The following is a 144,179-nucleotide window of genomic DNA, read 5'->3' as shown; positions in this document are numbered from 1 at the left end:
GTTAAAACACATAACTGGGAAGGAATTCTGATGGGGTAGAAAAGATCTAAACAAGTATAGAGCTATAATGACAAATTATGGCTGGAGGAAGATGTGATTTTAATTGTAGAAATTAGACTAGGGAGAATACGTTTCTAATACTCTGAGCTTAATTTTCTCCAGCCTCAACCCTCAACTCCCAATTGGGGATATGCAGTTATGGCCTCCTGATAACATGAAAAACCTCTGGAATGGGAGATAGAGCAAATGAAGAAAACAAGAGGAGAAATGACATAGAAAATTCTGAAAATGTCCTTTGAAAGTGATTGTGTTGGAAATTGTTATTAAAATTCCCATAAATGAGACTAGGACTACAAAGACAAATGGAAACATGATTCTGGCCTTAAAGTACTAATAAAAGTTTGAATGTAATTTCCAGAAAACAGTCTGTACAGCGATTATTCCCTAAGCTCTCTTTCAACTTAACACTGAGCTAAGACATCACACAGAGTCCTACTTAATGTCAGCTAACCCTTGCATTACTTATAGCTAACTGCTAATTAACAAGGCCTCCAGACTACCAGAAAACAGAACCTGCCTCACAAAATCAGTGGGTCCTGGTCCTTGAGGAAAGCACATGAGAAATGGAATTTAACTTCCAGTACTCACCCCATCCCACTGTGACCAGCATTCTGCATAAAATGGTCATGTGACAATTTATCTGTCAAGCTTTGGACAAGTATGACAAAGTAATTACTTGAGAATGCCATTGTGTAATTGTACAAAACACTGGGAGAGTGTACAAGACCATCCACTAGATGTTTCCTACTAGATATGCATTTCTAGTTTAGCTGATTAATCTTTTCCTATCACAAATACTTCATTTTTACTACATCTTTCTCACTGATTTCCCCTTCTTTCTCTCTCTCCCATCTCTCTCTTGCCCCCTAGCTCTCTAATGCTTTCTCCTGCTCTCTCTCTCCATCCCCACCTTTCTTGCTCAATCTCATGTGCTCTCTCCATACCTCTCTCCCTGTCTCTCTCTTTCTTACACACATATACACACTTTAAGTGTTTCAGAGACTTTTACTAAGACCAGTTTATTCTTAATGGCATCAACTTCACATCTAACTTACCATCGATGAAGGAAACTGAACTACAGTCTAATGAAATGCTTTGTTCAAGATAACTTGGTGACACATCTAAAAGTAGAATCCAGAGTTATAAATTACTACTGCTGAGTAAAAAGTTAAAACTATACATATTAAATGAATACATGACAGAAGGAAGTGAGTAAAGTGGTAAGTGGATAATCTCTATCCATAAAGATAAAATTCAGGGAAAAGAATTATTTATTTGGTATTATTAAGTGCTTAATGATGAGGGAAAAAGGATGGCTACTGAGGAAATATCCAGTTGTGTTGATTGCTTTCACTTAATTATTAATTGTGAGATCTGTTTACTATTTTAATAATGAAAATAGTATATGCCTTTTTATAATTTATGTAAAATGTAAGTACAGTGGAATTAGCTCTATTGAAACTTAAGATAGACTTAGTTTTCATGGCAAAACAAAACTGCTCTGTCAGAGTATACCCTATCTCAGCATGTATTTACTACCATTTTCAAACTTCAAAATCAGTTCTAAAATGTAGAAAAAAACTATTTTTTGACACATAAACTAGGTTATATAATCAGGGAATTTTATTGTTAATCTCAAATACACTAAGGATATACAAATATAGAAATATTCCATTGTAGATATAAATATATATGGATAAATATTATGAAATATCTTTAAATTTTATTCTCTGAAACTTCCATAGCAGTTTCTCAAAATTGATACATTTGAAAAAATAATTTATAGTGAATTATTAATCAGAATAATGTAAGATTTCCAGGTAGAGATTAACTATAGTCACTCTTAAAGTGCTTTTAAAATCACAACTGTTTCATTGGCAACCAATTCCTAGCATGGATCTTTGTCACCTTGCCAAAAACAATTTTTCTACTGTTCAAATGTATTCATGATTTTTTAAAAAAATATTCAATTTTATTCAACACAGTATGCACTATGATGGGGTCAAAAGTGTATGAATGTCAGAAGAGACTTAACTAGGTCTTAGAAGATGGAAGAAAAAGGTGTGATAGACAATTATGAGAAGGGCTAAGAGAATAAAACCCTATATGAGAATAATGTAAATAAAATTAGTAAGATGGAAAAGTAGGTATAATTTCAGGGATAATTTAAGCACTCTGATGACTGAAGTTAGGTAGGTAGGGAGGTTTTGGTGACCTGACTAAAAAAAAGAGCCTTCAGGGGTGCCTGGGTGGCTCAGTCAGTTGGGTGTCCGACATAGGTTCAGGTCATATCTTGCAGTCAGTGGGTTCTAATCCCACGTGGGGCTCTGTGCTTACAGCTCAGAGTCTGGAGCCTGCTTCAGATTCTGTGTCTCCCTCTCTCTCTCTGCCCCTCCCTGCTCATGCTCTGTCTCTCTCTCAAAAATAAATAAACAGTAAAAAAATTAAAAAAAAAAAAAACAGCCTTCAGTGCCAGTTTGATTTTGTATTTCACTCTCTGTGTAATAGCAGACAATGTAGGCACGTGACACAGGAATTTGTCAACTTCACTCTTTGTTTATGAAAGGAAGTGTGATGGTGATATGAATCATATCATATTGAAAAACAAGAGACTGGAAGTCAATACACCAATTAGGAAACTATTCTAATAGTCCTGGCACATAGTTCAGGACCGCTGGTTCAGCAGTTTTGGGAGTAGAAGAGAGATCGTGAAAACAAGTGACATGGCTGACACAGAAGCGATAGAGTTTAAGAAGTGAATTATTACTCAAAACTGAGTGAGAGGAGAAAAAGAACCTTGGTAAAGGAAGTGATGAGGTCAGTTCTGGCTATGACTGTGTTGCTGACGGCATAGTTGTCCTGAGATATTTATAAACTAGCTAAGAATTGAGGCTTGAGGACATGGACTTGGGAGTTATGGTAGAAGGTGTTCAATAATTTTATGGATTAAAATCATAAATACATCAACTAGAAGACCACTCGTTATCTCTAAGGAACATGATCAGTTGAGGAGAACCAGGGGAAACCAGACGCTGTGGTGTGGTTGAGTATATTGTGAAACCATGGTGGAACAGATATGCTTGTTTTAAAATACCAGCAACAGAGAGCACCTGAGTGTCTCAGTCTGTTAAGCATCTGATTTCATCTCAGGTCACAATCTTGAGGTTTGTAAATTTGAGCCCTGAGTTGGGGTCTGTGCTGACAGCTGAGAGTCTGGAGCCTGCTTTGGACTCTGTCTCCCTCTCTCTGCCCCTTCCCTGCTCATGCTCAGTCTATCAGAAAATTGAATAAACATTAAAAAAAAATGTTTAAATACCAGCAATAAAAAGGAAGGTAGTTTGGAAGTGAAATAAAATCAGGGTAAGGAATATTTTAGCATAGACTAGTCAGATTGTGTCTTAGCCCAAGGAATAAAGAGCTTATGGAGGATAAATTGAAGAAAAATGAAAAAAAAAAAAAAGCTTGGTAGAAAACACAGAGAGTTCTGGGTTCAAGTTCTACCTGCAACATTTGCTGACTTCCTTTGATTTGTCTCTTCTGTTTTACCAACCTCAAAGAATCAGTTTAACCAGATGAAAATCCACTTAGTTAACTGAAATGGTCTCTAAAAATGCAGGGAAATATAGCAATCAATTTGCAGAAAATTGAGAATAAGGGCATGAGGCAAGCATAAATCAAACAGTTCTTCTCCCTGCTGTGTTTGCATATACCATTTTCAGACCAGCTATTTTTAAGGGAACTTCAATTTGGGTTTGAAATCATTCTAATGGAGAACCATGCAGAATTTTAGCTCTAAAAAGAAAATGACACATAGTAGAGAAATAGAAAGCTTGAATAACCCAAATAAATTATTTCTGTTGATGAGATTGTTTTAGGATGGTCTCTCCCGGGTAAGTGGATTGGCTTCCTGCTCAAGCCCTGAGTTTGCCACTGTGCTCTTTATAATCCATTGCACACTGTGATTCTCCCATGAAGAGTTAGAGCAAGCTTGTTTATTAGATTACATCTGAGTGTGTTCTGATGCAGTGTACTCAAACTCTGTTCCTCAGCATTTGAGGGCACCACAGGAGGGATTCAGAGGCATTTGATTAGTATGAAAGATTTTAAGAAAGTGTCCAAGAAAGTGTTCTAGAAGGCAGAACTCCCAAAGCCCTGTCCTTACTTCAGTAAGACTAACTCCACCAGTATTTGTTAAAATACTAGGGGAAGGGCAGGGAAGGGAAGGTGGAGGAGAGAAGGAGAGGAGGGAAAGTAGAGGAAAGAGGGAGGGGAAGAAGGAGAGAGAGGGGAGGGGAAGGAGGGAAGGAAGGAAGGAAGGAAGGAAGAAAGAAAGAAAGAAAGAAAGAAAGAAAGAAAGAAAGAAAGAAAGAAAGAAAGAAAGAAAGAGGTGAAGGAGAGGAAGGAAGGAAAAAAGAAAAAAGAAAAGAAAGGAAAAGACAGAAAGAAAGGAAAAGACAGAAAGAAAGAAAGAAAGAAAGAAAGAAAGAAAGAAAGAAAGAAAGAAAGAGGAAGAAAAAGAAAAGGAGAAAAAAAGAGGATGGAAGAACAGAGGGAAGGAAGGAAAGAAAGAGAAAGAAAGAAGAAAGAAAGAAAGAAAGAAAGAAAGAAAGAAAGAAAGAAAGAAAGAAAGAAAGATAATTAGGAAAACAATTGAAAAAAGAATGTGATGTCAAAGAGGATGCAAGATATCATGTTTAAAAATACAGAAACGTTTTCAAAATAAATGAAATTGAATAAATTTATATTACATGACTTTAGTGCTATTAATGCTAAATAAAACAACAACAATAGAAATTAGGGGATAAAAAAGCATGGGAAATGTTTGGAAGTCCTACTGGGAAGAATGGAATGGGGCTTAATTTGAGGTTAATATTAGAATTGGCTAATGGCAAGGCTGCCCAGAACTGGTCACTTATTACACGAGTTATAATCATTCTAAAGTTTTCCCCTCACTTCATTCTGAAAGTAGATTATAAGTAGAATAATAATGGAAAAAAACACAGTAAGTGTGTTCCATATGAAAATAAGTTGTACAAAAAGCTTATGCTCTCAGTCATATTATTGGACTCCATAAAATAATGAAAATGATTTGGACAATTCTTCGATATTCAAAAGGGGAAGATATTAGCTTTTCATTTAAATGTCCTTGTCCTCATCTGTTTTTAAGAAGAAGATTTTTAAGAAGAAATTACTTTTCTGTTAATATTGAAAATAATTAAGATCCGGCACTGTTGTTGAAATACTGGGTTAATTTCAAAATACTTAGTTTCAGGGTGCCTTGGTGGCTTCATGGCTTGAGTGTCTGACTGTTGGTCTTGGCTCAGGTCATGATCTCATGGTTTATGGGTTTGAGCCCTGCATCGGGCTCTGTGCTGACAGTGTGGAGTCTGCTTGAGATTCTGTCTTTTACTCTCTCTGTCCCTCCCCTGCTTGTTCTCTGTATCTTTCTCAAACTAGTTAAAAAAAAAAAAGTTTCATACACTGGTTTGGATCTTTGTTTTTTTTTTTTATTTTTATTTATTTTTTTTTTAATTTTTTTTTTCAACATTTTTTATTTATTTTTGGGACAGAGAGAGACAGAGCATGAACGGGGGAGGGGCAGAGAGAGAGGGAGACACAGAATCGGAAACAGGCTCCAGGCTCCGAGCCATCAGCCCAGAGCCTGACGCGGGGCTCGAACTCACGGACCGCGAGATCGTGACCTGGCTGAAGTCGGACGCTTAACCGACTGCGCCACCCAGGCGCCCCTGGTTTGGATCTTTGAATGCATGGGAGGTTCAAAGTGCCCACATCTGGACTTCAGTCTCCAAGACTTTGGGTTCTACCTTTATCACTTTTAGTGTGTGCATACAGGTAAGGTACTAAAAATTGCAGTTTTCTTATCTGTAATATGGAAACTTTTTTTAATGTTTATTTATTCTTGAGTGAAAGAGACAGAGAGAAAGAACAAGTGGGGGAAGGGCAGGGAGAGAGGCGGAAAGAGGATCCAAAATAGGTTATACACTGACAGCAGACAGCCCAACGTGGGGCTTGAACTCACAAACTGCAAGATCATGACCTGAGCCAAATTCTGATGCTCAATTGACTGAGCCATCCAGGTACCCCTGTAACATGGGAATTTAAAGTACCAAATTTATAAGAGTTTGTGAGCACTAAATAAAAAGCTCTATTTAATGAGTAATTCATGCCTCTTAGTAAGTGCTACATAAGAGTTGAGTATTATTAAAAATACCATTATCATTTCTGATGTGGGATCATACTTTCAACATTTTAACCTTCAACTCTCAACATTAACAATTCTCTCCAGACCTGCTACTTCAATGCCTTTAAGCTTGTCTCCCATTTAAAAAGATAATACCAGAATGCAAGTTTCAAGGAAGGGATTTTTGCTCCATTTAATTCACTGCTCTGGAATCAGGGCTTAGAATAGTACCAAATATATCACAGGCTCTTAATAAATATTTCTGAATAAATTTATACAATTTTAGTGCTTTATAGTGCAAGGTGAGAACACAGTTGGATTGACATGATTCTTTCTATGTCTATCTTTTTGTTATCAGAAATAGGAAAAAAATGCATTACTTACAATCACACTAGTTAAATGATGGGTTAGCTAGTTAAACAATGGGTTATCCTGTTAGATAAAATTAATGCCTGTGCCAAGATAGAAAATAAAAATGGGGAGTCAAGATAGAAATACTGTTTTAATTGTCTGAACAAGTACTAATGAAATAGTTTAGTTCGACACATTTGCTAATACAGAAAACATGACACTTTGCCTCCAAGAGACTTGGGAGGTCACATGTATAAATGAAGATGTGGAAATAATTCTAATGGGGAAAAACAAATCACTGGAATTTCTGTGTTATGGCTATTTAGGAATCACCAAAGGAGCCATTCTGCACTTGATTGTCATTTATGCTAATACTAAGTAAAAATGTTTTTAATCTTAACTAATACAGTATTTATACTGACATTGTTTCAATTCCCCTTCTATTTCCCAAAGAGAAATATTTGCCACGGTAGGATTCAGTCAAGAGAAGAACAAAAAGGCCTGGTGTAAAATTTCAGTGATGTGGATGGACACATCTTGGGATAATTATATTCTGCCTGTCCAAAGTTTTAATGACTATTTGAAATGGGGAAAAGAAAAACCTTGTCTTATTCAAAATTTTGAGTAATAGGACTCTGTATAGTTATGTCTTTTCTCTGTTTCACTTATCAGAAAAAAAAAAAAAAAAGACTCAACTACAATTGGTTAAAACCAAAAAAAAAAAAAAAAGAGCTTTCAAAAGCTTTTCTTTTTTCCTCTCCAGCACATCAAAATTCATCTAGATGACAGATAATAGGACTGTTATCATGGTACAGGCTACTGCATTGCCTTCAGCTACTGCATTTTTTTTTTCTGTTCCCCTTGGATTGTTTAAGAAGCAAAGCAATCATTTCACTGGAGAGAGTTCATTGGAGGAAGGCAAAGTTACACAGAAGGATCAATATTCCAAGTGGCAAAGAAACTTGGTCGTGTGAATCTCATTAAAATATATCACTATCATCAAATCAGCCATTGTGAGAGCCTTAGGTACATTTTCAAAAAGGATCTTATACTTGACAGATGTTACTTTTCCTTCTTGATGGGTCTACTAACCTTAAGTCACCATCACTTAAATACTATCCTGAAATCCATCATTTCTTTTAGGTGCTCACAGCTAAAATCTGAACACTATCTGAAGAAGGAAGAGAAAATAAACCAAGTTCTGAAATAAAAATTAAGCTAGTTGATAATCAGCTTGATTCTCCAAAGAAGATGACTCATGCAAATATCAGGACAAAGTCTGGGGAGAAACTCTATCTTCATCCCATCAACTAGTATCAGAGTAAATAGGATTTCTGAGTGGGGAGCATAGAGGTGGTTCATATCCACAGAGAAATTGTCCTTGGTAAAAGAATAAAAGAAAGGTATAACTAGGTAAAGGCTCATGGGATAAATTCAGAGAATTTCATAATTCTCTCTACTCCTGAGTAGGGCTGTACGAATGCTGGGCAGACTATTGGTATAAACCATCTCACTCCTAAGTTCTAGCTTGAACAGACCATCCTTCTCTGCTCCCCACTATTTCCCCAATGGTCTTTTGTGTAAGGCAGTGGTTCTAACCATGAATGTAATAGACTCCCTTAGGAAGCTTAAAAAATTTACCAGTGTCCTAGCTTCAGCCCTGCAGATCCTGATTTAATTGTTTTGGACTGGAGCCAGGCATTGGTTCTTTTACAGAGTGCCCTGGGTGATGTCAATGTGCAGCATGGAATGAGAAACATTGGTTTACACACTAATATCTTTTACTAACCCCACTTGTCACCTCACATCTTTAGTTAAACTAGCTCCATTCCCCCTTTTGTGGAAAAGGAGTCCTTAAAAGAAGATCAAAGATAAGCGTTTAACCCTTATATTACATTACCATCTGATGTGTAGTATGGTAGCTTTCACATCTGTCCATAACCTACCATTATGCAGAGTCATAAACTTTGTCCAAGGCACTTCTATTGCTTGCCCATGTTCTTCCTCTCTCCACTACCTCCTGCTCATTGTGCCTTCTTGTTGTGCCTCACGTTCTGTGATTCTTCTTCCTCCATCTGGATTTGCTCCCTTGACCATGACCCATACCACTGGATAACACACTGTGTTTCCATCTGTCCAAGTCTTTTTTTTTTTTCCCTCCTACATGGGAGCTTGTAAACTGCTCTGGTGATTACACTTTGAGGCCTGAAAATTTTGATACATCTAGGTGTGAGTTATCTGTTCTTCCTCAAGTAATGATTTATCACAAAGAAGTGAAAATTTCAAGTACCTTAGTAGGTCACTAGAAGAGGAATTTTAGCCTAGTGAAGCACTTCCCAAAATTGATTCTCCAGAGTCAAGTCCCCCAAATGATTCTGAAGAGATTAAAAAATTGTGGTAAAATAAGTTGGTTAAATGCTAAATTCTATGTCCTTGATTTGAAGAATTTAAGTATATAATAATATATTAAAAGCTGTGAAATTTTCTTAAACAGGCTTGTTTTTACTTTGCTTTGTACAGTGTTTTCCAAAATTGCCTGACCTCATGATGCCTATTTTCCTTATAAAACGTTCTCTTGTCACGTTGTGTATAAAATTACTCATAAATAAATAGTCTCCATTTCCTTTGGGGGCTCCATCTGGAAGAGTTGAGAATAGATTCAAATCATGTAATAGTACCCAGAGTTCATTCATGAAAGATCAACAGTGGGAAAACAGAATAATGTAGTGAATATATAATTATATATTATATCATCCTATGTAGTCTTATAATTAATGTATGTATTCTGTGTATGTGTGTGAAAAAGAGTTACTATGTTATGTATATGTGTATATAAAGGAGATACTGAATATTTGTTAAAAATCTCACCGTATCAAGTCTTTATTTAATCATAAAGTAGGTATAATTATAATTTATAATCTATATCATCTAGAATCACTTTATAGAAAAGTAATCTTAGACTTTGAATGATTTGGGAACATATCCAAGATAATACAAACTAAAACATCAAGAATCTGGAAATCAAAATCTTGTCCAATTCCAGGCACATTTTTAACTATTATGCTATGGTGGAAGTATAGGGTGAAAGTTTTACAGTAAAGAATTGTCCCATCTTATTGCACAGCACTTTGGATCCCTTTCCTTATCACTATAAAAAGTTTATCTTATTTCAAATATTGATATATTTTTATTCTTATTTGTACCAGAAGCAGATTATTTACAACAACAAATTTAAAATAAAGAAAATTCTGCTACACTTATTACAGGCAGGCACCCAAGTTAATTTTAAACTTTTTAGCAGGCAATGCAAAAAGACAAATAAAATCCAATGTATAATCCATTGCATCTAAAACATAAAAACAGAGTTAATTAACACAAGCAAAATTTTCTGGATACTGAGATAAAATATTTTTGTTTCTCAAGGTTATTTATATTCACACTGTGAACAATATCCTCATTCTATGTTTCATTGGGTTGTATCTTATCAAGCTATTTTGTTTTTGTTTTTGTTTTTTTGTTCTGTTTGTTTTGTTTTAATGTAGGGCAAGGGTAATGTACCAAAGCCTGATTCAGTAATGGCTGACCAGCCAGGCAGCGTGGTGGCGTTAGTACCAGCAGGAGGGAGGGTGCAGAAGTAATGCCATGTAACCCAGGTGCTCAGTTCTCTGGTGGTCTCTGCTAAATTCAAGAATGGATTTTTTTTTTTAAAGATCTAAGGGAATGGATGGACTGTGATACTTTCAAGCAATTCTTCATAAATATTGTTTCTCTCAATCCAATGAAGCCTTTGATAGTTATTGAGCAGCAGAGAGTTCCAGGTTATATCCTTAGTATATACTTGGACCATCTATTATCTGACAGATAAAATCTGACCATCAAGCATCTGTCTTGCTAGGTATCTCTATGAGGTCTCTTTTAACTCTCTCCCCAGAACTACCTCCTCCGCATTATATTTAAAAAAAAAAAAAAAAAAAAGAGCACCTTCTTTTTTTTCTTTTCCAACAGTCTTTCCTGAGGAAACTAGACAGCTCCAAAATGTTAGTATTCCTAAACTGTCAGTTCAAGGTAGTTTTCTGTAGTCTTCATCTTTTGTTCTTGTTTGTTTTCTTGCCACAAAGTAGAAAGGGGTTAGGTAGTAATAAGGGAGGCCATGATATAGCCATTTATTACCCTTCTGGAACTGCTCCAAAGTGCCCCTCCACATTAACCCCAGAAAAGGTGCTGATCTTTTCTTTGGCCATTCACCATATGGTGTGATTTGAACCACATGGCTGAAACAAAGAAAAGCTCATTGTAATTCCCTCTGGGAAATCTTTGTGACCACATACTCTGGCACATGGCCGTGGGTCTTGTACTTGGCACAAGCAGCAAGTAAAGAATCCTCTTCCACTATGAGCCCTGAAACTCATTTCCATGTCTGGAATTGGATCAATTAAGTCACTGAGATTAAATAATTATATGCTTTAAAGAGCTATTTGCTGAGTTAAAATATGCTCATCATGCCCATGAGGAAAAGGTGCCCATCATATCCATCACTCAGGTTTCTGGACTTTGTCTAAAACAGCAAATTGTGGAGATTCAAGACACTAAAATATTGGTGGTGGATATTCCTAGTCCAACTCAACCAGAGCCTATCATTGTGTGTGTGTGTGTATGTGTGTGTGTGTGTGTAGGTGGTTGGGGGTGGGGTGAGGTGGGATGAAGGAGTGGGGAGAAAAAGTTAGTTGATGGTATTTATCTTGCTTGTTTTCTCCTAGAAATTCTAAAATTGGCCAGCTTCCTTTTACAGAGACATAGAGCCAGAAACAAAACTATCTAATTTCCTGATTTCTGTAGTTGAAAAGATAAACAAGTTTTCTGGCTTCCAATCCTCTTCCATCAAATACTGAGAAGAGCTGTGTAAAGTCGGATCATTGCATGTTAATTGAGCTTTTTTCTCTGAAAATCCCTGCCATAGATGCTTTCAAGAGCATTAACGAAATAGGCTCTATCTTCAGAAAGCTTTAGCACTTTTTATAAAATCTATTTTTTAGAGAACTTCAGTGCTAGATAGAAGGAAGAGTGGATGAACAGAGGAGAAGGGATGATCAGACGATAGTTTATATTTGGGAAAAAAAGCTCTCTGCATGTGGTGCCATTGTTGATGATGACAAAATCCAGGTTGCAATGCTGTGAGCTGGTGACTGGGTTGCAGTTGAGGGAACAATCCTTTCTAAGGAGGTCAAGAGATCTACTTGTTAGATCATTTGCTTCCGTGTTGAAGTTTCTAAAACTGATGGCATGATTGTGTGGGAAAGAAGACATTTATCCAAGTGAACAAGGGAGAGGAGACAGACATAACAAAAACAGAGAGAGAGAACACTGGTAAAATCTGATGATATGTTAAAAAAAAACAAACAAAAAAAACCCCCCAAACCTAAAATTGGTGAAATGGGAGGAGAATTTATTTAGGTGTAAAAACTGGGGAGGGGGGCATGAAACCCGTTAGCCTAAGGTGCTAAAGTGAGGTGCATTAAGTGAGTATGGAAAGGAACAAAAAGCAGGAGGACCTGGAACCTCAGACATGGCCCTGTTAACTAGAAAAGAGGTTTTTGGAAAAGAGGAGGATGGAGAAATCTGTGAATCACAGACCCTGAATCCCACAGGACATGGGAGTCAGGGTGTGGGAGGAGAGGAGAGAACAGGAGATGGTTCATAGTAGAATATATTCACAGTCATCAGGAAACAAATGTCTGTGTCAGGAAGGCCCAGGATGCTGACATGAAAGGAGAGGTTTGTTATTAATAATGTAATGGAACTCAGACCTGGACTTTTAGTAAAAGCAAGAAGAGACAAGATTTCCTTGTGACCGGATGGTACTCTAGTCTGGCAGTGCTGGAGGGTTGCCAAAATTTAAAAGGCAACAGCCCGCGGTGGGGAGGACAGGTAACAGCCAGTGAAGGACATCTGTTCTTCCCAGCTACTATAGCAAAGGGCACAGTTATCCTTGGTAAATTTACTATAGCCACCTATCTTTAAAACTGATTAATGCATAGGTGTCATATAAAAATAGTATCATCACAACCATCAACGTTAATCATAAGTACTACGTATTAAGTGCTATGTACTTTGCATGCAATATTTTGTTAATGCTAACAACAATAGCCGTTGATGTTAGATACTACAATATTAATTTGCAGTGAGATAATTTTAGCTCTTTGAGGCCAGGGTCATTAAAACATGAAACCATATATCTATCCAGGGTTTTCCAACTTCAGAAGAAATAATCTTCCCAAACTTTCCAAATTGATTCCTGCCTTATGGCTGAAGTCAATTTCTCATGAAATCTCTTTGTCACTGTACATTGGTGGTTCTTGAAATGTTGTCCCAGAACCAGCAGGACCGACATCACCTGTGAATTTGTTAGACGGTCAGACTCTTTGTTTGCTCCAGACCTACTGAATCAGAGAATCTTGGAGTGGAACTCAGAAACGTGCATTTTAACAAGTCCTCTGATTCGCAGACATGCTAAATTTTGAGAACTACTGTTTAGTCATAAATTTATGTAGAATGCACAGGGCACATAGTTAATTCTACATCTTCCCCTTTTTGTGTGTGCACAGAATTTGAGCAATAGCTCAGTATAGTAACAGCATGCAATTCTAAATTTCAGCTTTGCAGTAAAATCTCGTGAGAGACATTGTTTGGAAAATGGTCCCTCAACTTTTCATCGCTGTGTTAGACATACCCCAAGCTTCAAAAATGTATCCAACCAGGGGTCAGGTCTTAAAGAATCACAGGTCGACTTCATCTTTGGCGATCCTGTCAGGTATTTCTCATGATATTTCATCCATTCTTTGACCTCTATTTTCAAGTTATTTTCTCTTTCGTGCCTCCAAAGACTTAAATCTGTTTCTACGTTTCTTTTTGCCTAAAGGAAAGGTGTATTCGAGGCTACAGCTTATTTTAGCAAGGAGCCTCAGGAAATCTTAGCAGAAAAAGGTCATCACGTCATTACCTGCTATCAGATGTTGGTGCGCTGATATGAAAGTTTAGGCACTAACTTGATAAGCAGTGATATTACTGGCAAACACTCGCTGGTAGATAGCAGTGAGCAAATTTATTCTGTGAAATAACTTTGCTGAAATAGGGTTTTAAAGGTTCTGACTTGAATGATTAAACATTTTTAAAAATGACACTGCGCCTAGTATAGGGTGAAGCATCAAAGAATGTAAATCGTACAGTGAAGGTACGAATTCATTCAAGAATCAGGAATTCAGACTACATTCTGAGAAGAGAAGGCACAAGTGTAACACATCCTATGATCGCAGGTGTATCTGGAGATGTGATCAATATCTTGGAGTAGTAAACACATTAAAAAGATGACTGTCAATCAAAAATAATTTTCCTCGTATTATCAGTACCCAGTAAGTGTTTATGCTTTTTGCTGGTAACAGTAAGGATACATTCTTAGACAACATTTGATTTCATTTATCAATGGAAATATTGAGAATTTTCTTGAGTTACTGAGTTCTGGGTCATTTATTTGTTGCTTATATTCCCAAAGGTACAGGGATTCCACACCTACAGATATACAGTACATTTTGAAGAGTTCTAATTATTTTGATTTCTCAAAAATTAACTGGAATAGTGAATACACAAAATTCATGAAGGGAAGTATGCCTCATGACACTAACTTTCATCTCTTCTGGGGTCCCTCTAACTCTCTGGACCACAGTCTTCCCCTGCAAAATGGAAAAATAATAAGATAACTGAATGTACAGGGTACTGGTTTCTAATTCAGTTTGGGGTTTCCTGTGGAAAATGATCATACCGGGCATTGTTTTTTTTTTAATAGAAGAGAATTAAACTGATAATTGTTTTAATTAAAAAATTAACTTGCTATCTGTCTATGACCTTAGAATGTCTACAAGACCCCAAATGGGGACAAGATACTCTTTCTCTACACAGGACAAAGGGCTTTATGAAGTACTTTCTGTATGAGCTCTGGGCTTTTACTTCCATCAGAAAAGGAGTCAGGCAACTATTATTATACTGAATATGTACTTAGGAAGCAATTAGAACTGTGTTATCCCATGTATCATCTCATTTAATATTACCTATGAAATATAAAGGAAATAATATACAACTACATTACATTTACATTACAATTACAACTACATCACAACAGTAGAAGTAAGCAAATGTTGTGCATTTTATTATTTTTTATACTTTTTTTCATGTGGAAAAACAAACAAGTTCCTTAGGAAAAAGATTTAAAGCACTAGGCAATTGCACAGTGTTTGTAATTACCTAGTCTTTCATAGGTTCGGTTCCAAGGGACGCTGTTAGATAAAAACTATATTGTAACACCCATCTTCTTTATTCATTGAAAGCCAACTATCTCAAAATCAAAAGGTAATCACTATATAAAATAGGTCATACAGTCGCTAAGCCCATTTTATGGATAAAAAGACAAAACTTCATAGACGTGAAATAACAGGCACAAGGCACAGCTAGTAAGCACCTGGATACAACTTTGGGCAGGCTGGCTGCGAGTCTGTGCTTTTACATCTACTGCTGAGGCCCTTTAAGTATATACTTGGGGATATATTAATGATGTTGGACCTACACCATTTTTAGAATGCATTTTTTTCTTTTACCTTAAAAATTGGAATAATCTTCATAGTCTTCCTCTTTAATAAAGTTCCGTATTTTTATTTTATTTAATTAAAAAAAATTTTTGTAACATTTATTTATTTTTGACACAGAGAGAGACAGAGCATGAGCAGCGGAGGGTCAGAGAGAGAGGGAGACACAGAATCTGAAACAGGCTCTAGGCTCTGAGCTGTCAGCACAGAGCCTGATGCAGGGCTCAAACTCACAGACTACGAGATCATGACCCAAGCTGAAGTCGGATACTCAACCGACTGAGCCACCCAGGCGTCCCTTATTTATTTATTTATTTATTTATTTATTTATTAGATGTTTATTTATTTTTGAGAGAGAAAAAGAGTGAGAGAGATATCAGGGAGGGTCAGAGAGAGAGGGAGAGGGAAAATTCCAAGTAGGCTCCAAGCTTGTCAGCACAGAGCCCAATGCAGGGCTTGAACTCGTGAACTGTCATGAGATCATGACCTGAGCTGAAATCAAGAGCCAGAAGCTTAACCCACTGAGTCACCTAGGTGCCCCAAAATTCTGTATTTTTAAATTGTATCTACTTTGTAATGAACGGGAAGCTAACTTTATCTTGTCTTAGAAACATTAATGAAGCCGTGCACTAACTTAAAATATGCAAGAATATCTAATAAACAATATGCATACACCTCAGCGTGACTGTTTCGTACTATGATTTAGAAAAGAAAGATTATTTCCATGATTTAGATGCAAATATAAATTCATTATTTGGGCCCTTGTCCTAATAATAGTTCCTAAATAGCTTGAGAATAACATGTGTTTACAAAGACATTTGCATATTTGGAAAGAACTTGGAGATGGTTGAGAAGAAGAGGCAAACTGAAAAAATAAAATTGAAAGTAATCAAGATATACAAGCTTACTAATTGAAATGTAACTGAATTAAAGAACTGTGCTTGAAACCAAGGTAAATGGAAGTCCCTCGGGAAGCTGGCACTCTCTTGGGCAACATGACCTGCACTGAATAGGATTTCTGACTAGAGAAGATGTCTTACCTCCCACCAACTTTCTGATCTTTGAATTTCTTCTTGATTTGATAGCTTTTTTTAAAAAAATGGGGTTCTGTTCCATCATGTAATAGAATATTTAAGTTTCAGTGGAGTCCTGAGTAACCTCAGTGAGACATAGGTAATTATGGAATCCTTTTGAAATAGCAGTTGCTAACAATTTGTCCAGGTCCTTAGTATCAACCTGGAGCCCTGAATATGTACCAGTGGATGCATGACCCCTGATCTAATCAGTTTCAAATTTTCCTTTGCAGCTTCATGACTGGTTTTTGATAATTCCTAATGTACTTCTCCTTCATTACTGACTACAAACCTTTATTCAGAATCCTATACAATTGCTTCTTAAAATACCATCAAAGACTAATTCTCTGGAACCTGAACTTTTATGGTCACAGAGTACTGTAAAAAATTAAGTTCACTAAAAAGTGTGACCGAACTTAGACTGAATTTTATTGCAGCACAGCTGGATCAATGAATATTGAATGGAAATTTGCATAGGGAAAAAATAGCACAACTACACCAACCTTTTTCAGAAATAGAGTTTGAAAAAGTGCAACTGATTTCAAGAAGAGGTTTATGGTCACATTTGTGGTCGTGCAGTTATCAAGTGCAGAGCTGCCCATGCTTTATCAATTAACAGTATGTCCATTCTCCAAGGACAGACTTCTGGGAAGCCATCCGTGATCACATTAGTTCCCAGTGATTTCTCTCCTCACTAAACTCTAGAGTCACTCTCTGAATCACACTGCTCAATTGTATTTACTTGCTGCTTTACTTCGTTCTATGTGTTCAGTCTCATTTAATCAACAGAACTGTAAGCTCTTCAAGGGCAGAGACCAGACCTGGTTTGCATATTCCCCCAGGTTTTTAGCACAAGTGTCTGCTATGAAATATTTTGTTGAAGGATTCACTGAATCAAGTGCCATGTTATTACTCACTTTGGTATCTAGATGACATTTGAGCAGGGAGAGATAGGCCCCAAAGAGGAAACAGAGATTTGTCTCAACAGAACTGGCCAAACAATTTGAGTCAAATTGAGTCAAACATTGAGTCAGATCGATAAGCATTTATTACCTTGACTACTGCAGACTACATTGATCTTTTTCTTCTCTGAACTTCTGAGCACTCTTGTCTCTAATACTAAACACAACACTTACTCACGTGCTCTCTTCTATCATGATTTAACTGTTCTGGGTGTGTTTATCTTATTTCCCCTCTGTTGGGTTGGGTTGAATCAACTGATAATTATTTACATTTAAACATTTTGATCTGCACATATGTCAGGCACTATGTGGATTTATGTAAAATATTTTTTAAAGAGGATATGTGTCCTATTTTGTTTATCAACTAGTCTTTCCCCAGCCTGAGAGCTTCGTAGGTGTTAAATACTTGTTCAATCAATTCAAACATAAATCAAAGGTCAAAGTCTCAGAAATTACACTTATGATAAGTGATTTAAATGACTTCATATTTATTATGTTATATTCAATTTGTGCATTTTAAATATCAATATATCTATATCTACCAATATGTTTATATGAGAATTAGCTTTTTTCAGAAAGAAACAATCAACCATGGATCTTGCCACTTAAAATCAGAATGTTTGAGAACCTATAATAAGTATAAGGGTACACATTCCCTCACCCAAAGTGCAGAATGTAGTCATTCCACAGAAGCTTGGATTCTAGGAGGTCTGCTATCTGAGCCAGGCAAGTCAGTGAACCAACTTCTTGGAGCATGTGGTCTATTCAATGTGTGTTGATTTTTCCAGAATAGAGATTCCACTAGCTGTACTGATAACCTATTTTAGTGTCTAATTTTCCTGGCCATGAAGAAATCCCTTTGTATGTCTAGCACAAATGTCTTAGTACAATTTAAGCCCACTTTTCCCTTGTTTAGCTCTCTGTAAAGGTATGTCACTATTGATCAACTATTTCCTCCTCTTCCTTCTCCGCCTGGATTGTGAGAAGATTTAGAAATTGCCATGTAGTTAACAAGCACTAAAGAACCTGTTTGCACCATCTGTGCTTATTTAATATCTGTTTTAAAAAATCCTAGCTGAAGAGAAAGAAAATATGGTAGTGTTTCAAAATGATGGAAGTAAAATACGTATGGAGTGACTATGTTCAAAATACTGGCCTTACGAAGAATTGTTATTATAATTAGTGTCAGTGGTGATAGACAACCTTTTTGCAACTCTCTCTGAGAAACATTTGTGAAATATGTCCTGGAAACAGCCTGGCTACTGACTAACTGTCAAACACAGACTCAAATACCTGTAGCCCTCAAATACAGAATTCTGCCTTCCTGAGTGTTTTTTCCTTCCTTTCTGAAACATGTCAAGCAAGCTTGCCACTTATTTTCTTCTTCCTGTCCTCTCTCCCTGACCCAACATGACAGAACCTTAAGGAACACTTTAAGACTCTCTCCTCCGTGAAGACTCTTCTCATTTCTGATCTTTTGTGTTTGTACATTTTTTAATCTTTTGAAATGTTTATTTATTTTTGAGAGAGAGAGAGAGAGAGAGAGAGAGAGAGAGAGAGAGAGAGAGAGAGAGAGACTTGAGTCGGAGAGGAGCAGCAAGAAAGGGAGACACGGAATCCGAAGCAAGCTCCAGGCTCTGAGCTGTCAGCACAGAGCCTGATGCGGGGCTCGAACTCTGGAACCATGAGATCATGACCTGAGCTAAAGTCAGATGCTCAAACAACAGCCACCCAGGGCCCCCTGATCTTTTGTGTTTGCAATCAGACTTTACAAGTTAGCTATAGGTTTGGTTTGTTTTCCAACTGATTCATATGATTTCATCTTCTGTCCCTAGTTATACTGTAAAATTCTTTAGGGCAAAAACACACATTAATCAATTAATAGTCCCTGACAAAATGATTCTTCTTTTAGATCTCCAAGCAGAAGAGAAGAACTTCTGTATATCAAAACATATGCACACATGCACACATACACACAACAGAAATCATTGGAGATTCAGATCCAATATATGAAACAAGTCAGATTTCCTCTGTGTCTATCACTGTTGCCTGCTGGCTTCCCTTAACTTGACATTCTTGAGCTACTCCATTTGTCAGATCTAATTTTGGTAAGCAACAAAGAAATAATGATGGCCTCTTGCATAGGCCACCTCAAGTTTGGCAAGGAACAATGAAAACTGTTTAGTCTTTAACTCCTGCCTCAACCACATGTTGAGAATATTTTAAATCCTTCTTCAGCCACACCATGAGCATATTTTATTGGACTTTCTCACATCAGGGCAGTGTTTCTTCAGCTGGTTGTGCCTGTGAACTCATAACTCCTCGTTTTTTTTAATTGTTTTAATGTTTACTTACTTTTTTTTGGCGGGGGGAAGAGACAAAGCTTGAGTTGGAAAGGAGCAGGGAGAGGCAGACACAGAATCTGAACCAAGCTCCAGGCTCTGAGTTGTCAGCACAGAGACTGAGGTGGGGCTCGAACCCACGAACCACGAGATCGTGACCTGAGCCAAAGTCGGACACTTAACTGACTGAGCCACACTGGTGCCCCCATATCTCCTTGTTTTAATTAATTGTTTTGACCATAATCTATTATAAAAAGAAATTAAAAAATAGAACACACATTATATTGAGGAGATGAGAAGCAACACCTCCTGACCCAAACTATGGACATGAGCTTCATAATAAATTCAGTGTGGTCTTGGGCAGGTTGCTTAAACTTTCTGATCTTCAGTTCTGTCATTTCTATAATGGGGATGGTAATAGTACTTATATCCCAGAGTTGTATTAGGAGTAAATAATTTAATGTATATTAAGAAGTTAGAAGAAGACTTGGTACTTAGAAGCACTATGTAACTGTTAGCTAGTAATTACACTAAAATATTTTAAAACAGCTTTAAAAGGCTTAGTGCATGCTCCGTGGGACAAGTGGGCCTGTAAAACACATGGGTTGGTGGATGCCAAGGGTGTATAGACAAGGTGCAAGAGAGGAATAGTGCAAGGAGTGCATCAGTTGCTGAGGGAATCATAAGGCTTTCATAGAAAAGGAGCTAAAGGGGATTTTTGAATGAGGAAAAGGGTTTTTTAACAAGCAAAGCAAAGGAAAGCAATTCCAAGCAAAGGGAACATCTAAGCCATGGAATTGTACTAGGTACAATGCACACAGTACAGACCATTGAGAGGTAGTCTCTGCCTTAAGAAAGCTTATTTGCAGGGAATATGGGACACATAGTAAATAATCAATCATAGCTCTGGAGAGAGTGTAATGAAGTCCACGCGAGCACTGATAAGTAGTAAAAAGCCACGTAATTGAAGCTGTCCTTTTTGAATATCATTTGGTCTTCATATCAGCTTTATATTGTGGATATTTCCTCCATTTTGCAAATAAAGAAACTGAAGTATACAAAGATTGAAAAAAAATCTACCCAAGGTCACACAACTAGTTAGTGGCAGAATGAGATCTGCAACCTACATTCATCTGTTACGATCCTAAAATTAACAATAAACTATGTTTGGTTATATTTAAACCATATATTAATTGAATTATAATTAAACCATATAATTAACTGCATGAGGGAAATTAGGGTTTGAGGGGTGGTGTCAGGCGCATGGTTCCTAAAAGGAATATTTTGGAAAAACAACCCAAACTGAGAGTCAATTTATTTAAAGTAGACTTCTCTTCTCTTCTCTTAAATAAAGCATCTCTGAAGTGGTTGCTTTATCATACGACATATACATTAAGGAGAACGGTAGGTAGGCAGAAGAATATCTACATGTTAACATTGATTAAATTACTCTCTAGGATTGTTTTTAACAGAGCTTGTTAAAATAAAACTAAAACCTTGGCAAACGTTAATCATGCTAGTATAAATTGTTGGTTTGAAGGTTATATCTGAATTGTTTGCCTTGTACATCCTTATGGACAGTCTAGATAAAAAAGGAAATAACATGAGCAAGAGCCAGGAGGCATAGAAAATTTGCAAGAAAAGGGATGTTATTTTTCTACCAATAACCTCAATCCCATCGACCTTTTCTTCAATTTTAAGCTATTCTGGTCTATTCTGCTTGCTGTTTATTCTCTGTGCTGGTGTGTTTTCATTTCTGCTCTTTTGTTGACTTTTGGCTCCTATTCCACTGAGGTTCATGGGTCCCTGGCTACCTTCTCCCTGACTTCTAACAGGAGGCTGGGTCTTCATACACAAAACTGAGTGAGAACACTAACCCAGTTATCCAAATAGTTCGGATAAAAGCATTTACGCATCTGAACTATCCATCTAGTTGATTCTTTTTTCCACTTTACTTATCGCCTCTGTCCTATGAATACTGTCAGTCACATTCCAGCTGAAGCCATAATTAGGCCCATGAATGTTCACTCCATTCAGTCAAACAATCAATTTAACTGACTTTTCCCCCTCCGCTGACTTGGCTGGTCAGTGGGAGTGACAGATTAGTTGTTTCAGAGTCTTATAGAAATGGCCTTCGAATTTATGTTAAAAAAACATGTCGTAAGCTAGTTCTGGGTGTTCTCTAATGCTTCTTGCATCCTGTGCAGTTATTAAAGGCTCTCTCCATGAATGAGTGGCAGAACAGCTTTAAAACAATTACAAGCATTTAAAAAGTAATTACCAGAGAATTCTAATGCAAACAAAATATCTATTTTGACTACCATGAACAACTCTGCGCAAATATTTCTCCCTCTCCCATTCTCTCTCTCTCTGTCACAGATGTAGCTATCCATTTCACAGAAGATTTAATTACAAATTTGTCTTCCTTATCTTCTGGGCCCACACTGCTGCTTGAGAAAAAATAGAAATAATACAAGTACTGGTGGCAGAAGAGTTAAGAATCCAGAGAGGTTGAGAATAAAGATATAAGGTTAGGAAGGATTATTATTATTTTTTTAATAGCACACATGGCCTTGTAATCATTAACCTAAAAATGTGTTATTTATAATTCATCAGTAATTAACATATTCTGAGAGAAAAAGTCAAATCCTCATAATATCATTCACTTCCATTTGTTGCTTTATAAGAAATATTCTTTAAATAAATGACATTTTGGATATAGTTTTTTGTTTGACTTATTGTTTGTTTTTTGTTTGTTTGTTTTGTCTTGCTTTGTTGTGTTTCCTTTCTCTTACTGAAGTAAATGACACCACCACCTTTTGATACATACTTCTACACATACAAGTTTGCAAATATATCTGATACATATGCTGTTTTCTCAAATTCTATACTTTTGTGGAAGATAATTCTAAGACATGGGATTTTGTGCATTTGTTAAATTCATGTGAACACTTCTCCAAGAATACTACAATCCTCTGAACCTCTTTTACGTAGTACAGTAGCTTTAGCCACATGTGCCTTTGAGCACTTAAAATGTGGCTAGTCTGAATCGAGATGTGTTTCAAGAGTTAGTTAAAAGGAAAAAAAAAATTGCAAAGCATCTCATTAGTAATTTGCATAATGATCACCTGTTGAAATGATATTTTGGATTGAGTGGGTTAAATAAAATGTATTATTAAATTTAAATCCACCTTTGCCTTTTTGCTTTGTCATATGAAACTAGAAAATTTTAAATTTTCTATGTGACCTGCACTGTATTTCCATCTGCTAGCACTGGTCTAGATAAAGAAGGGCTGCCTCATGAGTCTATAAAGGCACTGAGAGAAGAGACTATTCTATCTGTAAGATCTTTGGCCTCAGTGGAGACGGAAGCTGGCACTTCCGGGAGGAACGAAACTGCTTACTGACTGACTGCATTCTTAATTGGAATTAGAAGCCTTCTTAAGTCCACAATGGTGCCCACTGGCTAAATTTATGGCAGAAAACTAGTGCCATTTCAGCTACAGGGAAAATAGGGTTAGACAGAGTAGAGGAAGAAGAGAAGACAAGAGAAGGAAGGCCAAAACATTGATAGAACTTCATCATTAAACAAACAAACAAATAAACAAACAGTTGCCTAGTTTGGTACCATTTAAGTAGAACAAAGACAGCTAAGTAACTTGATAAATTATGTACTTCCTGCCAAGAAGCAATCTATATTTCCATTTGTTTTCCTGGTCAGGACCCACTGAGGCAATTTTGTGATTTAGCATGAGCTAGTCTTGTGTTTTTGTAGCACATTTTTTCGGAAATGTTGCTTTTCTTTGCCAAGACTTTCCTCCCATTGATACCTTAATAATAGAAGGCTTTCCGTCGCTATGTTTTTCTTTTTTCCCCTATTTGCCAGGGCTAGAACTATACTCTTTGAGAATAAGTTATTCAGCAGTGAATCGTCTCAGTATAAGAGTTAATGTCCTGGGAGAGAGTTTACCACCCACACAATACAACAAAAAGTACTCATGGAGTAGAAGACCAATAGAATAATATATAAAAGGAAGTTTGCTGTTACAATCATAGAACTTTACTTTAAAATATCTCATCCAAAAATAGGCAGAAAATTACCATATCCAATCAGTCAAATTGAAAGCCTGGCTCCTGTCTAACAGTTCCTTGTTTGGGGACCACCTTCCATTCTTTTGAAACACATGGGAGCATGGTTGTCATGAAAATGTAATGCTTCTCCTTGAAATGCTAATCCTTGTTGCCACTTTATCATCCCAATGAACCTGAACCCTCTAATGGGGGAATTTTATTAAGATAAAGCATTCTTTGTGGTGTTTGGAGAGATGATCTCTTCCGAAATAGATAAAACTCTAAGTCATTCCCAAGCATCACAATACCTTTGCTATGAGTCAGGCAATGACACATGTGGTCAAATAAATGCAGGAATAAAAGCCAACAAACAGGATTATTGCTGCTTCTGCATGTAGATTGAGACTATCCTGATAAATTCAATAAGCAGCACTTTCACATGATTATAACATAGGGAGATTCTTTTTAAACAATTACTTTTACTGGTTTATTATAAGGGACACTATTTAAGAACAGCCAAATGGAAGAGATATATAGGATAAGTATGGGGGGGTGCGGGGAGAGGCATAGGACTTCCAAGCTCTCTCTGGGTACATCATTCTCCCAGGGCTTCAATGTGCTCACCAACCCAGAAGCCTCAGAAGATAAATGTAGCACTTTAAAAAATATTATTATATACTTTATGTCTAGCTTAGCAATATTTTAAATCACTTTTTCAATCAGAATCTATCACTATCTTCCATATATCCATACTATCTTTGGTTTCAATCTACATACCTTTCTAAGGGGCAGTCAGTATAACCTCCAAGTACCCAAACTTCAGGAACATCTTTGTCCTAACAGAAAGTGCATGCATCTCATCCTTTATCTTCTGAATTGTAACTTTTCATGTTGAGACTCAACTCTAGGAGGTTATACTTTTCCCCCCGTCTGGATTAGGAGATTATTTTTTATGCTTAGAACCCTGCATAGATTCCTATTGTGGTCTTTACTACACTGAATGTGAAGTTATCTTTCTATCTGGGTATCACTTGAACTAAGTTTCCCTTAAAGTAGGGACCATCTGACTACATCACCAGTATGTAGGACACTGCTTAGAATACAGAAAGTGATTATTGTTTCATGGAACTTTTTACAAACAAATACTGGGCAAATTAGATTTGGGCCTCAGCAGGAAATTCTCCCATGCTCTTATTCCTAGTGCTTTATATTGTGCTTCCAATAAAGCACTCAGCAGAAGTGCTTCATATGTGCATAAAATGTATGCCAGTAGAACAAATGAACTTGGGAGTATAGGAAAGAGAAAGAAACTGTTTACGTAGAGCTGAGGAGTTCTAATTAAGCATCTAATGAGCATTTAGTCCCAGAGTAAGCATGAGATGGAAGATCCACATTTGTGATTCTGGGGTTTGCCTCAGTTTGCACTTGCCTTCCAGAAAGTGAACATCCTGCTGTCCAGATTCTGCTTTTCAAATATGTATTTATCCACCTACCGTCTAATCTATCCGAGATAAAGACCAATAAGAACCCCCCACAAGAAACAATGGTCTAACCCCACAGGAAAAACTTGCTGGCCATAAGTAATGAAGAATGGTATTCTGATGCCCAATGTGTTATGTTGTTATGAAAAATTTAAGGGATAACCAAGAGTAATTGAAATGCACAAACTCCCTCTATTTCTTCATAGTAATTAAGAGCACGAACTTTCCGTATCAGATAGATCTGCAGCTGACTGACACTTGGTTCTGTCACAGATTAACAGTTAAATTGAAAACAAAGTTATGTCTTTAAGCTCTAGTTTTCCTGTCTGCAAAATGAGATAATAATAGAGTTGTTGGGAAATCCGCTGAAGAATTATTTACAGAGAACAGATCATTCTCCAGATCTTACTAAGCATTCTGCCATATGGTAGGCATAATAATGGCCATGCATTTAGCTAGTAGTAGTATTATTCTTATTTCTAATTGTTTTGCTGTCCTGCTGTCCTGACTTGCTACCCTTGAAACACACCAAGCCATTCTTTCCCTGGTGATCACCTTTCTGCAAAGCCTCATTACCTCAGAATGACAGCAATTTTCTCAAGTCTACATTATGAATAAATAGAATATTCTGATAATTGTGTTTAAATTCAAACAGGAGATTTTGACTTTTGTAGTTATTAAGCATTCTCAATATAAAAAAGTGATTAAATGTCATCTGTATATCCTTCATTTCATATTCTTCATAGTAAGAATTTTTAAAATTATTTTTAAAATAATTTCTTTCTAAAATTCAGCAAATAAATAAATGAACAAACACCCATCATTAAATTTCTCAACTTTTGGCTAACTGGAATATGAAACACATTTCATAATCACTTTAGAATTTGTACATTATTGATCTGTAGGAATCAACACAAGAAAAGCATATCTATGAAGTAGACTTAGAAGGAGAAAAATGTTATTTTTTATTTAAACCTTATATTAGTTATTTATGTAGTTCTTCACTATACTCAGAATAAGGACATTAATTTATTTCTCATTTATGAAATGTTAATATTTTTTTAAACTTGAAATTTATCACTGGATGTAATAATGTATAAAATGTATTTGTAGATTAACTATATTTGAAAATTCTTAATTATAATTTTAAATCAAGTAAATGGTCATTAAGCTGGGTAATGGCCATTTACAGAGGAATTGGTGATTGATACACAGTCATATAAAGTTGCCATGTCCAATACTGCTCTAATAAGAGATTTATCTTGGATCTGTGTTTCTAAAATTAATGATTAATTAGTTTAATTTAGCATAATACCTCATGGAGGACCTGTCTTCTGTTCTTAATTTTTTTTTTTTTTTTAGAGAGCAGCATTAGCACAGGGAAGAACTATTCAAGATTCAGTTTCCTGCAAATTCCCAGTAGCAATCATCTCTTATTCGCAATATTTCTAGTGCACATATTAGTTACTTTCCTATTCCAGAGACATTTTGACATATTGGCATTATCCCTTGCTGAACATGTGAAATTAACATAACATTTTTTTCATATCTTTTGGGGAAAAGTTATCTTTCATCTAAAAGATCAGGCATTTAGTTGAATGACATTCTACCTTACAGTCCAAAATGAACCCAATTTGAAGGTCAATTTCTTGCTTTATTTGTTAATAACAAGATAACTCATCCAGTTTATGGTCGAATCATTGATTTGAATCTTAATTATAGTTCTTCCAATTGGTTCACATTGATAACATCTCATTTGCAAGAATCACCACCTGTAGAGGGTTTGTCAGATGTTTCCATTCATGCTCCTCAACTGTGTGGATGTCCTAATATCACAAGGGAAAGGTAACTCCCAGGTTGAGGTTTACATGAAGTCATATTGACCCAGGTGCTAATTAAAAATTAAAAATTTCTTCATTCTAACACCAGAGGTACTGAATATAAATTTTTGAATACAGAACAATGAAATCTACATGTAAAATATTTTACAATATTTACTAACATTTAGATACTATTATTTACTAATCATTCTGTTAGGAACAAAGACGGAACTGCTGAAGTCAGTGGGTAGATCTCCATATTGAGCAATATCCACCACCAAAGATGTTGAACATGTAACTAAGTGACCATCTATATTGGATTGTGTATTTTCAGTTCTGGATTATGGGCAACATACAAATTGGTTGAAAATATCAGATATCTGGAGTAAAAGCTGTCTGAATCAACAAGGCAAAGTGTCCTGCTCAGGTAAAATAACAACAACATTGGAAGTTGAGGAGAGTGATGCCTATTTTAGTAAGTGCAGGGAAAATAAATGTTTATAATGTAAACTATCCACAGCTTCCCATAGACCGGGATAATCGCGTTTTGAAAAGTGAGGGGTACGGCCAAGGAAAGCATGGGCGTAAGTAATAAGGAGAATTAGGACTTAAGTGGGACCTGCTCCCTGGGTGTTACGGAAGTTTAATGCAAACAACCAGGAAGCTGGAGAACCCGGGAGTAAACACAGCCTTCCGTCTGAATCATTTTCCTACACAGCACCTTTTCCATTGCTTCGGTAAATGTGCACACAGCTCAAAGCCTTTGCTTTGAATCTCTGTGGAATCAGCCTTGCCTAAAACAGTTGTGGTTCTTGGAACAGCAGTATCAGCCTCACATGGGAGTTTGTTTCCCAGGCAAAATCTCAGATCACACCCCAGACTGACTGATTCAAACCTGCAGATATGGGGAGAAAAATACCCTGCAGATAAACTGCACGCCCACGTGATTCACATTTCCATAAAAATCCAAGAGGCACAGTCCTGAAATTATTTTTAGTTCAAATATGAATAAGTGACATCTCCCTTCTCCTTGTTTCACTTACCTGTCTCTCTTCCTAGCATGCCCTCCTAAATCCCACTTTTGGCTCCAGATCCCAACATCTTGTATAAGCTTTCCTCGAGCCCTAGGTTTCAGGAAATCCTCTTTCTTAGGAATCTATATAAATTTTCATTTGATACATCTACATTAATTTCTATTCATGCTTTTTTTAAAAAAATATAGTGTTTATGTACATGTATATCTTCAGCATTCAGCAGTATGCTTATCTTGGTTTTATTTATTTGTTGTAAGTACCCATTTACAGTAGAAACATTCTAGATTTTGGGACTGTGCTCAAAGATGAGCCAAACATGTAATTATCCCTGTAACAAACAAACAAAAAGTTTGAAGTTTTCAAACATGAATGTGGAGCAGGGAAGTAAGAGGGAAGTCTCATGCAAATGTGGGGATTGGGCCAGATTATCTATTCTGATTTTCTTCTGTGTAACTTCCCTTTTCTATGGGGAGCAAAAGGCTAAAACCAAAATGTTTCCAATTCATTTTTGGCTGGTGATCCAAGTTTGGTTCAGGTCCCATATCAGATACAATCGTTGAGATTTGACATTTCAATTCAGGTAACAGGTATTGAGCATGTGTTTTATCAATTTGGATTATAGTAAATATGGTATGGTTCTGGAGCCAAACACTGTCTCTGAGGCTTGCTGATTTATAAAAATGGCTCCTTGATAGTAGAAAATGTGGCATGATTTGGGACCCTGAAGCTATAGTGGCAGCATCCCCAACTCTGCACATGAGGTTTCCTGAATGGAGCACAGTGATTCTGTTCTGGAACTAGTTACTGCAGCTAATTTAGCACTCAGACTAAGGCCATCCTGTATTTATATACATAACAAGGGATGTCCCCTGATCTGAGAACCAGCTTCCCTCTCAGAAGCAGCTCCTTTGACAGCCTGGTTCTGTAGTATAGATTTGAGAGTAGATTCTGGAAGCTCATCCTACAGATTTTTATTCAATCATCTTAAGTCTATAAGCCATCTGACATGCTGTAATAAATCCTTTTATTCAAATTATCTAAAGTGGAGGGGCACCCTTTTATTCAAATTATCTAAAGTGGAGTCAGCACATGACTCCTGATCTTGGGGTTGTGAGTGGAAGTTCAATGTTGAATGTAGAGATAACTTAAAAAAAATCTTAAAACAAAATTCTCTAAAGTGTAATCTGTTCCCTTCAGAACACTGACCAATATGAAACTCCAAAGAGAATATACAGAACACACACAACATATTAAAGGCTATTTTTAAATATAAATCAAGTAATTGAGTCGAATAATATATGACCCTGATAAATAAGTCTCACCACTGTGATTTCTTTTTCATTCCTAGTTAATTTCTTTCTTTCTCCCCATTCCTCATCTGTTGTCTTTCCTTTCAGAGAAGAGGTAAGATTAGACTATACATTCAGCTATAATAGCTGGGAGGAAATGTTTTCTTGAAATGCAATGTCCTATTTCTAATTTGCATTGTTTGGTTTCTCATTATGGTGCAATGATCTTAATTCAAATCAAACTCGTTTTCCATTTTATCCTCAAGTGTACACTCTCTTACATTTTTTCTTTTCCCAAAGCAAAAAAATGAAACAAACAAAATAACTTACTGCCAAACATCCTTCTTTTTCTCCCTCATCCCCTTTTCTTTGGAATTCAAATAATTATTCAATTTATATAAACAAAACCAAAACAAAACAATTTACCCACTTCTGCCACCCTTCACCATTCACCTACTTACAATCATCAGTCTGTTTTCTGTATTTATGAGCTTGTTGTTTTTTGGTTTTGGTTTTGTTTGTTTTAGGTTCTGCACATAAGAGAAGTCATATGGTACTTATCTTTCTCTGACTTAATTCACTTAGCATAATGCCTTTGATGCCTTCAAGGTCCATCCATGTTGGACATGGCACAAATGGCAATATTTAATTCTTTTTCATAAATGAGTAATATTCCATTGTGATATATTCATTCACCCATTGATGGACACTTAGATTATTTACCTAACTTGGTTATTATAAATAATACTGCAATGAACATGGGGGTGCATGTATCTTACTGAGTGAATGTTTTTATTTTCTTCGGATAAATACCCAGAAGTGGAATGGTAGTTTAATTTTTATTTTTTTGTGTATACTCCATACTGTTTTCCATACTGGCTGCACCACTTTTTGTTTGCATCCTTACCAACACTTGTTATTTCTTAGCTTTTTGATAAGAGCCATTCTAACAGATGTTAGGTGACATCTCATTGTGCTTTGATTTGCATTTCCCCGATGATTAATGATGTTGAACATCTTTTCATGTACCTATTGGTCCTCTGTATGTCTTGGGAAAATGTTTTCTTAAAATCTTTTACCCATTTTTTAGATCAGATTGGGTTTTTTTGTGATTAAGTTGTCCTTTTTTTTAAAAGTTTATTTATTTATTTTGAGACAGAGAGAATAAGTATGTGCAAGTGAGGGAAAAGCAGAGAGAACAGGAGAGACAGAGAATCCCAAGCAGGCTCCACGCTGTCAGCACAGAGCCCGATGTGGGACTTGAACTCACAAACCATGAGATCATGACCTGAGCTGCAATCAAGAGCCGGACACTTAACCAACTGAGCTACCCAGGTGCCCCAATATATAAGTTTTTTATATTTTTGGGATATTAACCCCTTAGCAAACATATTATTTGCAACTATTTTCTCCCATTCAGTAGGCTGCCTTTTCATTTTGTTGGTGGTTTCCTTTGCTGTGCAGAAGTCCTTAGTTTGATGTAGTCCCACTTATTTATTTTTGCTTTTGCTACTTTTGCTTTTGGTGACATATTAAAAAAAAAAAAAACTATCACCAAGGCCTATGTCAAGGAGCTTACTGCCTATGTTTTCTTCTAGAAGTTTTACAGGTTTAGTTCTCACATTCAAATCTTCAATCCATTGTTAGTTAATTTTTGTGTATGGTACACCATCCATCGTATGTGGTCCACTTTCATTCTTTTGCATATGGCTGTCCAATTTTTCCAATACTATTTATTGAAAAGACTGTCTGTTCCCCTTTATCATATATTAATTGACCATATAGGTGTAGGTTTATTTCTGGGCTTCCTATTCTATTCCATTGACCTATGTGTTTATGACAATACCATCCTGTTTTAATTATTATAGTTTTGTAATATAGTTTGAAATCAGGATGTAACATTGTTCTTTCACAAGATTGCTTTTGGTATTTGGGATCTTTTGTGGTTCCATTTAAATTTTAGGATTATTTATTTTTTTCTTTAAAAATTTTCTAATGCTTATTTTTATTTATTTTTATTATTTTATTTTAAATTAATTTTTGAGAGAGACAGACAGAGCATGAACAAGGGAGGGGCAGAAAGAGAGGGAGACACAGAATTAGAAGCAGGCACCAAGTTCTGAGCTGTCAGCACACAGACATATGCAGGGCTCGAATTCACAAACTGAGATCATGACCTGGGCCAAAGTTGGATGCTTAACCAACTGAGCCACATGGGCGCTCCAGGATTGTTCATTCTAATTGTTGTGAAAAATACCATTGAAATTTTGATAGTAATAGCTTTGAATCTGTTTATTGCTTCATGTTGTATGGACATTTTAACAATATTAATTCCATGAGCATGGAATATCTTTCCACTTATTTGTGTGTTCTTCAGTTTCTTTCATCAATGTCTTAGAGTTTTCAGAGTATAGGTCTTTCACCTCCTTGGTTTAATTTATCCTTAGGTATCTTATTCTTTGGATCTATTGTAAGTGACATTGTTTTTTAAAATTATCTTTCTGGTAGTTCACTATTAGTGTAAAGAGATACAACAGATTTTTATGTTATTGATTTTGTAAAACATACCATGTAAAAAACCCCACCATGTTTATGTACATTTGTATCTTTAGCATTCAGCAGTGTGCTTGTCATGTAATTGATAATTTGTAGAATTTTATGCATTACAAAAATCTAGATGATCTAGAAGCGATATGGTCAAAAATAGCAAATTATCATAAAGGTGGGATTATAATGACAAAGAGGTCTATTGCAAATACTAACTCAACCAACATTGTTAGCAAAATTATGTCATAATACTAATGATTATTTTGTTTTAATTTCCAATGATATAGGTAATTGTTCACGGGCACTTTAAACTTGCATATGAACTAATAAGAACTCCAAAAATCAGATTAAATTTCAATTCTTTCATAATCTTTATTTTGCATATTTGAAGTAAAAAGGAAATTGTACTTAAAAATAAATAGATAAAACCATGTATGTCTGAAACAGAAATAACTTGCATTTAATTAAATATATATATATTTAAATACATATATACATAATTATATATATATATATATATATATATATATATATATATATATATATTTCCCTTCTTTTCTCATTTGGTTTCCTATAACCCTTACAGTAGTTAAAATCTCTCTTCTGAAACTGCATACCCCCCACAAAATTAAATTCTTTAGTAACTGAAAACTTGGATATGGAATAACTTACATCTATGTTACAAATTTTACTTTAAATAGCATGTGAGCTTATGCACAGAATATTATAAAATGTCAAATTCCCTCTTGAGAATTTTTTCTCAGGAAAGTAGTTATATTAAAGCAAAATATTCATTTAAAAGGACCAGCTTTTGGATTAAAAGTGACTTTTATTATTGTTTTCTTTGTTTTTAGTCTCTACAATAAATGACTATTTATTTTTTAATAACATGTTTTAAATGAAATGTAAGAAAAAGTATTATCTAAACACCAGGAAATATTCATTAGACTACACAATGTACAATAAAGACATAGCTTTGAGCTATGGCTACACAGTCTATGAATGTGATTATTTTGCCTCTTTAATGGCAAACTCCGTCAGATAAATGTCAAATTAGTAGGCACTTTGTCAAGCCATGTTAAATCTAACCAGTTTGACTTATTTTTACTCTATTTGGTTAGACAGCATTTTTACCTTAGTTCCAAAATTATTTAAAGGCACAGGGTGAAAAAAAAAAAATAGTACCAAAAGACTTATATGAATACTGTTCTCTCACTTACTTTTCCCACCCTGCATTCTGTTTTAATCTTTGAAGGTTATTGCAATAATTTTAAAGTGTTTGCTGGGGCGCCTGGGCAGCTTAGTTGATTAAACTTCTGACTTCGGCTCAGGTCATGATCTTGGTTTGTGGGTCCAGGCCCTGCATCAGGTTCTGTGCTGACAGCTCAGAGCCTGGGCCCTTCTTTGGTTTCTGTGTCTCCCTCTCTCTCTCTGCCCCTTCTCTGCTCCGCTTGTGCTCTGTCTCTCAAAAACAAATAAACATTAACAAAATAAATAAAAATTAAAAAAAAAAAAACTAAGTGTTCGCTTATACTACTGTTACCCAACTTGAAATAAAAACCCCTGCTACATAATCCCACCTACATTTTTCTCCTTCCTCATGCTCATTTAGTTTGTCTATGGTCTTATATAATCAAACCTCTACCTCATGTTCCATTTACTTTCAGTGTTATCATATTAGCTTCCTACTACGTAAGCTGAAAATATTAGCACCGTTTCATTTCCTCGCTTCCTTTCATTTGCTAGTTTTTATTGACAGACCTGTTCTTTTTCATTTTCAAAGTGTATGTATATTTAATTTTTTTTGCCATGTCTATGTTTCTTTCGATCAAACTTTTTAGAGTTTGTCTAGCTTATCAGTATTTATAAAAACTAGCTTTTGGATTTGTTTGACCATCTGCATGCAGTTGTTTTCTGTTTTCTTAGCATTCTTCCATTTGTTGGTAGGAATTCGGATTTTAGCTTTTAGTTGTGTTCTATTTACTATAAAATCTTTCCTTCCTTCCGTGTCAAGTGTTATATAGTTTATATAGATCTTTCTCACTTACTCTGCTGTTGATGCTTTGATATCCATTCATATATATGAATACGGATCATGTTATTAACGCTGGAATCGTCCCACACAGCCCTAATGTGGGGTACCTGGATCTGTACTCTTGATAAACATATCTCTTTATTAAGAAGGTGGGGGACGGGGCGCCTGGGTGGCGCAGTCGGTTAAGCGGCCGACTTCAGCCAGGTCACGATCTCGCGGTCCGTGAGTTCGAGCCCCGCGTCAGGCTCTGGGCTGATGGCTCGGAGCCTGGAGCCTGTTTCCGATTCTGTGTCTCCCTCTCTCTCTGCCCCTCCCCCGTTCATGCTCTGTCTCTCTCTGTCCCAAAAATAAATTAAAAATGTTGAAAAAAAAAAAATTAAAAAAAGAAGGTGGGGGAAATGCCATATACATGGGCAGCATTTGATGACTAGCATGAGTTCAGCAGATGGAGAACTAGTCACTCATTGCACTACCTTCTTCCAAAATTCTAGATAAAGAGAGTTTTTTTCTTCGATGTCTATGCCACAGTGGGAACCCCAGTTCTCCATGGTTATCTATATATGCTTAGTGTCACGTCTCTGGATTTTGCTTAGGAGTAAACACCAGGATGCTGGTAGCTCTTACTGGAACTATCAGGGGGAGGGGGAGGGATGGTGAAGGATAGGAGAGGAAGGCCCTGAAGCAGCTGTTTCATAGGCAGCTTTCCAATGAACCTTCCTCTTTTCCAGCCCCTTTTTCACTCCATCATCCTGCACCGTGGACGCCAAGACTGAAGTCTTTCTACAGCTCATTCATTGGAGCCCCCTACCACATGATTCTAGGAGGCATATCATTAATCTTATTCTATTTTTTAATATATTACCAGGCTTCCATCAACTTTTTGCCTTTTTAAGTGTTGAAATACATTCATGGGCCTCTCTTGTTCTTTTTGCTGCTGCTATGGCTTTATTTTGTTTGTTCTCTTCCCATCTGCTATTGTATCTTAAGAATTATGTTCAGGGGCACCTGGGTGGCTCACTTGGTTGAGCATCCAACTTCAGCTCAGGTAACGATCTCATGGCTTGTGGGTTCGAGCCCCACGTCGGGCTTTGTGTTGACAGCTTGGAGCCAGGAGCCTGCTTCGAATTCTCTGGCCCTCTCTTGCTCTGCTCCTCCCCTACTCAAGTTCTGTCTCTCTCAAGAATAAATAAAATATTAAAAAAAAAAGAATTATGTTCAAATTTATAGTTTAAAATGACTAATCTAGAATGATAGTAAGAATCTAAATGAGATCTAGAACTCCATGGAAAAACTCTTCTACATTCTTAATATATTATGCCATAACTAACAACAACAACAATATAATAATCTCCATATATACAAAGACTCTGGTTAAGTATGTATTCCCCAAAGTTGGGCTGAGTGGTTTTCCTTCCGTTTGTCCACGGTGCCTCTTTGTATGATTTTCATGTGATCATTATGCTGATAAAAATGCAAGTTTTTAAAGATCATGTGAAAAATATTCCCAGCTGCATCTTAGGGACGCTCAAGCATTCTATATTTAGGGTATATAAAATGTCTTAGAGTAACACTGTTTTGCACGCATTTGGCATGCCAAAGGATTATCTGTTTCACATGTTCAAGATCATTTAATGTGGACAACACACAAACTAGTAGGTAAAATATCTGACCTCTTTTTACAAATGAGGAAAGGGAGACTTGGTCTTATTAATAATTGTATCTGTTAAGCTTCTAGTGGCAGGGGCTCTTCAATTCCACAGCTTTGGCAGCTACAAGGAAAAAAAGGTTCTGAGACTGGAGGTGAATCTTGAAAACTTTTAGAGCCAGGCTCAAGGGACAGCAGTGGGGCAGTGGGAGCCTGGCTAGCGGCCACTATCCAGCCAAGTCCCAGAAGGAGAAGCAAGTCTTCATCCAAGTTCACAACAATGTCATGCAGCTGATAACTCATGGCCTAGACACCATCCCACTCCAAATATATTAAAACAGGGCATGCAAACTACTGAGCAAAACAACAGACTGGAGAGATTGACCATACCCAATACTGACGTCTCTGAACATAGGAATTGACACAGACACAAAGACCAATCTAGAAACAAACTATATCAAACTATTCTGAACATACTGCCTCTCCAATTTATATCCACCTCCAGCACCCAACACTTTAAAGCTTCCTGCCTTGCCTACATGGCTTAGGCTTCTTAAACATCAAAACAAAACAAAACAAACAGAAAAACAAACAAAAACAAAAACACCAAACAACAAAGAAAAACAAAAAACAGGTATCTGACATGAGACCATCTGTCATATATGCAGATGGCTTGCTCTTTTCTGCCATATAACGTATCTAGGTTCAGCTGGGCAGTTTTCATGTGCTCACTCTAGCAAGCACCAAGTAATCATGTAAAAACCACAAATGCAAATTTATAGTCTCATGACAGGTGAAAGATCATTTTATTTTTAAATATGTATGCATTTCTGAAAATTAAATTTACTTGTTTTATCTGAAATTAATCTAAAATTATCTAAAATAATTATACCTGTCATATATTTTGAAGTTACTCTATCTCCACAATGCTTGTAACAATTTTATGAATTTTGACTCTGTTACAAGAACAGATTTTTTTTTCTAGCAGAAAAATCTGCTTATACCTTTTAAAATATGCATTTAATCATGTGTTTCATTCTTAGACTTTTATTACTTCATATTGAGAAAAAGATAATCATAAATTACATTGAAATATGGAATACATTTGAGCAATAAAAAGGAATGAACCATTGATACACAGCAGCTTGGATGGATCTCAAGGGCATTAGACTCAGGGAGCTAAAGCCAAACTCAAAAGGTCACATAATGCGTAATATCATTTATATTATAATATTGAAACAGCAAAATTAGGAGATGGAAAATGGATTAGTAGTGTCCAGGGATTAGGCATGGTGGGAAGAGGGGTGTTATTATAAAGCCTTAGCACAGGGATCTTCATAGTGATAGTGATGATTGATTTTGCACCTTGATTGTTTTGTGGATTACAGGATAATCTACAGGTGATCACATGACATAGAACTTTATACACATGTAGTACCAATGTCACTTTCGTGCATTATAATTATGTAATATGTAACCACTGGAGGAAAGTCAGTTTTTTTGTTTTTGTTTTTGTTTGTTTTTGTATGGGGCTCTTTTGTACTCTCTTTACAACTTCCTGTGAATCTAAAATTACTCAAATAAAAGAGATATAAACAATAAAAATCAAAAGGCATTTGAAATAAATATTTAAATAGAAAAAATGCATTATGTCTAGAAAGAAAAGATTTGCTAGTAAGTTTGCTTGGTACAACTGCTAAAGACACAGCATAGCCCACTGTTTACACAAATGGATTCTTGAGGAAGATCACTTACAAGCTTTATGATTTGGAGAAATTTACTTAACCTGTCTGTTTCTCAGTTTCCTCATCTATAATATTTACTTAATAGTAAATAGTACCTACCTTATAGGGTTGATATGAGGATTGCATGTGCTTCAATTTGCAAGGTATTTAAACAGTGCTAAGAATACCACAAGGGGCTAGTAACATAAAAATACAGACAGTAGTATTGTTACTATAAGGGCTTAAGTAATTTGTATAATGAATGTGTATTATCCATTCTAATGTAGATATTCTTCTGAATATCTGCACTTCTTCAGATGTGTTAAAAAGAAAAAAAGAGTCCCTGACTTCATCCTAGAGTTTAGATTCTAGAAGAAAAGGAAGAAAACAAATTAATAGGTGATAAAATGGCAACTAAAGCTAAAAATATAAGAGGGAGTTAAAAAAAAAAAAAAAAAGCCAGTCCAAGGTTAGAGAGTTGGATGCAGTGGTCAGGGAAGTGCCCTCTAAAGAAAAGACATTTGAGCTGAGATATGAATAAAATGAGGGTAAAATGACTGAGGCAGGAGCACATTTTATGTGTCCTAAGAATAGCATGGAGTCCAGCATGGGTAACTTGGCATAAAAGGGGATGAATTAATAAAAGAGAGGTGGTCAGCACCAAACCATCGAGGTTTTATAGGTCATGGTATAGACATTGGATTTCATTCTGAAATAGGAAGTCACTGAAGCATCTTGAGCAGGGAAATGAAATGACTTCATCTGCATTTTGAAAGAAACACACTGCATACCGTATCATCAACAGATTGTAAGGGCACAAGAGCAGAAGAAGGTAAATATATTAGTTTTCTATTGCCAATGTAAAAATTGCCCAAGCTTGGCATCTGAAAAGAACAAAGTTAATTCTCTCACAGTTCTAGAGACCAGAAGTTCAAAATCAGTTTCACGGGGCTGATATCATGGGGCTACCAGCATTCTTTGGCCTGTGGTATCTTTACTCCCATCAGTTCTCAACTGTTGCTTCCACTGTCTTCTACTTCTTTCTTTGACTTTCTTGCTTCCCTCTTGTAAGAAAATTTCTTGTAAAGAAAATTTCTTGTAAGAGACCCAAATCTCAAGGTACTCTCCCCATCTTAAGATCCTTAATTCAATAATATCTGCAAAGCCTCTTTTGGTACATAAGGCAGCATTCACATGTTCTAGGAATTAGGACATGGATATCTTTGGCACTATTATTCAGAATACCAAAATACAATTCTTTAAAAGCTATTGCAGAAGTCCAAGTCAAATGTAGGTTGCTTAGGTGAGAATAAAGTGGAGGAGGTGGGGGCATATCCCTGGTAAATTATCTTTGGAATGTGGAGGAGATTTGTTGGTCGATTGGATATAGATGTTTGATGGAGAGTTTCAGAGGAAATCAAGATAATGCCAAAATTATTAACCTGAGCAACTGAGTGAGTCTAGGTGCTATTGAAAGAGAGGGGTGTAATAATCTCTTGAACTGTCAGAATAATAAAAAATGTTGATACAAATAGTGGTAGGGAAAACAAATCAGCAAGTCGATATAATCTTTGCCAGATAAGTAACAGTGACTGGAGTCATAATTTGTACCTGCTCTAAGAAAAGACAGCAGAATTAGTGTGAAGTCATTGGTCCAACAGGATCTGGAGCATACTGGGGGAGAAAGTGGGGAAAGATAAAGAACGACAGTGTGGAAGAGGCAATGAGAAGCATATGAGACAAAACTCCGCCTCTGCTAAGACCCACGTGAGGTAAACAACAGCCATCACTTGAGAGGGATGTATAGGATCAGGGTTCTCGGTTGCAGGTTTCAATTAGAGGAAAAACATGAAGGAATGATAAAAGAAGAGACTGAATATTCTGTGGCGGTCCCCTCCAGGGCAGACAGGAGCAACTCCCCCTATACCCCCCCACACACACTCCTAAAATTTGTTTGAATGCCAAGACTAATTATACCACACATGAACCAAGAGGTTATGAAAGTTTATAGCTCATACAATGGGAACTTTCTGGAGACAGCAGAATAGGCACCCAGATCCTTAACAGCCTAAGTGAAGAGAGAAGTGATGGTATTTGTATATCCTGTGAAAGGGGTCGGCATAGGTGACAGTTCCCAAGTCTGGGCTTAGATTTGCATAGTTTGAGCTTCCGTGCTGGTGCCAACAGGAGTGCCCAGGCTTTCCTAGTGTTTTGTCAGATATGGTGCAAAAGGGGAAGGCGGGGGTGTCAGACCTTTCAGCGGTGAAACACTAACAATGAAATTAGACTTTGATTACACTAAGGATATAGGGGATTTTGCTAACGACAGACCATGGGTTCCACAGGGCACAGTGGAACTTTTACTGCCAGGGTCTGATTGGTGGCAGTTTGAGTCAATTTAAGAGATACATAGGCAGAGCCATAAAGATAAGAGTGACCTGAAAAGCCTGAGCTTCTCGTGATAATTGTGGTACATTGGGATGCAGAGCATTTTGAAACTAGTTCTAATTATGGCCTCCATTTGGGAATAATAATAATAATACTCCTAATATTAATAGAAACAACACCTGCCACATAGCCAGTACTATAAAAATGATACTTCTTTTTTCCAAACGTAATTTTTTAATCCTAAACAGCTTACTGAAGTATATATTTTCCTCCTTTCAGAGCTGAAGAAATTTAGGATCAGAGAGATTATTTATCCCCACTTTTATCACTGGTAAATGTCAGCTTTGGGAACCCAAACCAGGAGTGTGTGATTTTAGAGGCTATTCCTTTTCAATCATGCCAGGCTGCTTTCTTCAGATGGGAGTAGCTAAAATCTACCAAATGATTTCACCTAGTAATTTCATTCACTTAGCAGAGAGGCATCTAGGTTGAACACTTTGCTAATATTGATTTGAGTCACCCAGGAAATCCTAGCCTGAAGAACTTGATGTATTTTCAAAACGTTTTTTGTTGCTCTCTGACTGATGCCAAAATATCTGAATTAAAACTAAAAAACGCAATCACAATCCATCATCTACAGATAGTCTTGTGTCATGTAGCTACTGACTTTGACAACTACCAGATCTACTCTTTGGGTGGGTTCCTCCTCTAATTATACATACAAAGCCAAGAGCTGGTAGTTAATCCTTCACTACTTTCTACTGAAGGTTCCATTCGGCAGTGATTTATCACATATCAATTTTAATTCTTGTTGAACCAAAACTTGTCATGCACGATTTCTATTCTGTTCTACTTTTTGGTGAAAGAAAAATGCTTCTAAACACCTTTATTTAATTTATTTTTTTTTCTTTTTAGCTGTAAACACAAGAAGATGGATGTTGGTTGATTCCAGGGCTAAGAGTGTAGGCCTATTAAGCTCCATATGGAATCAGTAACACTGTCTCCAATGATGTATGAATTGTTATGGTTTTGAGTTGACGTCTTGCTGAATCTGAATGAGTTGTAGCACTATGTATATTGTCACTTTTAAAAACAGGTTTCATACATCTGAACCCATACACCGAACAAATGGATAAAAATGGTTCTATAAAAGCAGTGTTTTAAGCACTTGATTAACTTTGTCACACAAAGCTATTAGGGAAAAGCCCGAGGATCATGTCCTATATTAAACTCGGTTATTTTTTTTTTTTCTCTCCAGTGTAAAAAATGGTCATTTACAATAAATACATTTAGATAATAGCTTAGATAATGTGAAGGCCCACAGAATTGTTTAGTCAATATTGAGGGAGTCATTTTAAGAATTATGGATAGGGGCACCTGGGTGGTTCAGTCGGTTAAGCGTCTCACTCTTGGTTTTTTGCTTAGGTCACGGTCTCGTGATTTATAGGATTGAATTGCACATCAGGCTTTGTGCTGACAGCATGGAGCCTGCTTGGGATGCTCTCTCTCCCTCTCACTCCGCCCCTTCCCTGCTCTCTCTCTCTCAATAAACAAATAAACATTAAAAAACAGAATTATGGATAGATTTTTTTTAAAAGAAAGCTGCTCGAAATGATGGTATGTGACAGATTAGAAAACTAATTATACTTAAGAATCAAACACTGGACACAAATATTTATAGGTACTTCTTCAACTAGACTGAGATCTTTTTAAAGTCTATGGCCACATGTACTTCATGTTTTTGTTTGTTTTCTCTACAGTTTTGTGATTGATTAAAGATAATAATGGATGTTTTCATACTTCTATACATTTCACAAAGAATATCCATCTCTACTATCATGTATTAGGAAAGAATGATTACGATCTTTACTTAATAGCTTAGATTACCATGGCTCAGAGATTAATAGATTTGCCCGAGATCACACAGCAATCTGAGACAGTAACACACGTCATTTACTCCAAATTCTGTGCTTTTATTCTGCATCATTCTGTGAATTGCAGAAGCTTAAATGTTTTGTTAAATATAGATATACTGCTCTAGCACATAAAGCAGATACTTAGTAAATATTATTGGGTGGTTACGGAATATTTATGTTTTGATTAGCCAAAGTAATATATCAATGACGAATGAATAACCCTTTAGAGGGACAAGGGAAAAAAGACATCTCAAAGTCATTTTGTGTACTTGTACATATAGTGTATAATTTATAATCACCGAGTATATAAATTATTTGATTTGTGGCTCACATTTGTTTTAAACTTCTCAACCTGAATATCAGACACTAAGTCTTCTCTTTCTTTACTCTATTTACAATGCTAAGAACCATGCACTATACACAGTGAGTGCTTGTTGTTAGAGAACATTCAGATTCAGGACCAACTCCATAGGAGTGCGAATATACTCACAGCTATCAACCTAAAGAAATTTCATCAGAATATAATGATGATTCATGATGCCATGAAAACTTCACTTTTATGCCCTGAATAGGTTGACATCAACTGAGAAACTAAAAAATACAAGTTAAAAAATATGTTAGGCCAACAAACTTTTGTTGTGGTTTAACTGAGACAACATTTAGAACAATGAGATACAGCTTAAATCTGGACTTTTTGGTTCTCCAGAATATTGGAAAACATGGCCCTCCATTACCAAATGGCATTAGCTAGTAGGTCTTGAAAAGCAGCTATCGGGGTGCCTGGGTGGCTCAGTCGGTTGAGCGTCCGACTTAGGCTCAGGTCATGATCTCGCGGTCTGTGGGTTCGAGCCCTGCATCAGGCTCTGTGCTGATAGCTCAGAGCCTGCAGCCTGCTTCAGATTCTGTGTCTCCCTCTCTCTCTGCCCCTCCCCTGCTCATTCTCTGTCTCTCTCTCTCTGTCAGAAATAAATAAGCATTAAAAAAATTTAAAAAAAAAAAAAAAAAGAAAAGCTGCTATGTCCTGTGGACAATTCCTTTATTCTCCTATTTGCTACTTTCCCTCAATGGCCTGGCCCTTGGTCATAGTAATCACCTGAGTTTGTAACTTGATATAATGGAGAAGTGCTCCTTGACTCAAAAGAAAAAGATGTGGTAATAGGAAAAATCATTAAGACCAGTGTATTATTTTTTTTTAAATTTCAAAGACATGAAATCAACATCTCAATAAGAAGTTTGATCCTATTTCATTCTATCCATTTTCAAGGTATTTTCCAAGATCTAAATCTCATCTGCTTCCTCCCTCTTCCCAGGAAACTAATACAATGATCTTTACATAGATCTGCATACAGTACTAGCATTTATTTTATTTTATTTTATTTTATTTTTATTTATTTTTTTTTAATTTTTTTTCAACGTTTTTTATTTATTTTTGGGACAGAGAGAGACAGAGCATGAACGGGGGAGGGGCAGAGAGAGAGGGAGACACAGAATCGGAAACAGGCTCCAGGCTCCGAGCCATCAGCCCGGAGCCTGACGCGGGGCTCGAACTCACGGACCGCGAGATCGTGACCTGGCTGAAGTCGGACGCTTAACCGACTGCGCCACCCAGGCGCCCCAACATTTATTTTTAAATAAAGGGAATTGCAAAGAACAGGTACACATAAATTATTTTGTAGAGGTGACATGTATATGTCCTCACATTTTCTTTTTCTTCTTCTTCTCCTTTTTTTTTTTTTTTTTTTTTTGGTTTATTTGTTTTTGAGAGAGAATGAGCATGAGTGGGGGGGAGAGACAGAGAGAGGGATACAGAGGATCAGAAGTGGTCTCTGAGTTGTCAGCAGAGAACCTGACACAGGGCTTGAACTCACAAACCACGAGATCATGACCTGAGCTGAAGTGGGATGCTTAAATGACTGAGCCACCCAGGTGCCCTGTCCTTACATTATCTTAAAAACCACTAAAATTATCTTTGAAAGAAATGTATATGGTTAGCTTACTCCTCTTCTTTCTAACTTTTGTTGCACGATAGTCAACAATGCTGGAATATCAGCATTAAAGTTCATGTTATTTTAATGATTTGAATGTGTTTAAATCTAAACTGAAAAAAATTAAATTATGAATTATTATTCTTAGTGACACAAACTGAACATTTACAGCAGTGGTTCATGATTAAGACACTGTTCAACTGATATCTCAAATTGCATGCAATGCTTTACAGAATTTGGAACTTATTTAGCAACTGCTCTTAAGACTGTAAATAGAATATGTTATTCTAAAACTTTCCCTATAGGTAGTAAAAACTTTGAGGTTCGGCTTATGAAAAATGTGTAAGCCCTCAAAAGGCATAGCTAAGATGTCATTCTTAATAATTTGCTCTCAACATCCTGGCCATGTTGATTTACCCACATTAACCACAGAGTCTGTTCAACTACAGAAAGCATGAACAACTAGAATGCAGTTTTTGACTCTGAGGACACAAGATGTATCATGACAAGTGTGTTAAGAAAATGGGATTGCCACAATATTAAAGAAAAAGTTTATTACAAATAATTGCTTGCTCTGTTTATGCTCCTTCTGTAGAACTAGGATAAGCAATTTAGGTTACAGAGATTTATAACAGTTTTCATGAAGATGTATGAAATCCCAAACTTGCAAGCTTTTTTAATCCTCCTATATATCATTTTATACATTTAATTTCTCCCTGTATAAATTTTATGGGACCATATACAGGCAGAAAGTTTAAATTACTACATGCTTTCTGAAGAGGGAGCTATCTCTGGGATTTTTTCCCACATGTTTCCTATCTAATACATGATATAAATTCCAAGGGTTCAGTTGTAAATAGTTAGCAAATACTATTTTATTGCTCAAACATCTGCAGTCCTGTGAGGTACTAGCCAGAATCTATTTTAGATAGAACTACCTCAAAGATGGGTTGTTCTCTACTACATGAGAGGCTATAATATTACACATTCCATAAATCTCAAGAATAACAAGTTCTAATCCTATATTAAACCAATATATTATTATAAGGATTTGATCTAGAAGTGGGACATAATTGACTTCCAACTTGCATACTTAAATTCAAATCATTATGAAACCTATAATGCTGTGCATTGCTAGATGTAGAAATGGTGGTTCCAATTTGCTGAAAACTTTTAGACAGTTTTCCTATCTTGGTTTACTACAGGGAAGCCATAGGATCTTAGAATATTATGACAGATCCTAACTGGGCTTAAGGAGAAACATTCTCACAGTCAGATTTTCAGTTGGTAACCTAATCTTTAAAAGCACATTAGGCCCCTGAGAAGTTGCATTATTATTTTACTACAGAGAGTTCCAGCAGTATTTAACCCAATTTTATGGAACTATTTTGCTCATTCTATGTGACAATCTGCCTATACATGATTTGATATGAAATGTATAAATTAGGCAAAAACAGTGTATTTTTCTCATGTTGATTTGGGACACATTTTTGGCAGGGGGTGGTGGTGAGGAGGTGGTGATGGGCTTGGGTAACTATAGCATATGCATTTGTGGCTCCTTTTCAAGCAGATATTTTGACCCCCTCTTTGACCAAACATATTAATAATAGGATAAAACTGAAAATCAAATTTGAACTCCTTGGGAAACCCCATGGATTTGACTCATCTTCCAAGGTAATGAATCTAGTGCATGCGGTTTTGTTCAGACGGGCTCATTGAAATGGGACTTTGATTTATTTAGCTGGTGTCTTGTGTTTTCCCCAACAACGCGACCTGCTTTGGAAAATGCAATTTCCTTTTGGCACAACTTCAACTCTTTATAGGGGATCTGTCTCCATTCATTTCTTCTACCTTTTCTTTAGGGAAACAGCTTTTGCATTGTGAATATTTTAATTTCTGAAGAATAGCATGTCTATTCATGCAGATACGCAAATTAGAAAAGTACTTTTATATCTGATTGCACTAAGAAAAAGTTATTACATCCAAATATTAAAATAACTATTGCAATTACATAAAGACTTTAAAAAGAATCAAATTTTTAACCTGTTTCTGTTTTAAATTAGGTAAGTTTAATCAAATATATATGGGTTGGAATGTAAAATTTTTATTTTAAAACATCTTTTGAGAATGATTTATGACCGTAGGGACTTCTTGCTATCTCTGCCTTAAATGTTTCCCACCTATAAATTATTTAATACATTTGACTGATATTGACCAAGCTTTTTGTGGATTTATGGCATATCCACGGCTTGGAGTATTAAGCCTTATTAAGTATACCTCTTAAAATACGAAGTGGCATTGACTATTGCTCATAAAGTAATAAAGTCTAATTCACTTGAGAGGTCAATAAAACTTTCAGAAACTCCTTTAAGAAGAAAATACTAAAATTACTTTATGTATGCACATGTGTGCTCAATTTTAAGTACACTTCTATGCTTGGATTAGAAGCTTTTTTATGACCAGGAGTTTATTTTTTTTTAATGTTTATTTATTTTGGAGAGAGAGTGAGAGAGAGAGAGAGAGAGAGAGAGAGAGAGAGAGAGAGAGAGACAGAGGAGGGGCAGAGAGAGGGAGACACAGAATCCAAAGCAAGCTCCAGGCTCTGAGCTGTCAGAGGGCTGGAACTCATGAACTGTGAGATATGACCTCAGCCAAAGTCAAACGCTTAACTGACTGAGCCACCCAGGTGCCCTATATGACCAGGAGACCAGGATTTTAAAAATTTAGTTAGCTATGGAGATGCCTTGAGCAAGTCATTTTATCATTATATACATCATCTAGAAAATAAGAACACTGGCTACTTTCTCACTTTCCATTAGACTCGAAAATTCCATGAACCTACTTTAAGGCAGAGGTCCCCCAATTTTAGTATAAGAACCATTGAGAGGCCTTATTAAAACACAGATTTCTGAGTCCTATGCCTCAATTTCTGATATAGTAGTTCTAAAGATTAGCCCATGAGTGTGCATTTCTAAGTTTCCAAGGGGATGCTGATGTAGATGCAAGGACCATGTTCTTGGAAACTAATACTCTAAGGATCTGAGAAAAGTGTTAGCTTATTAATACATCAGACTTTTGCAATTGTAAACTTAATAACAGATGAATTTATCCGATTTCAAGGGGATAAAGGACAACTTTTCGCTAAAATTAGTGGGGGCTCCCTTTTGGTGAGCAATATTTGTGAACTAAATATAGTTTCAAAAGCATCTCCTATATATAAGAGATCTTACTGTGTATTTGAGCACTGATGCACACATTCTTAATACCTCAGTAGAAAATGATATTTAATTGAAGAATAAAAATAAAGAGGTAGATAAGTATATAGGTAAAGAAATAAACAACAGATCCTTCATGTAATCACTGAATATCGAAGGGGCTCTAAAGAAATTTCAATTTTATTTAAGACATTATTAAAAAATCAATGAGTTAAGCATCACTTATTACTGTAATGCAGGTTACCTGTTGGGACATTCAAACACAAAGTAGTTAGTTACCTGTGCTAAAATGGTACCATTGTTAGTTATCAACTGGCATTTTAAAACAATAAGTTAACAAACTTGTATTATGTTTATTATTGTTATCAAATATAACAGGCAACATTAACCTTCTAGAATTTAATTTTACTGGATTTTAAATCCATTCTCTTTTGCCACAGGGATTTATAGAATTTTTTTTCATACTTGACTTTATAGTTTATGCATGAAGAAACAATATGCTACAGTACTAAGGTAATTTTCTAGTTGATAGTTTTAGTATCATTCTCTTATTTTCCAATATTTTGCTTATAAAAAGTTGTATGCTACTAAATTTTTATTCAGTTTAGCAGAAACATAATGCCTCTAATATTTCCCTAACAAGATAATCAATTCAGCTAGAAACACCAAAACCATCGACAAAAGTACTTCCTAATTATATGCCAATATCTTATTAGAAACAATGACATTAATTAATCTAAATTTAATATTGATTAATTTTGAATGTGGTGTTATAGTAGTTTGGTTGCTCTAGGGACAAGACTGAAAGAACTGAATACTAACAGGATGAGAACCAGTTTTTAAATTCATAACAATTCTGTTTCAAGAAGCTGTTTCATTTCAATTCATAAAACATTTACTGAACATGTACATTTGCAAGGCCTTGAAAATACAAAGTTAGTTCTAGTATGGTGAATCAAAAAGATTACAATGTAGTAGGTAAAAGACAAAGGCAAAGAAACCGTGAAAATTCAGTGATAAAATGTAGCAACAAATCTATGTGTATAGTAGAAGGATATCTCAGAAATGGATTATTGTCTGGGCATGGGAGTGGCATACCTCACAAAAAGATTGATAGTTAATCATGTGTTCAGAATTTTTTTAACTTTTTAGAATAGTTTATTCACTTATTTATTTTTGTAAATGCTATACTCATTGTGGGTCTCAAATTAACAACCTTGAGATCAAGAGTTGCATGCTTTACTGACTAAGCCAGCCAGGCACCCCTACTTTGTGTCTGTTTTTTGTTTTCTTTTGTTTTGTTTGATAAGGATCACAGCAAGAACTCTTCCAAGGAGAGGAAAAAGGTGTACATAGTCATAAAGTATAAAAAGAACTTTCATGTTCAAGGAACTGCAATTTTGTAATGAGGGAGGGGACAATAAGATACATCAAGAGGGGGCCAGGAATTGGTCAAGAAGGGCCTTTTCTGCCTTGCTTAGGAGATGGATGAAAAAAAGATTTCACTAAAGAATTTGAAACAGGTGGGGCACTTGCATCACTCAGTCGGTTAAGGGTCCAATTCTTGACTTCGGCTCAGGTTATGATCTTGTGGTTTGTGGGATCAAGCCTCACATTCGGCTCTGCACTGATGGTGCAGAGCCTGCTTGGGATTCTTGCTCCTCTTTTCTCTGTTCTTCCCCTGCTTTCTCTCTCTCTCTCTCTCTCTCTCTCACTCTCTCAAAATAAATAAATAGACATAAAAAAAAGAATCTAAAGCAGGTGAATTTGAAGCAGGCCAGTTAAAACGGTAACTCAAAAATATGCAGGTAAACTGAAGGGCAGTGAGCCTGTGGATAAAGAAATCAGGTAAGCCACACTTTACATCAATGGATACATCATCGAGACAGAAAATCAGCAGAGAAACAGTGGCTTTCAATGACACATTGGACCAGATGGATCTAACATATATTCAGAACATTCCATCCACAACCAACAAAACACACATTCTCTTTAAGTGCACATGGAACATACTCTACAATAGATCACATGTTAAACCACAAAACAAGTCTCAACAAGCTCAAAATGATTGAAATCATATTATGCATCTTTTTTGACCACAACAGTATGAAAATAGAAATCAATCACAAGAAAAAAATCTGGAACGAACAGAAATACATGGAGTTAAATAGCATGCTACTAAAAAATGGGTCAACCAAGAAATCAAAGAGGAAATACAAAAAATACATGGAGACAAATGAAAATGAAAACACAACTATCTAAAATATTTGGGATGCAGCATAGCTGTTCTAAGAGGGAAGATTATAGCAATAAAGGTCTACTCAAGAAGCAGGAAAAATCTCAAATAAACAACCTAACTTTACACTAAAGGAGCTAGAAAAAGAACAAACAAAACCCAAAGCCAGTAGAAGGAAGAAAATAATAAAAATTGGAGCAGAAATAAATAAAATAGAGATTAAAAAAACCAAAATGTAACAGATCAATGGAATTAGGCGTGGTTCTTTGACAAGATCAAAAAACTGATAAACCTTTAGCCAGATTCATAAAGGAGAGGGGGAAATCAAATAAATAACATCAGAAATAAAGAAGGTGAAGTAAGACACCAAAGAAATACAAAGCGTTATCAGAGATTATGAAAAATTACACGTCAAATTGGACAACCTAGAAGAAATGGATAAATTCCTAGAAACACATGACCTTCCAAAACTGAATCAGAAAATTTGAACAGACTGATTACTAACAATAAAATTGAATCAGAAAAACAATCAATCAAATAAACAAACAAACAAAACCTCCCAGCAAACAAGTCTAGGATCAGATGGCTTCACAGGTGAATTATACCAAACATTTAAAGAGTTAATACCTATTCTTTTCAAACTATTCCAAAAAAACTAGAAGAGGAATAAATGCTTCCAAATTCATTCTCAAAGTCCAGCATTACCCTAATACCAAAAGCAGATAATGACACTACAAAAAAAGAAAACTATAGGTCAGTATCTCTGATGAACATAGATGCAAAAATTTTCAACACAATTCTCCAAAGAAGACATTCATATGGCTAACAGACACATGAAAAAAATGCTCCACATCACTCATTATCAGGGAAATACAAATCAAAACCACAATGAGATACCACCTCACACGTGTCAGAATGGCTAACATTAACAACTCAGGCAACAACAGATGTTGGCGAGGATACTGAGAAAGAGGACCTCTTTTGCACTGTTGGTGGGAATGCAAGCTTGAACAGCCACTCTGGAAAACAGTATGGAGGTTCCTCAAAAAAATAAAAATAGAACTACCCTACGACCCAGCAATTGCACTACTAGGCATTTATCCAAGGGATACAGGTGTGCTGTTTCAAAGGGACACGTGCACCCCCATGTTTAATAAATTTTTTTTTCCAACGTTTTTTATTTTATTTTCGGGACAGAGAGAGACAGAGCATGAACTGGGGAGGGGCAGAGAGAGAGGGAGACACAGAATCGGAAACAGGCTCCAGGCTCCGAGCCATCAGCCCAGAGCCTGACGCGGGGCTCGAACTCACGGACCGTGAGATCGTGACCTGGCTGAAGTCGGACGCTTAACCGACTGCGCCACCCAGGCGCCCCATTTACTAATTCACCATATATTAAATAAGTATTTACTATGTGCCAGTTCTCCTGGGAATAAAGTGGTACACAAAATAAGTGTGATCTCAATTACCATGAAAGTTTAAGTTCAACAGGAAGGAACAAAAGTTTTTTAGAAAGTTGTAAAAATAAAGTACAAGTTGCATTGTGAGCTCATAGGATGAGTTTATGACCTACCTTGAGAAAGATCAGAAAGGTTTTCCAGAGGACATAACTTGTAAGTTGAAGCCTTAAAGAATCAACAATGACTAACTCAATAATAAGGAGAGTAAATTTACTCCAGGCAGATTGAGTCACAGGTATGGAACCTCAGAAGTGAGGGAGATCATGGTATGTTTAGGAAACTAAAAATTTGTATGAATGGAGAGTAGCAGGTGTGGTTAAAATGAGATTGAAGTTGTCACCTTACTTGACTTGTGAAGAATATCTGATGCTGGTGACTATTTTCTCCTTGAAACACCACCCCTCTTAGCTTCTCTAGTATCATACCATTCTCATTTTCCTTCTATCTCTCTGCACTCTTATTTTCAATTATTTTAATCATGGCTCCCTCCACTATACAGCCTTTAAATCAGTCTTGACTGTATACCACCTCTCTGCACAATCTCACCTACTCCCATCACTTTCCTTGGCATCTCCTTCACCATCATACAACTCTCCCATATATTTTACTCTACCCCAAGTTCTCTTCAGAGGTCTAGGCACAATTATCCAGCTGCCAACTTGGCATCTCCCTTCAGATATGCACCATCTCAATTTGAACATGTACAAAATGAAACTGATCTTTCGTGCCAAATCTGGTTCATAGCCACTTCTCCTCATCCTAGGAGAGGCCCAGCCATTCAATCAGACTTAAAACCCAGACAGGGTTGAGCCTTCCATTTTCCTTAACTTATACCCAAGACTAGTAGGGTCATTTATATGAAAAAGTAGTTTGAAATATTTGTTCCTCTATTTTCCTTTTCTGCCACTTTAAGCAAGATTCTTTAGTCCATCCCTAAGGAATGTTTGTTAAAGGACTAAAAGCACAATTGTATCTAAAATGATAGCTCTTTTCGTCTATGGTTAATGGCTTAATTGTGGTTTCATACTAAAAAGAAGAGAACACTATCAAGAAGGTAACCAATATGAGAGTAGATAGCCTTATGTTGGCCCTGAGGAGAAGAGCCAGGAAAAAGGTGGAATCCTATGTATGGTTAAAAAAAAAAAAAAAGCAAGAGGTGAAACTCTGTGTTTGTGCAAATAAGATTGGAAAATGGGCTTTGAGAATTGAGATCAGAGGTATTTCTAAACACGTGTTTTTTTGGTATAGTTCTTGGTATACAAATTTAAGCATGCGAGAAGTAGCCTCTCAATATTACCATTCCCTTCACAAGTATCTGCACAGCCACTCACTGACAGGTTACCTCAAAGTCCAAGAGACTATGTTGTTGCTCCCATAATGAGAAAAGAAGCTTTAATCTCCAGTCCTTTGCCATCAATTCTCACATCCTAATTGTACTCAATTTTCTCAACCAGTTTTCTTTAAGGTTTTGTAAAATAAGAATAGAGTACTAGGCACCTGTAATGTGCCAAGAAATGAGGGTCTTATTCTAGGAACACTCCTGAAAATATCATCAATTAAAGTGAGTTATTATGGTTTTGTTTTCATTTTGTGAGACTCTGCATGATAAATAGTCCTAGATGTTCTATATGAACACATTTGTTTGTGGGTGTATAAGGGGAGTTTCTTAATGCAAGAAAAGCTAGGTTATAAAAATATTTTTATCTTCTCATTTGAAGATCCATATATAATCAGTCTTGAAATATTTATATCTCCCCAGTAACTGAGTGACCCAACCATCTGTCACTGAACACAGTCCTGCAATAATAATAGGCTAATGCTAATACAGGAGGACTTGTATGTTTAAAGGTCCTTTAACTGATGCTTTTATACTTGAGAGTTTTGGGAAACTGCAACTCTGATTACATGTTATGTATCTTTCCTCCTCCTCTTCTTCTTTATTCTTTCACTCATATTTAAGTTTCAATAACTCAGACCTAGAATAAAGTGCAAATCTTGACCATTTCTGTCGCTATCTATGTGACTTAGAATAAGTCACCTAATTATGTGAACTTTTTTTTTTCCTATTAAGTGGCAGACGATCTCAGGTACCTCCCTAAGTTTCACCATTTAATGATCCTATATATTTTTTCTTTAACTATTATATATATACATATTTTCTCTCTAAAAGCATTATTTTGGTGTGGTGTGTATCAGAAGAGTAAGGTCTATTTAGAGGAAACTCAATCAAAGATGTTTGGTATAAGGATCATCTAAGTATTTACTAACGTTTCCCTCATCTCTGTAAGAATATGACTAAGCACAGCCTTGCTCTTCAACGTGTCATCATTATTCTAGTTATCTATTGCTGCATTATAAAATATCCCAACATTAGAGGCTTAGAACAACAATAATCAAGTTGGGCAGAGCTTATTTTTATTCTGTGTGGCAGCAGCTAGGACAACTTGACTGAGGCTGGATGATCCAACTTCAAGACTGGTCCTCATATGAGGACAAATTGGTGCTAGTTGTTGACTAGGAAATAAGTTCAGATTGTCATTTGGAGGCTTTGATTCTTCACCACGTGGGTCTCTCTGGAAGTTGCCTGAGATTCCTCACAATGTGGTAACAGAGTTCTAAGTATGAACATTCCAAGGAGAGTGTCTTGAGAAGCAAGTGTTTCAGGATAACCAGACAGAAACTCCAAGGCTTCTTGTGATCTTGTCTCAAAAGTCCCAGAAAGTAACATATATATATATATATATATATATATATATATATATATATATATATGTTACATACATATATATATGGCTGATATGTAATCTAGTTACAAAATCAGCCACTTCAAGAGGGTGGGGGGGGGGTTGGGGAGGCAACTCCTCTCAATGGGCAAAGTAACAAAGAATTTGTACTCATTGTTAAAAATTTATTTATTTTTAAATTTAATTTACTGCAAACTGTCTCCCTCAAGATTCTTATTAAGAACTGTTAACTAAGGCTTTTATCTTCTACTGCAGTTATATTTTCTATCTAAGGTAGACTTGGTGATATGATTAGGATTATATTTTCTGTTTCTATCGCAAGGATATAGACACAAAAATTGTTATAATTTAAAGTGATAAATTTAAAATAGGATGAGATGTACATAAAAGGCTGCAGATATACAGGAAAGGCAATTACCAACCTTGAAGGTAGAGATGCCTTCATAGAAGAACAATGAACTAATTCTTTAAGTATGAATCAGAGTATGCTGACAGGGTCACTTTACACCCATACATAGGTATACCCTACGAAGTACATGTAACTTTACTGGAAGGTCCAGAATGATCAAGTAGGAAAGGGCAAAATTCATTCTAAGCAGTGAGGACAGCATTTTCAAAGGCATACAATCATGAAACAATTAGTTGAACTCAAAGAAATGTGAGAATTTTAATTTGGTTAGACAATATTGAAAAGATTAATTTAAGGTACAAGGTCTTGAGATACTGGCCAAAGTACTGGAGCAAAATATTTCTAATGTTAATTTGTAAAAGTATTTTTTTTTTTTTGCTTTTCTTTTTTAAAGTTTTTTTTTTTTTTTTTTAACATTTATTTTTGAGAGGCAGAAACAGAGTGCGAGAGGGGGAGGGGCAGAGAGAGAGGGAGACACAGAATCTGAGGCAGGGTCCAGGTTCCATGCAGTCAGCACAGAGCCCGATGTGGGGCTCGAACTCAAACTCATGAGCCTTGAGATCATGACCTGAGCCGAAGTCAGATGCTCAACCAACTGAGTCATCCAGGTGCCCCATTGTCTCTTTGCTTTTCAGTCATTCAATCAGGTATTCAACTTAGTGCTTTATTGCCTCCAAGAAGGTTTCTGGCAGAGTAGAAAGCAGAAGTTGCCAGGTTTGAGAAGAAAGAAGTTTCTTTTCTTTAGGAGTAGAACAGTATGTGCTAAAAAAGGTAACTCTAAAAGAAGGTTTAGAGAAAGAAGCTAATAACATAAGTACTTGTTTGTTACTCCTTTATAATAATTTTCAAATGTCACACTAGAACATCCCATGTATTTTCAACTATGTTATTCATTAGTCTTGTTTTTACACAGATTCCAGCCAAAAGAGAAAAAATTACACCCATTTTCTCCATTTCTACTCGGCTGATGGAAATGCAGCAGACTCCACTGTGCACTTTAACTAAAATAGTCCTGCTGAGAAAGGCACTTCCCAGACAGGGATTTCATCTTTCATGCAGACCCCAGACACACTGTATAAATAATGCATACATTACTCTTGCCTGGATAGGGTGATCTTTCCCTTCTACGGCAGCCTCTCCGGGAAGCCATTGTTGCTTCACTTGTAGTCATGCTCTTCTAATTTTTGAAAAGGTTAGCACAGTTTTATCTTTAATAGCCACTTGATCATTGCGGAGATGAACAAGTCATGTTGGAGACATTAGTCAAGGAAGCCGTGGATTACATCGCGAGGTCTTTACATCCCCCCAGACTGTGCAGCAGCACATTGATGGGTATTTTCATGCTGCTCTCTCTAAATTACATGCGGGAATTGAAAGGGTATGTTTATTAGATATGAGCCCATTGGTTTTTAATCAAATTGAGAGAGCTGTGAACAGAGCTATCCACCGATCTTGAACTTCGACTGCGAGTAATGAATTTATCATTCTTCCCATGACATTCTTCAAAGGGGAAGTCACACCACTTTCTATTAGATCCCCTTTAAAGGCTTTGTGATGATCTAGGGGAGCAGTGACTCACTGTGGCAAAGGCAGAGCTCCTAAATTAATGTCTGATTGTAATTTAAGCAACATCGACCTAGAATAAGGATTAGATACATAAGGGATACTTTAGAGATTCTTTCAGATTGCTGGTATTAATAAATAAAATTCAGTGCACTGAAATGTATACCACTCTTTCAAGATTCTCTCCTTAATGAAAATTTTCCAGACTCTTCTCACTGACATTGAACTTAAATATGTTTCAATCCCCAAGATATACCAAAGCTTTGGTAACTATGTTACAGAACAGGGTGGCAAACTATAGCCTGTGGAACAAATCTGGTACTCCACTTGTTGTAAACAAAATTGGATTGGAACACAACCATACCCACTCCTTTATGTATTTTCCATGGCTGCTTTCATGCTAAAACAGCAAAGCTGAATAGTTGCAACAGAGACCGAATGGCCGGGAAATCCAAAAATATATTTTCTCTGGCCCTTTTTTCCGAAAATGTTTGCCAATTCTTGCAAAGGTGATAGTACTAAGAAAGTAGTTCTTTCTAGATAGGTGAATTTTGAAGAGAGTTTAACACTTTAAACAATTTGCTTAAATTTTTCTTTTAAAATATATATGTTTCTCTAACATCTTAAAACAGTTGCTATAGACCTTTTTGTAAATATACATTTTTATGTCATATTTAACAAAGAACATGCAATATTACTTAAATTTTACTTGATGATTTAAATCTAACTTGATTTTTCACTGTTAAGTGCAATATTTATACTATGCTAGAGATATTAGTCAGGAAGCAGGAGTAAATGAGCACTTATCCTAGAAAGAGGCAGGCACTTGCTTTCCAAAAACAAAGAAATAAAATCCCCTGATGTTAGTTGGTTTCTGCTCACTTGATTCTTTACACTAAAGGTAAAGTGAAGGACAGAACCAGGTTTCACTCTAAGGCTGTATTTCTGCAAAAATGAATTTTATAATGAAAGATTGAAGTAGAGTTTTCCCAGGTGGTTTGCTTACCCTTCAGGAAATCATTATCATCATCGCTATTTCTATCCCTATCCTTAGATTTGTCATTGGCATCCAAAACATTGCCTGTGAGTTCTACATCATTGGAACAATGAAGATAAGGTACCTCCTTGTCAGCGTGTACCTGTTTGCCAATTTCATAAGGCGGGAGGCAGACGTGTCTGTTGCCATTAAAAAAAAAAAAAAAAGCGATAAGATATTTTGCTAAGGACTAAATCTTAGAAATCCCTTACAATGTGACAAAGTGAAGCTTTATTCATATGAAAAGAGTGACCTTTCTTCTTCTTAGAACACTACAGCCACGTACTTAGTAAAAATTATAATGATAAGACACAATGACTCTCTTATATGTTGTTACATATTTTTGAGCAACTCCCATTTGTAATAATATTTTATAGATTGAGTTATGCTCTGATTTATAGGCTAAACAAATACAGCAAAATTGGCAGGAAATAAAATGGTAAAATAAAAATCCTCTGTCATTAATCTTGCTTTTACAAAATGAGTTGTACAGTATTACAGCAATAGTGTTAGCTTTGCCAACTCATATGTCTATAAAATAATCTTTTGCTGATAGAGATATGAGTCTGATAAAATTATTTTTTAATTAGAGTTTCTTAAATGTAAGGAGAAGATGATAATTATGCATACTTCATATGGTATCTGTGAGAAAAATACTTGTAAATCAAGTACTAGAATGATATCTGGTACATAAATAGACTCAATTAAGAGTAAAGATTCTTATTTCTGTTGAAAGTCTATCAGAGTGCTTTTTGGAAAGAATGGATAAACATAAAATATAACTGAACATTTTGGGGTAATTTTCAATTAAAATTAATTATAAATTTTATTTTGTGAGATTCTGAAGTAACAGAATATTGAAAAAAGTAGTATCTAAATATTTAAGCAACATGTTCATGATTCATTAGTATATGCAGACAGAAAAGTCACCATAATTAAATTTTACCAGTAATTTAAAACTGTTTAGGAGATTGATTATATAAACAAATATTCTTTTTTTTTAATTTTAATTTTAATTTTTTGAGAAAGAGAGAGAGAAAGAGTACACAGGGGCAGAAAGAGAGGGAAAGACAGAATCTTAAGTAGGCTGTATGCCGAGCCTGGAGTCTGACACGGGGTTCAAATTCCCAACTATGAGATTATGACCTGAGCTGAAATCAACAGCCAGATGCTGAACCTATTGAGCCACCCAGGCATCCCTCAAAGAAATATTCTTTTTTTTTTTTTAATGTTCATTTTTGAGAGAGAGAGAGACAGCCTGTGAGCAGGGGAGGGGGAGAAAGAGAGGGAGACACAGAATCTGAAGCAGGCCCCAGGCTCTGAGCTATCAGCAGAGAGACCGACATGGGGCTCAAACTAATGAACCACGAAATCATGACCTGAGTCTCAACTGACTGAGCTCAACCAATTGAGCCACCCAGGCACCCTAAGAAATATTCTTTATAGTACTGGTATGCACCAAATTGTATATATTTATAATGTTTAATCATATGTTGGTAGCCAAACATGTGACTAGCACTATTCTAAGGGCTTATATCTATTAACACATTTGAACCTCAAGTATCTGTTATTATTATCTTGATTTTTCAGATAAAGAAACTGAGACATGAAAAAGTCTAAAGAATTTCCCAAGACAAAGAGATAATGATTGGGGGGATCTGTAATATGAACCTAAGTTGCGTAGACGTAGATCTGTGTTCCCTATAGCAGCTCCATCATAGGTATTAATTCTATACTTTAAATCCACGTTTATACTGCATACTTACACAGTGACCCAATCATGAAAGCCAATTTTGTTCCCAAACGAATTCTTATATTTTTAAGTTTATTTATTTATTTTGACAGAGACAGAGAGAGAGAGAGAGAGAGAGAGAATAGGGGAGGGGCAGAGAAAAAGGGAGAGAGAATCCCAAGCAGGCTCTGCACCCACACAGGGGCTCAAACCCACAAACCGTAAGATCATGACCTGAACAGAAATCAAGATTCAGACGTTCAACAACTGAGCCACCCTGGTGTCCCCCAAATTCTTTATTTAAAAATAATATCTTGGAGTGATGTAGCAAAATGGAAGTCGAGGAACCTCCAGGCCTTCATTCCACATGAAAATGTCAAAAACTACCAGAAATTTATTGAACTAACTTTATAGGACCATGAAAAAATAATCAGCCAAGGAAATACCCAATTAAAAAAAAAAGACATCTTCAATAGGTGGAGATGTCATGGCATTTTCACTTGCTTTTTTTCTGCCCCTTTCTTGGCACAGCACATTTTTTATCTGGAGTCATCAAGCCCATTGCAAATTTTCCTCTCAAAGCAAAGGTAGTGGAACCTACCCAATTTTATGGGATGCAGCAAAAGTAGGGCTAAGAAGGAAATTTATATCTGTAAACACTTAGATTAAAAAAAAAGGAGAAAGGCCTCAAATCAACAACCTAATACTTTAAGAAACTAGAAAGAGAAGCGCAAACTAAACACAAAACTAGCAGAAGAAAGGAAACAGAGGTTAGCAGGTAGATAGTGAATATAAAAACAATAGGGAAATCAATAAAACTAAAAGTTGATTCTTCAAAAATATCAAAAAAATTAACAGGATTCCTTAGATGACTAAGAAAAAAATGAGAGAATTCTCAAACAACTAAAACCAGAAATGAAAGTGAGGAGATGATTATTATTTAACAAAAATAAAATGGATTGTAAAAGAGTGCTATGAACAACTGTAAGCCAATGAAGACTTAGACCTCGATGATATACCCAGATTTCTAGAAACACAAAACCTATTAAGACTAAATCTTAAAGAAATAGGTAATCAGAATAAATTATAACTAGTAAGGAAGTTGGATCAGTAATCAAAAACTTTCCGACAAAAAACCCTGGACCAGATGGCTTCAGTGGTAAATTATACCAAGCGTTTAAAGAATTAGCACCAATCCTCTTTAAACCTTCCAAATAATTGAAGAGAAAGAAAAACTTTCTAACTTGTTCTATGAGATCAGCATTACCCTGATATCAAAGTCAGACAAGACAATCTGTGTTTATGGATTGCAGGACAATATTAAGATGACAATACTACCCAAAAGCAACCTACAGATTGAATACAATCCTTATCAAAATTCCCATGTCAATGTTCACAGAGATATAAATCCAAGCTAAAATTCACATAGAATTTCAAGAGAATGTGAATAGACCAAATAATCTTGGAAAATAACAAATTGTAAGGACTCACACTTCCTTTTCAAAACTTAGTATTAATGCTACAGTAATCAGATTAATACGGCATCAACATAAAGACAGATGCACAGACCAACAGAATAGAATAGAGAGTCCAGAAATAAATCTTTGCATATACGGTCAAATGACTTTCGGTAAGGGTGCAAGATTATTCGCTGCAAAAAGGACATTCTTTTCAACAAGTGGTGTTGAGAAATATGGATATCCTCATGCAAAAGATTTAAATTGGAACCATTACCTTACACTATATACCAAAATTAATTCAAAACAGATCAAAGGCATCAATTTCAGAGCTAAAATGCTTAGTAGAAAACATAGGAGACACATTTCATGACATTGGATTTGGCAATGATTTCTTGAATATGATACAAAAAGTACAGACAACAACAAAATAAGAAAAATTAGACTTCATCAAAATTGAAAAAAAAACTTTTGTGTATAAGCAACACTTTCTTTTTTTTTTTTAATTTTTTTTCAACGTTTTTTATTTATTTTTGGGACAGAGAGAGACAGAGCATGAACGGGGGAGGGGCAGAGAGAGAGGGAGACACAGAATCGGAAACAGGCTCCAGGCTCCGAGCCATCAGCCTAGAGCCTGACGCGGGGCTCGAACTCACAGACCGCGAGATCGTGACCTGGCTGAAGTCGGACGCTTAACCGACTGCGCCACCCAGGCGCCCCTAAGCAACACTTTCAAGAGAGTAAAAAGGAAATCCACAGGATGGGGGGAACATATTGGCAAAATATATGTCTGATAAGAAATTAATATCTAAAATTATAAAGTACTCCTACATATCATCAACAACAACAAGAAAAAAAACAACTCAGTTGAAAAAAAAATTGCAAAGGAAATGAATAGACATTTCTCCAAAGAAAATACACAAAGTGTTAATAAGCACATGAAAATTCAATATTACTAATTACTAATCACTAGGAATGCTCAAATAAAAATCGCAGTGAGACTAGGGATAAATCTAACCAAAGATGTGAAAGATCTGTATGCTGAAAACTATAGAAAGCTTATGAAAGTAATTGAAGAAGATATAAAGAAATGGAAAGACATTCCATGCTCATGGATTGGAAGAATAAATATTGTCAAAATGTCAATACTACCCAAAGCTATCTACACATTCAATGCAATCCCAATCAAAATTGCACCAGCATTCTTCTCGAAAATACAACAAGCAATCCTAAAATTCATATGGAACCACAAAAGGCCCCGAATAGCCAAAGTAATTTTGAAGAAGACCAAAGCAGGAGGCATCACAATCCCAGACTTTAGCCTCTACTACAAAGCTGTCATCATCAAGACAGCATGGTATTGGCACAAAAACAGACACATAGACCAATGGAATAGAATAGAAACCCCAGAACTAGACCCACAAACGTATGGCCAACTCATCTTTGACAAAGCAGGAAAGAATATCCAGTGGAAAAAAGACAGTCTCTTTAACAAATGGTGCTGGGAGAACTGGACAGCAACATGCAGAAGGTTGAAACTAGACCACTTTCTCACACACAAAAATAAACTCAAAATGGATCAAGGACCTGAATGTGAGACAGGAAACCATCAAAACCCTAGAGGAGAAAGCAGGAAAAGACCTCTCTGACCTCAGCCGCAGCAATTTCTTACTTGACACATCCCCAAAGGCAAGGGAATTAAAAGCAAAAATGAACTACTGGGACCTCATGAAGATAAAAAGCTTCTGCACACCAAAGGAAACAACCAACAAAACTAAAAGGCAACCAACAGAATGGGAAAAGATATTTGCAAATGACATATCGAACAAAGGGCTAGTATCCAAAATCTATAAAGAGCTCACCAAACTCCACACCCGAAAAACAAATAATCCAGTGAAGAAATGGGCAGAAAACATGAATAGATACTTCTCTAAAGAAGACATCAGCATGGCCAACAGGCACATGAAAAGATGCTCAACGTTGCTCCTCATCAGGGAAATACAAATCAAAACTACACTGAGACATCACCTCATGTCGGTCAGAGTGGCTAAAATGAACAAGTCAGGAGACTATAGATGCTGGTGAGGATATAGAGAAACAGGAACCCACTTGCACGGTTGGTGGGAATGCAAACTGGTGCAGCCACTCTGGAAAAAAGTGTGGAGGTTCCTCAAAAAATTAAAAATAGACCTACCCTATGACCCAGCAGTAGCACTGCTAGGAATTGACCCAAGGGATACAGGAGTACTGATGCATAGGGGCACTTGTACCCCAATGTTTATAGCAGCACTCTCAACAATAGCCAAATTATGGAAAGAGCCTCAATGTCCATCAACTGATGAATGGATAAAGAAATTGTGGTTTATATACACAATGGAGTACTATGTGGCAATGAGAAAGAATGAAATATGGCCCTTTGCAGCAACATGGATGGAACTGGAGAGTGTTATGCTAAGTGAAATAAGCCATACAGAGAAAGACAGATACCACTCTTATGTGGATCCTGAGAAACTTAACAGAAACCCATGGGGGAGGGGAAGAAAAAAAAAAAGAGGTTAGAGTGGGAGAGAGCCAAAGCATAAGAGACTCTTAAAAACTGAGAACAAACTGAGGGTTGATGGAGGGTGGGAGGGAGGGGAAGGTGGGTGATGGGTATTGAGGAGGGCACCTTTTGGAATGAGCACTGGGTGTTGTATGGAAACCAATTTGACAATAAATTTCATATATTGAAAAAAAAATCGCAGTGAGATATTTGTTCATACCCATTACAATGGCATGAAAGAAAAAGCAAGAAAGAAAGAAAGGAGGAAAGAAAGAATGAAAGAAGGAAAGAAAATCCCAAGTGTTCATGAGGATGTGTAGAAATTTCACCCATATGGATTGCTAGTGGAAACATAAAATGGTATAGCTGCTGTGGAAAACATTATAACAGTTCCCCAAAAAATCAAACTTGTAATTACCTTATGACCTAGCAATTCTACTTCTGGGTATATACAAAACAGAATTGAAAGCAAGGACTTGAATAGATATTTGCAGAGCAATTTTCATAGGAGCATTGTCCATAATAGCCAAAAGGTAGAAACAATCCAAATATCTATCAATAGATTAATGGGTAAATAAAATGTACAATTCCATATGATGGAGTATACAGCCATATAAAGGAATAAAATACCGATACATGCTACAACATGGATGAACCTTGAAAACATTATCCTAAATGAAATGTACCTGACACAAAATGATAAATGTTATATGATTCCACTTACATGAGGTATCTAGAGTAGACAATTCATAGAGATAGAAAGTCAAATGGTGGTTACCAAGGGACTGATAGGAGGGAGAAGTGAGGAGTTGCAGTTTATGGATACAGAGTTTCAGTTTGTGATGATCAATTTTTCTGGAAATAAAGGGTGGTGATGATTGCCCAGCAATGTGAATGTGAATGTGAATCTGCCGTACCTGATAGGTCCCCATCTGTTCATTTAGATTTAAAGAATACGATGCAGGAAATAATATTCAGACAAACAACAGCTGAAAGAGACATCTCAAATCTTAATGTATCTTCCATACAGAGGAAACATTCCACTGCAGAGGACACACTTAGATATAAAACATGAGTTTGGGAAAGGTAAGGACCACTTTAATGCTGAGTACACATCCACATGAGAAGTTACATCAAGTCACATGTCCCCAGTGTAACTCATCAATCAGGGGTTTCACTAAAAAAATGCTGATATAATCAGGATAGCATGGAGCTGACATTCCACATTATCCCAGCCTACCAATCTGGGGAGCAGTATTAGAAGATAAATAAGGGAGTCACTGGGTGGCTCAGTTGGTTAAGTGTCTGACTTCAGCTCAGGTCATGATCTCGCAGTTCATGGGATGGAGCCCCGCATCGGGCTCTGTGCTGACAGCTCAGAGCCTGGCGCCTGCTTTGGATTCTTTGTTTCCCTCTCCTTCTGTCCCTCCCCTCTTCTCTCCCCTTCCCTCTCTCTCTCTCTCAAATAAACATTAAAAGAAGATACATAAGGTTCATATTTTTCAAGGTCTCTGAGTTTAGGGTACAATTTTACACCAGCTGTTTACTCTTTACCTGCAGATGCTATTCCAGATGTTTGACTCTGCCATAGGATGGATCCTCCAATTACAGCACTAAACTTAAAGCCCATAGAATACAATTCAGCACTTTATTTTGTAACGACATTTTAAGTAGTTTTTGCCTGTCAGTAACAGTGAGTCAAATCAGCCATAGCGAGGCACCAAATAGAGAAAATCCACACAAGGTGGGCAGGTGTTCTGCCCAGGTACTGGGGATTCACATTCACATTCACATTGTTGGGCAATCATTACCATCCCTATTTCCATTGATGCGCACCATTGATGGGTTACAGACAGATAGGCAGACAAGCTGTAAGACAGGCAGAAAGGAAGACATCATAACAGACAACATACAACTGTACATGCAGATAGAACTTCTCAGTCAGGGGTTCAAGTAGATGGCTGGCAGGATGATAAGATATGACAATGAGAGATTGGCAGCAGGCAGTTAATTAAGCTTGGATGCTAGTCAGCAGGTAGGAGTTAGTAGGACTCATTTCTTGGATGTGGGTTTCTGAAGAGGGTCTGGGAAGGTCAACATGTCCAAGGTATGGTCCTGAACTCAGAGGGACAGGTTACTAATACTAGGATTCTTAGAGTATCTTCAGGGAAGAAGACAAATTAGGACACCAGCTCCTGGAACTGAGGTGCAAATCAAGATGAAGAACATCAGTAAGACATTTAATGCTTAATAAATAAGTGACTAACTTGTATTCTAAATTCTCTTCAACAGGATAATTTGTCCTTGTGCTAAGAAGGAGCCCTAAAAAACCGGAGTTATACATTTCAACTGTGGTAACTATCTAGACCTTCTATTTGTGTAGAGCAGCCTCCAACATTGTTATTATTGTTATCACGTTGTTATATTTACAGTCTTTAATTTCTCCTCTATGTTCATGGTCTTTCACAGAGCTTACTGCCTATTCAGAAGGACTAGATAATACTTGCCAAATTGTTAGTAAACTCAAAGAGAAAGAATGCACATTATGGCAAGAGTGGGGAAATGTACACTTTCACATGCTTCTCATATAATTAAATCTGATAGTTTTCAAAGGGCTTTCAGCAGTATCTATCAGTGTTACGATTCCTATCTATTTGATCCAGAAATTCCACACCTAAGAATCTTTCCTGAAGACTATATAAAGATACAAGTCTAAAGGCACCACTTGAAAGCTTGTTGTTGCCAAAAATTAGAGACCCTAGATCATACAATTTTGATGATGACCAAATATATTAATATTTATAAAGTGCTTAGAGTAAAGTCAGGCATATAGTACATGCTTGTTGAATAAAATCTATATGCATCTAAAAGGCAGGGTGGGGGGCGCCTGGGTGGCTCAGTCGGTTGAGCGACCAACTTCGGCTCAGGTCATGATCTCATGGTTTGTGAGTTTGAGCCCAGTGTTGGGCTCTGTGCTGACAGTTCAGAGCCTGGGGCCTACTTCAGATTCTGTGTCTCCCTCTCTCTCTATCCCTCCCCTGCTCATGCTCTGTCTCTGTCTCAGAAATAAATAAATATTTTTTTAAAAATAAATAAATAAATAAATAAATAAATAAATAAATAAATGGCAGGGTGGATAGTAAATACTGCCTTATTTAAACAATAGAATGCATGATGCTCTTAAAAATAATGAAGTAGAGATTCATAAAAATATATTATTGAGTGGAAAAGTAGTTTACAAACCCATGTATGGTGTGATTCCACTTTTATAAATACATATGTATGAACTATGTAATATAATACAAATAGACATACACATGTCTAAGCTTTCCCTAATTATTGTAATCAAATGTCACACATTTGGGTATTGTGCTTGGAAAATTATTAATCATTCTTGAATAAGAAGAAAGAATAAAATTCCTACCATTGCTTTAATTTCTCTGAAGGGCTAAGTGGAAAAGACTCCACATGCTTCACATACAATAAACACATAGGTACAGTGGTACCAGCTAATTCTCACTGAGCCTCAGGAAAGCCAGAAACTTTGGAGCTCTAAAGAGTGGTACTGTAACTAAAGAGAGAGTGTCTGAGGTTGTTGGGGACAACTATTAAAGTCTAAGCACTTACCACCATCTTTGAAAGAAGCTAAAGATAAAAAGGGCTAAGGTTTCTGAAGACATTCCTACCATGTGAGCAAGAGAAAAGCAAACAACAGTCATAGAATTCCCCAGATAAAAAAGACTGGATGCTGGGCTGATCCTGAGAAGGTGTGTGGGTACTTAAGATTGAGGGGTGCTGAAATATCCTTACTAATTTCCTTATGTATTAAAGTTTTTATTGTTGTTGTTGAAGCCTTGATTCTACGAGGGAAGTTTCCTTTACATAAACTCCAGGGTAAAAGGCAATTTTTCAATTTTAGAAGTTTTCCCTGCAATTTAGTAATTCTGACTATTCTTTTTCATCTTACACCTACTTCTCACTTTTGTGTTATTTCCTAATTGTCTATGTAAAACTTAAATTGATTGCTTCATATTTTCAAACAAATGGAAAACTTTGTGGCCTATAACTGTACCTAATAGTTCACATCTTCATCATAGTTTCTAAGGACAAAATTTTGCATATTACTAGTTTTCTGTAAATCCTAATGAAACAGGTAAACAAATCGCAGCTTTAATATGATTAAACAAAAGGGATAGAGGCCCAATCCTAGTGATGGATGGCATGATAATTATGGGTTTTTTCACCATAATAATCACTAGAATTTTAATGCAATTAGAAATCTAATTATTCATAATTGAAATGCCTGCTGTCCACTAACATACTCATCTGAATGTATTTAGATTTCTCCAATGTGTTATTTTTACTCTCACATTTTAGGCATAGGAAGAAAGTATAGAGGGTACAATGAATTTTTCCCTGTAGGGTGCCAATGTTTCTATTGTACATGAAATTTTTATGTCTAGAAACTTTTTTTAATATTTCTTTATTTATTTGGAGAGAGAGAGAGAGCATGAGCAGGGGAGGGGCAGAGAGAGAGGGAGAGAGTGAACAAGCAGTCTGTACGTAGCATGGAGCCCAACACAAGGCTAGATCTCACAATTTTGACATGGTAACGCTGAGATCATGACCTGAGCCAATACTAAGAGTTGGATGCTTAACCAACTGAGCTACCCAGGTGTCCCTACATCTAGAAACTTTAAAGTTTTGCCAACACATTCTGAGATTTAGGAAAAGCAGTGCATGCGGTTTCAAACTTTCTTCTGATTGTATCTACTAGAAAGCTATTACAACCCCTTAGAAATGGCAGAAAACTATTACCACCACTAAATATTCAGAAAAAGCTGTACTACAATCAAGTAAAATTAAAAGTACATTTTTAAGGCTCAAATGTTAAGACAGTTTTAAAATTCAGCTCAAGTAATAGAGTAAAAGTACTGTTAGTGTTAAGAACCTTATCTATCTAAGTATCAGTCCTTTAGAAATGAATGAAAAACCATAAATGAGGGATAAGTAGTTTTAACTGTACTCACTCTTATTCACTTTTAATAACGTACAATTTGCATTATTGTCTTAGAATTCAGTTAATCGTAGATAGTTAGAAGCTCATACTTTCATTTCCTATTACATGTTGTTACCCACTCCAGTTACTTCCAGATTCAGTACCTTCCTCAAAATTAACTCCTCAGAAGAGTCACAGTGAGTCTCCGGTAATTGTTTCTAATGGTTTTGCAATGATCTGAATTATATCTCTGAGGCAATTTTGCTCTTTGATGCCAGCTTTCAATAACATTTCCTTGTCTTTCAACTTACTTGTTTTTAAAAACTCGCATTATTCCCACAAGATCTAACGACTTCTAAGCCCACTTGTGAAAAAAATAGAATATTTCTCAGTTTTGTTTAACCACTTAGAACAATGGGAAAGATACTTAAAAAGAAATCAATGGAAAATAAATAAACAAACAAACAACCACACACACAAAAACAAATAAAACTTGGTGAGGTTTATTCTGAAAATCCTGGTTTTCATGTAGATATAACTGTAGTACTGTTTGGAAATGTTAAAATGGGAGATAAGAATTGTTGTCAACCTTCCAGGTCCCCCTGTTATTTTAGTCATACCCCCTCCCAGTATTATGTTTTATCGTCTGCATCCACTTGTGTGTGTGAATCACTGACCTGTAACTAGTAAATCTGAAGTGAATTATTATTGTGTCATCTTTGCTATGACCCTGTAGTTATAACATCAAAGACAGGTTAAGTGTCACCCAATTCTATCTTAAAATCATCACTCTCTATTAATTTTCTGGCTGAAATAAAACAAGAGATGTCTTGATTCTCATCATGTATTTGGATAGCTTAGCTTAGCTAGATGTTCATAATGGATGATATAAATCATTATTCTGAATTGGTTCTTAAAGTTTGTGTATGATGTCTATTAACAACAAATATAGTCTCCATCACTATGTGCATTGGATACTTAGAGAAATAGGTCCATATTTCTGGGATGTGAAGCTTAAATAAGTATAGGGCCCATTTAAAATAAAAAAAAAGAGAAATTATAAATAAAAATTAAATGTAAGCATGAGTGTTATTTAGAGCAAAAGAGGAAATATAATAAAAAACAAATTTAAAAAGAATTGTGATTTACTGAATGTATCATAAAATATAGAAAATAATAATTTTTATTGTGTCTAATGTACTTCTAAAATTCATTTTTTCAGCATTTTTTACTATAAATCCTTAGTTGCCTTTTGATAGGACAATTATCTTACAATGCCTTTTTTCTAAAGAGAATATAAATATAGTTAAGTCTTTCTCTAGAGTGCTTGATTGAGTTTTATTATTAATATCATTATTATTATTGATAGTTGGGATGCATCAACTATAATTTGTGATTATAGTACTACTATAGATTCTGGCTCACAAACTCATGAATTGTGATAAGTTTTACTGTGTGTGATTTCCTACCAAAAATAAAAATGCATTGTGCATTTAAAATGACATGTGTCTATATTCCTGACAGAACTTATGCTTTTAGTTGACATCTTTAAGAACCATATCCTTTGCTTACAATTTTATGCATTTGATGATAAGAAAAATTGTCCGCATAGTATGGTTCCATACATTTTATCTTATTTCATTTCCACTGCTCACCTATTCCCAGTGATGTCTACTATTGTTAAACATAGTCTTACTGCAAAATGACTTACCAGCCCTGCACTTTTGGATGTTGATGCTGGGTGGGGTAGAGGTCTTCCAGGCATATTCCTGGAAGCCAAATGTACTTTTGGATAGCTGCAAACTACATAAATATATTTCACTCAACCCAACTAAAAGTATTCTCAATTCAACATCCCTTAGTTGAGTCTTAAAAATGCCTACAGCCAAATCACACCAATACATACAAGGGGGAGAGCAGCACTGCTGAAGTTACAGCTGAAGGAGCAGTGGACCTAACTGATTGCAACGGAAGTATCTCAATATTGCAAAGTTTGCCATCACATTGACTGTGTGAGGATAGTTCTAGGGCCCATTCCAGAATCCTGAAAGGGGTATATACAAGTGCATTTTATTTTGAGTCTGCCTCTGAGTTTACACAATATTTTACGCACATAGTTGGCCATTTTACATATGTCTCATTTTATTCTTTCAATCAGTCTTGAAATTTTGGAAGTATTCTTATGTTACAAATAACAAATCACAAGAGTCAGTTAAGTTACATGATTTCCAAGATTCTACAAGTAGTAAATGACAAAACCAGGATTTAACTGAGGTCTATATTTTCCTAAAGCCCATAATAGGCTCTTTGTACAGGCTGGTCATAGAGATTAGTGGGCAAAGCAGTTGATGCTTTATAAAAAGCATATTTCTGAGCCTCATCTCAAGGATCTCAGATTATTCTGGTATAGATGGAATGAGGACAACCCACTGATAAACACTGTTTCACATCATCCTGTTTTAATATATTCTAATTCCTTAATGCTTACCAAAACTATGAGCCAAGCATTCACCTACCTGGTTAGAAACTTACCCTGGTAAACTTGACCTGAGGTAAAAATTCTTGATGAGAATATGGTTCAACCATGGAGAAAAATGTCATGTCAAAGACAGCCAAAGAAAATCTTGATTCAGGCATTATTCATATATAACACTTGTTCCATAAACAATTTTAGTGCCAATAGCAGATATACATATATGTATATGTATATATATATATATATACACATATACATATATGTATATATACATATGTATATATATACACATATACATATATACACATATATGTATATGTATATATGTATATATTAACTTAGAATATCTTTATCTACTGGCCCTTTTAGCCCTTATCTATGTAAAGTCTCCATCTTGACCATGAGGCAAATCTTCAGTTCTTTCTAAGTCTTATGGCTGACCTGGGGGGGAGAAGCTAACTTCACTTCAGTTAGGCAGGTGATTCTGGAAGACAGCAGCAGAAAGACAACTAACTGCAGGGGCGCCTGGGTGGCTTAGTCAGTTAAGCATCCAACTTGGGCTCAGGTCATGATCTTGCAGTTCGTGGGTTTGAACAGAGCATTGGGCTCTGTGCTGACAGCTCAGAGGCTAGAGCCTGCTTCAGATTCTGTGTCTCCCTCTCTCTAGGGCCCTCCCCTTCTTGTGCTCTGTCTCTCTTTCTCTCTGTTTCTGTCTCTGTCTCCCTCTCTCTCAAACAAACAAAAAACAAAACAACAACAGCAAAATTAATGAAGAATTAAAAAGAAAAAAGACCAGTAAGTGCAAGAAGACAAGCAAGCCAAAAGTGCTTGGGGGAGCCCATGGATAATAAAACTTGGAAAACTAACCCAGGTGAAATTTATGCTAGAGGAAACTGTACTTAGCATAAATATTTCCTTTTTTTACATGGTATTTACAGAATCAGTCACAGAAGTAAAAACCTCTTGGATCACTCTTTCCTTTTATTTTTAATTGGGTGTGAGGCAATAGTAATGGCTACAGGCATATTTTCTTGAGAATAGAAAGTTATAGAAACATTTCTGCCCCACCTGGTCATGGTGTTTTCTGACATAGAGGAAAGCAGTCCATGTGATCTGTCGACCAAGCAGATTTTTCACACATAATGTTTTCTTGAAATGTTCCTTACTCCCTCCCTTCCTTCTTCCCTCTCCTTCCTTCCTTCCTTCCTTCCTTCCTTCCTTCCTTCCTTCCTTCCTTCCTTCCTTCCTTCCTTCCTTCTTTCCTTTCTAGTAGGCTCTACACCCAATGTGGAGCTTGAATTCATGACCCTGAGATCAAGAGCATGCTCTACCAATTGAGCCAGCCAGGAGCCCTTGAAATGTGTTTTCATTGTATTTTAATTCTTATCATCATTATTAAAAATATTTTAAAGTATTTTTTCTATTCAAAGTAATATATTGCCAGATGTAGCCCTTGTTCTCTAGGCAGATTTAGCAGCTGATTAAAACTACATGACCTTGTTGAACAGAACAGACTGTCCCTTTTCTTCATTTATACTAATGACATTTTGCATCTGGACAAATATAAACTCCAACAAACTAGATCAGAGGTCCTGCATATGATCTTCTATACCTAGGCCATCCTTGCCCATTGTACATAATAACTTAGGAAATAATAATTCCTTCTCTACTGTGGTATACTATAATTCTGCCCGGCTCCCACTGAGGTTTACATGCCTAGTTAATTCACAAAGATGACCCTAGTGAAGAATATTGTTAAAAAATTCACAGAAATTTTATGGGACCATTTGGTGTCCTCTAGGTTTTTACAAAATCAGGTATTTGACAAAATATGATACTAGATCTGCAGACTCAAAGTAGTTACAAACAAAGCCCCCTTGCAAACATATTCTGTAGTTTAATATACTCTACTGATGGCCACACGGGGTTTGATTTTCTATACCATGTTGCCAGATAAAAAAGGTTTTGAAAACTCACACAGTTCATTTTCAAATAACCCCTACTTTGTCAAGTGTAATTTACAGGAGTAAACTCAAAGCATGGATTAAAATTGAACAACATTCTTTTGGTACCAAATTCATCAATAAATGTAAAGGTAAACAGCATGCATATACACATCTACAAAGGCCAGGAGCACCTGCTCTCCACCTGCAAAACAGACTACTTGAAACCCAGGTCAAGGATATGAATGTGATGTACAGCTGACTACATCAATTTAATGCATTCTTTTTCCTCAAGAGAGGAAAGTGTGATGCAGTTAAAGTAACAGTTCTTTAGTGTTCCTAGGACTAAAGCCTTGAAGGTCTCCTTAGCAATGTCTATCAGACTATTCCAAAATGAATTGTCATCGACAAATATTTATTAACATTAATTAATTTGTTATTAATATTATATCAATTTATTATTGTATTGAGGTCTAAGTGACATATAATGTTATGTTAGTTTCAAGTGTACAACGTAATGATCTGATATTTGTGTAGATTGCAAAATGGAAAAATGGTCATTACAATAAGTCCAGTTAACATGTTACCATACAGAGTTGCAAATTTTTTTTCTTGTGATGAGGACTTTTAAGATTTACTCTCTCAGCAATGTTCAAATCTGCAATATGCTTTTATTAATTATGGTCACAATGATGTACATTCTATAGTGTGTTTATTTACTTAGTTTATGAGTGGAAGTTTGTGTCTTTTGACCCCTTCCTTTCATTTTGCCCACCTTCCTGACTCTGACAACCACCAATTTATTCTCTGTATCTATGAGGGTTTTTTGTCTGTTTGTTTGTTTGTTTGTTTGTTTGTTTGAAGGTTTATTCATTTCTCAGAGACAAAGAGACAGAGCATGAGCAGGGGAGGGGCAGAGAGAGAGACAGAGAGGGAGACACAGAATCCGAAACAGGCTCCAGGCTGTGAGCTGTCAGTACAGAGCCTGACGCGGGGCTTGAACTCATGGACCATGAGATCATGACCTGAGCTGAAGTCAGACTTCAGACTGACTGAAGTCAGTCAGGCTTAACCGACTGAGCCACCCAGGTGCCTCGGTTTTGTTTGTTTTTTAGGATTTCACATAAAAGTGAGATCATAGAGTATTTGTTTTTCCCAAATTTATTTCACTTAGCATGATGCCCTCAAGGTCCATCCATGTTGTCACAAATATGTCAATTCATTATTAATCTACTATGAAATCTGAAGGGGTCTAGGGATATGACATCCCAAAATATGCCACTTTGGCATAAGAATTATTTTGAGCCAATGACATCTGAATTCCTGAAATCCTTTATTGGCCTACAAGCAAAATTTCCCCAAAGAGCACAATTGTCATAATCCCATCCCCAAGAATTATCTTCTTGGAGACAAGATGCCAGCCTTCTACCCAAACAGACATTGTCACAAAACTATCATAGATCCCATCTATTTCCCCAAGGGCCCATTTAAATCTCAAAAAAGTCATTTATGTTTCCATAAATGGCCTTCCTCCACCCTTTTAAGAACTCCTGTATTCTCACAGAATTGTCCCCTGCCCCTCCCCTTCCTCTGGTAAAATGGTACATAAGCTCTCAAATCTCACCACTTATTTGGTTATTTACCTCTTTCTAGGATGACCCATGAACACAAAATTAAAACACACACACACACACACACACACACACACACAATAAATTTGTATGCCTTTTTTCCTGTTAATCTGTCTGCTTTAAATTTAATCCATACTGCCCCCTCCAGCTCCCTTAGCCACTGAAACTAAAAGGATAATGGAAAAGTTTTTCTTCCCCTACAGGTTGTAATTATGCTCATTACAACTTGTTACTATAGCTTGTGAGTGGATTGTGTTCAAATAAGAAACTTCCAGAAAAAAAAAAAATAATAAATTGCTGATCTTTGTATGACTCACATTTTCAGAGCTTTGGGTGAATAAGAAATAGAAGAACCTACCATGTAATTATTTTAAAAATAACACTCCCCCCCCAACATACACAAACATACACACTCTCAGATTCATTGACTACTTGGCCCTTGTGTAATTTTCTTAATGTTCTCAGTTTCTTTTCTATAAAGGACATTGTTACCCAAGACTAATCTGTTCTTTAAGAGGTTATTACGTATTTTTAAAAAAATTTAAAAAATGAAAAACATAAGTTAATAAAAGGAGATGTATGGAGTTGTATAGTTAAACGTGGAAAATATTGGGCAAGTAAAGTTGAAGACAATTCATTACAATAAGATATTACCATCTTAAATTTGCTAATATGTGTTGTTTTGATTATCTTAGAAATGTTATTTTCCCAAATTTGACCAAGGAATGATCATATTAATGGATTTCTAAGAGTCCCTTTGGCTATTAAAAGGCACAATTTTACAAAACGTTAGGCCAATTACTTACTTTCATGAGAATCTGCTTGACTTGCTTTCTGCAAGTATTTAACTATGCTCCATATCAAGGGGATTCCAAAGAAAATGGAATGACAAATTGATGAACTAGAAATATTAGCATACTCTGAGAAAATGCTCCATACTTCTAATATCATTTCTTGCTTTTTTTTTCTTTTTAAGATTTTATTTTTAAGTAATCTCTATATCCAACGTGGGACTCAAACCTACAACTTGGAAGATCAAAAGTCACATGCTTCACTGACTGAGCCAGTCAAGTGTCTCTCTTGTTTCTTTTAATTAAAATATAAATAAGATAAACTTTTAAATTAACATTCTACCTATGATAAGTATGTTTTAGCTTAACAAATTCTAGTGTATAAGGAAAATATAAAGTCCAATGTCTTTTTAACACTTGGTGTTGTAATTCTTTAGACAGCTAAAATAGTAAAACTAATGAATGAACCAATCTGATTTTGGGGATAAGCAGAGAGCAAACTATTCCCACTACAGTAGTAGTAGTAGTATGATGATGATGATGATGATGATGATAGATACTTCATATTGAGTTCTGATTTATTATATATTATGTTAAATGTTTTATATGCATTACAATTTTAATTTTTACACATGCCCTATGAAGTAGATAAAAATCATATTCTAACAAAAAAGTTAAGTTTTAGAAATGTTAAGATACTGTCAGGGAGAAAAAATAAGTAAACTACCTTCCTTGGTTCAATGGTGAGGGCCTGCCTGAACTGAAAAACTGAAAACAAGATTACATAACAAGAGGAAAAGCAACAACAAACAAACAAAGAAATAAAAAATAGGTTTGAGCACATGCATACGTATGGGAATTCACAAAGAAAAATGACTCAGGAAAATAGAATTTACGGGATATATATACCATCTTAGGCTAAACAAAGGAAAAAAAAAGATTTGGGACTTCTGGGAAAGGAGGAGGTAAATTATGGGAAGGAGACTAGAAAATGTGTGGTGAATGAGGATTGTTTAGTAAGGTTTCTTAAGGAGATTTAAATGGGCAGCTCCTCCACTGATGAGTTAAGAGACCTCCTCCTACCTGGTCTGAGAGAAGAAGACATTTTTTTTTGCAAGTGGAAATTTCCTTTATAAATGTTCATTTCTTTTACAAAAGGGACACTTATGCTCTCTTAGAGTTTTCCTTTATCTGCTGCTCCTCAATTGCCTTCAGCTGAAAACAGTCCTTATGCCAAAGAAGCATATATTGGTCCCCTTCAATACTTTATTAAAGTCATATAACTAATAAGTTGTGGCACAGGGATTTCATATCTGATGAGCTGTTTCTGAATTTTAAAGACACTGCACTGCAAACACAGAGTAATCTGACACATTTAACTATGTGTTAGTCAAACACACTCTATGCTGTTTCATGGCTTTGAGGCATTAATGGTAAAATACATTCTCCAAATAGCTATAAATTGAATGAAGTCAAATCTCATTTATTTGTTAAGTTTCCTGAAAGCAATGCTCTTGTCTGGCTTATTCACAAATCCACCAGTACTAACATAGATGAGTCAATTAAAAACCTAGATAGAACTTCTCAACAACTTTCCCTCTATGTCCTCATGGGCTCTAGACATTTAGGACTGGGTTGTGCCGTTCTGGGTTTCAGAAGTTTAAAGGCAACCAGACTGACTGTGGAGGAGAATGAGAGGTTTTTTTCTTTTGGTAGACCTCGACTACAACGAGACAGCTTCCAGGAATGAAGTAGTGACAGTAAAGATTAACTGATCTGTCTCCCTCAGTTCCCAGCCCCAGCCAAGCCAACCAGAGCCCACTGACTTCCAGAAAGAATAGAATGAGAAAAAAAAAATTAAGAAAAAAAAAGAAAGATTCTAAAAATGATATTCTGATGACTCATTCCTACACAGCTTGTGTACCAGAATACTACTTTATGGATTTAATTTTGCAGAGGGTAAGAATTTTTGTTCTGCCCTGTTCTGCTACTTAAATTTATTTTAATAGAAAACACAAAATTCTAGTATTTCCCAATTAATGATAAAGTACAGAAAGCAAAATAAATATCTAGATGTAAAGAAAACAAATTGACTTAATTTTTAACCTGGAAATTAACACATCAGTAATTTAAAAGTATAAGTAATACAACAGGTCTCTTGAATACTAGGACATTGTGAACCTGAAGATATAATCATAAACTTAAGCACCTTCGCATTTATTACAGACACTTTTTTACTCAAACACAAACTCGCAGAATTTGTATAGTATTGTCATTCTTCAGGGGGTAGAGCATTATTCAAACTTTTCAGTAATGTTGATATCATCAATTCCTCATTACTCCCACAAAAACACAAAATTAAAGAGTCTTGACATATCCGAGTATTTATTATCTCTGATGCCTCTGGATCTCATCCTGACTCAAAGCTTTAACATTTGCTGAAAGGATTTCAGCTATCAGAGAAGTTTGTCTGAAGTGCTTCTAAAATCTGGTGTGTCTAAGAACCTAAGAACTTATTAAAATCCAAGTTCCCAGATCTGTTCTTGGACATGGATGAGTGATTGATTAGGTCTTGAGGGATATCTGGGAACCAGCATTTTAAACAAGCACTGCTGTCTAATACAGGTGAGCCCAGACCACAAGATGAGAAGATGCCAGGAATACAGGAAGGGCATACAGAAGACTGATCTGGCTTTTGTACTATTATGTGGAAACTACTGTCAATCTCAAATTGAGACTTGATTAAGAAAAGGTGAAAAAAAAAGTATAACACTAATGGTTTTATTTTATTTACTTTTTAAAAGAAAGGTTTTATTTTATTTTTTAATGTTTTATTTATCTATTTTCAGACAGGAACAGAGAGTGTAAATGGAGGAGGGACAGAGAGAGAGACACAGAATCTAAAGCAGGCTCCTGACTCTGAGCTGTCAACATAGAGACTGACACGGGGCTTAAACTCACGAACCGCAAGATCATGACCTGAGCCGAAGTTGGATGTTCAACTGACTAAGCCACCCAGGCGGCTCATTTTAAAACTGTTAACGGGATCTCCTGGATAACTGCTTGCCCCCCCCCCTTTTTTTAAAACCTTCTGTAATTCACTTATTGTTTCAGAGTGCTCTGAAGTTAAAATTTAGCTTGGATTAAATTAACACAACTTTCTCTTCTCCCTCCAAGCATGTTGCCAAATTCAGCATGTTTCATGTAACTGAAATAACAAAACCTATAGAATAAAGGCCAACACTATTTCGGTGAGAAGAAAACTATTAGGCTTTTTAGCAGATACAATATATTTATAGCATTGTATGGAACTCTAATAACATACAGAACACTGGATTAAGGAGAGAAAAAGAAGCATAGTGATGGGTGAGAAGTATAAAAAAAAAGAAAACACATGTGGATTTTACTGATCTTTCTTTACTTTATTTAACAACAACAAAAAAACCCACACTGTTACTGTTTTATATTTTATCAAATGATTTCTCCAAGGTAATAGCATAGGTAATATAGAGTATCCATCACTTTCAAATAATTTTTTCTAGAAAAAATATTGCCTACAAAATACATAAAGTTTAAATGGATATTTTTAAAACCCTGATCATATATCTCTTTTGCATGGATCATTGGTCTTCAAAACACATCCCCACATGCTATGAATCTGTGTTAAAAATGATGAGAATCCAACTAGTTGGGTGATTGAATATTTTTTTCAAATGCAGAATATATATACTCAGAACCAAATTGATTATTAATTATATAGGAAATAAGACTTTTTGTGTGGAGTCTATAGAAAAAGCACAGAGGAACAGACCATTACCTAAACAAACTTTTATTCCACAGAATAAATAGTGTGATAATTAAAGTAAACTTAAGGAATACAATACTTGGGGCAGGTAGTGAATTTCTTTATTTTTTAATCCATGAAGAGCTCATTGGTTCTATTATCAAGTCTGAAAACTCTTAAATTATTAAGTGAGTCATGTACATTGAGGAATTACTTTCTCATGAATTACTGAAACATTTGACTGCATTAGTAACAAATTCATTTCACTGTCGTATTTCAAGCCCAACCTTAACTAAATCTATGGTGCACAGATAGGCCGGCTGCAGTCCCAGATTTATTGATAGAGATTTAAGAGGTCTCTGCAGTATTCAAATTACTTTATATTCATTTAACACATTTGCTCTAATTAAAAAGTAAGACTTCACTTTCTCGAAAGTCTCCCTGTGTGTATGCTTGGGCCATTTAGCTCAAAAGAAAAAGATCAAGTGACAGATCAAAAGAAAATGTTAAAATATACATCACATGCTTTAAGTTGCTTTCTCTGGATTCAGAAATGCTCAGATAAAAGTTGAAATTTTAGTGAAAGGATCTTGAGTTTCTGTATATTCATTTCCCAAGTCAACTATACATATAGGAAACGTCTCAGGCAAATTAGAAGACATATGGGTTTTCAATTAGTTCTAATTGAAAAGAAACACCCCATTGTCAAGGTATTTGTAGAATCAGTTGAGACTGTGGAATGTTAGTGAAATAATAGAATTATTTCAAATCCATCTACTTTTCAAGTTAAATCCCAAGATTCCCAGAATAATAGAAGATAAGACAACCTCTTCATTTCATCTTTGAAAACAGAAACTATGGGCTTGGATTCTGACCTAATCATTTAGGCTTACCACAGGACTATCTAAGTAGTGGCTTTCACTTTATAGTTGTTCTTACAAATTGGTTCCAACCTATGTCAGGAACCAAGTAACTCACAATTCTCTAAGTAGCTAGACAAAAAAGACTCTCGCTACACAGAGACCTAAGGAATCTTAATTACATTAGGTTTCCTCCTAAAACTCCAACTGTTCTAGAGTTTTCTACTATAACTACAGTTGTTTAGCTTAGTGATAACATTTAGCTCATGAGACTAAAGAACTAGCTAGTTGCCTTTATTCCCTTCCACAGCCACTGATTTCACTTATTCCTTTCATTCATTAATTATTTCCCTGAAGCTGCATGATGTGACTCGCACACTATAATGGACACTGGTGTTACTACTATGTATAAAAGAAAAGCACCCACCAAGAAAATAAATTACTAGGGCAGGTGATTTAATCATTTTGCAGATGTGACATCAGTTCTAGCAGAACATTAGAATCCAAGAAAGTGTGTTGTTGAGGATTTTAGATATTAAATATAGTGATGATAGTGAAAATAATAAAAGAAACTATGCCCCCAAACCTACAGGTGCTAGGCAGATAACAGAAGTGAGTAAAGGGGCACGTGGGTGGTTCAGTCGGTTAAGCATCCACCTCTTGGTCTTGGCTCAAGTCATGATCTCGCAGTTTGTGGGTTCAAGCCCTGTATTGGGCTCTGTGCTGACAGCACAGAGACTGTTTGGGATTCTCTCTCTCCCTCTCTCTCTGCTCCTCTCCCACTCACTCTGTACCTCTCTCTCTCAAAATAAATAAATACACTTTAATAAAAATGGAGTAAAGAGGCTAATAAGAATTGTGGTTGGCTTGAAAATTTGACATGTCTTGCCAAATTCCTGCCTTTTGTTGCCAAGTTTGAGTTTTAAAATAGGTTGACAATCATGATTTCTTATGTGACTCTCATGATGTTTCATTTAACGGCTGCTCAATTTAAAAACTAACCAAACAGAGCATTGTGGTAGCCAAACATTATTTGGCTGACAATTTGAACCACCAGCCATCATTTATCAAATTTTATCATAAGCTTCAAATCATCAAAATTATTGAGATCCTAAGCTGTCTCTTTCTCTAAACAGTTACAGTGTGGTGAGTGCTTCAAGCAGATAGCATATGTTTCTACACATATGCAGATCAACAAATTCATTTGTATTTTCATAAATAAATAACCTTGTAGTTAACATATTTAAGGGTTGTTTTTTTTTTACACTTACTATGTTTTGGAGATCATTTTGTAAATGCATGAAGTAGGTTTGTTACACTGACGAGTGCATTCTATTCCTTCATTAAAAGATTAACGGGTATTTAGATTATTTCTAAATCTCATTACTAAAAGCAATGTTGCAATAAAATATCTCTATATGTGCATTTGGATGGTCCAGGTCCTCTTCCAGACTTTGTAGGTTAAAGCAAACAGCTGATACTGCTCTTCACTAGTTATCTAAGTTTGGGTTTCTTGGTCCCGTAATGTGATTGGGCAGGTGGGACCTGCTTTTATGGTCTATTTCAGGTGAGGCAACTGTTCTAGCTCTGAAGACGGGGAAGGCAGGGGGTGGTCCTTTCAGTGAGAATAGCTAGATAGGATGCCTAGATTGGTTTTTACCCAAATGATGTAGGATGGGTACTACAGTTACCTGGACTCTTAGGTGAAGTTTACCAGATGGTCAGGACTAGGTACTATATTCAGTAATAGACGGGATTATGAATGAGTCTTCCCTACTCTGGTGGGGAAGCAGGATGGGACCCAGGGCTTATACAGCTCTTTGCTTGGGAACTCAAATCAGGCCAGAATGTGTACTAAATTCCCTGGTAGGTGAGTCCACCAGTTTGTTCTGCAGACTGGGGAAACCACAGGCTGTGCTCTCTGCTCTAGAGCCACACATACATAGGGCTGTGTTGAATGGGTTCTGTAGCCTTCTGGGTGCTCTGGTTAGGTTCCTTGGTCAGACAGGCAGAAGACTGTATTTAGCAATTAGTAGGACTATAAATTAGATTCCCTGCCTGGGTGCACCAGGAGAAGCAGCTCTAAAGCCAACAAAGCTTTGTTGTCTTAACTCAAACCAACCCACACTCCAAGTTCCCAGACTGATCAGGGCCACTGCTTTTCTTTGCAGATTATTGGCTCTATCTGCCTTCTTCTAGGCTTCCACACCAGTCAGCTGCACAGAGCTGTCTCCATCCCTTCTGGTCAGATGAGGCCGGAAGACACTCTCCATATGGATGGGGCTACATCTCAGCTCCCTTGCCTGGGTGGTGGTAAGGCAGCAGGAGTTTGTGGGGAAGGGTTGCTCTAGACTACTCTCAATTTCCCAAATAGGCGCTCTGGTTTGGAGGGGCCTGGCTCTATCCTCAACATCGGCTATGAATTAATTCCCTTGCTTGTGAGTAGTACAGGAACACTCCATGCTTGGTACTGGCTTTGCTCTGGGGGCTGTCAATTCTGCCCACCCACCTTTCAGATGGAGCATCACTGGACAGCAGATTCTAGGAATTGTCACCAGCCCTTCTGGTCAGATGGGGCTGGAAGACATTCTACAGAGTGGGTGGGGTTGTGACTCTACTCTTTGAGCATGGTCAAACCAGACTCTAGAGCTGGCAAAATTCCTAGTTTGAGGATCTGAATCTGGCAGATCTACACCCCGTTGAGTTCCCTGGTCAGAGTGTGCCCATGACTTGGTTCTGCAGATGAGCAAAACTGCTGGTTCGGATTACTGCTCGAGCATTGCAGGTACAAGCTTGGTCTGTCAAGATTCATGTGCTGGTTGTTTCAAGTCCTTCTCGCCTTCTCTATTACAGTCAGATTCCCAGTTGCTGGGCCCTGCAGATTCCTCTGCAATCCCCATTGTGCAAGATCTGAGTAGGGGCTCCCATAAAGCAACCCCAATGCTGGAGTGGGCTGGTGGTCCCTCCCGGGTTCTTCTCCCAGAGGAGCAACCAGAGGCTCAGAAGAGTTCTCTCCCCATGGTGCTGACTGTGCTGGGGGAGGGTCAATATGGTCAGCCTATAGCCTCTTACTCTCTAATGCAGTCTGTCTTGGTCCCTGAGGTATAGGGGTGCTTTAGCCTCACCCCATGCTCTAGCATTCTCCCAGGGGTGTATGTTCTTGAATAATTGTTACTTGTTCTTCTTGTGAAGGAAGCAAAGTAAGAGACTACCTATTTTACCACTTTGGTGTCATCGCTTTCCACAAACTTTATTATTTTGTTCATCTGATGGATGAAAAAATTGCATCTCATATTTTGTCATTGCTACAATAGAATTTGAGTTTTGCATATATTGATTAATGGTTTGTTTTAGGTATATTACAATCCATATTTCTCATCTATTAATTTTCTTCTCATGTTCTTACCCAGAATTTATTATACATTTAAAAAAAGGTTTACCTTAAGAGAGAGGATAGAGAGAGAGAGTAGGGGCAGAGAGAGAGAGAGAGAGAGAGAGAGAGAGAGAGAGAGAGAATCACAAGCAGTCTCCGCACTGTCAGCACAGAGCCAAACATGGGACTCGAACACACAAACTGTGAGATCGTGACCTGAGCTGAAACCAAGAGTCAGATGCTTAACGGACTGTGCCACCCAGGCACACCTATGATACATTTTGATACTAATCCTCTTTCTGCTACATATGTTTCAAATATTTTATACCAGAATGTTATTTTGTACTTTGTTTAAAAACAAATAGTTGTAAAATCTGCCATGAATTTTTATGATGATGTCTGGATTTTTGTTATATTCTGGAAGATCTCATCACAAAATTCTTCTATTTTGTTTTAATGCTTAAATATCTTTATCACAATTGCATTTAAGATTTATTTCCATACATTGTGTGAAATAAAAATTGAAATTAAAATTTTAGTTGCAAATGGATTCCCAATAATTCCAACACCATTTATGGAATACCATCCTCTCTTTACCATTTTAATGTTCTTCCTTTAACATGGAATATACGGCTATATATTTTCTGGTCTGCTTTGCAGTGTATTGTGTTCCATTTATCTATTTGTCAATTCCCATGGCAACACTAAAGTGTTTAAATTACAATAGCTTTACAGCATATTTTGGTAACTTGCCGAGTCAGAATCAACTTTGCCCCCCCACCCCAGAGTCACATTTTCATTGAGCGTGCATATCTTTACCAACATCACTCCTATTTTTGACAATGCCAGTCTTGTCAATGATAATTTCCTCTTCTTATATGATGATATGAGGTGGCTTGTTTGGGATAACCTCCATTCAACGATGCCTCTACCTCTGCTGCTCTTACCACTGGTTACACATTATTGAGTGTTTACTCTGTGTTAGCTAACTATGTATTTTAAATATTTATAGGTATTTTTTATTAAGGCTGTGCAAAAATCTTTTCAAGTATTATAGCAGATATCAAGCACTCTAAGCATATTTTCTCAAATCCTCTTACCATTTTCTTGCACACTGGCTTCCCTGTGGTCACTATCAACAGCCACTATCTGTACCTCTTTGTGACAGACCTGCCTTCATGCTGCCAGACTGTTTTGCCTGTTCACAGGGAGAAGCAAGTTCTACAGAGATTCCCCCAGGGTAGTCTTAACCCATGACTAACGGTGAAGAGGCTAAATTTTCCCGTTCTCTGTCCCCTTGTCAACTCTAAGGTGAAGCCATTGTCATCAGAGACCCCCTCTGGGCCTGAAGCAGCCCCTCTTCTATGCTGTACTGATAACTCATTCTTCCCCTTTCTTTCCTCGCCCCACATCGCCCCCCCCCCCACCCCGCTTCATTCCCTTGCCAGCTTTTCCTGGGAATACTTCCTAATAAATTACTCTTATGCAAAAACTCACCTCCATATCTCCTCCCAGGGAACCTATATTAAGACAGATAGTTGTAATATGAAGTCCATATTAAAAAAGCAAAACCAAGATACAGAGAGTTTACAGATTAACTCCATGTCACACAGGAAGTAAGTGGCAAAAATGACTAAATCTCTTCATGAAATTACACATAAATTCAAGGTATTTGGGTTCAATTTGCATTTATCTCTAAAAGAAATCACAGGTTCGACCTCTCCTGGTGTCCTTCGGGTCAACCCACAACACAGCTTCTGCCAGTGCACTTGGCAGTGTCTGCTGTCACTGCCCACGGGTGCACTCTCGAGACAACAAGGACTAGCAAGAGATAGGGAAGAGCATGCTAGATGGTGCCCTTTAACCAGGTTCTCAGACCACATTTGCCAGGACCCTCTTTCCCTTGTGCATCTAGGTCAGAGTTGGCCAAAAGCAATGTGCACAAGATCTGAGAGGTGTGCATGCAGCTACATTGTTCTCAGAGGGTGTTTGCAGTCAGATGCAATGACAGACAAATGCTCTTTTCTTGTATGTCCCATCTGTGCTTCTCCCTTCTGCTGGCCAGCAGGGGCCCTGGCTCACCCCACATGCTCGGCTGTGGACACACACAAATAACACCAACAGAGGCCAAGTTCCAAAGACCTCTGCTTGAGCTCCACTTTTGTCATCCCTCTTTGGCCCCTGGGTGTACTTGGCTCTTTGGATTTTGCTGAAAGTGTAGAGTCATTCACCTGAACTAGTTTTCAGGAGGATGGGCTAATGACCTTCCTGTTATTCTTTAAATACACCACCAGATTTCCGTTTCTCCCATCTTATGCAGTATCTTATTCCAAGTCATTTAGTCCCTTCATACTCAATAGCCATGCTTCTCTGACTGAACTCAGATGCAAAAGTGTTCCATATCAACTAACATTTAATTGAGAGTTTCTCCCAAAACACTTGAAATAGCATCAAAAAGAGAAAACCTTTAAAAAGGTAACTATCAAATATAATTTTCTGTGTTCTGAGCATTTTTAGAAGCATCTCTGAATATGCAAGATCTTTTCTCCCAACAAGAGCATTGCTATTTCTTTTTTCTTCCTCCCTCCCCATTTTTTTTTTTTTGCAACTGTAAAAATATCTAAGGAAGGAATTTTGAAGTAAGAGCATGCTGCATGCCCTTTTTTTCTCCCTAGAAATTTTAGGAAAATTATGTTGCTTTGATGTTACTTAAGAACTGACATGACCAGAAAATTAAGAATCTATGAAATCAGGTCATGTCAGTTCATGACCATAGGCTTGACATTCAAATTATGCAAACAAGAGAAATTAAAAAAAAGAGTTTGGGATATATTAATAAGTAATTCTGCTTTTACTGATGAAGATACCTCACCATTTTTATGGGTCACTATGGGGTTAACTTACAACATTTAATGTTAGAATAAAAATCAATTAAAAAAATTTTCATGTTTATTTTTGAGAGACAGAAAGAAAAGAACATGAGCAGGGAAGGGGCAAACAGACAAAGGGAGACACAGAATCCAAAGCAGACTCTAGGCTCTGAGCTGTCAGTACAGAGACTGATGCAGGGCTCAAACCCACGAATGTTGAGATCATGACCTGAGCCAAAGTCAGATGCTTAACCCACTGAGACACCCAGGTGACCCCCATCCAATAAATCAATTATAGATTCCTGAGAGAAGGCAAATTTGAAGGATTTAAATTAGATATAAATGGTCAATAATTGAAATATGTCCATCATGATAAGAATCATTAAAATGGTCCTAAAATGAAAAAAAAAAAAAAAAAAGGCTACTATCCTTACACTATCAATTGACCTAAATAAGAGTACCTACTTTTATCACAGTACTAATGTAAAATTTAGGACATCATGATCCTGGAGAAAATCTCACAGACAGGCAGCATATTGGGTCTCTGTCCTGTGTAAATAATTCTATAAGCACAAAGCACAAAGAGTTTCATTAGAGCAAATTAATGTCAGGAGAAGAATAAAAAGTGACAGAAAAATGGAGGGAACTGTAGAAGTTTAGTACAGCAGGGGCCCTTAACAGGGAGATTTATTATAGCACAGAATGGAGGAAGTCACCTAGATGAAGGAAGGTATAGAAAGAACTGCCTTCTATCCTGACTTTCCAAGTTCTGGGGGAATTAAAATTGATGGTGGTTTCTCTTATTTCTCTTACCCATGAAATCTCAAATTCAGTCAAAAAAATTAAAAACCAAAAATCTAAAAGAAGTATCACAATATAATTTCAGTGTTGGCAAGGAACATCCCTAAAGAAAATGCAGAAAATGTTTTAATAGAAAAACATGGAAGTCATAGTAGGAGAAGTCAGGTGTGAAAGGTCATAGTAGGAGAAGTTGAGGTTGGAGATCATGTTGGAGAAGTCAGGAATGATGGGTTGTGGTGTGCGAAGTTGATGGTGATAATTTATGGTAGAAGAAGATGGGGTTGACAAGTCATGGTGAGAGGTCAGGGTTGACAAATCATGCTCCCATTGGAAGCATGCTCTGAGGGATCACTCCTTTGTGGGGTACAGCGTAACTTTTCTTTTTCTCCCCCTATGATGACAAATGAGGCAGTGAGTAGAGAGAGTAAAGATTTAATAATAAATGTAATTAAATTTGAAGGTTGAAGCAATAGCCTAGACTAGCATGAGGCAAGAGAGAGCTTAAATGCAAAATTTAAGGAGACACTTACTCTCAGTAAGTGAAAAGGCTGACCTCGCAATTGCATGATCCTGTCGGTGATTTGTCCTTAAATTTTGCGTACCAGATTCCTCTCTTGCTTTACTAGTACTCCTGAACCTGGGGATAGAGAGTGGGTGGAAATCTGTTGATAAAGCAGAATCAAAGGAAGAAACTTTAAGTTGGAAGAGAGAGATATACACATGGTCAAAAAATAAAGATTTTCCTTATAGTGAGAATTTTAAAGATGTTCCCCTCTACCAAAAACAAAAACAGAAACAAAACCAAACCAACAACAGCAACAAAAAACAAACAAAACAACAACAACAACAAAAAAAACTAGCAATGACTCATCTGGGGGGTGAGGAATTTCTTAAGTCTGGATGAACTCACCAATCAGAAAGTTTCAGGTACCATAATCCAAAATGTCTGTAGCCACCTGAAGCTAGAATTTGACACACAGTAATAGAGGAGATACTAATCAAAGCAGGTGGTTCACTTCAGAAAACCACACAGGCACATGTCCTGACAGATACTTAGGAACAAAGTAACTAGGAGTTTGAAAACAGTCATATACAGAAGTCACATGAATTGGAGTCCCAATCACAGTGGAGAGAGTAGAGGTAGAACTCACTCTGGGGAGGAAAACTCTAGAACAAGGGAGTGGTTAGTCTTAAAGATATTAGGCACAAACACTGACTAGGTGAATTGAAATAGTGCCACCAGTGTGGGAAATTGGCTGCCAGGTGAGGCCTTCATCAAAGAAACAGAATAAGATCTCAAGAGTCAGATGTTTGAGTTGTTTAAATGCTAGAATTCGGGAGCCCAAATCATTCCTAACTAATGAACAAACTAGTGCCAGAGATGGCAAACTGAGCTTTCAGTCAGGTAATCCTAGATAACTATAAAGGAGAATCTTAAGGATAATGAACTACAGTAGGCAGAATGATGATCTATCAAAAATGCCCATGCCCTAATTCTAAGAACCTGTAAATGCATTCAGTTACATGAAAGAGACATTAAATTTATGGTAGCAGATGGAATGAAGATTGCTAATTAGATGACCTTATATTACAGAGACTATCCTAGATTATTCCAGGTGAGCTCAAAGTAATCACAAGTGTCCTAAAATATGCAAGAGTGATACATGAGAGTCCATATCAGAGTGATGTGATGTAAGAAAGACTCAACTGCCCATTTCTAGGTTTGAAGATGGCAGGGGGCCAGGAGCCAAGGAATGAGGGAAGCCTCTAGAAGCTGGAAAAAGAAAGAAAATTAATTTTTTCCTGGAGCCTTCAGAAAGGAACATAGCCTTACTGACTGCTTGATTTTAGCTCAGTGAGATCCATTTCAGATTTCTGAACTCTTAAACTATAACATAAATACTTCATTTTGTTTAAAGGTACCAGCTTTGTGTTAATTTGGTACAACAGCAATAAAAAACTAATACATGAACCAAGTCATTGGTACAAAGTTGACAAAGTTCTCCTCCATCTCCCAACACCATACTTTAGGCAAAGGAAGTTAACAAAAATACATAAAATACCAAGTGAACACAATCAGAATTCAAAACCTCAGAGACAAACTAGAAGGTTGGCTTCTTTAAGAAGGCTCTACTTCATATGGAACTCAAAGAACCGGTTATGCTGGGGTGGAGAGAAAGAAAGAGATCCTTTCAGTGGAGGGGCTCCTCATAGGCAAGAGCAGAAAGCTGGGAATTGAGTATAAAGATGATGGTGAAGAGAACACACAGATCTGGAGGAAAGAACATGTGAAGAATGCTAATTCAGACAATGACTGTTTTGTGTGACTGGCACTGTCTCTTCATTCATCAAATTGTCATTCACTGAATGTGCTGGTGTCATTCAAATGGCAGAGATGTGGTGGTAACCGAGACAAATAAGACCTCTGTTCTCCTATGGCCTACATTCTAGCAAGGATGTATTTTTTAGGAAGTACTTTTATTGATTATTAATTTGTTTTATCTCATTAATCACTACAACCATCAAATAAGGTAATAAGAACTAAGGCATTCTCATTTTATAGTTGAAGCACAAAACTGCTTAAGGATTTCTTCAAGAGCACACAATAGATGTTAGAACCAGAATTTGAACACAAACTATGTAAGTCAGGGTGTGCATGCTTAATCACTATGCTGACTGCTAACAGGTGGAGAAAACTTCAAGTGGGAAAAGTAGTCCAGCTAGTTGATATCTTTCATATGTTAAAGATTTTCATTTAAAAATACCACAACAGGGGCACCTAGGTGGCTCAGTCTGTTAAGTGTCCATCTTCAGCTCCGGTCATGATCTCATAGCTCGTGGGTTCGAGCCCCACATCGGGCTCTCTGTTGTCAGCACAGAGCCTGCTTCAGATCTTCTGTCACCCTCTCTCTCTGCCATTCCCTCTCTCTCTGTCTCTCAAAAATAAACATTTATGGGGTAACTGGGTGGCTCAGTCAGGTGTTAGACTCTTGAGTTTGGCTCAGGTCATGATCTCATGGTTTGTGAGATTCAGCCTTGGAGTGGGTTCTGTGTTGACCGTGTGAAGCCTGCTTAGGACTCTCTCTCCCTGTCTCTCTGCCCCTCCCCCACTCATGCTCTTTCTCTCTCTCTCTCAAAATAAATTTTAAAAAAACATTAAAAAAACATTAAAAAAATACCACCACAAAAAATAATGAAAACTACCATTTGTAAAGCATTTCCTTGACACTATGCATTATGCTAAATATAAATATAGATGTTCGATAGTCCTCAAGGCATCATTCAGGATGGGTATTATTATCCCCATTTTACAGATGGAGAAACTAAAGCTCAGAGATCTTAAATGATTGCTCAAGCAATTCACCCAGCAAATAAGCATCAGAGTTGAAATCAAAACCATGTTTGTATGTGAAGAAGAGCAAAGATAGTCTTTTTTTAAAGTTTATTTATTTTTGAGAGAGAGAGAGAGAGCACAAGCAGAGGAGCAGCAGAGAGAGAGAGAGAGAGAGAGAGAGAGAGAGAGAGAGAGAGAGGAGAGAGAATCCCAAGCAAGCTCCTAACCATCAGCAAGGAGCCCAACTGGAGGCTGGAGCTCATGAACTGTGAGATCATGACCTGAGCAGACATTAAGAGTCAGAGGCTTAACCAACTGAGCCACCCAGGTACCCCAAAAGCAAAGATATTCTTGACAAAACTTCATACACTTTCTCAAAACTAAACGTGGAATAGTAAAATATTATTTGTCCTAACTATAAATGTATCATCAGACACATATTTACATTTCATTATAGCATAATATGATTCCCACAGTCAGATGAGCTACACCCATACAGACAGCAAACCCTCCCTGTATACATTCACATTCTTCCATAACTCTGTTAGAGGAAAAAGATTTAGAAACCATTGAAACATGTAATCTGAGAGGAGGAAATAAAATGAAAGAAGCAGTATTGGAACACTCTAGACTCATGCATACCGGAGCAAACAGCAGATGTCCTTGTCATTAGAACTTTTACTTTACAGAAAATGCCCTTTCTGTCTTCCCCTACCCCCTGGTACAGTCTGCTTACAGCAGTTGAGAAAAGAAAGATCCAAATAAAAGCCTACTTTAATTTTTAGAATTATTTAAATTTGGAAATTGATGAGGAATTGCAAGCCGTTATAAGGACAAAAGTATTTTTCTGTCTACTTGAAAAATATTTAAAATATTTGAATGCTATTTTAACAATATTCTTTTTTTCTCAAGGGTCAGAGAAATATATTTTTTCAAAAAACTTATAACTAGAAAACATTTTTATAATATACTGTTAGTATTTGATTAACTTAATTGCTATATAAATGATTAAACTCCATACAGTCCTTATTTTTTATTTTCATTCTGATTGACAGATAGACTTATCACAAAAGCTTTTTGAGAAAATCTATTGAGAAGACCAGAATTTTTCAGCCCCTGGTCTTTTTCACAATTCTGCATTTTGTTATGCCTTACCATCAGTTTAATTGGGAGGTTCCTTTGTGAAAATATGATTTATGCATGTTTTATTCATTCCCCCCACCCCTTTTCATTCAGTAAGACAGAATTTGAAAAGGAAAAACATTTTTATTACACTTGTCTCCAGTGTCTTAACTCAGTAATATACTTTCCTTAGGGTGCATCACGCCAAACCAAGTGTTAAAAAATGGGAAAGAAAACCAATAGTTTTGACTTTGGAGAATGTTAGGATCCAAATTAAATACATTTATTGAATTCATCTGAATACATTTGTGAGTATTTGCTATGGGTAGTCATCAAATAGAGAGTGATTTCTTCAAATGCAGGAGGAAGGAAGGGCCAGTGGGCATGGCACTGTGTGTGGTTAATCATGGAGTTCCATTCTCAAGCACACGTGCACAGCCCCTCCTAGAAAGACACTTTATAGATCCACTCCTGGGGACAGACAGCTCTTGTCCTGGTGACATGGGACAGACTCGCCCTAGGAAATCCATTCTCACGTCCTTTCATTTAAAGTTCATTGAACTTGCTTTTGTGACTCATTTATTTATTTTTTATTTTTTTAATGTTTTTATTTATTTTTGAGAGACAGAGAGAGAGAGAGCATGAATGGGAGAGGGGCAGAGAGAGAGAGAGAGAAACACAGAATCTGAAGGAGGCTACAGGCTCTGAGCTGTCAGCACCTGAGCCGAAGTTGGATGGCTTAACTGACTGAGTCACCCAGCGCCCCTGACTTTGGCGACTCATTTATTAAATTATTTTCTCAATCAGTCTCAGGCAGCCCAGAGTGTGACAGATCTCAAAGTGAAAAGCTGGTTTACCTACGCCACACAGAGCTAGTCTGGTCTTGAAAATTAGAATATCTTTTCTTTTGCCAACATAGTATTCATCAGGCCATTCACTTTTCAGCTTTTTTTTTTTTCAGGTAAACATGAAATTACAAGACTACAGCCTGAAATTCAGTGCTGCTATTAATTTTTAAAACAAGTCAAAATTAAATCATTTTTTAAAATGGGTGCACTAACACAAAGGTCTCAGTGGCCTCAGCTTTTACTGAGTGAGAATTCGAATGAGTCATATTGATAGGAAAGCGACAATTTCATTAGAAATACCTGATTTCCAAATGGCATTTAAGGAAAAGGGAGATGAATACAAAAACAAATAAAATTGAATAGGGGAGCTCGTTTTATAAATTATAAATGATGTACCTATTAGCAGAGTCATAAAACAAGAAAATAAGGTAATTGGACTGACAGCAGGAAGAAGAAAGTTATGTAAATGAAGAAAGCCTTGTTAAAATAATCAAGACAAAGAGATTCACTGATTTAGAAGGTAGCACATTTTGAATTGCTGGTATAATTAATCCTTTTCTGTCTCACAAGCTATTCTTTCAAAGGCTCCATTTTATTTGAAACAAATTAAGGTGGGTTGGACAAGATCAGCGTTAAGTTGAAGCTTCAAAGTAATGCTATAGATAGTACTAGTTCTAGAAAGATGCTCTAAAACTTGCAAGTCCTCAGAGAATATAAAGTGATATGACCCACTTTCTTCACCCAACTACCATGTTTTATGAAGTACTATAACTGATGATAGAGAATTGATAGAACTCACTACCTCCAGCTTAGGAAATGCTGCTGACAGCTAAGACTTTTCATTTATGGCTACAGTTTTCTTCATTAATCAATATGAGCCCATTTGTAACTCTGCGTTCCTCAGCTAGGTTTAATGGACATGCTAGAGAACCCTGTTCTGGTCTGGAAAAAAACAAAAAAAATTCTGGCCTCAAGGAGTATATAACATACATGGGATTATAATAAACTAAGAAATAAAAGGCAAAATATCTCCCACCTCCATCCAGCTGAAAGTGTGTACATATATATTGACACACTCACACTTATATTTCATATATGAAACAAAATAAAGTATGAAATTCTAGCAAAGATAGCGAATCTATTTTCATCTTGGAAAAATTAAATTTATACATGACTTAACATGAATACCCTCTTCCAAAGAACTTGCTTACTTTTTTATTTTATTTATTTATTTATTTATTTATTTATTTATTTATTTATTTAGAAAGAGAGTACATGGGCGGGAGGTGGGAGGAGGGGCAGAAGGAGAAGGAGAGAGAAAATCCCAAGCAGGCTCCGCTCTGTCAGCATGGCCAGACATGGGGCTGGGGCTCAGTCCTCAAACCGTGAGATCATGATCTGAGCCAAAATCAAGAGTCCGATGCTCAACCGAATGAGCTAACCAGGTGCCCCAAGAACTTGCTTATTCTGATGATGCATTTTCCAGCACATTTCAATATTCTTTTATTTATGGAACATTAAAAATCTGTTTGCTTTTTACTATGACCACATTTGTAAAGAATAAACTCATCTGCATGCATAATTCCTGCATGGAGAGATAAAACAACTCTGAGTAGATTATTGACCCTGTGGAACTGAGGCCAAAAGATATTACATAATTTGTCTAAGCTTCTACAGTTACTTCTTGAAGGAACCTGACTTTGAACCATAATCTTAGCCACTACATTGTACTACTTCTTTAATAATTTTTCAAATAACACATTGGATTTTCAAAGATGCAAAGAATTGGCTGTTTATCTAACCATATACACTTTTTCATCCACCACATCCCCACTTACTCCTCATGGAATTGATTTGTCTGAAGATACGTATTTGTAATCACTGACTGTATCTTGGAAAAAAAGAAGCATTTGGGTATTCATGCCAACTTAATGGGTAACAGCTCAAATATTTTATTCTACAGATACAGACGTTCTGGTGTAGCCAATGCCTTAATTATGCTTCTGTTTTATTCCATTGAGCCAATTACTATAAATGAAAAAAATTGGACCTCATCTAGGGAAAGCCACAATTCGTGATGCATTTTATTTCAAGAGTATTTCTTGAAGTGAGGAGAGACAAGTACAGAAAGTCAGCACTAACAGATTTTGAAAACTTTGAATGCAAATATTATGCAGTTTAGTACATTCTACAAAAATTGTGATCATGTTAAAAGTATTTATTACTCTTTATCTTTTAGAATTTTGCTATTGAAATTGGAAGATGACAGAGGAACAGCTCAAGACATTCATTTATCCACGTGTTAGATCATAAAAATGTAGAAGTTGTAAAAGTTACACTATCTTGATGCAATGCAAACTTTGTTATTATATTTCTTTTAAACCTAACTCAAAATGGCATCTTTAAAATATTTCCCAATTCTTTTAAAAATATATTTTCCATTAATTTCAAAATTACTATTTAAAACAACTAGAAACTCATGAGCAGATAAACATTAAGACTCAAATACATAAATGGGTAAATTAGCATGCAGTTCAGAAAAGCTAGAACTGAATGATATAATTTGAAAGTATATTTTACCTTACTTGTAAGTATAAAGACAAATTACTCACCCCCTTTTTTAATGTGCAAACTAACATGGGCAACATCCAATGCTGATGAGCATGCAGTGAAATGGGTATCCTGATGCATAGCAGGTGTGTTATAAAGGATTACAGTTTCCCAGAAATTAACTGAATGGTATCTATGAATGACTAATAAATACTTTTGATTTATATTCCAGTATTTTTGCTTTCAGAAAGCACTGCATGAAAACAACAGGAACACAAAAATGCCTACAAATACTAAAAAAAATCCTTAAATGGCGTTTTTATAAACATTTAAAAATCGTAAAAGCTCAATGCCACAAAACAAGGGAATTATTCAGTAAATTATAGCCATGGAATAGTATGCTACATAGCCATTAAAATTATGTTCATAAATGTTTAATATGAAAGAAAACCTTTATGTTTTACAAATAGTGTTAAAAAGAAAATCTCAACTCTATAAAATAGATATATACATAGAAAATCAGGATTGTAACAGTGCATGTAAGAGATAATACTTCTCATTGGTGGTTACCTGTGGATTATTTTTATTACCTTCTTTATCTTTTCAAAATTTGGGAATGAATATATACTACATATAAAATACATTTTATGTATGTGGCTATGCATATGCATGCATGTTTACATGTATACAAACACGTTTATATTTTATAAACCTTTACTATTTAAGCATCAAACTCCTCTGTTGTTTCCTATATATTATTTTATTTTTAAATACGCCACTTTGGTATATTGATTACTTTTTTAAAATTAAAATCTACACCCAACGTGGGGCTTGGACTCATAACCCAAGCTCAAGAGTCATATGCTGTATGGGCTCAGCCAGCCAGGCACTCCCATTACCTATATATTCTTTTGTCTTTCACACAGACATTTTTATGTGCAGTTTCAGCTCAAAAGAACACTGCATGAACAAATGCTTCAAAAGTATACCATTGTTCTCTCGATTTCTCAGTCTACAAAGTGGCTTTTGCTTATCAAATATTAATAAATAATTGGTCACTGGTTTCCCTTTTTTAAAATTTATAGGTTCTTTTTATGAATGCTTTTTTTGGTCTCAGCAGATGAGTTATAAAAAATGTCACCCTACCAATCTGGAATGTATTTCAGTTAGGGGCATTCATTTTCTAAGAGGATAATCACTTTGTCTACAATCAAACTGACAGACACAAAGCTCTGTTTTAATTAGCACTGCAACGTGTCTGATCATGTAGACAAAGCTTTAAATGTTCAACTCCTCATTTTATATTAAAAAAAATGGAATTGAGTTTTGCAAAAATTTCAGAATGATTCTCCAAAAGTCTAACGTTTCTATATTCCAGTGATTTTCGATTTTTTTTTTAATGAAAGTAGAAGCACTTCTTAAATTTTACACAGAACCCAAGTGTTTCTTGCCTGTATTGCTTCCACGTCTATTGGCTCCATGCCTCATCGCTCTGAAGGAAGCTTCTAAAACAATTATGCGGATCTCTTGGAATATGCAGAACATATGGGGAAACCCCTGCTCCGGACATTTAATTAATCAAAAATAAAAATATAATTCAAAGTGCGTCTAGACCAAAATTCAGTAAATTACGCTTGTTGTGCTGCCTATTTTATGTTTACCATGAGAAACAACACCACAAAATATCTTATTCTATCTGAATAGAGCATGTTTCAGGTCAGAGAATTCTATTGAATGACCCATGGGAGAAATTCCGCTTGGGTCTAAGTTTCAGGAAAACTTCAGCTTCCCCTGAAGGGACAGTTTTCTCTACAGACTGAGAATCAGGTTAACAGTTTCTCTCATTGCACTGGCTATAAGGAAGCTTAGAGAAATGGACACACGTACAGTATGTCATGGTGTAAATGCTTGTGAGTTAATATTAAGTCTGAATTTGTTATATTCTCACCCATCTCTTCCCTTCATCCTCATTTAACTTAATTTTGAGATTTTGTGTCAATAAAAATCAGAAACAAAACTGATTTTTTCCCATTTTTATTGATATCATTTTTATTGACATATAATTCACAATAGCATTGTATTAAAGTGTACAATACAATGATTTGATATATGGATATATTGTGAAATGATTACCACAATAAGTTTAGTAAATATCCATCACCTCAAATACTTACAATTTTTTTTTCCGGTGATAAGAACTTTTAAGATTTACTCTCATAGAAACTTTCAAATATACAAGACAGTACTGTTAACTATAGTCACTATGCTATACTTAATGTCACAAGAACTTATTTATCTTATAACTGGAAGTTTGTACCTTTTGATCACTTCCATCCATTCCCCTCAACCACCAACTCCCAACTTTGGCAACCATGAATCTGTTCTCTGTTTCTATGAGCTCAATTTTACAAAATTCCACATGTAAGAGAGATCTTACAGTATTTGTCCTTCTTTGTCAGAATTATTTCACTTGGCATAATGCCCTCAGGGTCCATCCATGTTGTCACAGATGGCATGATTTGATTCTTTTGTATGGCTGAATTATATGTATATGTATATATATATATATATATATATATATATATATATACACACACACACACATATACATATATATATTATTATAATATATAAATATTATATACACAATATCATTTTATTTATCTATTCATCTTTCAATGGATACTTAGGTTGTTTCCATGCCTTAGCTATTGAAATAATGCTGCGATGAACATGGGTGCGCAGACCACTTTGAGATAGTGATTTTGTTCATTTCTGATAAATACCCAGAAGGGAAATGGATGGATCATACTGTATTTCTATTTTTAATTTTTTGAGAAACCTCCATACTGTTTTCCATTGTGGCTGCACTTGTGTATATTCCCATCAACAGTGCATAAGTGTTGCCTTTCCTCCACGTTTGCAAACACTTTGTTACCCCTTGTCTTTTTGAAGATAGACATTCTGATTGGTATGAGGCAATATTTTGATTTTGATTTTCATTCCCCTGATGATGCATAATGTTGTGTCCCTGTTGACCACTTGTATTTATTCTGAGAGGGAAAAAATGTCTATTCAGTTTCTCTGCCATTTTTTAATTGAGTTATTTTTGTGTTTTTTTGCTTGAGTTGTAGGAGTTCTTTATGTATTTTGGGTATTTACTACTTATCAGATATACGATATGCAAATATTTTCTTCCATTCAATAGGTTGACTTTTCATTTTGTTGATAATTTCCTTCGCTGTCCAGACTCTTAGTTTGGAGTGGTCCCACTTGTTTATTTTTGCTTTTGTTCCTTTTGATTTTGATGTCAGATACAAAAAAGTCATTGACAAGACTGATGTCAGGGAGTTTACACCTATGTTTTCTTTTAGGAATTTTATGATGTTAGGTCTATGTTCAAGTCTTTGACCCATTTGAGTAGATTTTTTTCTCAATGGTGTAAGTAAGTGGTCCAGCTTCATTCCTTTGCATGTGGCTGTCCAATTTCTCAACACTATTTATTGAAGAAACTATCCTTTCCCCATTGTACTTTCTTAGTTTCTTTGTCATAAATTAATTCACCAAATATGCTTGAGTTTATCTCTGGGGTCTCTATTCTGTTCCATTGATCTATGTGTGTGTGTGTGTGTGTGTGTGTGTGTGTGTGTGTGTGTGTGTGTGTGTTTTGTTTTTGTTTTATTTTTTAATTTTTTTTCAACGTTTTTTATTTATTTTTGGGACAGAGAGAGACAGAGCATGAACGGGGGAGGGGCAGAGAGAGAGAGGGAGACACAGAATCGGAAACAGGCTCCAGGCTCCGAGCCATCAGCCCAGAGCCTGACGCGGGGCTCGAACTCACGGACCGCGAGATCGTGACCTGGCTGAAGTCAGACGCTCAACCGACTGCGCCACCCAGGCGCCCCCTATGTGTGTGTTTTTATGCCAATACCACATCGCTTTGATTACTAGAGCCTTGTAATATAGTTTGAAAACAGTAAGTGTGATGTCTCTGGTTTTGTTCTTCTTTCCCAAGATTGCTTTAGCTACTCAAGGTTGGTTTTGGTTCTATGCAAATTTTAGGAATTTTTTTTGTATTTTTGTGAAAAATGTCATTGGAATTTTGATAGGAATTGCATTGAATTTGTAGATTGCTTCAGGCAGTATGGACTTCTTAACAATAATTCTTCCAATCCATGAACATGGAAGACCTTTCTATTTTTTGTCTTCAATTTCTTTCATCAATGTCTTATAGTTCTCAGTGTACAGATATTTCACCTCGTTGGTGAAATGTACTCATAGGTATTTATAATTGATGCAATTTATTTGTTTGAATAAAATTTCTGCTCCTTTTTCTCTCTTTTCTCCTCTGAGACCCCTATAACATGAATTTTGTTCCTATAGATGGTGACCCATAAATCCCTTAAGATATTTTTGCACTTTTTAAATTCTTCATTCTTTTTGCTCCTCAGCAAAAGAGGATGAATTGGATGAATTCTACTGAGTTTGCTGTTCCTTATACTTCTTTTAGTATGCTGTTAGACCCCTCCTATTGAATTTTTTAGTGCAATTCTTATATTCTTCAGTCTGTGATTTCTGTTTGGTACTTTCGTATTTTTTTTCTGTCTTTGTTGAAATTCTCATCTTGTTTATGCATTGTTCTCCCGACCTCAGTGAGCATCTTTACAACCATTATTTTGAACTCTTTATCAGAATCATCTGGTTTTTTGTTTTGAACATATTCTGTTTCTTCAATTTCCTTGGCTCTCTGTATTGGTGTCTGCATATTAGATAAAACAGCCACAATGCCAAGTCTTGATGGAGTGGTCTTGTGTAAGAGATGAACCTTATCATTCAACCCTTCCCTAGCTCTTAGTTATCTCTCACACCTTTGTGGTTGTCCAAGCAGCCTATTTTATTTTTAATAATTTTCAGTGGTTGAGAGTGTGCCAAGAGTCTTCCCAAAGGGGAAGGTCTTAGCACATAGATGCAGGCTGTTTGGAAGCTGGACCTTCAGGCAGTAGCTTTTAAAGTATTCAATTAATATTTTCAAGAAAATACTGGGCAATGGACCTTTCTATCTGTTCCTGCTGTAGTGTGCCTTGGAAGGGTAAGTGCTTAAGAACTATTTTTTGTTGCTGCTATAGAGCAGCTGTGGGACCTTCAAACACAAGCCCCACTGGGCCAAAGCCAGGCAATCAAGGAGTGCATCCACAGGGCAGAAGCTTCAAAAGTGAGGGCATCAGACATGTGCATAAGCTCCTTCCCAGGAGTCACCAGTGAGGTAAAAGGAAAATGTGGAGATAGCACACATCCTCCTCCTTGATTTCTAGGGAGAACTGCAGCCAGATTCCTAAATGTGTGCTAAGTTAGAAGCCCAACCCTCCGGTAGCAGCTTTTAAAGTATGCAAATAGAGCTCTTTCAAGGAAAGACTACAAGAAGGGCATTTCTATATGCTCCCTCTAGGCTGAGCCCTGTGGGGAGAACCACAGCAAGTCCTCAGAAGCCTGATAAGTATTCTTTCCTTCTTTACTACAGTCTTGTGGGTCTCCTGTGTGTGAGCCCTGTCGACTTTCAAGGCTAGGTGTTTCGGGGGCTCAACAATCAGGTAAAAGTCATAAAAGTCGGGGTGCTAGATGTTGGGTTCAAACCCTTCATGCCTCAGGGAGAAGCTGAGAGTTGTGAGTTTTTTACCCAGTAGTATGTCACTGTGCCAGGGGTCGGGTGTATGCTGGGAGTGTGTCTCAGCTTTTCCTACCCACTTATGTGGGTATCTTCTCAATCACCTATGTGTAGGTGTTGTTCACCTCATTTCTAGATTTCTTTCAGAGGAATTGCTCTGCATGTAGCTGTATAGATTTGTTGTGTCCATTAGAGAAAAGTGAGTCCAGGAGCATCTTACATCTTACATCACCATCTTGGAAAATCATGAAAGTGATTCTTCATCTTCTACTTCTAAAAATGTGTACATGTGTACACACACACACACACACACACACACACTCAGAAAATTTAAGGCTACCTTTACTGGAAATATTTTGCTGAATGTATTTGTTAGCATTTATTCATTCATTCATTGATATGTTCAGAAAATCGTTGTGGTACACCTAGATATGCCCAGTTCTTTGGGTGAACAGGTTTGCAACAGTGAACGTGACTCACTTCTTCACCTTACAAATTCAAGGCAGCCCATTTACTGTAACTATCCAATATTATTATATCCCATATTTTACCTATGAGCTGCAGCCTTCCAACAGTTCTTTTTAATAAATTTTAAGGTGCTCAATGAACGAAAGTCAAAACTGAAATCTATTTAATTCAAATAAGTAAATGATTTAAAACAATGAAGCTAATAGAATTTCAAATCAATAAAGCTTATATTAATTCTTTTTGGCTTCCTTTTAAATACAGTGTGTGATTTCATGTTCTCTAGCACATTTTGTTAAAAACCATTCAGTTGAGATATATCTAAACCAAAATTAGCCTTGATAGAAAACTGTAGCCTCTTCTTTTTTTTTTTTTTTTCAACATTTTTTATTTATTTTTGGGACAGAGAGAGACAGAGCATGAATGGGGGAGGGGCAGAGAGAGAAGGAGACACAGAATCGGAAACAGGCTCCAGGCTCCGAGCCATCAGCCCAGAGCCTGACGCGGGGCTCGAACTCACGGACCGCGAGATCGTGACCTGGCTGAAGTCGGACGCTTAACCGACTGCGCCACCCAGGCGCCCCAACTGTAGCCTCTTCTTAAAGAAAAAGAAGATTCATCTCTCCCTAAACCACACATACCATACATTGTCTCATTAAATCAGAATACCAATATCAATACCAATAAGCCTTAACAATGGATTTGCTTGCCCAGCAATGCTATGAACATCTTAAGACATAATTATAAACTATTAAATCACTTTCAAACTAATTTTAATTTAAAAGGAAAAAAGATGATTAGTAAGTTAATATATAAAAACCAATCAGGTCTCAAATTTAAATCTTCAGTACTGTTCATTTTTTTAACATTTTATTTTAAAGTAGAAAATAAGGATTTGATAAAATGATTGCAAATGACAAGATAAAAACAAGATCAAAAAGCAAACCATGTAGATTTTAAAATTAACATCTTCAAAGCAATTTTCCCCTTTAAGACCTAATTACCAATACGTATGACATCCTGTATTTCAAAATTGAAAAACTGAATTGCATTTAAAATTGAAATAAGGGGCGCCTGGGTGGCACAGTCGGTTAAGCGGCCGACTTCAGCCAGGTCACGATCTCGCGGTCCGTGAGTTCGAGCCCCGCGTCAGGCTCTGGGCTGATGGCTCGGAGCCTGGAGCCTGTTTCCGATTCTGTGTCTCCCTCTCTCTCTGCCCCTCCCCTGTTCATGCTCTGTCTCTCTCTGTCCCAAAAATAAATAAAAAACGTTGAAAAAAAAAATTTAAAATTGAAATAAAAATATATATTATTACTGAAAAATGTCTGCAAAATTAATTTCAACATAAATTTACTTTTACTGTCTCCTAAGAGTCTCTACAAGGAAGAAAAATTATGAACAAAAGAATCAATGTGATCATCTTTTTTATTTGGAAACCAAGAATATACTATATTCCCTCTCAAAATTTTTATTTTTCTGATTTTTTCCCCTTAGAACAGAATTTTGCATGCTGTCATCTTGATAAGGTAGTAGGATGGGGTAAATCTGGAATTATTATTGCTTAATAACATTTACAGAATTTAAATTAGACTCCTTTAACTTCACTTCAATTTATTCTTTTATACATTTATAAAAGTTATGATTATCTTTTATGGTACAATTGGAATGGGTCTCCCATCTCATTTTCCAAATCCCAAAGTGCCAGAGTGTACTACTTGTCAATAGAGTCATTATTGAAATTGTAAGTACTGACATAAATTACATCAAAATCTAATAGTATGGCTTGACACCTTCTGATAGGGGATTTAGCAAATGAAAATGCATAAAAATATGCCCATGCAATTTTACATGGCAGAATGAGAAAGGTTTTATTGAATATGTCCTTTTACTACAATTTGTTGTAATAAAGAACGGCTTTGACCATAGTCAAGAATAAACAGAAACTTTTGCAAATGGCAAGGCCACAGGGATTTCAAGAAAATGACCATTCATATGTATTGCTATTTACTTCAAATAAATGAGAGTGTGATTTGTGCAAATAAATAATAATAATAAAAAGCAGTCATTAAAAATAGCAATTTGTTAACATTTTTCACCAATTAAGGATAATAAAGTTAATTTATACAATAATATCTACTCAACCCATCTGTTGTATAATCACATATCAATTCAAGGAAAGCTGGACTATATACAAATCAACACTTTATGCATCTTGAAAGAATAAAGGTATCCTTTGGCAATGGCTGACTGTCCATACTCACTTGTGGATTAGTTCACATATAGAGAAAAATTTTGTGGATTATCCCGGGGCATTACACTTAGTCTTGATCTCTTCAAAATCATATTAATCATGTACTCATAAACGTAGTAAAATGGTAGATATGCCTGACTCAAAAATGGTGGAAAACATATATAGAGATTATAGAATAAGGATCTAAAAAAAGAGAGATACTTAGAGTAGCAATTAAACTAACAAAGTACAGTTTAATAGAATGTTAATGATAGCTACCATTTATCGATCTATTATTATATCCTACACTTTATGTTAACATTTTAAATATATTATCCTGTTTAATCTTTCCAAAATCCTGCAGAGTAATTATTAATATCAATGTTCAACAAATGAGGAAAATCCTCAGAATTCTTTAGCAACTTGCTCTAGTTTGGACAGGTACAAAGCCAGCATTGGAAGCCAGATGTAGCCACAAGGCCAGTATTTTATCCTCTGTCTTATGTTGCTCCCATCTAAGTTTAAGAAATCTAACTCTCTAGGGGTGCTTGGGTGGCTCAGTCAGTTGAGCATCCAACTCTTGATTTCATCTCAGGTCATGATCCCAGGGTCGTGGGATTGAGCCCTGTGTCAGGCTCCACACTGAGTACAGAGGCTTCTTAACATTTTTTCTCTTTCTCTCTGCTCTTCCTCCCCACTCATGCGTGCTCTCTCTCTCAAATAATAATCATCATCATCATCATCATCATCATCAAAAAAGAAAAGAAATCTAACTTCCAGTTCATAAAAGGAGAAAAAAGGCAAACATATGCAAACAAGATCAAAATATTTATTTAGAGTGAGGGCAATATAAGTATCCTATATAGTAAAACCTTGGATTACAAGTAACTTGTTCTGTGAATATTCCACAAGATGAGCAAACATGTCTAATAAATTTTAGCTTGATAAATGAGTGATGTCTTGCAACACAAGCAGTATGTGATACCAAATGTCACATGATCACAACTGAGCCAATGTTCTGGTAATACGCTTTGATATACAAGCGCTTTGGATTACAAACGTGTTTCCAGAGTAAATTATGCTCTCAAACCAAGGTTTTATTGTACTTCCCAAAAACATTTAAAGCACTGTAGACTTCAATTATAAAAGTGAAGTATAGGGGTGCCTAGGTGGCTCAGTCAGTTGAGCCTCCAACTTCAGCTCAGGTCATGATCTCATGGTCTGTGGGTTCGAGCCCCATGTTGGGCTATGTGCCAACAGCTCAGAGCCTGGAGCCTGCTTCAGATTCTGTGTCTCCCTCTCTCTCTGACCCTTCCCCGTTTATGCTCTGTCTCTCTCTGTCTCAAAAATAAAAATAAACATTAAAAAAATTAAAAAAAAATAAAAGTGAAGTATAAAGGACAAAGAATGCAATAGTTTTAACTGATGACCTCAACAAACCCTACCTGGAGTTCTATATTAAATTCTGGGACCTGTGCTTTCAAAGGAACCTTGGCAAACAGGAGAGCTGCCATAAAACAAGGGTAAAAGAATGTAATGACTGTTATCATTATAACCATCTTTCATTTAACACATGTTGTGTTTCTGGTGCTATCTTTGTACTTTCATTTAATCCTCACAATATTCCTGGAAGCTGGGGACGATTTTCCTTATTTTACCAAAGAGAAAATTGTAGCTAAGAAAGAGTGTGTAATTCTCCTAAGAGTACCAAACTAATATACATCAGAGGTGGTGTTTATCTAACAACAAAGCAAGCCAGAACACTTCCTATTATACTACCTTGCAATATTGAAAACAAATGAGGAAGTTTGGTATTAAAAAGACAAACATTGGGGCACCTGGGTGGCTAGGTCAGTTAAGCATCTGACTCCGACTTCAGGCTCAGGTCATGATCTCACAGGTTGTGGGCTCCAGACCCCCATCGGGCTCTGTGCTGACAGTGCAGAGCCTGCTTGTGATTCTCTCTCCCCCCCTCTCTCTGCCCCTCCCATGCTTGCTCTCTCTCGCTTTCAAAAATAAAATTTAAAAAAAATTAAAAAAATAAGAAGACAAATATTAGAAGGGTTAGACTTATATTATTGCACAATTCTAAAACACTAAACTAGAAACAACTGGAAGGTGGTAAAGGAAGACATATTTTCTGACAGAAAGGATTTTCTATTGATCAGGCCAGTTGGAACAAGTAATTTTAAGCTATGCCAAGATGACGTCTTAGCACTTGATGCTATTTTCCCCTACGTATCATTTCTGACTCAAGAAGGAGTTTTTAGTTTCAGTTCTCTTAGCTTGGAGTGCTCTTGCATTTATCTTCTTTCTGAGGAGGTAGTGTTTGAGCTCAGCCATAGTGGTAAGAGGCTTCTTTTTTCTCAGAAAAGTAACCCTGATCTCATTACCATGTTGCCCTTGTTTATTTATTGTTAACTTGTTGATTGTATTTCTCCTATTAGAATGAATGTTCCAAGAGAATGCATTTGAGAACTGTTTTGAGGTATAGAGCAGACACTCAGTGAATATTTGTTGAATACAATAAATGTTGTTAAAGCTATTATGCCTTAGATGGAGTATCATTAGATTAAGTTGTCATTCACTCTAAGAATCTCTCCTTTTAGTCTGACGAATAATGAAGGCAACAAATGGGAGACGGTCTGCAGGACTGTATGTGCTCTCAAAACAGCTTAAAACTTTACAATAGCCACACTAAATGTGTTTAAAAATGCGTATGTACAAACAAATGTACAATCGTATTGTAGAACTTATAAATACAAAACTAAAGAATTGTGCAAGACAGTTAGCTTGGTTTTTAACTGAATTCAATACAAATTTTGAAACCCGTACACTGTGCTCCTTAGTGATAGTATGTGCAGACAACATGGCAATACAAGACTATTTCTAATGCCTATCTTCAAAAGAAATGAAAGTATACATTAGCACCATAATAAATACAATTTTCTTAATATTTGCGACGTGTGAGGAATGATGCAGAACATGACGCACACATTTTGTCTTTTAATCTTCAAAACACACCTATTTCTATGATAGTGTTTCTAAGTAATAATTCTTCCATTTGACAGATAAGGGAAGTGAACCATAAGCGACTTAAGAAACTTAGTCACACTGTTTATCAGCGATGAAGTCATATTTAGACTTAAGGTCAGTCTGACCCCACAGGCTCACTACTGAATGCTAATCATGACACAATCTCATCCTAAATGTCTGCAACAAGGAATATATGCAACATCTCTCAGAGTAGAAACATAAAACTGAAAATATTTCCTTTTTTTTTCAAAATTTGAGATTTATACATGAAGAACTCACTCAAATTGAGGAAAGTCTGAACTGGTTGTTTCGTTTTCAGATTCTAACAAATATTTTGGGGAATTATAAGGAAAAGACAGTAAACTACACCTCTCTGTGGTAAACAAATGATACTTCATTTTACTGTACTTCATTTTCCTCTTCTCAGAAGTACCCCGATGTTTGAGAGGCTTCTCTGTAGAAGAGGAACATCTTATGCTGTGAGGTTACAATGGTAGATATTAAAGGAAAAGAGATTTTGTCTTAACGTGAGAGAGAAATTTCTATTAAGTTGAAAAACAAACTGCCCTGAGAGTTGTAACTGCCATATTAATGAAGACATACTTTTATTTATTTATTTATTTATTTATTTTAATTTTTTTTTTCCAACTTTTTTTTTTTTTGTTTTTTTTTTTGGGACAGAGAGAGACAGAGCATGAACGGGGGAGGGGCAGAGAGAGAGGGAGACACAGAATCGGAAACATGCTCCAGGCTCCGAGCCATCAGCCCAGAGCCCGACGCGGGGCTCGAACTCACAGACCACGAGATCGTGACCTGGCTGAAGTCGGACGCTTAACCAACTGCGCCACCCAGGCGCCCCAATGAAGACATACTTTTAGATAGGAGGAAACTATTATCAAAGTTACTAACAAAGGGGTCAGCAAGCTTTGTCCATGAAGGTACAGAGAGCAAACATTATAGTCTTTGTGGGCACAGTGGCCTCTGTTGCAACTACTCCTCTGCCTTTGTAGTGCAAAAGCAGCTGTAGAGATTATGGAAGTGAACGGTTCTGGCTGTGTCAAAATAAAATGTCATGCATTCAAACAGGCCACAGGCCACAGTTAGCCTGAGGATGAAGTTTGCCAACCCCTCTTATAGAGTGCACTGATCTGAATATGCTCATAGCTATTACAAACCCTCTGAATTTCAGTGGTTTAATATAGGGATTAGCAAATTAGAACCATGGGCTTATCTGTCCCACGGACTGTAAATGACTCACAAGCTAAGACTGATTTTTACATCTGTAAAGGTCTCAGAAGGAGAACAAGAAAAGGAAGAAGGAAGAGGAGGAGAGAAAGAAAGAGGGGTGACAGATATGTGGTCCACAAACCCTAAAATAATTACAAAATGGCCCTTTTACAGAAAAACTGTACCAACCTGAACTGATGTACCTTATTAGCTTTCCTCCAACCAGACTCAACAATTCAGAACCCTTGCATTTTTTTTTTTATTCTCGAGTTAATTAACATACAGTATACATACATACATATATGGCTTCAGGAACAGAACCCACTGATTCTTCTCTTACACATGACACCCAGTGCTCATCCCCAAAAGTGCCCTCCTTAATGTCCATCGCCCATTTAACTGACACCCCCACATCCTCCATCAACCCTCATTTTGTTCCCTGTATTTAAGAGTCTCTTATGGTTTGCCTCTCTCTCTGTTCGTAACTTATTTTTCCTTCCCTTCCCTTACGTTCATCTGTTAAGTTTCTCAAATTCCACATGTGACTGAAATCATGATATCTGTCTTTCTCTGACTGACTTATTTTGCTTGGCCTGATACCTCCCAGTTCCATTCACATTGTTGCAAATGGCAAGATTTCATTCTTTTTTCATTTCCAATTAGTATTCCACTACATGTATACACACACACACACACACACACACACACACCCCATACATATACCATTATATATATGTACACACCGCAACTTCTTTATCCATTCATCAGTTGATGGGACATTTGGGCTCTTTCCATAATTTGGCTATTGTTGACAGTGCTGCTATAAACATTGGGGTCCATGTGCCCCTTTGAATCAGCATTTTTGTATCCTTTGGCTAAATTTCTAGTAGTGCAATTTCTTAGTCATAGGGTAGTTCTACTTTTAGTTTTTTCCAGAGGGGCTGCAACAGTTTGCATTCCCAGCAGCTGTGCAAGATGGTTCCCCTTTCTCTACCTCCTTTCCAACATCTGTTGTTTCCTGAGTTGTTAATGTTAGCCATTCTGACCCCTTGCATTTTATAATGCTGAGCTCTTCCACATGGGGCCAAAAAGTTTACCATGATGTGAGGGAAAAGCATGAGAAAGACACATAGAACATAACTCTCCTATTGAAGAAGTGATACTCATTATTTTTGCTCACATTTTATAAGACAGAGTTAATCATGTCTCAGCTTGGATACAAGAGGCCCGAAAAAACATTTGCTTGGCTGAATAGTTTTCCAGCACCTGCTTCAAACAATGGTAGAGTTGCCTCTACCATATAGAAGCAATATGTAGAGTAGATTGGTGGCTTGGAATAGATATACTCCACCAGGAATTTCAATTGTGAGACATGATATTTCTATGTTTCTACCAACCGCAAAGTTGTAGACATAGAATATTTATGAACTAGACAGAGGCTGAATCTCCCTAATACACTACCCATAACTTCTTGCTTTTCAGTGATTAGAAATGGCATGGAAGCTTTTCAAATCAAAGGACTTTTTACTCATAAAGCTCTTCATGTATTTATGCCTATATAAAGAATCTCAGTACTACATACTTATCTGAGAACTTACAAGTCTGAGTTTTATTAGATACATATTTCAAATAAGTTAGGAATGCTGCAATCACATATTTTTGTGTGTATTTAAAAAATTTGGGTTTAGAATATTTCAATTTAGCCTCTATATTCTGTATTTTTGCCTCATTTCATCATCCATATCTTTGCATATTAACTAAGTCCTGGATTTTGTGATTGATTCTTAGTTGAGTTTTTATAGTTATTAGCAACAAAAATAGGGCCGCAATTTTTCAAAATGATATTTTTCAATCCACTATTGTTTCAGTACTCATTCTCATAGACTTTTATCAGGAGAGAGAGAGAGAAAGAGAGAGAGAGAGAGAGAGAGAGAGAGAGAGAGACTGAAATCTGAAATAAATCTTGCTACTTGTTATAACAAACATCCTTAAAGGTGTGAGACAGTAATTGACAGGACTTTATAAATGAATCTCTATTTTAAGAGAAAATGGTGTAATCACTCAAATAATTAAGTGAAAAGAACAGTGGGAGCAATAGAAACTGCAGACAAGTGATCAACAAAATAGTCATTAAATCAGACAAAACAAAGGTATAACAGAAAGAAGCAAATGGTCTATTGAGAAGAAAATGAAAGAAACAAGTTAATCTTCAGGATTTTATCAAGACAACAAAAGCAGTAACAAGTACATGATTCAACATCATTGACTAAAGTTAACTTAAAAAGGTAAGATCAACCAATTAATTTGTTTTAAGACACCTACATTGTACCTATACTATGCAATAGAAAAGTTGTTAAATGGCAGGGTGAGCTGAATTCTTTGAAGCACAAACTAGAAAAGAGGTAATACCAAGGTAAGAAATACCTGGTGACTAGAAATAGTCACAAAGAAGCCATTGCTGTATTTCTTAACTGTTTTAGTGTGTACAAGGCACTGTAACATTTCAGGTATCTACATTAAAAGACAGTATTACCATTAGGTTTGTAAAATATTATACTTAAGTTAGAAGAATTCCCAGGAAAATCTTTCTTGACATCATTTTCTTAGTTTTTTTCATGTGTCATATTGTGAAAAACCCCACAGATAGTCACCAGCCCGTCAAGTGCATTCTTAGAAGGTTAACCATTTTCTAATATGATGTAAGTGTTGGTTTCAATGTTGAATTAGTAGTTTTACTTGCTGGAATAAAGTGTAAAATCAAACATCTGAGTATAAGTAGAGTCAATGAATCAGAACTTTAGCTCCATTCAACTGTACCAAAGGAAAATTACTGGATTTTGATCTTAGTAGGATCTTGGCACAATGAGGGTACTCTTGAGCATATCATCACTGTTGTGCTCACTGAGCCCCTGCAATGGAAATGCTGCCTCTATCTCCACATTCAGAAGAATTACCCAGTCTTTCTGGGACCCATAAGCTGTTGAAGATATTCTCTTAAAAATTAGTGTGTGCTGACTACCTCTAGACCTTAGAGACCGCAGGGGACTGCCAGAGGACGGCTGGGGACATGGTTTCTCATTTTTCTGATCATGGGAGACAGCAATACAGTGATTTGTATTGTTTTCACTAGGTTATACTAGTGCACTTAAAAATTAAAAGAAAAAGAACATAAGACCAGCAGGAGGTTTGTAACCTTTTTGGCAATCCTTGATAAACCCCTGTGATAATTCTGGGATAGTTCCATCCATCAGCAATGTCCTTAGAAATCTCCTGTACGCTCCCCCTGCATATATTACCCTCTCTTACAGAAAGAACTTGGTCCTTATTGATGGGGAAAAAAATCAGCTTTAAGCATAAAGTTTGACAGACACAAGAAAGTCAAGTATCTGAGACAGATTGACCCTAGCTCCTTTTTTCTACTTACCTGAAAGAAGTCTCTGTAATCTTACTATTTTGGTATATCCCTATATCTTGTCTGTCCAAGATGCAACAACAGGTCATATGTGTATTTTACATATGACTTCCATGGCTTTTATTTTTCTTTTGTTGATTTGTGATGAAGCTCAAATTCATATGTAGCCAATAATAGTTTCTCTTCCGGTTCTGACCCAGCATGAAGTTCAGGATAATAATAAGCTTTAAAACCCTATACACAGAGCCAGAAACTATGTAAGGAAAGTCACTCAAAGAGATCTTTCAGCAAAACATTTGGGAACTGAAATCTACATGATTGGTCGTATTCTCTAATCTTACTATAAAGGTCACCTACGAATAGTTCCCCCTTCATCCTATTGGCTTCCCCAACTTGCCTAAGAGCATTCTCTGGCTATATGTAGGGTCATGAACATACAGCAGGAAATATGTGCTACAGAATTAACATGGGTTCTCTCCACCATAGCAGTCCCTGTGTACTTTTGACTTCTTATTTGCTGACCTGGGGTCCCCAGAGGTACTGTTCCAAAATACTGGGACAAAAGCAGCAAAGATTCTTGTATTTAGTCTGAGTAATTATGCGGCATCACTTCTATCATACATTCCTGCTCTACTCTTTGGTCAAAGCAGTCATTCCCCAGCCCACATTAAACAATCATAAAGCTAGTGAAAGAGAAAAGTGTCCAGAGAGTTTGAGCTCATCTTTATTCCACCACTCCATGTCTTCTTTGAATCACATCCAAATGAAATACATGTATCCATATCCTTGATTCCAGGCCTGCTTTTTGGAGGAACCAAACTAAAACAATTTGATCTAAACAATTGAATCTAAAATCTAAACAATTTGATCTAAAACAATTTGAAAGCAGTACTGGTCCAGCAGTGGCTTTCATATTAGGCTGTTGGCTGAGGATCAATTATTTGGAAAGATAGCTTAGGCTATATATTATCCCCTTGCTTATGGGATCTTTTCTTTTCCTCCAATAGTTTCTCATGAAATAATGAAGATAGGATTTTTTTTCCACTTTATTATGTTTTTTAGAAATAAATCTGCATGATCCCATTGGATAGTGGTAAAAATGAATTAGACTCTCTCAGTAACCAGTAGCTATGAGAGAAGCCTGACTTCCTCAGTTGCTGGAGTAGCCAATTAATTAAAATCTCCACTTTAGAAATGTTATAAATAACATTAGAACGTAAGTTCCAGAACAATAATAACCTGCCTACTGTGTATTCTCGCAAAAAATTCTAAAGATAAAACCTGAGTATGTAAGGGCTAATTTTATTAAATGTGTGCATAGGAGGGCTCATGGGAAAATTGGAAACATGTGTAGAAGTTAATAAGTACACTACTAAAAAAAGTGGCTAAAAGGAGTACCCTGTGAAAACCTAATAGTACATCACAGGGCAAAATTTCCCTGATACATAGGGAAGTTATAAATTTAATGCATACAAATACTTCTGTAGCCCTGACCCACACAGTTCAAACCCAGGGCAGTGTTGCAGTTAAAATGACACAGCCCATGAAAACAGAACAAATTCATAATAATTCAAGCCCTTTATATGACTTGTACTTCTTAAAACATCACGAAGGTGACAAATAGCCCAGAGCGATGGTTTTTAAATTTCTTTTCATTTTCCTCTACTTTTGACAGACCTCCCATACCCCAATACCTCTCTCATTTCTCACTTCAAAAGCTTCTCTGTAAAAATCTCTATCCACAACTCCCAGCTTGCATGTCTTATATTCATATATTTCTTCTCTCCTGCCTTTTTTTTCTTTTCCTTTCTTTTTTCTTTTTTTTTTTGTTTGTTTTTTTGTTTTTGTTTTTAGAAATAGACTAAATATCTTTTGCTAGGACTGGCAAATCAGATCTGGATGATTTTCCATAGATATTAAGATTACATGTAACAGCACACATTTAACTTGCATACTTATCAAAGACTATATGTGTTAATATGTACTTGCTTACCTTCACAAAATCTGAAATCCCCTGTGTGTTTTTTTCCTACAATCATACCATTCTTCCATTGAGAAGGTATAGGAAGAGAATGGACTTGGGAAAGGTATATGGTAACCAGGTATCTGACATATTATCCATTATCTGGCTGTGACTTGGAAAGATAAAAGAAAGGAGTGCTCTGTATATGATCACATATAAAGACAAAGTCACATAGAACATAAGCCTGTAATAAATATTTAGCCACCCCCTCACACTTGAGGACAAAAGTGAGAGGTTCAGACTTTGTGAATCTCCCATTGTGTTAGTTCTGAAATTCAATAAAGCGTCATGTGATTTCCCCAGGCGAAAGTCATCCTGGTTTACTGTATGAACAAGTGTCAGTGGAGAACTATAAAAAGAACAGCAATAGAGACAACATCAAGGGGACAATCCTGAAATACCTTAATTTACCCAATTTAGGGATTATTTTCAGAGTTTTTTTTGGGGGGTGGGGTAGCTGTTGTGTAGGCAAAACTCCTTGAGGGTGGGGGTGGGGAAAGAAAATAGCAAGGAATGTGAACATGTTAATAAATGTCAATCTGTGTCACCTCTTGCTAATCTTGGCAGGGTCCTGTCTAACGACACTGTATATTCAAAGGTATTACTCATAATTTAACTAAAACTGCATTATCCTCTCTTAATGAAGTGTTTGAAATTTTGCTTGGATCTTAGCACAAAACTTTTTTAAATGGAGAAATCATAGCTTCTAGACAATCAAGCATGTTAGCAGGGATAAATCTAGAGTATGAAGTCAAAAGGATTAAAAAAAATATGGGTAAGTTAGGAAGTTAATAAATATTATCTCTTATGATAGTGGTATTTATGTTTCTAAAACTGATTACAGTTAAAATATCTTCTTTTTATAATTTCAAAAAAACTGGCCATGTGAATATATTGCCTGAACTCTCCCTTAACTGAAATCCCTTAGGTTTTTAGTAACTTCATGATAAATTCATGTCTGTACATTAGCCCTAGCATTGAATTCCTTTCCTGTCCAAAAACCAATTCATCCCCTATCTCAACATGCAAACATACAGGGAGAAAAAAGAGATTGTGAAGAAAAGCAGCCAATGGATACTTATTTGTCACAAACAAACCAAGTACCAAAGCATATTTCTGGGTGTATAACACTCAAACTCTGAGACATGCAGACATGAACTGGGAGATGGCTGCAATTTTGTCACATAAGGCACTGGGTGCAAATTATGTCCAGTCTCTACCCTGGACCGCAGCCTTGCTTGGATTTCCCAAGGCCAGGATTGGTAAACATGATGACCTACAAGGACCACATCTGTCAGGAATCTGCCTTATGGCTTTCTAAGTTCCCTTTCTGCATCTCAGTTCCATTGAACAGATGTTTGCAAGTCCCTTTTCTAGTCTCTCTGGCCGCCAGCACATTGTAGTACTTACTCTAATGGGAACATGCAATCACAGTCTATATTTTTGAATTGTTGACATACGGCTATGAGTCTAGTACCTGGGCACTCAGGCCACTACATTTTTGTTCCAGGGGAGTGACACAGTCCTGCATAAAGTCACCACTATTTATTGCAGGGAATCCAGGAATGTCCCTTCCTATATAACATACAAATTAAAATGTGTGAGATGCAAAAAGGAAAGCCATATTTAAAGTCAGCTTTAAATTAATGTTAGACATAAAAAAAGGGTAATAATCAATGAGTTAAGTTTCTATCTCAAATTAGAAAAGAACATCAAGGCAAGAGGAAGTAGAAAGAAATGATGCAGATAAAAGAGGAAATTAATTAAATAGAACACACAATAGGAAAAAATTAACAAGGGTGAAAGTTTGTTCTTCAAAATTAGTAATAAGATGGATGAGTCCTTAGGAAAACAAATAAAAGAGAAAAGAGACAAACAAAAATTAGTCCATTTCAGGAATGGGAAATGGGAGATCCTCCCAAAATTTAAAATTTAAATATTCAACTTAATGTAATTCTACTTTAAAATTTAGATGAAATTGACAATTAAAAACAAAAACACATACAAAAACCTTGGGCACCTGGGTGGTTCAGTTGGTTTATCATCTGACTGTTGATTTCAGTTCAGGTGTTGGTCCCAGAGTCGTGGAATCAAGCCCCACATCGAGCTCTGTGCTGAGCGTGGAGCCTGCTTTGGATTCTCTCTAATTCTCTCTCTTTCTCTCTTTCTCTCTCTCTCTCTCTCCCTCCCTCCCTCTGTCCCTCTTCCCACTTGTGTGCACTCTCTCTCTCTCTCTCTAAAAAATAATAATAATAAAAATAAAGCTTAACTGAAATAGACACAAAAGAAATAAAACAATTGGATATTCTATATCTATTAAAGAAATTGAATTTGTTATTAAAACTCTTTCTACAAAGAAACTCTCCACAGCACAATGGCTTCATTTATGAATTCCTCTAAACAAATAAGAAAGAAAAAAATACCAATATGATACAAACCCGTAGAGAATAAAAAAGTTGGGAACATTTTCAAACTCCTCAGCTCATTTTATGGGAGCAGAATAACCTTGATATCAAAATTTGATAAAAATGTTAACCAAAAAAGGAAAATTATGGAGATCGAGCCAATATCTATAGCATGACTATAGACACCAAAATCACAAAGTAATAGCAAATTAAATCCAGCAATACATACAAAGGATAATACATCACAAATAATTTGGACTTATTTCAGAAATGCACATTGGTTTAATATTTAAAAAACAGTCCATTTATTTTACTACATGTGAAAGCTTTCATAATAGTTTGTTTTCATAATAATTATGACAAAATCAGTGGCAGAAAACAATACTGATTTATCATTCATAGTTCTATATGTCAGAGGAGCAGGCACAGTATAGTCCATCTGGGTCCTCTGCTTGGCATGAGCTAAAATCACAATGTTGGGCATTGTTCTTTTCCAGACGGTCTGGAGATAAATCCACTTTCAAATTCATTCAAGCTCTTGGTTACATTTAGTTCTTTGCAGTTGTGGAACTTAAGCTCCTGTTTCCTTGCTGTCAACCAGAGCCTAGTCCTAGAGGCTGCTGGTGTGCCTCATCATGCTTTCTGTGTGGCCACCATCAGAAAATGACAGGCTGAGTCGTTCTTACTTCCCCAGCCAGGGAATGTTCTCTGCATTTAAGTGTCCATGTGTTAGATAGAGATCATTTGGATAATCTCTCTATTTTAAGGTATATAACCTTAATTATATCTGCAATGTCTCTTTAGCCATGTAACAACATATTTGTACTTTCTGGGGGCACCACCGTTCTGCCTACTGCATTATGTTAATGGAATAAAGAAGAAAAAAATGTATGATCATCTTACTGCAGAATTGTAATAAAAATTGTAGACCTATGTATGTATGATTTTTTAAAATCTTAGAAAAGTAGAAATGGAAGAACAATTCTTTATTCTGTTAAAGTGTCTAGAAAAAAGCCTTCTATAAAATTCAGAATTAATTGAAACAGTAAATGATTTCCCCTCAAGATAAGAAATGACCAAAAATATTCACTATCGATGCACCTTTCAACATTTTACCACTTGACAGCAATAAAGTAACAAAAAGATATATAAATTATTAGGTATAAAAACAAAGAAATATAGCTGTTAATTTGATATGAATATTTGATACAGGAGATATGACTGTAAGCTTAGAAAATGCAAAAGCATCTTAGGAAAAACTATTAGAATTAGAAAATTAACAGCCATTAGATACAAGATCAATATATAAAAGTGAATTGTATTTCTATGTGCTAGAAACAATTAGAATATGAAATCTGAGAAATGACATGATTTCCATCAAGGAAATCATCAAATACCTAGGAATGAATATAATAAAAGATGGGTAAGACCTATATAGAAAAAGCTACAAAACATTGTTGTGATATATATATTTTTTTTATTTCAGTAAATGGGAATTCTATTGCTCAGTTTAGAACAATCAGTATTTTAAAAATGTCAGTTCTTATGGTTCAAACTTAACTATAGATTCATGGCAATTTCAGACAACATTTTTCCCTCAAAAATTAATTAATTAATTAATTCTGGAAATTAAGAATCTAAATCTAAGGTTTATATGAAATGAATAGGCTCAATATAATATACCAATCTTAAAGGAGAGTAAACACTACTACATAAAAAGACTTACAAAGCACCAAAATTAAGACTGTAGTGTTAGCAATAAAATGTACTTATAAAACAATGGAACACAAAGGAAATACCTAGCAAACCCACACATAGTCTGTCCCTTGAGGTGACACTGCAGTGTGATAGGGGAAATGGTGACACTTAATAAATGATGCTGGGTCAATTGAATATTTGTATTGAAAAAGAAAATAAGAATTTGAAAGTATGATGGTGTCTATAGTACTGAAGTTATTGACAGACAGAAGCCAATTAACTCAACATTTTGATTCTTTCTTTTCTTTTCTTTTTTTTTTTTAGTCCCCCTTGGTAATGTAGTTTGTTTTCAAAGGTATAGTAGGTGACAGGGTACCAAATATTTTACCAACCCTGTAACAAGTGTACTAGCTTTCTATTCTGCAATGTCTGGCACTTACTATCCTCTTCACCATGTGCTCCTTGAATCAATTCCATGTGGCAAGTTCTATCCCTTGAGCATGACTTTTATCTAATTATAAAGTTTAACTGAAGTAACAGAACCCACCCTCACAACAAACAAAAAAACAGTGGCTTAAATAAATCAGGGATTTTATTTTTTCATCATATATAAGTTATTTTGGTATGGTTAGTTGTTATGGAAAGAGAATCTATTCTGGCAACAGAGTTAGAAAGCATTCATTAAGGAATATTATATATATATATATATATATATATATATATATATATATATATATATATGTGTGTGTGTGTGTATGTATATATACACACATATACATATATATAATACATATTATTAATATATCTGCTAAGAGATATGCTACTAACCCATGCTTTAGACCACACCATCTTACTGTGATTAGAAAGCTGCTACATCAAGAAACTAATGTCATCACTTCTAGATTTAGAATAACCAAGCCTGTTTGGTGACATGTTTTCCAGAAGCCTTGGTCTCCCCAGACTCATGCTGTTCACTTCCTATGTCTCATGTGTATACGTCTGCCCAGTAGAACATATTCATTTTAAGAATCCTAGCTACAAGGGAGTCTAGGAACCATAGTTCATTAGAGAAAGAGGCTGGAATGAAGATTTGGTCAATCAACCTAGAAAATCTGCCCCAGTCTCCAAAATGTCCAAAATTCCATAACAATAAAAACTATCATTTATTAAGCATCTACTCCGTGTCAGGTAAGGCGAGTTTGTATCTTTTCATTTATTTTAATATTTCCAACTAATTTTTCTGTAGAGTTTAATATTTTCTTTTTATTACAGATAGACTAGACTAGTAACTAAAACAAAATAATAAAAATAATTTTTTAAAAACTTGCCCAAGTTCACCAACCTGATGGTGCAAAGAAAAAGCACAAAACCAGTTCAGTGTGGCTTGGGTAATGATATTCTTTCTAGCATTCCTTATTTTCTCTAAAACTAATCTTGTATCAGTATAACTTAATGGTGGACTAAAATAAACTCTAGGATGTATGAAAAAGTTGTGTTAGTTTTAAAAGATGGATAAAGTCAATCAAAACAAACAAACAAAAAACAATGACTGACAGGATGCCTAGATAATTCAAAGGGAAAAACACAAACCAACCCAAAAATGTTAATGTCAATGTATTCAGTAAGCCAGAATGTGAATGTAATATTGCGGAAAGTTCTGACTCCATTTAATTGATATATGCATTTGGCAAAACAAGTGAGGATCTGGCCCAAGATGACAGCTGAGACATCTGTGTTCTAAGACCTCTGAGCAAATGCTCCATGTCATCTATATTCAGCATCGGAAAACTCTGTTATATCCAAGTTTCTCTGTCAGTCATGCAGTTTAAAATATGACAGAAATATCTTCAAATAGGACATTAATGAATAGATCTAGAAATTATGGGCAAGAATACAATTCTGAACACTAATTACATTTCTTCATTCATAGACTTACCAAAATAAATACTCTTCTTCAAAATATTCTAGATCTTAAAAAAAATAGAGGGTAGGGGGAAGCATCTAGACTTAAAATATAGGTACAAAAATGAAGAGCAAGTGACAGAGTATCCCAAACAGAAAAATGTAGGATTCATAAGGATTTCACCTTTAGTAAGGTTGAAGACAGTGAAAAACTGAATAATGTAAAAATTTACCAAAGACCTTGAGAGTTGGTTGAAATTTCACCCAAGAACTTATAGAACTTAATCAAAGGCGCCTTTGTTGAAAAGCAGATATGGGGCGCCTGGGTGGCGCAGTCGGTTAAGCGGCCGACTTCAGCCAGGTCACGATCTCGCGGTCTGTGAGTTCGAGCCCCGCGTCGGGCTCTGGGCTGATGGCTCGGAGCCTGGAGCCTGTTTCCGATTCTGTGTCTCCCTCTCTCTCTGCCCCTCCCCCGTTCATGCTCTGTCTCTCTCTGTCCCAAAAAAAAAAAAAAAAAAAAAGAAAAGCAGATTTACATTCCAAATGAAAGCATTCAGAGAGCTGGAAATCAGAAGGCAGGGGGAAGAAAGAAAGAGAAGGTCACCCCATATATTTCTTATCATCACTGTAATGTTCTCTTTCTTGACAAGCTAAATCACAAAAAGAAGTATTTGGCTCAGAAAACTCTACTGTGGTGTAGGTACTAAAAGTAGCACAAAGTACAAGTAACCAATCTCTAGGAAATAAAAGATGGGAAAATTAACATAAGTCAAAACTCAATTAGCAGATCAATGGAATCATTAATGTAATCTACAAACACAACTATAACTCAGTGGGGGTAACTACAAATGGTTAAAATATTTGAGATACATTTATCTGCTTTACTTTTTAGCATAGTATTCATCTTGTATGGATATCTGAGGTGAGCACAAATATAATTCTAAATTATTATTATTAAAGACCTTTTATTTACATTTAAATATGTACTAGACACTCTGCTAGATACCTCTCAAACGTTGCCCTCTTCTTTATCTGACCTTGATAATGCTGAATTTTCTGAAGGCTTGGTACAATGCCTCTTTATTGTTTCCACGGACTTTTAACTAATCACCCTAATAAAAATTCCAAAATTTATATGTCAGTGCAAACTCCTCTTAGGAATTCCATTTTCTTCTAGCCAACACCTCACTGACATCTGTGCTTGGATATATACTATAAACATCTCAAATTCGACATGTCCTAAGCTGATCTCTTGGTTTTCCCATGCAAAGCTAATTTAACCTTAGTCCCTCTTCCCCAAGTCAGCATTAATTCATCCTTATTTTCTTCCCTCTACTTGTGCTCACATATCTAATCTATTAGAAGATCTGCCAATTTGCCTTGCTTCTCTATGTCAAGTTTATCACCTTCTCTCCATCTCCACTGTCACTGACATTGCCAAACCTACTGTAATCTCTTCCTTGGACTCCTGCCTTAGAATCTTTACTGATGTATGTGTCCATGGGCACTCTGCCCCACATCTCATTTACAGTAGCCAGAATGATTTCTAAAGAGGATCACGTCCATCCCCATTTCAAAGTTTTTAGATTGTAAGAAGGAGAAGAAAAAAGAAACAGTCTTAATCTCCAACAGTCTTTTGATATTCTGGCTTCTTGTTAAGCCCCACTCCAATGTCAAGCCAGTAGGCCGTTGGGAGTAAGGATGACAAAGGAATATGGCTGGAGGGAGAGAGTGGGTATTTTATTCCCCTTCCATATCAGTGCCTAGCAAAGAACAAGGCAAAGGACTGATCTCAAATAAATAAAGTTCAGTAAATAAATGAGAGCCACCAAAAAGTAATCTCATCTGGTCATATTCTAAACCAAAGTTGGTAGTCTTCTGACATCAATATCAAGGAAGATAATAGTAAGATAATGCCCATTTACACAGCACATTATTCATTTACTGTGCACAATAACACAATGAGGTCCATTCTAGTTAACCCCTCTATGTAAAAAAAAAAAAAAAAAAAAGGAATATTAAGAAGTTAAATATAAAGTCACATGGCTACTGGCAAAGCTGGGATTTGTCCCATGTTTGTGTGATTCTGAATCTCATGCTCTTAATGTCTTCTCTTGGCAAGAACCAAGTCAGCACATGTTAAAATCATAATAATGCCAGTAAGTGTCCATCTGGGGATGTGTGGTCTGAATGAGTGTACTCATACTTTGATGAATTTTGTTGAGACTTGGAATTTAAGTCAGGTGACAGGAGCTGCAGTCTATGATTCACTACCTAGTTTAACTTTTTTTTAATAAGAAAAAATTTGCTACTCTTTGAATATTCACAGTATGTTTATCCTTTTTTTAAACATGTCCACACTATGTAGACTTATAGTGTCTGCTAGTAGAGTTGTATTTGTGCTTTAAAACATCAAATTCTTTCTTTTAAAAGAGTGAGGATATAAGTTCCAAGCACTTTTCAGGGAGGATTTTAGGAACTGGACTTTCTATATAATTGCAGGTACAGAGAATAAACAATTGAACTCCATGTGACTACCACCGGCATTGAGTGTCTTCAGGATGAGCAGCATAAAGTCTGAGAAGTTCCCAGACTTTAAAGAAACTGAAATGGATTTGAATATTATTCTGACATTTTTTAGAAGTGTCAATTTAGGCAAAATCTTTGTCCTCTGTAAACCTCACATATCCTCATCTATGAGACTGTGATGCTAATACCTAATTTTTAGTGTCCTTTTAGAGAGTAGCAATGATAGCTTTCATTGTTTTTATTATCACTGATGTCATTATCACCATCACCATCGTCATCAATAACATAAACAGATTTTTTTTCTTTAATTGGCTTTTTAAAATTTTTTTTTGGTTATTTTTCTCTCAAGAAAACAACAAAGGTGTTAAGATTGATTACATACTTTGCTTTTCCTTCTGGCCACCATTTGTCACTGTTGTAAGTAAACAGCGAAATAAAATCTTCTCTTACTAAATGAGACTCCATACAAATCCCACACAGTCTGTACTTGTTGGAAAAAAGAAAGGTCTCTTCTTCAGGTGTCCAGATTTGATCTTTCCATATAAATCAATAGTTACCCATGTACACCATTCACCCGTCTTAGACACACAACTTTAGTTACAGAGTATAGAAAATCTATGTTGCATAACAAATATTTTAAGCCACTTTCCAAGTCCTTCTAAAGAAAACCTTCTCATTCGAGCTTGTTACTGTTCAGTTAACTTCTGTATCCTATGACATAAATCTAATTAAGACTTTGACAAACACAATTTAGAACTAGAACCCAAAAATACAATTAAAAGGTTTAAATGCAAAGAAAGTGATTTTGGATATTAAATGTAAATGACATTTTAATTCTAAGAATTCATCAGTTTGGAAGTTAATGAAATTAATGAAGCAAGAAATAAGATGCAAATCTAAAAGTTTATATTCCTCTGCTTAGCTGGCTGCCCTGGGCAAGCCCTGAAGAGGAATCAAAGCCAATTACAGCCATAAGTAATAATTTGGGATGTGCTTTAATTAGATAGTTACATATAATAAAATAGTCTGAAAAAAATTTCTTAACACATGGCACATTCAGTCCAGAGTATGTAAGTGACAAAGTGGTGGGGGTGGGGGCGGTTCATTCACGTCAATGAATGGATGTTGGGAAAATAAATTAAAATGTTGGAAATAAGGATAAATATTATCATTTTTAGTTTAAAAAAGCAGTTCAATGTCCTAAAATTCTCTCTCTTTTTTTTTAATGTTTTATTTATTTTTGAGAGAGACACAGTGAGAGCAGGGGAGGGGCAGAGAGAGAGAAGGAGACAGAATCTGAAACAGGCTCCAGGCTCTGAGCTGTCAGCACAGAGCCCGATGTTGGGCTTGAATCCATGAACGGTGAGATCATGACCTGAGCTGAACTTGGACGCTTAACTGACTAAGCCACCCAGGCGCCCTTTAATGTTCTAAAATGCAAGAATGAAATTCTAGAATATAACAAAATTGGAAAGCTCTTAGAAACTCTGAAATCTTGAAAAATTACGTTGTCATTCTGAGCAAATGATTACTGAGCAAATGGTGGTGATATCAGCAATTTTCTACTTGTATGGTAGATAACACACACCATTCAGGAGAAAAACATGCATAATCACCTACCTCCCATATTATTAGAATATGTCCATATTTATTTCTTACAAGAAAAACACTGTACTAGCAACCATCCAATTGTTTTGTTAAACCTATTCACATTTATATCATTTAATTTTTTTTTAAGTTTACTTATTCATTGTGAGAGAGAGAGTGTGTGTGTATTTGAGCAGGGGAGGGGCATAGAGAAAGGGAGAGAGAGAATCTCCAGCAGGCTCTGCACCATCAGCACAGAGCTCGATCTCACAAACCTGAGCCAACATCATGAGTCAGACCCTTAACTGACCGAACCACCCAGATGCCCCTATCATTTTTTTAAATAAGCAAAAGTAGTTTTTATTCTGAAAAACTTATTTTAAGCATGGCATAGTAGTATAATTTACAGTAATATACAAAATGGTTTTACAGGGTAACAGGTATCCTTCCAAAATGTCTCCCAAATATCCCTGCCTTTTGGTATCTATGTATCCACACCATTGCATGAGCAGGACCTAGTGATTGCTTCTAATGATTAGAATACTGCAAAAACGTAACTCCTTAGATTAGGTTATAAAAGACTGTAGCTTCTATTTTAATGGCACTCTCTCTCTCTCTTGTTCTTCCCCTGTGCTTGCTCTGATGAATCAAGTTGAAGAGGTACATATGACAAGGAATTGAGGGTGGCCTCTGGCCAACCGGCAGCAGGAAAAGAAATTCTCAGGCCAAATGCCTTTAAGGAATGGAATCCTACCAACTACTTCAAGTGAGTTTGGAAGCAGATTTTTCCCTACTCAAGCTTTTTTTTCTGAGAATATGGCCCTAGGTAACACCTTACTGAGCAGCTTTTTGGGAGACCCTTAAACTGAGGACTCAGTTAAGCCATACTTAGATTTCTGATCCACACAAAGTATAAAATAATAAATGTGATGTTGGAAACCACTAAGTTTGTGGGAAATTTTGTTATGTGGCAATAAGTAACTAATAAGTATTTTAGAACATCTAATTTAATAAGGCTTATGACCCTGTTTTAAAATATTGCAGAAATCCGTTACAGAGAAACCTCATGGAAATTAAACCTAACCAGTCAATGGAAAGGTCATGTACCAGAGTGCTATTTGTTAACAATGGTGTTACTATAAAAGTAAAGAATCCCACAATCATGAAACATAAAAAAAAAAAAAAAAGTTCACTTTTTTTAAAAATCTGAGTTGCATCCTTTGTTGTTTTGTGTGGGTTCTTAGAAAAGATACCAATCTAGCAGTATGAAAATAAAAGCAGAAAGTCCTTTCAGTTCAAACCCCTCTTCTTGAAAATCTTTTACAATGTATCGGTTCGCTTTTCTGCCTTTATGAATACAGCAGAGTAAACTTAGCTGTCTTCTTTTGATGGCTTTCATGCAATTATTCAGCCACTGTATTGAAAATAGATTGTCACTATGTAGTAGTTTATTTAATTTTTTTTTTTAAATGTTAATTTTTGATAGAGAGAGAGACTGTGAGCTGGGGAGGGGCAGAGAGAGAGGGAGACACAGAATCTGAAGCAAGCTCCAGGCTCCGTGCTGACAGCACAGAGCCCAATGAGGGGCTCAGGGCTCTAACTCGTGAACCGTGAGATCATGACCTGAGCTGAAGTCAGAGGCTTAAGCAACTGAGCCACCCAGGCGCCCCTATATAGTAGTTTAGATATAAAAAGGGAAAGGAAGGATGCATAGGCACTCATCCTAAATCATCCACTGGAAAGCTTTTTAGAATAAAACAGTGGACTTAGATTACTTTCTTAAATTTCTCAGTCGACTTGTAGTAAATAATAATAATAATGATATAACAATAAACCAACACTGTATTTATAAGTATCTGTTTATATATATAACAATAAAATGTGTATTATTTTCCACACTAATTGTTTAAAAATCACATTATTAATATTCGTTTGTTTTTGTGAAAGATTTTTTTTGGGGAAAAAACCCTCTCCATTTCCATATTATAATTCATAACAATTTTTTAGTTAACCAATGTATTCCTTGGTTTTTATGTTACAAACATATGAAAGAGTATTAAAATGGAAGACATATATCATGACAAATAAAGAGCATATGAGTGAACTTTCATTTTTTAATGTGAACATACAAAGATACGATTCCTACTTGTGAAAGGCACATTGTCCTTAGATTTGAGCTTTCAAATAAAATACATATGTTTATATTTATATGTTCCTATTTTACACTTAAGACTTCACTCAAATGGTGTAAATGCTGGACACCTGGGTGGCTCAGTGGGTTGAGTGTTCAACTCTTGATTTTGACTCAGGTCATGATCTCACAGTTCATGGGTTAGAGCCCTGCATTGGGCTGTGTACTGACAGTGCGAAGCCTGCTTGAGATTCTCTCTCTCCCTCTCTCCCTCTGCCCCTCCCCTGCTCACTCTCTCTCTTTCAAAATAAATAAGTAAACTTTTTAAAAATTTGCAAAAATGCTAAGCCAAATGACTATATACATTCTGAGAGAAGGATTATAAAGACTATTATCAAAGTAAGAGGTGCAAAGAAACACAGCTTGAGTTTGTATCCCAGATGGAATTTGTTACTCTGGAAATTAGAAAAACAAAACCTCTGACATCCATGCCAGGAACTATAGATATGGATATTATTCTAAGAATTAGCATGGAACCCCAATCTGTCAATTTTTATTTTTGTGATTATCACCACACCTAACATATTATTACATGTTTGTTCTCAAACCAGCAAGGATTCATGACAATGAATTTACAACGATCTATTAATTACTTAAATTCTACCTCTTACCACCTTTCTCTCAATCTACCACCCATTTATGATTTTAATAACAGGATGGATTGTACTATATTTCAGGCCTGTCATTTCTATTATTGAAGGGTCAAGGAAGCCTTACGCAAAAATAAATATTCATGAAGAGATTTTATTCTGATGGTTTTTATTTAATACTCCTCAAAAGTAGATTATTTTCCTTGCCTGAGAAGTACTGAGAAGTCCACACTAACTCCAAGGAGAATTTGCTAATATATCAATTTGTTCTAGTGGAGGGTCACTACTGTCAACTCAGGCTTAGATTACTCACTCTGTCAACCAGAAAGGCAAACATTAAATCTAGGCTCACTATCGTGGCTTGCAGCTGGAATTTATCTGTGAGATGCCCCCAGCCTATAGATACCGAATTCTAATTTGATCTTCTAAACTTGAACACGGGATGAAACTTCCTATAGAAAGGAATGATGGTATATCTCTAAGTGTTTGTATGGTTGGCGGTTATAATAGTACAAAATTTTTTTAAGTCTGTTGTAAATGGAGTTATTTATGTGTAACCTGTATAAAGTCATCCCAGAACCTATTCCAGGCTCCCACAGAGCTGATTTGAGAAACTTAATGCAACAGACAAAAATAAAAAAATTAATTTGAATTTTGAAAGAAGTCTTTCTCATCAAGAGCACATTCTTAACGTTAAAAAAACTTCTTGACAACTGAGAAATTATGGAAGACCAAGAAGAAATAAGTGTGGTGAGGACAAATCCTTTCCTCTTAACTGGAAGGAGAATAAAGAGAAATTTAATGCATTTATAATTCTGTATGTTTTCTATCATTCATCTCATATATATTGGAAATATTTGCAAATTAATCATCAGAGAGCTATAGAAAGTTAACAAAAATACTTCCATAAGGCTTAACAATCAGAAAATTCTGTGTGCTTCAAATGTAGAGCTGTTTCCTGCTGTCAACAAAAGTCTTGCTGTGATAATCATATTTCTTTTTTTATTTTTTATTTTTAGAGAGAGAATGAGCAGGGGAGAGGGGCAGATGAAGACAGAATCTTATGCAGGCTCCACTCTCAGTGTGGAGCCCAACATGGTGCTCCATCTCAGGAAGCTGGGATCATGACATGAGCCAAAATCAAGTCAGATGCTCAATCCACCGAGTCACCCAGGCACCCCGATAATCACTTTTCTAATTATATATAAGTTCTTTCAGTAGAAAAATTAAACTTCATTGAAATGTCTTTAAAATATTTTAATTCTCTAAAAAAATATTTTGAATTAAAAAGTTTGTTAGGGTTTGATGCTGTGTGTAAAAAATATTTAAGTAGTCATCTTTACAAAATTTAAATATTATTAGATGGCAAAATAACAGGTTTATTTATGCAACATTTTTTTTTCTTTTAAAGAACTTAAGGCTTCCGGCCTGGAGTATATAGAATTTAAATCTTCTCTCACAAGTATATGGTAGAGCTAAAGAAGAAGAAGACAAGCAAGGGTCATCTGAAATTGTGATTGGCTCACTAATAATCGCAGGACAAAGTTGGAAATAACTACTCAAGCATAAGACACTATCAAGATGTTTGATATAAAGGCTTGGGCTGAGTATGTTGTGGAATGGGCTGCAAAGGACCCATATGGCTTCCTTACAACGGTTATTTTGGCCCTTACTCCATTGTTTCTAGCAAGTGCTGTACTGTCCTGGAAATTGGCCAAGATGATTGAAGCCAGGGAAAAGGAACAAAAGAAGAAACAAAAACGTCAAGAAAATATTGCAAAAGCTAAACGACTAAAGAAGGACTGAAGGAATGAACAGGCTCTATAACCAGAGAAAAATCACTTGGAAAATTAAGCAGCTTTGGAAGGACCCACTGAGGTTTCTTTTCTGATTTTTATGACAGTAATTTGTAGTCACTGAAGTCTGAGCACATGGAAGGATCATGTTAGTTGTGACCTCTACTACTGCAACTTTTACGCTTTGGTGTAGAAGTCTGTTGACAGTTATTGTAAATTGGCATTTATTCTATAAATTCTTTATAACTGACTTAGTCATTTGCCATTTTGCAGCTTATGTACTGAAACGAAAACATCCTGTGGAGAGAAATGACTATACATTATGAATTCTTTTCAAATGATGGCTTAGAATGGGGCCCTTTCCGGACAAAAGGAGTTAAGAAAGTAAAAATCAAAACTGTCCTGAGGTGAAAAGTGTGCTTTGGCTTCAAAGGCATATAGTATATTATATCTTTTATCATTATTGCTTATTTCTTGGAATAGAATCATTTCTGGCTTTCTCAAAGCCGCATATTAACTAATGACTTTTTGTGTTCTGCATTTTCTCATTTTAGCCCTGGAGATAATTATCAGACATTCTGCATTTTTTAAAATCTAATTTTATAAAGAATTCTCTTATTGACTATATAGAATACCACCTACCAGATATAACAGTTTTTGTACTTATGAACACTGCCATTTTCTTAGAGATGTCTTGTTGAGTAGAATAACACTATGATTTAAAGCTTGCAGTAAAAATGCCAAACCTTGTGTTACCTTGCAACCAGTTTACTCTTTCTTGTACTAAGTAGAAATGTGAAGTAGTTAAAATGTCTTATCAGATAATTTGCTCATTATATAGATGCCATTTTTTGTTTTTCTTCCATTCTTTGTTTTAACTTACCTAGTAGTGATATTCTACTTTCTGATGAAACAGGTTCATGGTGAAAATTAAAATTTCAAATTTCTTTTAAGGAATTCTTAAAAAGTAATAGTTAAGTTGTAATTCGTAAGTGGTAAAGAAAGGTTTAACATTTGTAAAAATTTTGGTCATCATACCAGTAATTAGATGAAAAAGGTAAATTATGTCAAAATGAGATATGTGTTAAAATTAGAAATAAAGAGCTAAAGGATCTTTCCTTTAGTTAAGTAGATAACTGGAACTTTTTACTATTAAACAGGCTTTTATAAATGCATAGTCCAGTAATTTTATTTGCTGTCAGTATATAATAGCTTGTTAATGTTTTCCTTCCCTCTGATAATGAATTTTAAATTACAAAAAATTGTCCACCAGCTTTAGTTTAAAAATGGAACTAGATATTGAAATAAATTTGATACTTTTTTATAAAAAAAATAAAATAAAAATAAAGAACTTAAAATAATATCATGTAAAAAAGCTTTGTTATACAGGGCAATGTCAAGGCATATAACTTAACTCAACTTAAAGGCTGTTTTCTTCAAGTGAAACTATCTCTTTAAGTGTTAAGAGCAACACCACTGTATTCCATGGCAGCACCAATTTAGTACTCCAGAAAGATTGGTGTGGAGTTTTAATGTTTCACTATTTATATTAAATGTTTTCATTTTCTCGTTCCAATGCACCTTTGGAATTTTTACTTTTTTATGCCCTTCTAAGAGTAGGCAATTTAATTTCCAGAGCATTAATCTTCCAAAAGTTAAATTCAAATCTGATCATTTTGCTGGTGTTCAACCATCCTGTCATGTTGTGTTTACTCTGGAGGCTGCTGCCTTATACTGCAATGTGTATCTTACTGTAATTGATAGCTACTCACAAATAAAAGAAGGAAACAACTAAAGTTCGATGATGGTAGCTGTGCTATGGAAGCAGGATGTAGAGCTAGATTAGGGGATGTTTCTATTCTAATCTCTATTGTCTAGAGAGTAAGGGCTACATTAGAAAAGGGTCAGAGTTAATGGTAATGGTTGGATCTCTTTAAAAACTCATCCAAATGAACAGAGCTATGTTCTCTCTCAATTAATCAATTAATTTCCATCACCAACACCACCACCCCTCTCTGGCTTTCTCTTTCTTTCTCAGAATAGTTCAAAGAACTGTCCAGAATTCCTTTCATCAAGAAAGGAGGCCAAACATCTTCCTCCTTCTCTCGCATAGGTGGGATGACAATTTCTCAAGGTCAGTCTCATCAGATCAGGCTTTGCTCAGTATTCTTCATTACTTTTTGTTCATGTGACTAGCCAGAATACAGTAATTTCTAAAAGACTGTCTTTAATTTAGTAAGGGAAGAAGCCTATCGGATTTGAGACCACGGTGCTTTCATTCCAAACCAGTATACTTAGGGTAGAACAAGAGGCATAACCCAAGAATATATTAGGCAAACCTACCTAGAGTTTTATAAGCCAGCCCACCTTATCAGAGTCGGTAGTTATTCTCTATGAATATGTCTACTTCATCAATATCACAGGACGTGAAGATGGTGGTCTGGGGCAATATTTTAAATAACTTAAAGTGATGCTCATGAGCTCTGAAATAGCACCATATTCAAATACCATCTCAGCCTCCTAACAATGAAGTGATTTATTTAAATTTTCTTTCAGTTTCTTCATCTATGAAATAAACATGAACACAAAATGCATTTCATAAGAAAGTTAAGTGAATATTTGAGACTTGCATAGCCCAGCATATGGTCTGCCTTACTGAATGTTTCATGTGAAATTGGAGAGAATGTGCATTCTACCATTGTTGGGTAGAGTGTTCTGTAAATGGTCAGGTTGCATTACAGTGTTGTTCAAGTTTTCTATATGCCTCCTGATTTTCTGTCTACTTGTCCTATCACTTACTGGGAGAGACGTGTTCAAATCTCCATGTACAATTGTGAATTGTGTCAGTTCTAATTTCAGTTCCATCAATGTTTGCTTCATGTAGCTTGAAGCTCTTTTATGGGGTACATTACACATTTAGGGTTGTTACGCTTTCTTGATGAATTGTAGCTTTTATTATTACAAAACATCTTACTTTATTTCTGGAGACATTCCTTGTCCTCCAAACTACTTTGTCTATTACTAATACATACTCTTCATCCTATCATTAAAACTTGTTGTTTAACTTTTGCCATCCTTTTCCTTTAACTTGTATTAGAGTGAGTGTCTGGTAAGTAGCATATAGTTGACTCTTGCATTTTTATACAAGCTGACAAACTCTTTTAAGTGAAGTGTTTATTCTTCTTAGGTTAAAAATGATTGTATATGTTGTTAGTTAAGTCTATGATCTTCCTTTACATCCCATTTTTTTCTCAGTGTCTGTTTTCTTTACGATTACTTATTTTTTTATTATTTCACTTTTCCACTCTGTTGTTGTGTTAACTATAGTTCTTACTAACTAGCCGTTACCCTGCAGCTTGCAATATGCATCTTTAACTTAGAAGTCTAACTCCGGGGCACCTGGGTGACTCAGTTGGTTGAGCGTCTGACTTCGGCTCAGGTCATGATATCAAGGTTCATGAGTCCTAGCCCCGCGTCGGGCTCTGTGCTGACAGCTCAGGGCCTGGCGCCTGCTTCAGATTCTGTGTCCCCTCTCTCTCTGCTCCTCCCCTGCTCACACTCTGTCTCTCTCTCAAAAATAAATAAAGATAAAAAAATTTAAAAAAAAAATCCAGCTTCAAAGAGCATTTATCCACTTTACATATCATCATTTACGACATCTCTATAACACATTTTATTTCTATATATTTTATAAATCCTGTAACACATTGTCTTTGTTTTCCCTTTAAATAATTCTTTTTAAAAGATTATTAAGGGAAAATTTTCTTTTTAGAAGATTATTAAGGGAAAATTTATTATATTTTATTTCTTTTAAGTTTATGTATTTTTGAGAGCAAGGGTATGAGCGGAGAGGGGCAGAGAGAGAGGGAGAGAGAATCCCAAGCGCGCTCACCGCTGTCAGCACAGAGCATGAGGTGGGGCTCAATCCCATGAACTAGGAGATCAAGAATCAGACACTTAACTGACTGAGCCACCCAGGTGGCCCTAACTTTTTTTATTCACCTATATATTATACCATTCTAGCATAATTTAATCCATTGTGTACATTCAAGTTTCTAGCTGGTATCGTTTTCAAACCAAGACTTTCTTGTACATCTCTTGTAGTATAGATATGTTATAAGGAGCCTTCCCCCTTTTTATTTACAGGAAAGTATCTTTATTTTTGTTCTGGAATCTATTTATCTGATATTTATATAACCTGTTCAACTTCCTTTATTTTTACTAATGTTAGCATCATGTCTTTTTCTATCTTTTCACTTGTGATCTATGTTCCTTCTATGTCAAATGGGTTTCTTTCAAGCAGCAGAGGATTGTATCTTGCTTTATATCTAAAATGAAAATCTCTGACTTTTAATTGGAGTGTTTAAACCATTTATATTTGATGTCATTAATAATATGGTTGGGTTTAAATTTACCATCTCTCTATTGAATTTCTGTCTATCCCATATGTTCTTTATTCCTTTTCTCCTCTGTTTCTGCTTTCTCTTGGACTGTATTTTTTTTTTTAATGATCCCTTTTTATCTCCTTGTAAGCTTATTAGCAGTAACACTTTATTGTGTTACTTTAGGGTTTATACTACTATTTAAACCCTACTACACTATATATAATACTATATAATACTATAAACTATACTATATATAGTATATATACATATACTATAAACTATAGTTTATGCTATAAAAAGTATACATGTCTAACTTGTCACAGTATACCTTCAAGTTATATTACATTACTTCATGAATAAAATAAGACCCTTAAAACAATATACTTTATATTTTTCCTTTCTCAGGCTTTGTGCTATTATAGTCAGCCTTTTACTTCTTTGTAATGTTATAAACCCCACAATTATGTTGTTATTTTCTCCAAACACAATTAATTATCTTTTAAAGAAATTTATGTAATGAAAAGAAAGCCTTTTCCTCATGCAGTTAGCATATCCTGTGCTCTTCATTCCCTTGCGGAGGCCAGATTTTCATGTGGAGCATTTTGCTGCCATTTGATGAACTTGCATTAACATTTTTATAGTGGAAGTCTGCTGGGATAAATTTTTTCAACTATTATGTTCCTGAATTTTTTTTTTTTATTTCATGTTGCTTTTTGAAAGATATCACTAGGTAAAGGGTTCTGGTTTAAAGAATTGCATGTATGGTCACTTGAAATTTTCTCATAGTTCACCTATGCTTTATTATTTCCCCAAGGCTCTGATCTTGGATAATTTATATTGGTCTATCTTCAATCCACTAATCTTTTCTTATGTAATATCTAACTTGCCACTAATCTCATCTAGTGTATTTTTCATCTTAGGTAGTATATTTTTCAACTGTAAAAGTTTGACTTGAGTATCTTAAATATCTTACTTGTTTCTACTTAACCACTCAATATTTTCTCTAGGCCAATGGTTCTAAATCAGGGGTATTCTATCCCGTCAGGGGACTTTGGTAAAGGCTGGATAAATTTTTGATTGTCACATTGAGAGTAGATCAAGTGACTTTTAATGGTAGAGGAAAGAGATGCTGCTAACCATTGTACATTACTCAGGACAGACCCCAAGCAATAACAAAAATAAAATAAAATTTATCTAGTAATTTATTAAGATGTCAATAGTACTACATTGAATATTATGGCCCTTTCAGGTCTTGCTTTGCTAGGTGGGGTTAGAGAAGCATTTATTTTAGGTATAACTTTTTTTTCTACTACTAAGGCAAGAACAATGTTAATTCTGTAATAATTCTAGGTGAAATAGGAAGCTTTCCATTCCGGCTGCTGGAAACTGTTACATTCTTGGGACCCTTTGAATACTGCATACAGTTTCCTCACTTCTTTCAGACTGTCTTTCCTTGGCCTCAGGTGGTTTATTTCTTTATTTTTTTTTTTTTTAAATTTAATGTTTAGTTATTTTTGAGAGAGACAGAGAGTGCGAGCTGGAGAGGGGCAGAGAGAGTGGGAGACAGAGGATCCAAAGCAGGCTTCGCACTGTCAATGCTGAGCCTGATGCGAGGCTTGAACTAACAAACTGTGAGATCATGACCTAAGCCGAAGTCAGATGCTTAACTGACTGAGCCACCCAGGCGCCTGACAGGTGGTTTCTTTAAATACATGCACTAATAGGTAATCAACTGAACACTTTCTGCATACCCCCAGAGTTCTTTGTCCTTGTGTCTCTCTGCTTTGCTACTCTGCCATGCAATTCTAGCTGCCCTATCTTCCCTGGACTGCCAACTCTATTTCCTCAATTCAAGGAGGCTCTGCCAGAGTATTCTACCTGCACTGTGACCTGGAAAACTTCTCTAGGTGGTGAGCTGATGAAATAAAGGGCCTACCTAGTTGGTTCTCATATCTCAGGGATCACCATTCATTGCCTAATGTTTAATGTGTTATGAGTTGTTGTTTCATATTTTTATTTTATTCAGTTTTAGGATATTGTGAATATTCTATATTGGGTGTCTCTTTTTTGGTATCATCCCATAAATAATGATGTTTAACTAGACAAGTAGGTTACTATACATTAGCTTGAGCTTTTCCAGGCTTTCTTTCCAAAGTATGTTTCCAGGTTTTATTAGGGCATGTCTGGAGTCACCTTTTTGGGGGGTTAGTTCCATCTGATGATTAAATCAGGGCTGTGCTGAATGCCTCAGATATCCAACAAGGTTTTCTCATTCTTATTGTTTAAAACTTAAATGTCCTTTAGCCTTGTGTTTGATTTGGGGAATGTTTACCTTATGGCTTGTTTCCCTGTCCTTGCTGAGTCTTATCCTTTGCACGCACAGTTTAGTTATCAAAGACTCAAGGGCACTTCTATACATATTATAGAGCACTTTCTCTAGATAGTTTCTGCCTATATGGTACCTTGCCCTGTATCTCACTTTAAATGTAATTTTCTCAGTGCTGTGTTTTTTAACAATCCCCTCCACCCCTGGAAATCTGAGTCCAGTGTTCCTTTTTTTTTTTTTTTTTTTTAACTTTTATTTATTATTTTTGAGAGACAGAGAGAGACAGGGCATGAATAGCAGAGGGGCAGAGATATAGAGAGACACAGAATCCGAAGTAGGCTCCAGGCTCTAAGCTGTCAGCACAGAGCCCAACATGAGGCTCGGACCCACGAACTGTAAGATCATGACCTGAGCCGAAGTTGGATGCTTAACCAACTGAGCCACCCAGGTGCCCCAGTCCAGTGTTCTTCTATACTATTTCAAGGAAACCTACAATTTTTGTTCATAGGGATGCTCACAATTTGTAATGAGATATATTTTGTGTGATTATATGATTAAAGAAGTGCTCTCCTGCAAAAAATCAATATTTAATTGAGCTTCAGGGTTAATTAGAAGGAATCTGAGCTTAAACAGGGTCAAAGACACTACCTTCCTTTTGCTCACCATTGTATCTAAGTGTGTGTTAAAGTCCTAGGTACAGAGCATATACTCAACACAAACTTAGTTGAAGGAATGAATTCATAAATTCACTCTGTGGTTCTTCAAAGACTCTTTGGGGTTTTCCTGCCTTATCCTTGAGAGTAAGTACAAGAAGCAAACATTATTATTGTATTTACTTGAAAATAAAATTCAGTGAAATAAAATAAAACCCAGTTTATAAGATCATTTTTATTCCTTAGTCCTGTAAGTAGGTCTTATCTCTGCTAATACAAAATGTTTTGTTCAGGAACATAATTCCATCATTTCCTCCATGAAACAGGAAACAGCATCAACAAAAATAAAAGTATTAAAACCCTTTGAAATAGTTTAAAATAAATAAACTCCCAGTTATCCAGCAAATACCAAAGCAAACAAACAAATTCAAACTAAGTTAATCCCTTACCACATTTGAACATGTTTCATATGGGATTTCTCTTTAAAGTTAGTTACAAATCTCCTTAAGTTAACCAAGAGGAGTTAATTTCCTCATTTGGATTGAAATCTACTGCCTCAGGATAAAAAGTCTTTAAGGGACAAATTATAACTCCAACCAGGAAATTGTTCAAAAAGAAAGCAAAACCCAAAAGGACATTAAAGACACTTAAAAATTAATAAATTGTAAGAATCCAACCCCCAAACTTCTATAAGTTGTTAGCATCTACTTAGGATGAAGAAAACTAGAAAGAATACCACTCCCATGTACCTTTATAACAACTACAACATCAGCAACAACAACAAAAAGTTGTAATCTACAAAATCACAGTACCTTGAGAACAGTTAAAGGCCTGATAACAGAGTCCAAGAGTAACCACCTACCTTGAAATCTAAGGAGAGGTATGCTGCCAAGGAAGGACTAAATGCAAACACTTGTTTTTCTAGGGTAAATACCATACAAGAAGGTATGAAAAACTCCTATGTTTATTGTAGCATTGATCATAATAGCCAAGATATGGAAGCAATATATGTGTCCTTCAAGAGATAAATGGATAAAGATGTGATATACATATACATTGGAATATCATTCAGCCAAAACAAGGAAGGAAATCCTGCCCACTGTGACAAGATGCCTGGATCCTGTGGGCATTATGCTAAGTGAAATAAGTGAGACAGAGAAAGACAAATACCCTCTGATATTACATATAGGTGGAATCTAAAACAGCTGAATTCATAGAAGCAGAGAATAGAACGGTGGTTACCAGGGGTCTAGGGGGTGGGGGAAATGGGTAGATATTGACTGGTCAAAGATATAAACTTCCAGTTATAAGATGAGTAGGTTCTGGAAATCTAATGTCAGCATGGTGATTACAGTTAACAATAATTGTAGATCTGAGAGAGTAGATCTTAAATGTTCTTATCACAAAAAGGAAGTAGTAATCATGTGATGTGATGGAAATATTACCTAAGGCTATGGTGGCAATCATTTCAACAATACATTGAGTGTATCAATTCCACCCGTTGTATACCTTAACCTTATATAATGTTATACGTCAATTATATCTCAATGAAGCTGGAGGAAAAAAAAAAAAACAGTCATAAGAGAAAACACCGAAGAAACAATCTTCTGTGTCTGTGTTTTATTTACTGGAAGTTTTAACATCCAGGCTCTTTTCCACTGAACAGTCAATTTTTGATATTTCTATAACTAAACTCTTCAACAGTTAATATTCATCAAGTACAGGTTTAATGTCAAATGCAAACCACTAACAAATTCAAAATATAAAATAATTTTTAATTTCTCAACCATCTTTTAAAAAATGTTTTAACAGGCTTTTTCAGGTCTATATTCTTTTTCTGTGTAGACTAGACTCCGACCTAGCAGTTTCTCTGATCCCACTGTGTTTTCTATGATTGCTGAATTCCACAGGCTTTTAATATTTTTGTTTCTTCTCAGGATCAGGGTTTCTAAAGTTACTGAAGTTGGCTCACCTTTTTTAATTATTCCCTTTTCTCTAAACTCAAAATGTTACATTATGCTCCCTTTCTTTCTCTACTCTCTCCACAGGCTGAAACTGAGTCTCACAGGTTTTATGCTTCTAGGCCTAACCCACTCATACATGCAAGTAGTTTTCCAAAATGTCTAATTTTCCCAGAAAATTGCAAAAAACAAAATCATCAATGAGTGAATTATCTGCATTCAAAAAATACACTGAATCATTTTATAAACTGATTCTATATATTCCTTTAGCAACTTGACCTGACATCACAATTCTTTTCTACAAAAAGCCAGATTTTCCCAAGTCTATACTTTTATGACAGGATCTACTTTTGCTATAATGCTTTCCAGATATGATCACTAACAAAGAGACCGCCTAGGGAAACCATGTCTGACAAACGAACAATGCTCTTCTTAAATAAGATATATTTTTTAAAGTTCTTTTGTTACTAATACACTTACAAAGATAAGTAAAGAACAGTATTCGTGTGTAGGGGAAATTTCCTAAAGACTACTTTTCATAACAATTTAACATAAAAACTAAATTAATATGATTAATTTTTGCTGTTGATTATTCTTTGGATAAGAACGTACAATGCTTAGGCAGTATTTTTTAAATATCATAATCAAACCGCATGTTGGTTTCATTTATAGTGCTCTTGGACCTTCTTTTCAAAAGTAACATAGTACATCAGGTCCAAGAATAATAAAGTCCATACTTAATTATAAGCCAAAAATGTTACCTCTCCTTTCTCCCCACACATACTTCTGTTATAGATTATTAGGATTTGCTTACTTCTAAGAAACAGGAACAGGAAGAGAAATCATTGCATATAATCCTTATAAAAGGAGGTTGTTATATTATTCTTTGCTTTCTTTTCCTTACAGAAAAACTTAAGCTTAGAGAAGTAAGAAAGATTTCACTCATGTGTGGAATTTGAGAAACAAAACAAACAAGCAGAGCCAGGGTGGAGGAGCTGGGTTGGGGGAGGGATGGGTGGTGGGGGGGGGGGGCTGAGGGGGAGAGAGAGAGAGAGAGGATTCTAACAGACTCTTAACTGTAGAGAACAAACTGATGACTACCACAAGAGAGGTGGGTAGGAGGATGGGTGAAATAGGTGGTGGAGATTAAGGAGTGCACTTGCGATGAGCTCGAGGAGCTGTGGAAGTGTTCAATCACTATATGGTATTCCTAAAAGCAGTATTACACTGTATGTTAACTGACTGGAATTTAAATAAAAACTTTTTTAAAAGATGCCTAAATTCTCTCAGTTAATTAGGAGTAATGCAAGGGCTTTTTTAAAAATGTGCAATTTAACTCTAGAGCACATGTTTCAAAGCACTGCTTCCTTGTAAGATGGTGAAGGGACTTTGGGAACAGATACAAGCTGCAATGTATATCTTTCATTTTCACTTGATTCTTTGAGATAAGTGTCTCTTAACTGAAATGCCTTCAACAAACAAACAAACAAAACCTGATATAGTGGCAACTGGCAATCAAAATATGTTCCAAGAAGGAATATTAACAATATATCTCTGATCTGTCATATCTTGGAGGAAAACACCAGAAATGGGGGAGTAGTCTGCCTTAGAAACAGGGGGATACTGTGCTCCTTTAAAGGTCATATCTGAAAAACAGATTCTCTTTCCAGTTTGTAAGTTCTTGGTTGTAAACTATTGAATTCAATTGGACCATAAGAGTGGATTAAAGTTGGTTAAAATAGTTTGTTTTTCATTTCGCTAGCTAACTTATGAACCATCTGGAACAAATTTCATGGAAATTAGAACCTTAAAAGTGCAGTTTGACGTTTTAACTGAATTTAAAACTTTTTTGCCACTTTTCCAAGAAGTAATTACAATTTCACTAATGATAAGATAAAAATGATGATACAACCTAGTAATGGTAAAAGTGTGGTAAAATAGCTCTCATAGACTGACAATAGTGCCAGTTCATACATATTTCATAAAATCGATGTAAAAAGGTGTGTTTAAAAACATTATAATATTAACACTCTTTGGTTAAATGATTCTACTTCTAGTACCCCGTTATAAAAAAAAATAAATGCCAGAAACAAATAGCTATGTGCAAGGATATCATCACAGTGGTATGAATAATAAAAAGCTGAAAACAACCTAACTATTCCACATGGAGGAATTAAATAGGATTTGAAAACATTCATACAACAAGAGTAATATGGAGCCATTGAAATGATTTTTGAACTTGTAATGGTATGATTCCAATCATACAATATGTGCATATGTATGTATAAATATGTATATGAGTATGTATGTCTGCATGTATATGTATATATGCATAGCAATATATGTGAATACTTATCAGAAGAGAGAAAGAAGGAAAAAGAAGTTAAGGGACTGCGACTGATTTTTAAAACTTTCTCTGTATTTTCTTTTTTTTTTTTTTTTTTCTGAAATGAACATGTGTTATAAATAGGGCAATCTTACATTCAACATTCCCCAGAAGAGCTCCAGGTTATCCCAGAATCATTACTTACAGTGACCCAGTCTACTTGGAAAAGCATCTTTGAACAATAAATTCTATGATACACCTCAATATAATTCAGGGGGAAAAAAGCTTAATAATAACCACAAAGTGGCATAGGATTGGACCATGCATATATGTGTAAGAAAGTTGAAGGATATATACAGTTTAGCCCAAAATCTATCAACACAACCCTACTAGAATTTTTAATTACATAAAAAGAATAAAAGTTATGGTATTGACATAACATATCATATCACAATTTGTGAACAAAACATATTCAAGGAATAATATCTGAAATTATAGCAATGGAGACTGCAATTCTAAAGTTGAACACTTGAGTTTTGAGTAAGCAAATTTTTAAAGATTTCCTAAAGTATTTGGAGTAAGAGTCTTATAATTCCAACAGCAGGGATTATTAAACTTTGCAAAGGTACTAAAAGCAGATTACCAGATTAAATGTCTCCCAAGGACAGTGAATTAATTTTTCACCTGAATTTCCTCTGGCACTATTAGAAAAATCTGAACCATACAAACAAATATTTAAATGATACCACAGAGGATAGTATTCTAATAAATTCTAAGCAGAAAAAGACAAGAAGATCTTATAATGAAATAATTATAAGTCAGTGCAATTTTAAGCACATTTCTCTGCTTTCTACCACATTTCTCTGCAGTGCACTTTATAAGTGATCCCTTTAATTATAATCTTTTTCTGGATACCACATCAAACCAAGCGTGGTCTAAGCATTTAGTTCCAACCAAATTTCCACTCCCTCCAATGTCACACTAGCCAACTTCTGAGCCTCTCTTCTGAGAAATGTAAGGAAATCAAATTTCAAGAATGCATTTGAGTGAAACAATGAATGGCACCACATGATAGCTAATAAGTTTGCTCTTTATTAACAACAGCATTGGATTAAACATGGGATGGATTGTCCTCAGGCCAATAGACAGGCAGATGCTCACAATGTTGACTGGCTATGAGATGAAAGGAGCCAGGACACTCAGAAAGGGAGGCCATCCAGCAAAATGAACCCAACTGCACAGTAGTAACCACAAAACAAAATGCAAATGGATGATTCTTCTTTTCCCTCATCTGCTGTTTATTTTTCTTCAAGTGTGAAGCCATAGACTCTTATATGGAATGTACTACATTCATTATATCTGTAGATAGTGCTTTTTGGATCGACTAAATCAAAATGGAGATAGAGAATGGGGAGATGCTAATCAAAAGCATCACATGTGCACAAAATATATATAATCTTAAAAGACTGCCAATTCAGTACAAGTCAGAAATGTGATTCAACAGCAATAATAACAGAAAAGCAATAACAGCGGTTCACCAGGACAAATAGAACCAGACGAGCAATGGCACCTCCCAAGAGTCTCATCCGTGCTTCTTAGGGAATGTCTGAAATATGAATTCTATTCTGTAAGCCAGAGATTTTGAGGAACAGTTAAAAAAATAAACACAAAAGCAAACAACTACAATAAAGGATAACGATAAGGATAACAGAAACCAAAAGAAACAGAGCTCACACATAGAGACCGAGCATGTGTGGACTGACAGACCTGAGCATGTTTCCCTTGGAGGAAAGGGCACTTACTGGAGTTACCCAGTTCTCTTCAACAATATGAAAAGTAGGTTCATGGAAAGGAGACAGTTTCGTCTGTGGGCTTCCCGAGGGCAGGCCTAGAAACTACAGATAAATGGACATGACATAGTTATGAGAACATTATAGAAAATGGAGGGCTTCAAATTAAATGAGGCTGCTTTTGGAAATAATGTGTTCCACCCACATCATTGAAGAAAGTCTCAGGAAGGTTCAATAACAATGCAACAGGCAACAACACGCTGACATTATGATCACCTATTATGTGCCAAGTGCCAACCGTTCTGCATGTAATGCTTCCCTTAGCCTTCACAACAGCTCTTTCACATGGATATTCTTAGAGGGTGTTTTACATAGAAGGAAACTATCCTGTCCGTGTTCATAAATCAGTAAGAGGCAAACAAGAATTTATAGCTAAGGACTTTAATTTTAGAATCCTGGTTCCCACTTTCCAGAAGACTACATAAATCAGTTAAATCGCTGAATTAAACAAATTGATGTCATTTCTACTATTTTGACTAATTCTACCATTCCCTGCCTCAGTTTCTATGGGGGTTAGCAGGTTACTTCAATCTATTGTGTATAAATGCTGTTAAAGTTGCTCTCTCTTAAGTTATAGAAAAGACCTTGCACAGCATGCAGTTCCTTCCACACCGCATGCCCAAAGGAAAATAACACCACGCCAAACTAAGTCAGTGAGAAATCCAGGAAACGGAGATGAGTGAAACATCCTTGGGAAAGGACAATAAGACCTGTGATATCTGAGCCACACAGAAACAGAAAAAGTGGATGGCTTGCCTCTAATATGTAAGATTTGGGGCACCTGCTTGGCTCAGCTCGTTATGCCTCAGACTCTTTCTTGATTTTGGCTCAGGTCACGATCTCAAGGTTTGTGAGATCGAGTCCCACATTGGGCTCTGCACTGATTGTGCAGAGCCTGCTTGGGATTCTCTCTCTCCCTCTGTCTCTGCCCCCACACCCTTCCAAAAAATAAATAAACATTAAAAATATATATATCCTGGAAGATTTGCAAGAATAGAGAAGGCAGGCAAAAAAGTGGTGACACTCCTATATTCTTCCTCTCTTCTGTGGGATTATGTCTTAGAATAGAGAACTCTATTAGAGAGGCAGAAGAAGCAGCCAAATTCAGTGCTCCTTTTCCAAAGGAGATTCTAGCAGGAGACACACGTCGGATGCCTCAGCCACACTGTCACATGCTGAGCTGGAACAGCCACAGCACAGAACTAACAGTAAGGGAGCATTTTTAGGCAGAGAGAAAGAACTTGAGCTTGTGTTTATTTTTAACTGCACAGTTCTGAATTTACCAAATTGGAATAAAATAAGTGTTTTCCAATTCCCATATGATGTGGGGACAGATGATGAAAGTTTAGATGAGTTACAGAAAGCAAAAACTGTACATTTTGTATTTATTCAGCTGAATATACTATATCCTTTGGCAAATCCATAAATGAGTCACTAGACAGTTACTGGTAAGTTGCATGGTAGGTCAGTGTAACAATTCTAGCTTCCTGAGGTTTCCAATATTATTTAAAGAAAAACTCTAGCATGTCTTTAGACCCCAGATTGCTTATGCTGATAAAACTATGATGTGAAAATTATTGCTTCCTTCCTTCCTATATACCTGCTTGTTGAATGAAGACAATGAAATGGCAACACGGCTTTTAAGCATAGCAATAAGCTGCCTTCCAGAAGTTCTTTGGTTCTGTTACTATTAGTATTATTCACAAATTTACAGGTTTTCTACAGTTTCAAAAGCAATACTCATCTAAAATACCTGCTCAAAAACACCCCAGAAGTAAAACAGTGGAACTGTAACTAGCATCATTGCTTCTAGACAAAAACATATCTAAGCAAAATAATAGTGAATACACAATTTGTTGTTAGCGACTCCATTCAACACATTTAAATAGTACCTTCTCATTTTAACATTCCCTCTATGTGTTCACTTCCTTTGCTTTTATCCATTTAACACACCTCTTCACCCTTGCCTTTAATTTACCACATCCCACTGGGCTGTCTGATCCAGTTTTAAAGAAACGCAGGGGATCTGTATTAGTCTTCTATTGCTGCCATAACAAATTACAGCAAACTTAGCAGCCTAAAGGAAACAAACTTACCTTTTTACAGTTGTAAGAAAGTGGGTCATAAGTCTAATATGGGTCTCACTGGGCTAAAACTAAGGCACCAGCAGGGCCATGTCCTTTCTGGAGGCTCCAGGTAAGAGTCTATTGTCTATTTCCTTGCTTGTTTGAATAGTTGACAGAATTCCATTCCTTGAAGTTGTAGAGTTAAGGTCCTCACTTCCTTGTTGTCTATCAGCTCACAGCTGGCCCCAGCTCCAAGAGGCACCTGCAGTCTTTGGCTTGTCACCCCCTTCCTTCATCTCCAAAATCAACAACAAAGGATAGAGTCCCTCTGACATTTTAAATCTCTCTTTCCTCTTCTTTGCTCACAGCTCTCTAACTGGGGTTGTTTTTTTGTGTGTAAGGGTTTATATGATTAAATTGGGCTCACCTAAATAATTTAGAATGCTCTAGCTAAGGTCTGTAACCTTAACCCTATCTGCAAAGTCCTTTTGCTACATATGGTAACAGAGTCACAGATTCTGAGGGTTAAGACTTGTACATCTTTAGAGAGCTATTATCCTATCACAGGCAGACAGTGGAATTCTGGTGCTTCCTTTTCCTTAAATGATGGGGCTGGCTTAGAAAACATTGCTTTTCTAGTTGAAACGTGCTGCTTTCATAATATGATGCTGATGATAACCTACCATCCACTGACATATTTTTTTCTCTTCCTTTAAAAGCAAACTCTCAGCCTTTTCAATATGTCAACAAGTTAATCTAATAAATCCATACATGCATCTTGGTAAAATAAGCTAAGGATGTGACTTCCAAAAGTCTGATTATTTGCAGTTCTTATTTAAATGATCATGATTTCATCATCCCATACGTTAATGATTCAGAAGACAGTGATTTTCACAGGTGGATGGTCTCATGGTTGGCATCAGAAGAGGGCTCCCTCAAGTCCAGATGGTGTTTATAGGGCACTATAACTTAGGTATGGCAGAAGCCTCCTAACATGTAGAATCATTACTGTTTATCATGAGGTGGATGCTGTGGTGTGCCATCGACATATCCTACCGGAAATGAAGCATTTATGTTCTCAACTGCTGGAGAAGCTGGAGGAAGACTGCCCTAAGCCCTCCCCAATGACCATCTAGCTACTGCTCCCAAGGTAGAAAGTCCTTAAAGGGGCATGTGACATCTTATGCTTGATCAACATGGGGAATAAAGGCTCGGCCCCTTGCTCAACTCAGGCCAACTTTGAAATGCCAATCTAGCTCCCGCACTCCTCAGGAGATCAATGCAGGTTTTTCTGCAGGCGAAATCACAACTCTACTTACTTCTCCCTCCTTTCAATCATGGTTTCATCCTCTCTCCTCCACAGGTATGGATCTAAGTCAAACCCCCTAATAAACTTCTCCAGTGTTAAACTGTCTCAGAGATTGCTTCTGGGATAAGACAATGTGCAACATCGAGGAAAGCTTAGAGCTATGGTAGCATGAAAGAAGGTTATGTTGGTCATTACTGGTCTGCATAGAATCAATGTAAATTAAAGTCATCTCAAGTATTAAAAAAATGAGGATGATGATAATGATGTTTTAAAAACATGAGTAGTTACGAATCTCATATTACATGACATATAATGATCTAATAAAGCAACATTTTTGTGTCAGATAAAAAGCAATGGAATAGTTTATCAAAAAGGTTTGTGCTAGCATGTCCTCTCCATAACTTAATGTAGGTATGTCAATGTCTTCATTATTAGAACAATTCCTTAATGCTATTGTCGGGGTTGTTGTTAAGGGTTATTTTATAGGAAGAAGTTCATAAATGTCATACTGGTACAAAATAATATTTAGAAATAGATCAGTTAAAGATATGTTGCTCAATTTTGTTAGATGATATAAGACAATGTAGGCATTCAGTGAGGTTAATGCACAGGCTTTAAATTTGCTGAAGAGTCTATATTTTTCTAGTTTTGAACAGTGTCATGATCCACATCACATACCTATAGGACCAATCTGAGAACATTATCTTATGAGAAGAAGAAAGAGATGAGAGAGAATACAAAAGGCTAGGACACTATTGTAACTGAGAGGTATTGAGGAAATGAACTAGGGAAGAAAAAATAAATAAGGGTGGAAGGCATTGTAGCAGAAAAAAACAAGAGGTCTTGCCAATTGATTGAAAGAATAAGTCAAGATAAACAGTTAAACATAACTTTGAATTTTTGGTCAGAGTTGACATGGGGCACCATGCTACCTAACAAACAGAAATAGAGAAGTATGGGGAAAGGTGCTTGGGATAAAAGATGATGTGTTTTGTTTTGAATATATTGAGTTACGGATTTAAACAAATCCAGGACTAAAGCACGGAAACTATTTAAATAATTTAAGTAGCATTATACTAAAGATATTTCATGGATTTAAAGCAGAAACAAGTGAATTTAAACAGTACAGATAATTTAAATGAAGTTTTTCCCCTGCAATTGAGTGTTCTATTAAAACTATCAGACAAAGAGTAAACAGAGTAATTTATTGTAATGCTTT

General features: G+C 36.0%; 1 protein-coding gene and 1 long non-coding RNA gene across 3 annotated transcripts; both read left to right on the top strand.

Moving 5' to 3' along the window:
• The first annotated feature begins 50,619 nt into the window (after window positions 1–50,619).
• LOC131493067 (uncharacterized) lies at window positions 50,620–122,383 on the top strand. 2 transcript variants are annotated; one of them, XR_009252442.1, is made up of 4 exons: window positions 50,620–50,701; window positions 56,237–56,299; window positions 64,242–64,303; window positions 122,160–122,383. It is a non-coding gene; the product is annotated as an uncharacterized LOC131493067 (long non-coding RNA). The 2 variants fall into 2 exon arrangements; XR_009252444.1 differs by lacking the exon at window positions 122,160–122,383 and adding an exon at window positions 80,605–80,742.
• A 3,324-nt stretch (window positions 122,384–125,707) lies between these two features.
• On the top strand, window positions 125,708–127,259 carry LOC131503753 (small integral membrane protein 15). Its single transcript, XM_058715414.1, has one exon. The coding sequence runs from the start codon at window positions 125,870–125,872 to the stop codon at window positions 126,092–126,094; it is 225 nt and encodes a 74-aa protein (XP_058571397.1). The 5' UTR covers window positions 125,708–125,869; the 3' UTR covers window positions 126,095–127,259.
• The last annotated feature ends 16,920 nt before the right edge of the window (window positions 127,260–144,179 follow it).

The sequence above is a fragment of the Neofelis nebulosa genome, chromosome 2, assembly GCF_028018385.1.
Source record: "Neofelis nebulosa isolate mNeoNeb1 chromosome 2, mNeoNeb1.pri, whole genome shotgun sequence".
NCBI lineage: Eukaryota > Metazoa > Chordata > Mammalia > Carnivora > Felidae > Neofelis > Neofelis nebulosa.
This window is presented reverse-complemented; position numbering and strand designations above follow the sequence as displayed.

Coding starts and splice junctions, on each gene's coding strand:
- LOC131503753 (XM_058715414.1), top strand. CDS start 125,870: ATGTTTGATATAAAGGCTTGGGCTGAGTATGTTGTGGAATGGGCTGCA.